Genomic DNA, 144,179 nt, shown 5'->3' on the forward strand with positions numbered 1-144,179 from the left:
TATATATATATATATATATATATATATATATATATATATATATATATATATTAGGGGTGGGCATAGATTAATTTTTTTAATCTAGATTAATCTCACTGAAATCTTGAAATTAATCTAGATTAATCTATATTAAAATGGCTCATATGCGTGCTACCCAAGTAATGACTAAAAGTCAGTTTTTGAGATGACCAGGGGCTCATCTCCTGTTGCCAAAATGCATCAATGACTGCTTGAGGAAGCTGTTCTACTTTGATACTTGAAGAAAAAAAAAACATGCTCAATAAAATGTAGGCTACTCGTGTTCAACGGTTTATTCAGTTAAACATGAATTTGTAAGCCTACATACTACATTAAATAACATGTTTATTCAGCTAAACATAATATTTGAAATGTAAGCCAACATTTAGTACATTTAACCTCACGGATGTAATTTTCAAAAGTCAGTTTTGGTCCTCTGTAGTTTTAACGGTTAAAAATAAATATTTAAATAGCGATGAATCTAGCGCTAGGACCATGCAGAAAACCACCGCTCCGAGCTCCGCTCCGGTAACATTTTACGTTCCTAAAAATGAATTTTCCATGAAGCAAACCTGGCGACTTCGTGGCTGCATCCATGTAAAAACACGTACGATTTGTAATTCACAGGTTTAAAAACTCGTTCTCGCCCCTACTGTGCAATTTGGTTAGGAATACAGCCGAGCTAAACTATCAAGTTGAAAGTCATCATAGTTTGCTTATCCATTTTGACCCAGTTCCCAACCCAACTTTAAGAATAGATTAACGGCGATAATTTTTATATCGCCCGATAAGAGTATCAAATTAACGACCGCCGTTAACGGCCCACCACTAATATATATATATATATATATATATATATATATATATATATATATATATATATATATATATATATATATTAATATATATACTAATATGTATATATATATATATATATATATATATATATATATATATATATATATATACACACAAAAACTAACCCTAAAACTTGTGGACATGCTGGAAATGCTGTCCACATATGGGGATTTTTTACCATTCTTCCAGAAGAGCATTTGTGAGGTCACATACTGATGTTGGACAAAGCGGCCTGGCTCTCAGTCTCCGCTCTAAATCATCCCAAAGGTGTTCTATCGGGTTGAGGTCATGACTATCGGTTGAGGTCAGTTCTATCGGGTTGAGGTCAGGACTCTATCGGTTGAGGTCAGTTCTACTGGGTTGAGGTGCAGGCCAGTCAAGTTAATCCAATCCAGACTGTGCCATCCATGTCTTTATGGACCTTGCTTTGTACACTGGTGCACATGTTCATGTTGGAAGCATGGAATTGTCCAAAATGTCTTGGTATGCTGAATCATTCAGAGTTCCTTTCACTGGAACTAAGGGGCCAAGCCCAGCTCCTAAAAAACAACCCCACACCATAATCCCCCCTCCACCAAAGTTTACACTTGGTACAATGCAGTCAGACAAGTACCATTCTCCATAAGATTGCCAGATGGAAAAGCACAATTCGTCACTCCAGAAAACGCACCTCCACTGCTCTAGAGTCCAGTGGCGGTGTGCTTTACACCACTGCATCTGACGCTTTGCATTGCACTTGGCGATGTATGACTTGAATGCAGCTGCTCGACTATGGAAACCCATTCCATGAAGCAGAGGTGGGACCAAGTCAGTGTTTTGCAAGTCTCAAGTAAGTCCAATCTTTATCCTCAAGTCCCGAGTCAAGTCTCAAGCAAAGACAGTCAACTCAAGTCAAGTCTCGAGTCAAGACAAGCAACCGTTAAGTCAAGTCCCAAGTCTGAAACTTGGAATTTCAAGTCCTTTTGAGTCTTTTTTTTTACAGGCACCAACGCTTTACGATTGCTACGCTGATGCGTTTCTTTACTCGTTTTGTTGGTGTCCGCCAGCCAAAGGATGACAGATCATTTACATTTTATCTTCTCCTAATTACATAAATGTACTTAAACAAGAATGTTTTGTTACATCATTTTACACGAAAATAGCAAGCTTCATCGTAAGCAAGATGCTGTCATTACGAATGGTTATTCTAAACATTTGGATAAAATGTTTAAATATAGACTAATAAAAGGTTAGGGTTATTTTTTCATTGTTTTCTGTTATTGTGGGGTCACGGTGTAGGCTACTTGTAACAATAAACAAGGGAATCACAAGATAAACGAGTGGGGCGGGAACAACAGGCACGGGACACAGACACAGGGGAACCCGGAGTGACAGCCAAGGGAGGGGGCGAGGCCATACGTGACACTACTATTGTTACCTGGAGATTCTGTGGGGTCACATATTCTGATGGCTGCCGTCAGAATTGGTGACCCCAGTTAAAAAGGCTCACCTGTACATCCCATTCATGATTTCTTTGTTGGCTGCAATGGTGAGGGGATGGTAAATCTTATTTAAGTACATTTATGTAATAAATGATAAATAAATGTAAATATAAACATCTGTCATATTTTGGCTCGTGGACACCAACAAAACAAGTAAAGAAAGTGCATCAGCGTAGTTTACGTGTCACGTGCGGCTACGCCCCCTCTCCTAGCTGTCACTCTGGGTTCCCTCGTGTCTGTGTTCTTGCCCGTTTGTCCCGCCCTGCTCGTTAGTTTTATGAATCCCTCGTTTGTTACCACGCCCCTGTGTCATTGTCATCACCTGTCCCTAGTTTAGTTCTGTGTATAAAAGCCCCTGAGTCTCCCTTGTCCTTTGTCCGGTATTTTGAATTTGATTTGTGATCGTGTCTGTTCTTCGCTGTTCTCTGTACCTGACCGTATTCGTGTTTTCCCCGTTTCCCGTGCTCCCTGTGTTGTTATGCCTGTCTTTGCTTGTTTTACGGACTGCCCTCCTGTGATTGACCCTGCCTGGCTATCCGACGACGAGTATGGTATTCCCTTTAATAAATCTCGCTCTTCTCAGCGATTGTGTCCGTCTCCTCGCTCCGTGGCGCAAGCCACGTTACATTACGTAGCATTCGTAAAGCGTTTGTGCCTCTGAACAGAAACTGTGAAATAGCGCCCCCTGTGGTCACAAAACTCGACGGTCACAGAATCTGGTGTAACGCCGGTCTGCGTCAGAAGGACGGAAATAAAATTAATGGGGCGCACTTTATAAATATTAATATGCGTTTTAAAATTTAGATTTGGGGTAAAAAAAAATCAAGTCTTTGCAAGTAAACAGGCTCAAGTCCAATTCAAGTCCCAAGTTATTGGTGTAAAAGTCCAAGTCAAGTCTAAGTCTCTGAATATTTTTTCAAGTCAAGTCAAAAGTCTTAATATTAATGACTCGAGTCTGACTCGAGTCCAAGTCATGTGACTCGAGTCCCCACCTCTGCCATGAAGCTCTCTGCACTATTCTTGAGCTAATCTGAAGGCCACATGAAGTTTTGATGTCTGTAGTGATTGACTCTGCAGAAAGTTGGCGACCTCTTTGCACTATGTGCTACAGCATCCACTGACCCCGCTTCGTCAGTTTACATGGTCTACCACTTCATGGCTGAGTTGATGTTATTCCCAAACTCTTCCATTTTCTTATAATACAATTATAACCATTGACTTTGGAGTATCTAGGAGCAAGGCTTTTGTAAGCCTCAATATAAAGACTAGGGGCATTCACTAATAACCATTTAAAATAATAATAATTTTAAAAATTCCAAACGTTTTACAAACAAAGAATATTAAAAGTGTAACAATTCTAAATCACTTCTGAAAGATTTATAGTGCAGAGCTTGAGGGAACACTGTGATATTCAAAGCATTCTGACAGCATTCTAAATGGCAGATAAGCACCAGGAATTTATACTGTCAGCTGTGGGAAGAATGTTATGAACCTTAGAGATATTTCAGGTGATAATACACTGCTTTGAATGCATTTTGCAAATATATGTCCTAACATCTTATCCTAATATGGATGCTAATTTGACATTATTGACAAAAAAACCCAAGTATATCTGTCAGCCATACATGTAAATGATGCAGCAGTTTGTAAACATGACTATATAATTTGAATATATTAACATACTCTGAAACATTTAAAAGTGGTTTGGTCCACTGCCTACCATTCCTGAACTTTCACACACACATTTCCCCTTGGTACGTGTATCCGTGGAGTCAAGCAAAATCTCTTGATAAGTAACTCTGATAAGTATCTCTGACTATGTGTCAGACTAATCAAGTGAATTAAACACGTTCAAAGTTGTACCCTGAGTGCATTTTTCGTTACTTCATAGTTGAATCTTGAGTCTAGAGAGGCAGCAGATTAATTTAAATGAAAATCATTATTTTTTTAAATAAGCAGTTGAGTTGACCACCCCCTCCCCCAGCAGTAAAATTTAACATCTACCCATGATGTCAGCAATAGCTAGAACAAACATTTTGAAGTAGCAAAAAACTCTGGTATGACTGATGCATACCTCACAGTTGGCTGGTATAACGCACAAGTCCTCTGGAATTCAGTGCATTACATTTTAATCCTCTGGAATTCAGTGCATTACATTTTTGTACTCTGGAATTCGGTGCAGTACATTTATGTTCTTGTGAATTCAGTGCATTACATTTATGTTCATGTTTTAATGATGGGAAGGATCAATTTGTAGCCAAGATCTAAAAGTGAGACCATGGTACTCAGTCAGACAAAAGTGGTGTGCCTTCTCCAGGTTGCACGTGAATCCGTACCTCAAGTGGAGGAGTTCAAGTACTTCTGGGTTTTTGTTCATGAGTGAAGGAATGATGGAACGGGAGGTGGACAGGCAAACCGGTGCGGCGGGTACAGTGCCGCAGACGCTATACCAGCGTTGAGCCAAAAGGCAAAGCTCTCGATTTACTGGTCAGTTTATGTTCCGACTCTCAGCTACGGTCACGAGCTTTGGGTAGTGACCGAAAGAATGAGATAACAAACACAAGTGGCTGAAATTAGTTTCCTCCGCAGGTTGTCTGGGCTCTACCTTAGAGATAGGGTGAGGTGTTGGCCTCCTTGAGATAGGGTGATAGGAGATAGGGTGAGGTCTTGGCCTCCTTGAGATAAAGTGAGGTCTTGGCCTCCTTGCATAGGCTCATGACCCAAATAGGCAAGGACGGATTAAGGATAGTCTGGGCCCCTGGGCAAAGAGTTGCACATACATTAAACACACAATACATTAAACAACCTGTCACTAACTAACCCTAACTCAAGATTCTATTTTATATATGTTTCTTTCAACTCTTCTTTCTTGCAAAGTCATCCACTAATTCATCAAAATTAAGCTGTCTGACAAAATCTGATTCAATGGCCAGAAGTGACAGTGAGTTCAGGCGGTTTTGGCACATCCTAATCCTGAGTTCATTCTTAATACGAGCCAGTTTGGAGAATGAAGGCTCCCCTTCACTATGTGTGATAGGCACAGTCAAAACAAGTCTAACAAGTGCTATGTAGACATTTGGAAAGGTTGACTGTAAATGGACTCCATTGTACTTTCCCGACATGTTACTTGCATTATCATATGACTGGCCCCTACAGTTGGATAAGTCTAGGCCCAGATTCTCCACCATAGTAGAGGTCTGCACTCCCGCGGTAATCCCGCGGGTCCCGCGGGACCCAACAGACTATCTTGCGGCGCGGGACAGAATTTAATTGTTATTGGCGGGAGCGGGAGTTGAATTAGTCCAGGCGATGCGGGAACTGGACCACATATACATGTAGAAAAATCCCGCAAATTAATAGTCTAGAAAATTATAATTATAACAATGCAATGATTTCCATGCATAAGGAACAGGACGAAAACAACTAATCATTCAGTAAGTAAGCAATAAACTAATTCAAAATATTGGCTAAGCAACTGATCACGTGAACATGAAGTGTGCGTCATTTTGATACAGAAATGGCAGAGACTGTAGATCAGGGGTCGGCAACCTTTGAGACATGGAGTGTCAACTTTAACATGTCCAGTCAATGAGTGTGCCACTATGGCGGCGAGTTTAAATTGTTGACCGAGGGGGGGGGGGGGGGGTGTAAATGGACACAAATTAAGTATTATATCGCGATCGATCGCCAAGTATAAACGCCTCCGCCGTTTGCGCGAGGTGTGCGTGCGGAGTCGCGCGCTACGGTCACTCGCGAAAGTATAATCCATTAATATAATAATTTATATTAAATTATATATATTTTTGCTGATGCTGTTCCAGCGTGTCGCGTGCCAGTGACTATGCCTCGGTGTGCCAATGGTGGCATGCATGCCATAGGTTGCCGGCCCCTGCTGTAGACGGTCAACCAGTTTCAGCTGTGGAAAATTCAATTAAAACAGGCGAATACACCACAATTAAGCAAACTACAAGAAAGTCTGATGTATGGAAGTCATATTCCATAGTAATTAATGGAGAGGGAAATCGGCTTGTTGTGATTGATATCAGAAAGTGTTGGTGTACGCCACCTGACGGCATGTGTTTGGACTGTGGTAAGAAATGGGACAGCGCGATCCTTCGCTATATTGCTGTTTTAATAAATACAAGTACTAAATCTAATTAATTCAATTCATATTAGGATTGCGGGAGGGGGCGACAGAAATGTGTATGTGGCGGGCGGGTGCGGGATTAAAACAAGCGATTTTTTGGCAGGTGCGGGCGGGAGCGGGATTAAAACAAGCGATTTTTTGGCGGGAGCGGGTCTAAAACAAGCGGGAGCGGGATTAAAAAAGCAGCCCCGCGCAGACCTCTACACCATAGCAACGACACACTCTGCCAAACTGTCCCCACTATGGTTTTCAATAGGCTCAAAAGCTAGAAAACGCTCAAATACATGTCCGTCATTATTAACAAACCAGAAAATGAAAGTAAGTTGGTACACATGAGCAAGGTGTGGAGTGAAGTCAACTATAACAGAGAAGTATTTTGATTCTTTGATCTCATTAACAATTGCCTGCTTTGTTCTCTGTCCCATCAAATGGATAAATTCTTCACACACTGTTGATAAGTAGGACACAGAACCTTTTCCCTTACCTCCAAACCTTTGGAGGTGCTCAGCTAGGAATGGGTCAAATTTGGCTAAGAGTTCTATGATGCCCAAAAAATTACCATTGTGGGCTGATCCTAATAGCTCATCATCTCCCCTAAAAGCAAGTCCTCTCTCCCCCAAAAACTAGATGACTGCAACAACTCTTTTCAAAACTTCCCGCCAGTATTGTCTTTCTGTGTCAATTTGTTTGACAATATCAGAATCAATTGTTGCTGTGCCTCTGGAGCGATTATATAACGCTACAATCACAAAATTTTAGAACCAGATATAATATGTAATAAAAAAAGGCTGACCTATAACTATTTAGCTATAAATTGTTGTTATTGTAAATGTATTGTATGTATGTACTATTATAAAGCTTACACTTCTACTATTATCAATACTGTAATATGCAAATAACAATAAGCTTTTAAAAAAGCTGAGTTGCTAGTCAGCAACGTTACACTAGCCTTGAAAAAAAGGCTGTGAACCTTTCAAAGTTTAATATAGTAATGTAATATTACATCATGTAATATAATATATAAGCCTTTGAAAAGAATGTAACACAATATCAATATAGTATAGTATAATATAATATAAAAATATTTATATATATTATAAAATAATATAATGCAGTATAAAGGGCAATGAGCCTTTAAAAAGGCTGTTGGTTGCTGATCTGGTAATAGCAAGGTGAAAGTTGTAGTAAAAGCACAGAGCAAGTTCACAAGCTGAACTGTCTGAATGTGAGGAGTTTTGATACTGGCAGGGGGTTTTATATAGATCTCTTCCATTCACTTGGAAATTCTCGCAACACCTGATTGGCTCAGCCCCCGTGGGAATTTAGGGCAATGTAACAATTTTTCACCACTGAGTGAGGGGGTGGGGGAGGGGCAGCCACTATCCACTACAAAAATGCTGTTTTGTGTGTGTGTGTGTGTGTGTGTGTGTGTGTGTGTGAGAGAGAGAGAGAGAGGCATGGAGAGGGAGACAGGGGAAAGGTTTTGAGTATATTAAAAATGCTGTGTTAATAATATTAAATCAAGTTTAAGTATTGTCAAGACCCCTTCACACTGCCTTGAAACATGTCAAGTCATGTCAAACTGTCATTGAATGGTCATTGAATAAGAAGCTGAATAAGATATGTTTTCCAATAAATAATCCTCAAACAAAATATCAGGGTTACACGCATACACAGCTACAGCTACTACAACAAAACCCACTTGCTGTTTCATCATCTGTCACCAAACCAAAATTGTGCTACTCAGTAAAATTAGCTTGCAGCTCTGTTGTATGTAAAGGCACTTTTCCTTTCATGCATTCCTTCAGAACTAGAGTGACCACTGGTCTCTTTACTGTTGTTTATTAAAGGGGAAACATGAAACTAGTCAAATGGATTGTTGTTTTCACATAAGTGAAATCACACCCTTGGCCAAATCGGTGTCAAAGATAGCATTCATCAGACAAATTGCTTGTCTTAAACTTAAATAATTGCAAAATTGCTAAATTAATTTGTGTCTCTGTGCTTAAGAGAAATCTAACATAATAATTTTGAAACAATACAAATTCAGAAACATTAAGTAAGGGCCTGAATTTGTAGGTCCCTAGAAAATCAAGGAGCTATGGTAAACGACTTCTATGGAAGTCAAGTCAAGTCTAGTGTGTGTGTGTGTGTGTGTGTTCTAACTGCACAGATGGGTAAAAAGTGGAGGACAAGGAGAGAGAGGGGTTCTGATTGGCCTGTTCTCTGTTCACCCTCCCGTCACTCAACAACTTACTTACATTCGCCCCCAATTCTTGTTGCTAACAGAGGTCCAGTGATCCCCAGTCACAGCCACATTTGTGGCGCTCTTCACAATAACCTGTTTTACTTCCCTTTCCTCATCATACAGCTGCTGGATTTTCTTCGACATTGTCTTTCTGGACGGCAGTTTGTAACTTGCATCAGCTGACACAATTTGCAGCACTTCTTGTAAGAGAGCGATCTAGTCCACAGCAATCCATCTTGCCAGTGAATTGGTCAATTTGTCTGACGTGGACTTTGACATTTTGTTTCTTAATTTGAACCCCGACATGTGGTCGAGTGTTGACTGGCGACACTGTTTGCTCGTAATAGAAATACATTTAGCAGCTAAGTTATCAATACTGACCTGCGCGTTAGCCCCAACATGTTTTGCGTTGAGGTGGTAACGAAGGGTGGAAGTGCTTCTGTGATAAGTGAACTCCTTCCTGCATAAAGTGCAAATAACACTATTTGTGTTTGTACTTCCATCTGGAAGATTTTTATATTTAAATTTCCCATCCACCAGCGTAGCCTCTTCATCTTCATCTCCATCATGCTCATCTTATTGTGCGTCCGTATAATCTGTATGCCTGGAACTAGTGCACTGAGAAACATTCCACGGTGCAAAAGTGTCTCCTGCGTTAAACTGCGTTAATTTTTTTTGTTTGTTAATTTCAGTGGTTAAAGTCCCACCACTTATATGAATATATATAAAATAGTAAGATGTTAAAATTTCACTTCAGACTGGAAATTGTATCCATAGTAAGATGGATAAACTATAAAACCTGCAGTTCTGTTGGAGTAATTTGATCATAGCATGCTTGCGTTTAAACTTAGCAGTTATTATCTGAAGCAGTTGTGCAACAGGAAAAACCACAAAAAATATTTATCTATTCCTTCCTTCTGTTTATACACTGATGATAGAATATGTCAAAAATGAATGTATGGGCAACACACCTTTCATGTCAGACAAAAAAAATGTTGTTCGTCCCCACATCCTACACTTATCATGGTGATGGAGAAATGCATTTAAGCTGTAAAACTGCGTCATGCTTCTCCATCTTATAAAAAGGACCAAACTAAGCCATGGCCACTAAACCACCAACTTGCGAAATAGGACACTACCGCACCAGCCAAGGACTGATTAATTTATAAATTGGAACACACAGTTCAACACCACTAAATCAAAATTCAAGGAGTTTGTAAAGACAGAACAAAGCTGATTTTGCTAAAAATTTTGGTGAGTTTGACATTTCTTTTTCATACACAATATTTATTTTAAGGTTTTCCATTTTCTTGTAAAAAAACGAAAGTTTAAAAGCAGTGAAATTCCACATGGGTGACTTTTTTCGTTCTGGCAAAGCATGTAAGACCTTTAAAGCAAAATAAACCATAACCAAGATAAATCCAAAGGAATCTCAAATTTGATCATGTATCTTGGAAATACCTTTAAAATGAAAATGAATCAATTTCTTCAAATAAAGACAGCACTTAAGTTAAACAGCACTTTAAATCAATGAAGACATAGTAGAAATGTTATGAATGTAATAACAAATGAAAGTTATTGCTGAATATTAAATTATTATTTTTAGTGGCAACAAGTAATAATAAAAAATAATAATAAATGTAACAATAATTACCGATAAACTGAATATCAGATTTCTTACTTGCAGTCAATAATAAGTCTGTAATTACAGTGGCATTAACAAACTAGAACTCCCTGTTCTAGAAACTACATGGAGCATTTCTTTCACATTCTTATCACTTTTTGACAAATTTCAAGAAACATGGTTGTGTGAAGCATGCCAAATCTCAGTAACAGACTCATTTGACTGTGAAGCAACATAGTATTTGAGCTGTACAATACCAAATTCCTTTCTGCCAGTGTTCTTGGTATCAGGTTACAGAGTCCTTCTAACTAATCAAGTCAAGGCAGATTTAAAGACAGGTTGTTCTTCCAAATAGTTTGTATATTGGAATGAATGCAATTTTGTTTCTGGTCTGTGGTGGTGTAGTACAAGAATTCTGTTGTCTGTAGCTTTTGTGAAGTCCAGCACAACAGTATGCTGGACTGTTGAACACTCACAATAACAGTGTACATTCATGGCCAAAGGTTTTGAGAATGACACAAATATTATATTTTCACATGATTTGCTGCCCTCTGGTTTTTATGTGTGTTTGTCAGATGTTTTTATCACATACAAAAATATAACTGCAATCATATTATGAGTAACAAAAGCTTTTATTGACAGTTAGAATGAGTTAATGCAGCAAGTCAATATTTGCAGTGTTGACCCTTCTTCTTCAGGACCTCTGCAATTCTCCGTGGCATGCTCTCAATCAACTTCTGGACCAAATCCTGACTGATAGCAGTCCATTCTTGCACAATCAATGCTTGCATTTTGTCAGAATGTGTGGGTGCTCCATCATGCTGGAAAAGGCATTGTTGATCACCAAACTGCTCTTGGATGGTTGGGAGAAGTTGCCCTCGGAGGACATTCTGGTACCATTCTTTATTCATGGCTGTGTTTTTAGGCAAGACTGTGAGAGAGCCGATTCCCTTGACTGAGAAGCAACCCCACACATGAATGGTTTCAGGACGCTTTACAGTTGGCATGAGACAAGACTGGTGGTAGCGCTCACCTCGTCTTCTCTGAACAAGCTGTTTTCCAGATGTCTCAATCAAAAAGGGGATTAATCAGAGAAAATGACTTTACCCCAGTCCTCAGCAGTCCACTCCTTGTACCTTTTGCAGAATATCAGTCTGTCCCTGATGTTTTTTTTTCTGGAGAGAAGTGGCTTCTTTGCTGCCCTCCTTGAGACCAGGCCTTGCTCCAAGAGTCTCCGCCTCACAGTGCGTGCAGATGCACTCACATCTGCCTGCTGCCATTCCTGAGCAAGCTCTGCACTGCTGGTAGCCCGATCCCGCAGCTGAAACACTTTTAAGAGACGGTCCTGGCGCTTGCTGGTCTTTCTTGGGCGCCCTGAAGCTTTTTTGGCAACAATGGAACCTCTTTCCTTGAAGTTCTTGATGATGTGATAGATTGTTGACTGAGGTGCAACCTTTCTAGCTGCGATATTCTTCCCTGTTAGGCCATTTTTGTGCAGTGCAATGATGACTGCACGTGTTTCTTTAGAGATAACCATGGTTAACAGAAGAGAAACAATGATGCCAAGCACCAGCCTCCTTTAAAAGTGTCCAGTGGTGTCATTCTTACTTAATCATGACAGATTAATCTCCAGCCCTGTCCTCATCAACACCCACACCTGTGTTAATGGAGCAATCACTGAAACGATGTTAGCTGGTCCTTTTAAGGCAGGGCTGCAATGAAGTTGAAAGTGTTTTGGGGGATAAAGTTCATTTTCTAGGCAAATATTGACTTTGCAATTAATTGCTGTTAAGCTGATCACTCTTTATAACATTCTGGAGTATATGCAAATTGCCATTATAAAAACTGAAGCAGTAGACTTTGTAAAAATTAATATTTGTATCATTCTCAAAACTTTTGGCCATGACTACGTTGAGTTCAGAATAAATCATGAAACACAAAATACAATAGCCTATAGTACAAGGTAATTATATTCAAATATGACTAAGCTGTAAATGAAAGTTTTATCTACATATATAGTTACATATATATATATTAACATTATTTTCTTATTCAGATTAGTGATGGGAATTTCGGCTCTTTTTAGGAAGCCGGATCTATTGGCTCAGCTCCTCATAAAGAGTCGGCTCTTTCGGCTCCCAAATGGCTCCTTATTTGAGGGGGTGGCGAACGTAATTTGTTTACGGGGGGGGACTGCGACGACGAACGTACTTTGTTGACCCGGGGGGGTGGCAAACACCGAAAGTGATAAAATCGCTCTCTGTCGCCGAGTCGCCAGCATCACGTCGCGTGGGGGCGTGTCCAACATCGCCGGCATGCAGCACGTGACAGATATGCAAATCACGTTTTTTAAAGCAGGATGCAGTATTTATTTATTTTAATCTATTGATGACAGGACACACGATTATAAAGGAGTGCGTGTAAAAAACAGTGTGTGTATAAAACACATATAGTAAGTATATAAACCTAAAATGTTTATGTAAATTTTAAACTTTTTACCCCAGACCCGAAGATCAAACAGGAATTAAAAAAATCATAACCAATAACAGGGACACATCGTAAAGTGCGGGACATCCAGAGACAGCCACTATCAATCTCTCCTCCATTTTGCAATCGGAACAAATAATCAGCAGGAACCAAAGTCAGAGGTGCCGTTTCGGAGGAGGGTGCAAACATACTTTCTGATTGGTAGTCGCCGCCGCGCGCCACTGCTCATTTGCATAAAGTTGAGCCGAGCTCAACTTGTTCGCGTCGCTCGATTCGCTCATTTCGCGCCGCTCACGGTCGCATCGCGCCGCTTACGTTCGCATCGCGTCGCTGGGTGTCGCGTCGCTGGGTGTCGCTCATGGTCGCCGTGTCGCTCTCGTCGCTTTCGGTGTGAACGCACAGTTAGAGGGGAACCGGCTCGGTCTTAGAGGGGAACCAGCTCTCGTCGTTCACTTAAAAGAGCCGGCTCTTTGAACCGGTTCGTTCGCGACCGACACATCACTAATTCAGATGTAGAGATAAAGGCTTTGAGATTATACTGAATGCAGACTTGAGAATGCAGTACATGTTCCCACTGTATTATCCAAGTACAAAGCACATAGAACATATGTCAAAAGATTAAGAATGTGTTCAGTGATAAAAAACAAACATCTGTGGCTGTTGATCTTGTATAGGAATTACCAACAAATACAATGATATGGTAAAGGAATTAAACTAAACTACAACTTGACAGACACGATTAGTTTGCATCAGGACAGTGTTTAACATTTTTTTTTCACATACCAAAAATTCCATACACAGAAAATAAACAGAATGAGAAAAATTAAAAAACATTCTAGACTATAGATTGAAATTTGTTTACAATTGAGCAAATATCCTTTAATGAATAAGTGTTGTAAGTATTAGAGACCCATACTTGAGTAAAAGTACAAGTACTCTATCAAAAAATTGACGAGTAGAAGTTGAAGTGTTCTTTAAAAACTTTACTTAAGTAGAAGTACAGAAGTATTCAGCATTTTTTGTACTTAAGTATTTCAAGTAGTTTATTCTAAAATTTATTACTCAAGTACTGAAAGTAAAAAGTACAAGTATTGTGATTTGAATTAAGTAAAGAAAGCCATCAAAGTTTGATTATCAATTGTTCTTATATATCACTTACAAATCGAAGATGTCAAAGACTACAAATACAAGTGTTCTGTATGTACAAACAAGTAGCAACTTAAAAAACTGGGCTTAACACTTCGTACACAAAAACCAGATAACCTATGTCCCGCTACGTCGTAGGTTTGACGCAGAAGTACAAGTTTGCCTTAATTTAGCTGAGAAAACAAGGTGTATTTTGGACGTAATATCCATCTACGGATTCTAATGGTGAGCCTACTGCCCTGCGTTTACCCTCAATAAATGCCCTTACCCTATAAAAACACTACACTATAAAATGGGCACATGATTAGTCAGCATGAAGAGACACGGCTTACTGTTGCTAAAAACACAACTCAGCATAACATCGACTTTATGATTGCCAGCTAATGTAAGTGAATACTGCAGCACGTCATGAACATAATTTGGTTAGTTAGCTAAGATATATAACTTAACTAGCACTTATTGACAGCTAAAGCTGGTGTCTTCTGTGCATTATATTTATAACTTACATTGATGTGTTTCTTCAAGTTCGAAGGTGAATTTTTGAAGGCCAATATTTCACCCTCTTTAGGGAGGCAGAGATGGCACTTCATCCTATAGGAATTTACTTTCACTCCAGCAAACGCAAACACTGTCTCTACCCAGCAGGCATTTCAACGTTGAATCAACGTCACGTGTTGGTTGAATCAACGTTGGATTTGGTGTCGATTCTGAAAAGTGAATCAACGTTGATATGCCAACGTTGTTTCAACGTTATACATTTAACCTTGAATAAACCACAAAACTCACATTCATGATGCTTAAAATTGCATGGGAGAGAGGAAAAAACAACTATGCCATAATGAAAAAAGAACAATTTAATTTTTTTATTCTCTCTGTAAATTTCTTCTCGGAGAACCACCACACAACCTCTCCGGTGCATACTTGAGGTATTTAGCCATCGTGTCCACTGCCTCCTGTTGTGTGATTTTGTGTGTGCTGAGAATAGTGTCTAAAGAGGAAAAGCAGACGTCATAAATACTGTACATCTTGTATACCATGCCAACAATTTTTTAATGAACAAACATCTAAATTAGCAAAAAATTGAATTTTCATCAGCTCGTTTCTAATTGCTCATGCTAGCTAGTCAGGCATCCTCACAACACCTAGCCAGGATAGCTAACCAGCTAGCGTTACTGGGGTCGCCTGTTTTAGTAACTCTATGTGTAATTAATAATATTATGCTCCTCAGGTATTGACTAAACACTTTGCTTACCGTAACATAACTTTAAAAGATGCCAAGTGAGCAAAAATGCCAAACTCTCCTAGCGTACGCCACACCAACGTACGCCACACCAAGCAGCCAGGGTCACCGGGTCTGGTGGAACAGAAAAAAAGCCTTGATATTAATATATGATACGATATAATACTGCGCATATTATGTAAGAAGAAAGAATAAAAAGGACATACATACCTTTACATTTCACGCCCTCTGCCTGCATTACTGGCGACACTGACAGAATCCCTTGAGAGATCACACCAGCCTCACAGTTGCTCTTCCTGATGTCGAATACTGTCTCCTGCTCTATTTAAACTTGTTGATTTGTCATTGTGAAGTTTTGTTTCTGCCTCAAAACATTTCAAACTGTTTCATTGCCTGATGTTGTCTTCCTGGTTAATACCTGCCTGTTTTTGACAACGTTTTTGGAAGAATGAAATAATAAATAAATAAATAAAATAAAAATAATAATAATAAATACTTCTTTCAAAACTCTCATCCAATGTCAAATAGTTGTTTGTACTTTTTTATTGTATTGTGTTTTTTTGAACTTGAAATGGTAATACAAAGGCAGATTGAAGATATTAACGTTGAATCACCGTTAATAGTTCAACGTTTGCACAATTGTTTAACATTAAACATTGTTTCAATGTTGTTTCAATGTTGAAACAACAACAGACAGTATTTCAACCATATTTCAACCACATTTCAACGTTGAAGGTCGGTTGTGTGCCAGCTGGGTAGGTAGGACCAGGGTGGTCTCCTTCCTCACCCTCACCGCCACGATCACTCGATGTTGAAGGTGTGGAAGGTGCCAATATATGTACACTAAAACGCCAAAAAGCTTATTATTGTGACGCGTGGTGCAGGGCACAGATCCTTGCATAGAGCACGGTCACATTTATTCACAGTCACAAAGTAGCGCAGTCAGCAGTCAACACTGGGACAGACAAACATGTAAACGGCGCCAGGCCTTGCGCCTGTAGCAGAAGGGCTGACAGGAGTGGGAGTCCTCCCGAAGCTGGTGGCGCTGTCGTGGGCGGTCCCTTCCCCGCCCCTGCTGCGAACCCTCCTTGGGGTACAGCGCGATTGGCAGACGCGCTGGGCGCAGTGTGATGGGCGGACGCGCTGGTTGCCGCCCGATGGGCGGATGCGCTGGTTGCCGCCTGACTGGCGGACGCCCTTGCAGCCCTCCAGGAGCACGCCGCAGGATGGCTCTGCCCGCATTCTCTCTCTCCTCTCGGCTGAGCCCACTGGGGACTCTCCCTCCCTCTGGGTGAAAGCCTTCATGACCTGGCAGTGGGAGCGCTGTTGTTAACCTCCATCTCCTCTTCCTCCTCACTGCCCAGGCTCCAGCTCATGGGCTCTGCCGGACTCTCACCCCGGGAGCAGTCCATAGCGCTCCCCTCAGTGTAGTCAGGGGGAGCGCTCACCTCCGGGCTGTTCCTTTACGGTCCTAGCGGAATGCTCAGAGGGGGGCAAACTCCCCTCATCCTCAGGATATAGCTCACTGTCCGTGCACTCGGAGATACCCAAGCACATGGACGGAGGATAGTCTTCTTCTTCGCCCTCACCATAGTATTCGGTGGGGGCGGAGTATACAGAGGGAGGATAGTCGTCACCCTCTTCGCCTTCACCGTAGTATTCGGTGGGAGCAGAGCATATGGAGGGAGGATAGTCTTCGACCTTCTCTTCATCCTCGCCTTCACTGTAACCCTCGGTGGGAGCGGAACACACCGAGGGAGCCTGGTCTTCTTCCCCCTCGCCCTCTTCTTCCTCTTCGCCCTCCCCGTAATCCACGGTGGGTGCGGAACAGACAGAGGGAGCAGGGTCTTCACCCTCTTCTTCCTCGCCCTCTGAGTCTCCTCCTCGAACTCGCTCTCTGGGGTTTTCTCCGTAGAGCAGAGTTCGAGGGAGTCTACCCGCAGCGGCAAGGGTTCCCTGGTGGGAGAGGGGTGTCACTCCTGCCACATCTGCACCGCGGCTTCACGGAAGAAGTCCGCCCTCTCCGTGGTCTCCGCCTCCCGAGCCCGAAGCAGCATGAACCCACACAAGGGGTCCTGCTCCATCTCCTCGAGGCATACTCGGGCTCCACGGTGCTGGGCAGGGGAAGAGGCATGGTGGTGCCTGCTGGGCCTCTTCCCCTTCTTGGCCTGGGTGGCATAGCCTGGCATGGTGTCTCTGGTAGGCTCGTCGTTCTGTGACGCGTGGTGCAGGGCAAAGGACGAGGCACAGATCCTTGCATAGAGCATGGTCATGTTTATTCACAGTGACAAAGTAGCGCAGTCAGCGCACACGTAAACACTCAAACTAACATAAACATGTATGACGCAAACAACGATGAGCACAGGACACTGTGCGAATGCACATTAAATAGACAAACTACATAAACCCCACGTGAGGACGAGACGAGCCACAGGTGAGACGGATAATCACAAGACATCTGCACCCACGGAGATTCACAGACGCAGACTAGGGCTGAACGATTAATTGCATTTGCGATAATCTCGCGATATTTTAAAACGCGATTCTCTAATCGCACAGGCTGCGATTTAAACTGGTCACGTGACTTGGGAGCGAGCCGAGCCGAGGACGAACGGCGAAAACTCGAGCAGGAGGCAGGGAGGTGGAGAAGAGAAGTTAACACAGCACACTTTAACTTGTTGCACAATGGCTTCAGACTCGACAGAAGCTGCACATCAGTTGTGTGAAATTACTTTGGCTTTTAAAAAGATGCTGCTCAACGTCAGGTACTGTGTAAAACGTGTCTTGCTACTGTTGCTATGACGCGAGGTAACACTACAAACCTTTTTCAGCATTAAAAAAAACACTACAAAGCCTCGTATGATATTTGTAAGGTTAAAATGCCAACGACCAGTGCTGCGTCTTCAAATACGCCAAAGTGTTTCTCTGCGCTTATACAGCTTTAGTATGCGGTGAGCAGCGAAATACCGTAAAATCACTCATATAGGCGCAATAAGATTTAAAGCGCGGATGAATTGCGAAAACGCGGATAGCTTGACCAGTCCAGCAGACAGGGTTCACTGACCGAACCGTTTGAAAGTGTAACTCCTTATGGATGTAATTGGAAGCGGCACGCTGAAATAACTCGGGCAGTAACGGAGTTCATAGTGAAAGACATGATGTCCGTTAATATAGTGAACAAGCCCGGCTTCATGGCTTTGTTAAACACACTGGATATGCGCTACCAAATGCCCTCACGCCCATATTTTAGCCAAGTTGCTATACCTGCAGGGTTGCCAACTCTCACGCATTGAGCGTCTTAGACTAAATAGTTACTAGTTCGCTCTGGCGCCAACCACAGGCGGTCGATCGATCGCGATATAATAATAATACTTAAATTTTGTCCATTTTACACCGCCCCGATAACAACAAATTACGTTCGCCACCCACTCCAGGTTCAAGTCTCACTCCAAGCGATCTTGAAAAGTTGGCAACCCTGTATCTGAGCTGTATAAAAAAATGCCAAAACAGAGTTTCCTGAAAACAGTGGAAAAAATCGCAATTTTAAATCGCAATCTCAATTTATAGATAAAAAATTGCAATTAGATTATTTTCCAAAATCATTCAGCCCTAACGCAGACGATGTAAACACACGCCCAAAAGGGAGGGGTCGGGGACCGCAACGTGACAATTATGCAGCACTTATGCTGCTCTTCTGCTGTTACCAAATTTGGTACGATCTCTTTTAATGAGATGAGAAGCTATTTATTTGGAATAATTTTGTAAATTATGCTGAAGGTGCTGGAAAATACTGAAAATGGACCTTCAAACTGCCGTACAAGTGCATGAATTCCACCTTGTAACTTCGAAAGCACAAAAATCGAGAGGTGCACGACCTAGCGACGCGACCACGCGCATGGCCAACGCGCATGGGCGGAGCCACCGCGATTGCATCATTTTTGCCGCACGGACCCTTGCGGCAGTCACAACGTGTCAAATGAACCTAGATTATGAAGCTCAAGTGTTCAGTGAAGGCAGTAGTGATGGGTAAAACAGTTCTTTTAGATGAACTGAATCATTAGAATCAGTTTACTAAAAAGATTTGTTCAAAAGATTCATTCACCGAATCGTTCAGTCGTTCATTGGCGAGTGTAACTTGTTGGGGGGGGTCGTAAATTAATTATATCGCGATCGATCGCCAGTGGTTGGCTAGTAACTCGTTGAATCATAGATGTGGATCAGAGGATTTTTTTTTCGGCATGAGAAATCGGATGTGTGACGTGTGAAGACAGTCAAATTATCCAGCCTTATAAAGTGTCCAGCCTTAACTGATACACGGCTGAACGGTTCATGTTTCAGTTTAGTTCATGGCCTCATGGACCAGGAGACGAGAGTGTTGTAGAAAATTTATAAATAAAAAATTTGCTACTAAATGTTGGGTTTATTATAGGAAATATAAATTACATTACAGTAATCCCTCCTTTATCCTTTAAACGGTATATTTATTTAAGTATTTATACACTATATTAAGGCTTTGTAAACCCTCCCCACACCTTTACATAAACCTTTCCCATTCACTTAATAACCATCCCCACACTGTTCTGTGCATGTGTGCTTGTCCAGCAAGCAACCAGTCATGTTGTATACAATCTCGTGTAGGCGAGTAGCGTCTCAGGCAAGTGATGCTGGTTCTCGTTTCCGAGAGTAAATATGCACTATTTACTGTAATTCGTACTATTTTATTATTTATAACACTCCTTGTTAATTGTTAGAATTAATACTTATAATATATTTTTATACATTTTAGGATTTTGTCAAGTAAAAAATCATAAAATATATATTTTTTCCATCTATCAAATTCCGCAGACAACCGGCGAAAAAGTGAAGACCCGTGAATTATTTTTCCCATTAATATCTTATAAAGTTTCGTGAAAGAGTGAATTCACAAAAGCTGAAGTGCGAAGTGTCGCAGGATCACTGTAACATAATACAAAAAATAAGTATGAACTAACCTACAACTGAGTGCAAAATAAATATAAAATTAACAGCAACATTAAGATAAAAACTGTACATTCAGAAGAAAATATCAACTTAAATGTGCAATCAAAAAGTGAGTGGTAGCGCAAACATGAATCACGTCTTTAGCAACAGTTCTCTGGGTGACAGTACGTTCAGTGAATGAATCAGAAAATGAATGAGACTTTCAGTTCATGAACGAATCAGAAAATGAACGAGAATTTTCAGTTCATGAACGAATCAGAGTGAACGAGAGCTTTCAGTTCATGAACGAATCAGAGAGTGAATGAGAGCTTTCAGTTCATGAACGAATCAGAGAGTGAACGAGAGCTTTCAGTTCATGAAAGAATCACTGAACGAATCACTGAGCATGCGCAGTTCCCTCCACCTCCACCTGTCTCCACCTCCAGATTCGCGGGTGATTCTGTGATTCACAGACCACACTGCAGTTCACCTGCCGGCCTGCACGGTCGCTGCTGAGCTCAATTACTGAACTGAAAAAGGAACGAATCAACTGAGGAAGTGATTCGATTCAGTTCGTTCACTCAAATGTTTCGTTCATTTGAACGAATTGTTCGCGAACGACACAACACTTGACCCGGTGACAGCGCCAGCCTACATGTTTATAATTGTAACGAGTAACTATAATGCACGTAAAAAATGTATCGAAGTAAAAGTATTAAACTGATGGAAAATATGCAGTGAAGTAAAAGTGGAAGTAGCAGAAAAAAATAATACTCCAGTAAAGTACAAATACAGCATTTTAGTACTTAAGTACAGTAGTAAAGTAGTTCTACTTCATTACTATACATAGTCCTGTGACAGCCACTGTGCCTTTAAAATTCAAGTAAAACAGTTTGCTAGCTAAGTATCCAAAGTCAAAGTTAACTAGCCAGCTAAGTGGTCAAATCTAGCCCTTCACAAATAGCTTTAGTCTCAAAATGTATTAAACATTAACACAGTTTAATTAAACAATTTCACTGCATGTTGATTACCCAATTAAACTGTGACACTGTCATAATTTGCAAAGCCAAGTTTCATTTACTGCATGCAAAAAATTCACAATTGCACAATTGCAGTGTATACCTTTACTGTTTCACTTAAAGTAGCAATTGAAAAACAAAAAAAACAAGAAATCTAAAATATGACTAACAAGAACATTAGTTTGCATCAGGAATATATATATATATATATATATATATATATATATATATATATATATATATATATAATTTTTTTTTACAATACGTACCCTGATATATAATGTTTAACACTATAATATGGAGTTATATTTTTTCTATTCAACAGATTTAAAATTTAACAAAGGGTGCACAAATTCTGCAGAATGACTGTTGGTGACCTAAAGATAGTGAGCTTTTACTAAAGGACATGGACCAGGTATATTCCATCAGTAAATCCATTCCTCAATAAAGTATGCAAAACAGTATGTCAACAATGGATTTCCTGCAACTGTGTAATAAAGTAAACAATTCACTTGTTTCTAAATTGTTCTTTTACCTTTTATGACACACTGAAACAAATTATTGAAAGAAATATTAATAATTATTAGTGCTAAGGGCTCTACACAATTAATACTCTTTAAGAATTACTTATTATCTATCCTGTATGTTTTTGCACAGTCTTTCTTCTCCTAACCTGTTCTTTCTTTAGATCAGTCCAGTCCTGATCAGTTCAGTTCATTTCAGGTCTCTCCACATTTCATATTTCCTCGCTCTCCACCCTCTCTTCTACCCTGTTAAATAGTAATTCAGGAAAACATGCTTAAAATAAAGCTGGAAACAATATTTTAAATACAAAAGACTGTGCTAAAACAAACTAAATCTGGCATTATTTTGCTAGTCTTCGTACTAAAAACGTGTATTTTATTAATAATGTGTTTATTAGGCATTGTTTTCCATACCGCTTGTACTGTCTTCTCCCATCTCCTCTCCTCTCCAGTTGTACTGTTCTCCTCGCCTGTTCTCACCTCTTTCCTCTCCTGTTCTCTGCTCTCCTCTCCTGTTGCCTGTTCTCCTCTCTAGTTCTCTGCTCTCCTGTTGTCTGTTCTCCTCACTAGTCCTCTGTTCTCCTCTCCTGTGGTCTGTTCTCTGCTCTCCTATTGTCTGTTCTCTCCTCTCCTGTTGTCTGTTCTCATCTCTACTGTTCTCTCCTCTCCAGGTCTCTGCTCTCCTCTCCTGTTGTCTGTTCTCCTCTCTAATCCTCTGCTCTCAAGTTCTCTTTGTTTGTATTAGGAAATAAATTACACCATAATACTTGAGATTTGAACAAACTCTTAACAAACCCTAACCCTCAACTATTAAAAGTAAATAATTTTTTGTATCATTCATTCATTTATGCATATTCTAAAGTTTTCTTTTAAAAGCCCTTGATAAAGTAAGTTGTGATATGCTGTGCTGTGTAAACTCAATAAAGGATTGTTTATTAGCTGAACAGTTGGCTCCAGTGAAAAACACACAATTTTAGGGCAGTGACCAGGGTTAAGAAACTGCTTTAAACTACCAAACTAAAAGTCAGTCTTTGAGATAGGGTTTCTTAATACAGAGGGTGCATTAGACCAGGGGCTCATCTCCTGTTTCCAAAATGCATCAATGACTGCTTGAGAAAGCTGTTCTACTTTGATACTTGAAAAAAAGTAACATGCTCAATAAAATGTACTCGTGTTCAATGGTTTATTCAGTTAAACATGAAAATAGTACTGTAAGCCTACATACTTTAAGAGGACATATTCAGTCAAACATGAATTTGTAAGCCTACATACTGTACATTAAAAGGGGTTGATACATGTTTATTCAGCTAAACATGAGATTTAAAATGTAAGCCAACATTTAGTACAAGGGCTCAATAACTTGTTTTCGGCAGCGGCAATTCTTCCCCTGGGCTGCATCAGTGCTTGACCCAGCGTCAGCAGCATTAGCAAACAGGTGCTTTGCCTTTAAATGGTACTTCAGACTGGGAGAACTCCTACAATAAACTAATTCCGTGTTGCATAAGGTGCCAACAACTATAGTCTTGTCAATGTCTCCATTAGGAAGCTTCTTAAAATAAATTTTCCATGAAGCAAACCTGGCGGCTTCGTGGCTGCATCCATGTAAGCACATGTGCGATTTGTTGTGGTAAGTTACAGGTTTGAAAACTCGTTCTTGCCCCCTACTGTGCAATTTGCTTAGGAATACACCCGAGCTAAACTATCAAGATGAAATCATCATAGTTTGCTTTAAGAATAGATTAATGGCGATATTTTTTATATCACCCGATAAGAGTATCACATTATCGAACGCCGTTAATGCTGATAACGGCCCACCACTAATATAAATATATATATATATATCATTTAAAGGTATCATTTAAAGAATCCAGATGAATGAAAAAACATGGAATCCAGTGTTTGTTTTTGTGGGTAAGTCAATACTTAATACAGTTTCCAATTTTGAAAATCACGATACATTACTGACTTCACATTTTCATGTCTTTCACAAAATCTCTCTTTTTAAAACCGAATTCTTTTTTATCTTAATACTGGGAACAGCACTGGCACTGAATCTAACAGCCCCAACCAGCTCAATGACAGCAGCTGCTGCAGCAACAATTACTATCCCAACAACTATAACAACTGCAACAACCGGTCCTACAACAACAGAAGCACAATCAACAGCAAAAAGTACTATAGAAACATCAACTACTGTTACTACAACTCCAAGCACATCTATGCCATCTAGCACTCCAACAACCATAACAAATACTGCTAACACAATAAAAGAATCAGACACAACAGAAGCACGAAATACCCCATCAACTACTCTAGCAACTTCCATGCCTACTACATCTGCTCCAACAAGTACTCCAGCAACAATTACTATCCGAATAACTATAACAACTGCAACAACCAGTCCTACTACGACAGAAGCACAATCAACAACAAGTACTGTAGAAACATCAACTACTGTTACAACTACTCCAAGCACAACTGTATCCACTGCTATGCCAAATAGCACTCCCACAACCGTACCAACTATTGCTACCACAATAAAAGAATCAGACACAACAGAAGCACTAAATACCCTATCAACTACTCTAGCAACTTCCAGGCCTACTACATCTGCTCCAAAAACAAGTACGCCAGCAGCAACTACTATCCCAAAAACTATAAAAACTGCAACAACCGGTCCAACTACAACAGAAACACAATCAACAGTAACAAGTACTATAGAAACATCAACTACTGTTACTACAACTCCAAGCACATCTATGCCATCTAGCACTCCAACAACTGTAACAACTACTGCTACCACAATGAAAGAAACAGTCACAACAGAAGCACTAAATACCTCATCAACTACTCTAGCAACATCCATGACTACTACAGCTGCTCAAACAACAAGTAATCCAGCAGCAACTACTATCCCAACAACTAAAACAACTACAAGTGGTCCAACTACAACAGAAGTACAATCAACAAAAAAAAGTACTGTAGAAACATCTACTACTGTATCCACTGCTATGCCAACTAGCACTCCCACAACCATAACAACTACTGCTACCACAATAAAAGAATCAGACACAACAGAAGCACTAAATACCCCATCAACTACTCGAGGAACATCCATGACTACTACAGCTGCTCCAACAACAAGTACTCCCGCAACAACTACTATACCAACTTCTATAACAACTGCAACAACCATTCCAACTACAAGAGAAGCACAATCAACAGTAACAAGTACTATAGACACATCAACTACTGTTACAACTACTCCAAGCACAACTGTATCCACATATATGCCATCTAGCACTCCAATAACTGTAACAACTACTGCTACCACAATAAAAGATTCAGACACAACAGAAGCACTAAATACCCCATCAACTACTCTAGCAACATCCATGACTACTACAGCTGCTCCAACAACAACAACTCCAGCAAAAACTACTATACCAACAACTATAACAACTACAACAAGTGGTCCTACTACAACAGAAGCACAATCAACAGCAACAAGTACTATAGAAACATCAACTACTGTTCCTACAACTCCAAGCACATCTATGCCATCTAGCACTCCAACAACCGTAACAACTATTGCTACCACAATAAAAGAATCAGACACAACAGAAGCACGAAACACACCATCAACTACTCTAGCAACTTCCAGGCCTACTACATCTGCTCCAACAACAAATACTCCAGCAACAACTACTATCCCAACAACTATAACAACTGCAACAACCAGTCCTACTACAACAGAAGCACAATCAACAGCAACAAGTACTATAGAAACATCAACTACTGTTACAACTACTCCAAGCACAACTGTATCCACTGCTATGCCAACTAGCACTCCAACAACCGTAACAACTACTGCTACCACAATAAAAGAATCAGACACAACAGAATCACAAAATACCCCATCAACTACTCTAGCAACTTCCAGGCCTACTACATCTGCTCCAACAAGTACTCCAGCAACAACTACTATCCCAACAACTATAACAACTGCAACAACCGGTCCAACTACAACAAAAGCACAATCAACAGTAACAAGTACTATAGATACATCAACTACTGTTACTACAACTCCAAACACATCTATGCCATCTAGCACTCCAACAACTGTAACAACTACTGCTACCACAATAAAAGAATCAGACACAATAGAAACACTTAATACCCCATCAACTACTCGAGGAACATCCATGCCTACTACATCTGCTCCAACAAGTACTCCCGCAAAAACTACTATACCAACTTCTATAACAACTGCAACAACTGGTCCGACTACAACAGAAGAACAGTCAACAGCAACAAGTACTGTAGAAACATCAACTACTGTTACAACTACTCCAAGCACAACTGTGTCCACTGCTATGCCAACTAGCACTCCAACAACCGTAACAACTACTGCTACCACAATAAAAGAATCAGACACAACAGAATCACGAAATACCCCATCAACTACTCTAGCAACTTCCAGGCCTACTACATCTGCTCCAACAACAAGTACTCTAGCAACAACTACTATCCCAACAGCTATAACAACTACAACAAGTGGTCCTACTACAACAGAAGCACAATCCACAGCAACAAGTACTATAGAAACATCAACTACTGTTACTACAACTCCAAGCACATCTGTGCCATCTAGCACTCCAACAACCGTAACAACTATTGTTACTACAATAAAAGAATCAGACACAACAGAAACACTAAATACCCTATCAACTACTCTAGGAACATCCATGCCTACTACAGCTGCTACAACAACTCCAGCAAAAACTACTATACCAACAACTATAACAACTGCATCAACCAGTCCTACTACAACAGAAGCACAATCAACAGCAACAAGTTCTATAGAAACATCAACTACTGTTACTACAACTCCAAGCACATCTATGCCATCTAGCACTCCAACAACCATAACAACTACTGCTACCACAATAAAAGAATCAGACACAACAGAAGCACAAAACAGACCATCAACTACTCTAGCAACTTCCAGGCCTACTACATCTGCTCCAACAACAAATACTCCAGCAACAACTACTATCCCAACAACTATAACAACTGCAACAACCAGTCCTACTACAACAGAAGCACAATCAACAGCAACAAGTACTATAGAAACATCAACTACTGTTACAACTACTCCAAGCACAACTGTATCCACTGCTATGCCAACTAGCACTCCAACAACCGTAACAACTACTGCTACCACAATAAAAGAATCAGACACAACAGAATCACAAAATACCCCATCAACTACTCTAGCAACTTCCAGGCCTACTACATCTGCTCCAACAAGTACTCCAGCAACAACTACTATCCCAACAACTATAACAACTGCAACAACCGGTCCAACTACAACAAAAGCACAATCAACAGTAACAAGTACTATAGATACATCAACTACTGTTACTACAACTCCAAACACATCTATGCCATCTAGCACTCCAACAACTGTAACAACTACTGCTACCACAATAAAAGAATCAGACACAATAGAAACACTTAATACCCCATCAACTACTCGAGGAACATCCATGCCTACTACATCTGCTCCAACAAGTACTCCCGCAAAAACTACTATACCAACTTCTATAACAACTGCAACAACTGGTCCGACTACAACAGAAGAACAGTCAACAGCAACAAGTACTGTAGAAACATCAACTACTGTTACAACTACTCCAAGCACAACTGTGTCCACTGCTATGCCAACTAGCACTCCAACAACCGTAACAACTACTGCTACCACAGTAAAAGAATCAGACACAACAGAATCACGAAATACCCCATCAACTACTCTAGCAACTTCCAGGCCTACTACATCTGCTCCAACAACAAGTACTCTAGCAACAACTACTATCCCAACAGCTATAACAACTACAACAAGTGGTCCTACTACAACAGAAGCACAATCCACAGCAACAAGTACTATAGAAACATCAACTACTGTTACTACAACTCCAAGCACATCTGTGCCATCTAGCACTCCAACAACCGTAACAACTATTGTTACTACAATAAAAGAATCAGACACAACAGAAACACTAAATACCCTATCAACTACTCTAGGAACATCCATGCCTACTACAGCTGCTACAACAACTCCAGCAAAAACTACTATACCAACAACTATAACAACTGCATCAACCAGTCCTACTACAACAGAAGCACAATCAACAGCAACAAGTTCTATAGAAACATCAACTACTGTTACTACAACTCCAAGCACATCTATGCCATCTAGCACTCCAACAACCATAACAACTACTGCTACCACAATAAAAGAATCAGACACAACAGAAGCACAAAACACACCATCAACTACTCTAGCAACTTCCAGGCCTACTACATCTGCTCCAACAACAAATACTCCAGCAACAACTACTATCCCAACAACTTTAACAACTGCAACAACCGGTCCAACTACAACAAAAGCACAATCAACAGTAACAAGTACTATAGAACCATCAACTACTGTTACTACAACTCCAAGCACATCTATGTCATCTAGCACTCCAACAACTGTAACAACTACTGCTACCACAATAAAAGAATCAGATACAATAGAAACACTTAATACCCCATCCACTACTCTAGGAACATCCATGCCTACTACATCTGCTCCAACAACAAGTACTCCAGCAATAACTATTATCCCAACAACTATAACAACTGCAACAACCGGTCCTACCACAACAGAAGCACAATCAACAGCAACAAGTACTATAGAAACATCAACTACTGTAACAACTACTCCAAGCACAACTGTATCCACTGCTATGCCAAATAGCACTCCAACAACCGTAACAACTACTGCTACTACAATAAAAGAATCAGACACAACAGAAGCACGAAACACACCATCAACTGCTCTAGCAACTTCCAGGCCTACTACATCTGCTCCAACAACAAATACTCCAGCAACAACTACTATCCCAACAACTATAACAACTGCAACAACCGGTCCAACTACAACAAAAGCACAATCAACAGTAACAAGTACTATAGAAACATCGACTACTGTTACCACAACTCCAAGCACATCTATGCCATCTAGCACTCCAACAACCGTAACAACTACTGCTACCACAATAAAAGAAACAGTCACAACAGAAGCACTAAATACCTCATCAACTACTCTAGCAACATCCATGACTACTACAGCTGCTCCAACAACAACTCCAGCAAAAACTACTATACCAACAACTATAACAACTGCAACAACCAGTCCTACTACAACAGAAGCACAATCAACAGCAACAAGTACTATAGAAACATCAACTACTGTTACTACAACTCCAAGCACCTCTATGCCATCTTGCACTCCAACAACTGTAACAACTACTGCTACCACAATAAAAGAATCAGACACAACAGAAGCACTAAATACCCCATCAACTACTCGAGGAAAATCCATGACTACTACAGCTGCTCCAACAACAAGTACTCCCGTAACAACTACTATACCAACTTCTATAACAACTGCAACAACTGGTCCGACTACAACAGAAGCACAATCAACACCAAAAAGTACTTTAGAAGCATCTACTATTGGTACAACTACTGGAAACACAACTGTATCCACTGCTATGCCAACTAGCACTCCCACAACCGTAACAACTACTGCTACCACAATAAAAGAATCAGACACAACAGAAACACTAAATACCCCATCAACTACTCTAGGAACATCCATGCCTACTACATCTGCTCCATCAACAAGTACTCCAGCAATAACTACTATCCCAACAACTATAACAACTGCAACAACTGGTCCGACTACAACAGAAGCACAATCAACACCAAAAAGTACTTTAGAAACATCAACTACTGTTACAACTACTCCAAGCACAAGTGTATCCACTGCTATGCCAACTAGCACTCCAACAACCGTAACAACTACTGCTACCACAATAAAAGAATCAGACTCAACAGAATTACGAAATATCCCATCAACTACTCTAGCAACTTCCAGGCCTACTACATCTGCTCCAACAACAACTCCAGCAAAAACTACTATACCAACAACTATAACAACTGCAACAACCAGTCCTACTACAACAGAAGCACAATCAACAGCAACAAGTTCTATAGAAACATCAACTACTGTTACTACAACTCCAAGCACATCTATGCCATCTAGCACTCCAACAACTGTAACAACTACTGCTACCACAATAAAAGAATCAGACACAACAGAAGCACTAAATACCCCATCAACTACTCGAGGAACATCCATGACTACTACAGCTGCTCCAACAACAAGTACTCCCGTAACAACTACTATACCAACTTCTATAACAACTGCAACAACTGGTCCGACTACAACAGAAGCACAATCAACACCAAAAAGTACTTTAGAAACATCTACTACTGTTACAACTACTGGAAGCACAACTGTATCCACTGCTATGCCAACTAGCACTCCCACAACCGTAACAACTACTGCTACCACAATAAAAGAATCAGACTCAACAGAATTACGAAATATCCCATCAACTACTCTAGCAACTTCCAGGCCTACTACATCTGCTCCAACAACAACTCCAGCAAAAACTACTATACCAACAACTATAACAACTGCAACAACCAGTCCTACTACAACAGAAGCACAATCAACAGCAACAAGTTCTATAGAAACATCAACTACTGTTACTACAACTCCAAGCACATCTATGCCATCTAGCACTCCAACAACTGTAACAACTACTGCTACCACAATAAAAGAATCAGACACAACAGAAGCACTAAAGACCCCATCAACTACTCGAGGAACATCCATGACTACTACAGCTGCTCCAACAACAAGTACTCCCGTAACAACTACTATACCAACTTCTATAACAACTGCAACAACTGGTCCGACTACAACAGAAGCACAATCAACACCAAAAAGTACTTTAGAAACATCTACTACTGTTACAACTACTGGAAGCACAACTGTATCCACTGCTATGCCAACTAGCACTCCCACAACCGTAACAACTACTGCTACCACAATAAAAGAATCAGACACAACAGAAACACTAAATACCCCATCAACTACTCTAGGAACATCCATGCCTACTACATCTGCTCCATCAACAAGTACTCCAGCAACAACTACTATCCCAACAGCTATATCAACTACAACAAGTGGTCCTACTACAACAGAAGCACAATCAACAGCAACAAGTACTATAGAAACATCAACTACTGTTACTACAACTCCAAGCACATCTATGCCATCTAGCACTCCAACAACCGTAACAACTACTGCTACCACAATAAAAGAAACAGTCACAACAGAAGCACTAAATACCTTATCAACTACTATAGCAACATCCATGACTACTACAGCTGCTCCAACAACAACAACTCCAGCAAAAACTACTATACCAACAACTATAACAACTACAAGAACCAGTCCTACTACAACAGAAGCACAATCAACAGCAACAAGTTCTATAGAAACATCAACTACTGTTACTACAACTCCAAGCACATCTATGCCATTTAGCACTCCAACAACTGTAACAACTACTGCTACCACAATAAAGGAATCAGACACAACAGAAGCACTAAATACCCCATCAACTACTCGAGGAACATCCATGGCTACTACAGCTGCTCAAACAACAAGTACTCCCGTAACAACTACTATACCAACTTCTATAACAACTGCAACAACTGGTCCGACTACAACAGAAGCACAATCAACACCAAAAAGTACTTTAGAAACATATACTACTGTTACAACTACTGGAAGCACAACTGTATCCACTGCTATGCCAACTAGCACTCCCACAACCGTAACAACTACTGCTACCACAATAAAAGAATCAGACACAACAGAAACACTTAATACCCCATCAACTACTCTAGGAACATCCATGCCTACTACATCTGCTCCATCAACAAGTACTCCAGCAATAACTACTATCCCAACAACTATAACAACTGCATCAACTGGTTCGACTACAACAGAAGCACAATCAACAGCAATACGTACTGTAGAAACATCAACTACTGTTACAACTACTCCAAGCACAAGTGTATCCACTGCTATGCCAACTAGCACTCCAACAACCGTAACAACTACTGCTACCACAATAAAAGAATCAGACTCAACAGAAGCACTAAATACCTTATCAACTACTATAGCAACATCCATGACTACTACAGCTGCTCCAACAACAACAACTCCAGCAAAAACTACTATACCAACAACTATAACAACTACAAGAACCAGTCCTACTACAACAGAAGCACAATCAACAGCAACAAGTTCTATAGAAACATCAACTACTGTTACTACAACTCCAAGCACATCTATGCCATTTAGCACTCCAACAACTGTAACAACTACTGCTACCACAATAAAGGAATCAGACACAACAGAAGCACTAAATACCCCATCAACTACTCGAGGAACATCCATGGCTACTACAGCTGCTCAAACAACAAGTACTCCCGTAACAACTACTATACCAACTTCTATAACAACTGCAACAACTGGTCCGACTACAACAGAAGCACAATCAACACCAAAAAGTACTTTAGAAACATATACTACTGTTACAACTACTGGAAGCACAACTGTATCCACTGCTATGCCAACTAGCACTCCCACAACCGTAACAACTACTGCTACCACAATAAAAGAATCAGACACAACAGAAACACTTAATACCCCATCAACTACTCTAGGAACATCCATGCCTACTACATCTGCTCCATCAACAAGTACTCCAGCAATAACTACTATCCCAACAACTATAACAACTGCATCAACTGGTTCGACTACAACAGAAGCACAATCAACAGCAATACGTACTGTAGAAACATCAACTACTGTTACAACTACTCCAAGCACAAGTGTATCCACTGCTATGCCAACTAGCACTCCAACAACCGTAACAACTACTGCTACCACAATAAAAGAATCAGACTCAACAGAATCACGAAATATCCCATCAACTACTCTAGCAACTTCCAGGCCTACTACATCTGCTCCAACAATAACTACTCCAGCAACAACTACTATACCAACAGCTATATCAACTACAACAAGTGGTCCTACTACAACAGAAGCACAATCAACAGCAACAAGTACTATAGAAACATCAACTACTGTTATTACAACTCCAAGCACATCTATGCCATCTAGCACTCCAACAACCGTAACAACTACTGCTACCACAATAAAAGAATCAGACACAACAGAAACACTAAATACCCCATCAACTACTCTAGGAACATCCATGCCTACTACATCTGCTCCATCAACAAGTACTCCAGCAATAACTACTATCCCAACAACTATAACAACTCCATCAACTGGATCGACTACAACAGAAGCACAGTCAACAGCAACAAGTACTGTAGAAACATCAACTACTGTTACAACTACTCCAAGCACAAGTGTATCCACTGCTATGCCAACTAGCACTCCAACAACCATAACAACAACTGCTACCACAATAAAAGAATCAGACTCAACAGAATTACAAAATATCCCATCAACTACTCTAGCAACTTCCAGGCCTACTACATCTGCTCCAACAATAACTACTCCAGCAACAACTACTATACCAACAGCTATATCAACTACAACAAGTGGTCCTACTACAACAGAAGCACAATCAACAGCAACAAGTTCTATAGAAACATCAACTACTGTTACTACAACTCCAAGCACATCTATGCCATCTAGCACTCCAACAACTGTCACAACTACTGCTACCACAATAAAAGAATCAGACACAACAGAAACACTTAATACCCCATCAACTACTCTAGGAACATCCATGCCTACTACATCTGCTCCATCAACAAGTACTCCAGCAATAACTACTATCCCAACAACTATAACAACTGCATCAACTGGTTCGACTACAACAGAAGCACAATCAACAGCAATACGTACTGTAGAAACATCAACTACTGTTACAACTACTCCAAGCACAAGTGTATCCACTGCTATGCCAACTAGCACTCCAACAACCGTAACAACTACTGCTACCACAATAAAAGAATCAGACTCAACAGAATCACGAAATATCCCATCAACTACTCTAGCAACTTCCAGGCCTACTACATCTGCTCCAACAATAACTACTCCAGCAACAACTACTATACCAACAGCTATATCAACTACAACAAGTGGTCCTACTACAACAGAAGCACAATCAACAGCAACAAGTACTATAGAAACATCAACTACTGTTATTACAACTCCAAGCACACCTATGCCATCTAGCACTCCAACAACCGTAACAACTACTGCTACCACAATAAAAGAAACAGTCACAACAGAAGCACTAAATACCTTATCAACTACTCTAGCAACATCCATGACTACTACAGCTGCTCCAACAACAACTCCAGCAACAACTACTATACCAACAACTATAACAACTGCAACAACCAGTCCTACTACAACAGAAGCACAATCAACAGCAACAAGTTCTATAGAAACATCAACTACTGTTACTACAACTCCAAGCACATCTATGCCATTTAGCACTCCAACAACTGTAACAACTACTGCTACCACAATAAAAGAATCAGACACAACAGAAGCACTAAATACCCCATCAACTACTCGAGGAACATCCATGGCTACTACAGCTGCTCAAACAACAAGTACTCCCGTAACAACTACTATACCAACTTCTATAACAACTGCAACAACTGGTCCGACTACAACAGAAGCACAATCAACACCAAAAAGTACTTTAGAAACATCTACTACTGTTACAACTACTGGAAGCACAACTGTATCCACTGCTATGCCAACTAGCACTCCCACAACCGTAACAACTACTGCTATCACAATAAAAGAATCAGACACAACAGAAACACTTAATACCCCATCAACTACTCTAGGAACAGCCATGCCTACTACATCTGCTCCATCAACAAGTACTCCAGCAATAACTACTATCCCAACAACTATAACAACTCCATCAACTGGTTCGACTACAACAGAAGCACAATCAACACCAAAAAGTACTTTAGAAACATCTACTACTGTTACAACTACTGGAAGCACAACTGTATCCACTGCTATGCCAACTAGCACTCCCACAACCGTAACAACTACTGCTATCACAATAAAAGAATCAGACACAACAGAAACACTTAATACCCCATCAACTACTCTAGGAACATCCATGCCTACTACATCTGCTCCATCAACAAGTACTCCAGCAATAACTACTATCCCAACAACTATAACAACTGCATCAACTGGTTCGATTACAACAGAAGCACAATCAACAGCAATACGTACTGTAGAAACATCAACTACTGTTACAACTACTCCAAGCACAAGTGTATCCACTGCTATGCCAACTAGCACTCCAACAACCGTAACAACTACTGCTACCACAATAAAAGAATCAGACTCAACAGAATCACGAAATATCCCATCAACTACTCTAGCAACTTCCAGGCCTACTACATCTGCTCCAACAATAACTACTCCAGCAACAACTACTATACCAACAGCTATATCAACTACAACAAGTGGTCCTACTACAACAGAAGCACAATCAACAGCAACAAGTACTATAGAAACATCAACTACTGTTATTACAACTCCAAGCACATCTATGCCATCTAGCACTCCAACAACCGTAACAACTACTGCTACCACAATAAAAGAAACAGTCACAACAGAAGCACTAAATACCTTATCAACTACTCTAGCAACATCCATGCCTACTACATCTGCTCCAACAACAAGTACTCCAGCAATAACTACTATCCCAACAACTATAACAACTGCAACAACCGGTCCTACTACAACAGAAGCACAATCAACAGCAACAAGTACTATAGAAACATCAACTACTGTTATTACAACTCCAAGCACATCTATGCCATCTAGCACTCCAACAACCGTAACAACTACTGCTACCACAATAAAAGAAACAGTCACAACAGAAGCACTAAATACCTTATCAACTACTCTAGCAACATCCATGACTACTACAGCTGCTCCAACAACAACTCCAGCAACAACTACTATACCAACAACTATAACAACTGCAACAACCAGTCCTACTACAACAGAAGCACAATCAACAGCAACAAGTTCTATAGAAACATCAACTACTGTTACTACAACTCCAAGCACATCTATGCCATCTAGCACTCCAACAACCATAACAACTACTGCTACCACAATAAAAGAAACAGTCCCAACAGAAGCACTAAATACCTCATCAACTACTCTAGCAACATCTATGACTACTACAGCTCCTCCAACAACAACTTCAGCAAAAACTACCTTACCAACAACTATAACAAATGCAACAACCAGTCCTACTACAACAGAAGCACAATCAACAGCAACATGTACTGTAGAAACATCAACTACTGTTACTACAACTCCAAGCACATCTATGCCATCTAGCACTCCAACAACTGTAATAACTACTGCTACCACAATAAAAGAATCAGACACAACAGAAGTGCGAAATACCCCATCAACTACTCTAGGAACATCCATCACTACTACAGCTGCTCCAACAACAATTACTCCAGCAACAACTACTATCCCAACAACTATAACAACTGCAACCACTGGTCCGATTACAAAAGAAGCACAATTAACATCGAAAAGTATTGTAGAAACATCTACTACTGTTACAACTACTCCAAGCACAACTGTATCCAGTGCTATGCCAACTACCACTCCAACAACCGTAACAACTGCAGCAAGTAGTTTTATTACATCATTATCTACAAGTACTATGCCAACTAGTAATAGAACAACTGTAACAGCTACTGCTACCACAACACAAAAATCATACTCATCAAAAGTAACAACAAGAGCTAATCTAGCAATATCCAGTACCACTACAACTCTTTCCACAAGCACTCCAGTAACTGCCATTAGCCTAGCAAAATCTACTACACCAACAACTACTCTTAAAACTGTAACAATTGCTACCACTACAATTATTCCAACAAAAAATACAACAGCAAAATCAACATCAACAACATCCAGTTCTGCAGTAAATACTGCTCCAAAAAGCACACCTTCAACATCATCTACAGGCATAAAAACATTGCTTACATCAACACTAATTACTAGTACTCAAGCCAATACAACTAATGCTATTTCAACAGCAAAAGGTACCACATCTGCAGAATCGCCATCAATGCCAACTTCTACATCAATGTCTGTGATCGATTCAACTTCTCCAACAACTATAACAAATATTCCACTAACTGCTCCAGTAACAATAACCACTACTTCAGTTACTTCTGCAAAAACAATTACTCCAACCAAACCACTTTTAACGACAACTACATCAACTACAACAATCCCAGTAAACAATACATTTACAACTGCTGTGAGTAAAACGAAGACTGTCACCACAGGAGCACCACCAACAAAACCAACATCTACAACAGCAACAAATACTTCTGTTTCAACAACAACAAAAATAAATGCACCTACAACAATTATATCACTAACTACTATTATACCAGTGGCAACCACTCCATTCACTGTGACCAGTACTACTATCATCACACCAAATATAAGAGATATGACACCACCAACAAATGTTACTAGTCCAACAAATACAACTATACCAGTAAATACTACTGCTTCAGCAGCATCTACCACTGCACCACCTACTCCATCAAGTACTACTACTTTAACAACATCAGAAATGACAACAACAGCAACAGGAAGAACAATTGCTGCTCTAACAACTAGAACTACAAATACTTCTACTACAACTGCTAATGCTACAAGTACTACTATAAAAAATGCTACAACTACCAGAACAATAAAAAATGTTACATCAGGAGTTGGAACAACTATTCAAGTAAATAGTACTACTTCAGCCCCATCTATCACTGTGAAAACTACTCCTACTTCTACTACTACTATGCCACCCAGCACATCCGCAGCCAGAGCTGCAACACCACTGCAACCAAATATTCAAAGTTTTACTACTACTACTAACATAAGAGCAACTACTACTGATCCAACAACAGCAACTACTACTACTCCATCAACCACAACTACCACAAGAGCAACTACTACTGCTCCAATAACAGCAACTACTTCTACTCCAACTACTACTACCACAACAGCAACTACTACTGCTCCAACAACAGCAACTACTACTACTCCAACTACTACTACCACAAGAGCAACTACTACCATTCCAACAACTACTACTACCACAAGAGCAACTACCACTACTCTACCAACTACTACAACCACAAAAGCAACTACTACTACTCCAGCAAATACTACTACCACAAGAGCAAAGACTACTACTCCAACAACTACTACTACTACTACCACATATGCAACTACCACTACTCCAACAACTACTACTACCACAAGAGCAATTACTACTACTCCAACAAATACCACTATCACAAGAGCAAAGACTACTACTCCAACAACTACTACTACCACAAAAACAACTACCACTACTACAAAAACTTCTACTACTGCCACAAGAGCAACTACTACTACTTCAACAGCTACTACTACTACTACAAAAGCAACTACTACTTCTTTAGCAAATACTACGACCACAAGAGCAAAGACTACTACTCCAACAACTACTACTACCACAAGAGCAACTACCACTACTCCAACAACTACTACTACCACAAGAGCAACTACCACTACTCCAACAACTACTACTACCACAAGAGCAACTACTACTACTACTACAACAATTAGTACACCCACATTAAAAACTACAACAGCTGCTGCAACCACAACGCCTGCACCAACATATCCACCCCCAGTTATTTTAATCCAGTTTGTCATTGTGGAAGTATTTATCCAAGCATACAATGACCCCACGAGTAAAGAGTTCAAAACCTTATCTGCTAAAATTACTTATGAAGTGAGTACAATGCTAATACAAAAGTAAAGTTTTTGTAATATCTTAGATATTTGATATTTTAAAATCTTATGTGCTTTTTAGAGTGAATGACAATTCTTGTAAACTTTTAAATACATCATTGTTAATGATGTTAATGATACATCATTGTTAAGAAAAAAGAAAAAAATATTTTAATGGCAGGATTAATGAACAATTATGAAAACCTCTACAGTGTGACATACTGTACAAGCAAATATATGGACCCAAATTCATCAAAACCATTCTGAATGGCTTTAGGTAAGAGATAGCACTTAAAAATACAGGCATTTTATACATTTTACTCTCATGTAGCATTTATTCAATTAATGATCATTTATTCAAATTGTTTTTTGTTGTTGTTTATATTTTGTATATTGTATAGATTTGAATGCCTAGAAAAGCTAGTCATATCATTATTTATTTATATATATTTTTTATTTTGTTGCATTATTTCTCTCTCCAGTCCTGGGACCACACGTTCTCAGAATGTGCAAACAAACATCCAGTTAGTTTTCAATCAAACTAGCACAGCACCACTCCCCAGTGGACCAGATGTAGCAGCTGTTCTAAAAGAGGCTGCTTCAAATCCGGCAACCACAGGATTCAACCTGACAGTAGACACAAACTCAATCACTGTCACAAGTAAGTCAAACCAGGATACCAATATTTTTAAATTTATTATTATTTATTAATGTTGAAACTCCAAAACATTTGTATATACTACACTGAGGCTAAAGACGTACATAGAAGAAACTAGGGGTGTATTCAACTAAGGATTTTCATAGTCGAATCTGATTCGTCTGCTTTTCCCTTTAGTCGACTAATAGTCGAATCGGGTTTATTTTATTTTTAGAGCGCCTTAAACGGTCGTTCTCATTCAGGACTTTTTTCCTCTTCAAAGTAAAAACCTAAAACACTTAGATAAATGAATAAACACGGTAGGGTGGCTTTTATTTATTTACTTTTTTTTATGAAACGTAGGGATTAAGCGGTTCAGATAATGGATGGATGGATGGGTTAGAGAACATTAACCGTCAGAGCGCATTTCGCATATCGAACTGTCCGTGCAAAATGTCAAAAATATTTTAAATAAAATATGCCTGCCTGAAAATATTTTTAAAATTGCCACACAACAGCAAAAAAATACAAGGAAAGGTTCAAGTAACGGGGTTTAAAAGCAAACAACAACAAAAAATGTTTATAGACCTACTTGAGACGCACCGCGACGACACGACTGAAACGACAAACATTTTTTTTCGCCTTAAGCTGGGCGTACACTGTACGATATTTTAAATCGTGTACTCAGCTCCAGCTCAAACTGTACGACTAAATCGCAGGGTTTAAAAGTTCACAGCTCACGATTCATATACTCACACTATACGACCCGACGCTCTCATGCGATCTCACGAGGAGCGATTTGAATTTCAAACATGTTTGATATTCTTGCGACGCTGCGATTTCTGATCGGGAGTTGGTCGTGAGGTGTGAATCGCTCCTCGTTTACCTGTGTAAACTATACGATGCACGACACGCGATTGAGCCGAAACTCGGCCCGATCGCAAAAATAGTCGCACGAGTGAAAAATCGGCTGAAAATGGGCCAAAATCGCACAGTGTACGCCCAGCTTTACGCGTTTTAAATGGTATGCCATGTTGGTTGTTGTGCGAAATGAAAGACGTTGATGACATAAGTTGCACTTTACTTTGTTTGATTCATCTTTATGTTTTTCAAAATACTTTTGAAGTTTTTTGTAGCCATTATAATCTCGGCAGATGCTGCGTATTCTGTAGCGTGTTCAGCTCCGCTCGTTTGGATTGTGCAACAGCAGGGTGTGATTTATTAATGTGTAGTAAGGAAGATGCCTATTGTTAATGCGCAAACATCATTTTTAAAATATTTATTAACAGAAATGTGGATGATTTTATTTGACAAAAGGCTATATATAACGAAAACAAAAACATTTCATGTAACAACTAATGCTTAGCTGCATCCTTGGGCACCTCCATGCAGTTAGAATGGTACATTCGACTAAGACGTTCATAGTCGACTAGGGGGTATAGTCGACTATAGTCGAATCAGCGACTATTGCAGGTCACCCCTAGAAGAAACATTAACTTTTGTTCTATTTTGTATCTTTCAGGTTCTCCACAAACTGTAACCATGACATTTCTATCAAATGGCACATATAGCAGTGATCTCTCAAATTCATCTTCATCTTTATTCACAAGCAGGTCATCGATGATCCAATCAGGAGTAAGTCTGAAATAGTCTGTTGATGAAGTCATAATAATTATTGAAAAAGGTATTATTTATGATTTTTTTTTAAACCACGTATTTATTCTCTTTGTAGCTTGTCCCTTTTTTCATTGCTGATTACCCTACCTCGTTCAGCACACTGATGGCTTTGAATTTCAGGTAATTACATTGTTAAGCTAATTACCTGCATACATGTGTGTAGATTTAAGACAATCCAAAAATCAAAAACTCAAAATAGCTTAGGTTTCTAATAGGACCTACTTATGTTCCCTTTCATAACCAAATGATAGTTAACATTGTCTTTCCTTCTGGCTCTCTTTATATTTGCCCATACAGTGATGGAGGTGTTCGCGCTACCAGTATCCAAAACAACATCAGTCTGGTTTTCGCCGCCTCTGCCCCACTGCCCAACAGCACCCAGATTGGGAACACGATCATAAGAGCAGCCCAAAACAACACCCTCCCGTTTCAGATCTTCACCTCTAACATTATAGTGAATGGCACTGGTAAGTCTTTCAACTACACACTTTCTGGAAACTCACAGTCATGTGACAAAAAGGTTTTCACATAATAGCAGCAGTAGTAATAACACGTAGACTAATGGTAAATTAGGGAATCATCCTGAGGTTGGGGTTATTCTTGGCTGTGACTGTAACTAACATGCTGTCTATTATTTCAAAAGCCTTGTAGGTCCACAAACATAAAAATATTATTGCTTCAGTTTAAATGTGAAATGTGCCATATTTTGTCAATTGTGATTTTTACACCCCAATCGAAATTTGTCCTCCGCTTTTAACCCATCTGTGCAGTCAGAACACACACACACACACACACACACTAGTGATTACTAGGGGGCTGTGGATCACACGTACCCAGAGCAGTGGGCAGCCCTAGCCCGGCACCCGGGGAGCAGTTGGGGTTAGGTGCCTTGCTCAAGGGAACCTCAGTCATGGCCTGTCTGGGAATCGAACCCACGACCCTCCGGTCACAAGACCAGTTCAGGCCATGACTGCCCCTAGAAAGAATGACCTTGGGATCAGTTTGTCAAGTTGTTTTTGGGGTGAACTAGTTTACTTTTATTTAATGATTATTCATATTTTATTGCAATGCAGTAATATCATCAGGAGACGTCAGCAGCAAGATCAGCGTACTCACAGCATCTTTCATGGTGGCCATCTCACTTCTGGTCACATGGTCCAGCTGATGATGACCATAGCTCATCAGTAGGAAAGATACTGGATCACCATGTCTAACTACCTTATGGAACAATGCAAAACTTAGAAGATCCCCAACTCAACACCAAATCTTTAAAGAACATTAATCCTCTATGAAATGTACCGATCATTTAAATTAAATGAAATATAAATAATGCACTTTAACAATTATTAAGCTAATTTTTAAAAACCTGTCAGTGTTTAGATTCCTCTTATGATTTTGGTGTCCCTTCCTGTAAGTTATTTTTGCAATTAGTGTTTCTCACAACTCTTAGATAAATAACTGTATTATATAATTGTACATGTTTTACTGCTGTATTTAATTTGTGAAGACACCAAATAAACTCATTAAAAATACTCAATTTAAAAATTAGAAGAAAAAATGAAGGATGTAAGGGTTAAATACAAAACTCTGGGTGGGTGAGTGTGTTTGTGTGTGTGTGTGTGTGTGTGTGTGTGTGTGTGTGTGTGTGTGTGTGTGTGTGTGTGTGCGTGTGGGGGGTGGGGGGTGTTGGGTCAAATCTGATGCAAGTATCATGTAATGAATGCACAGACAAAAATGTTAGTGTATAAAGATCCACCCTGAGAAGAAATGAAGAGATCCTGAGATAAAAGCAGAATGAAACGCACTCCAATGTAAGAAGATTAAATTCGTTTTGATGTAGCTGGTTTTACCTAGAGAGCTGAGGAAATGTATATTTGTGCCATGAGCTTTCTAGGAGGTACAAATCTTTATTTGTATAGCACCTTTCATACATACATGCAACTCAAAGTGTTTTACAGTATAAATAAAAAAAACATTAAAAGGAGATAAGACAAAAAGACAAAAGCAAAATGTTAAAAGAAATTAAAGATAAAAATATTAAAATAACATAAAAAGTAAAAAAGGTAAGGTAAATAAGATTAAACTAATTTATAATAATTGGATTTAGAAAATAATAGACAACATAATGTAATAAAGTAAATAAGATTGAGAATTTCTTAACTAAAAGCGGATCTAAACAGGAATGTTTTGAGACTGTTCTTAAAACTATGCAGGGATGAAATGCCTCTGAGCTCTTCAGGAAGAGAATTCCAGAGCTTTGGGCCATAGTGGCTAAAAGCACCCTCGCCAATCTTTAATCGGCTTTTAGTAATCACCAGTAGATTACTGTTTGAAGACCTGAGAGACCATCATTTCACTGAGGTAAAGAGGGGCAAGACCATGAAGACATTTAAAAACCATCACTAGAACCTTAAAATCTATTCTAAAGCTGACAGGTAACCAGTGCAGTGAGTGGAGTGCAGGTGTAATATGATCTCTCTTTCTCCTGCGGGTCAGAACCCTTGCAGCCGCGTTCTGAACTCGCTGTAGGTGCGAAATAGAGCTCTTTGGAAGAGCAGATAGAACAGCATTACAATAATCTAGCCTTGATGTGATAAATGCATGGACAAGTTTTTCACTGTCAGCAGGAGAGAGCATATCTCGTACCTTAGTGATGTTTCGAAGGTGAAAGTAAGCTGTCTTGCATGTAGTCATGATGTGTGATTTGAAGTTGAGCTCATTATCAAAGGTGACGCCCAGGTTCTTAACACATTGTCTGGCATTCAGATTCATATGATTTAAATAACTCTGGACATCATTCCTCTGTGAATCACTGCCAAGAACAAGAACCTCTGTCTTCTGTTTATTTAACTGTAGAAAATTGTCAGACATCCATGTCTGTATATCATCTATGCAGTCAAACAGTGAGCAAATTGATTTTAGGGCTTTAGGTTCTAGCGAGATATACAGTTGAGTGTCATCTGCATATTGATGATAACTAATACCATGTTTTTTAATGATGTGTGGTAACGGAAGCATATATAGGTTGAATAGTAACGGCCCAAGAATTGATCCTTGGGGGACGCCACAAGTTATTTTTTGACGTGTGGAGGAAGAGGTACCTAATGCTACATAGTAATCACGCCCAGTTAGGTATGATCTAAACCAGTCTAAGACTAAGCCACTGAGGCCTACCCAGCTCTGTAGTCGATCAAGAAGTATTTCATGATCAACGGTGTCAAAAGCGGCGCTTAAATCTAGCAGAAAAAGGACTGAGAGTTTGCCTGCATCCTTATTCAATCTCAAGTCATTTACTACCTTAACTAGGGCTGTTTCAGTGCTGTGGAGAGCTCTGAAACCAGATTGAAAAGTGTCATTTATTTGATTTACTTTGACATAGTCATTCAACTGGATTGACACTACTTTTTCAATTATTTTGCTAAGAAAGGAAAGGTTAGATATAGGTCGATAATTATTAAGAATTGTGGGATCAAGATTTCTGTTCTTTAATAGTGGTTTAACCATTGCAGTTTTAAAAATTTTAGGGAATTCACCCAATTTCAGAGACTGATTAACAATCGTTAGAACTTCATTTGCTAATGAGCTCAGAACCTGCTTGAAAAAAGCTTGTTGGTAAAGGGTCCAGTTCACAAGTAGAGGATTTTAGTGATGAGATCACATCAAGTAGTGTTACCATGTCAACTTCTTGGAAATAAGACATATTAAAGTTAGGCTGAGTAACTGATGTAAGGGTTGATGGTCTATTAGTGCTTGTTGCTATGTTCTGCCTTATACTAGTAATCTTGTCCCTAAAAAATATAGCAAACTCCTCACATTTTTCAACTGAAACAGTCTCAGGGAAGCTACAGGAGGTGGGGTTTACTAGCAGATCTATGCTTCTGAACAAGACAGCTGAGTTATTATTGGATGAATTTATTAAGGTAGAGAAATAGTTTTTCCTTGCTGATTTCACTTCACTGTTGTAATTCTGCAATGTTGTTTTATAAATATCAAAATGTATGTCACGTATGACCGTGCCCCCCTCCGTTAGCTGTCACTCCGAACCCCTCGTGTCTGTGTTCCGTACCTGTTTACCCCGCCCCGCTGGTTTGTCTCTGTGATTACCTCGTTTGTTCCCACGCCCCTTGTTATTACCGTCACCTGCCCCTTGTTTAATGTCAGTGTATATAAGCCCCTGAGTCTCCCTTGTCCTTCGTCCGGTATTTTGATTTGTGATCGTGTCTGTTTCATTGCTGTTTCTCTGTACCTGACCGCATTCGTGTTTCCCCTGTTACCCGTGCTCCCTGTCTTTGTAATGCCTGTCTTTGCATGTTTCACGGACTGCCCTCCTGCTATCGACCCTGCCTGGCTTTCGGATGATGATTACGGTATTCCCCTGAATAAATCTCGCTCTTCTCAGCACTTGTGTCCGTCCTCTCGCTCCGTGGCGCGAGCCTCGTTCCTACAAGACTGCAGACTGTAGTGTTGCGGAACCTCTTCAATCTCCTGGAGTTTACCTCTGAGACTGTGGACAGATTCTCTGACAGGAGATGGTGGGCTCCTTTGACTGACATTACTGACGTTACTGCTGGCGGTTGGGTGCAGATTCCGCATGTGAGTGATTCCATACATTAGATTATCCACAAGCATTTGAGTCCCAGCCCTGTTAGGGTGAAGCTGATCAGGTTTAAAAAGCTCAGGACGCCTCCAAAAGATGTTGAAATTGTCAATGAAGTTTATCTTCCGATGAGCACAGGCTGTAGTGAGCCAGCTGTTTAGAGCCAGCAGTCTGGTAAAGTGACCACTGCCTCGACGTGCAGTTGGTATCGGTCCAGAAATGAACACTTCACACCGGGAAAACTCCAGAATGTCGAGCAGATGGTTAAAATCCTGTTTCAGAATCTCAGACTGTTGTTTGTAAACATCGCTAGAGCCGACATGTACAAGCAGTCTTTCCGTAGCTGGATGGTCATGCAATATGTGTGGAATCATGGGTATCACTTCACAGACAGAGGAAAGCAAAAGGCCTTAATACTGTTGCTCCATACATCTCTGATGACTGAGTCCCCAATTAGCAGCGTTTTGGGCTGTGGTGGTATTCCTTCCTCGTTCACCGTTAATGCCTCGGCGGCTAACATGGTTAGCATCCCGATGGCTAGCATGGTTACCACCCCGATGGCCAACATGGTTAGCATCCCGATGGCTAACCCTATTAGCATGCTTATTAGATAGCTGTCGATTAGCACGAATTGCAAGCTGGTGGTTGGGACGACTCTTAGCATGCTTGTTAGCATGCTGCTGGCTAACACAGTTTGCAGCCTGGTGGTTGGTCCGCAGATGGCCAGAGTTATTTGCATGCTTAGCAGCCCGACTGGAGTCGAATCTCTGATGCTGATTGGGGTGTGCTTGATGTCCTTGATGTCCTGGAGAGGGAGGCAGTATGTTGTGATGAGACTGCTCAGTTTCTGCTACTTCTGTTGAGGCAAGAGCTTCATATCTGTTATCGAGAAGAATGTTCTGTTCTGAAAATTGCTGCTTGCCGCCGCTGCTGTGCTGGTTTCTGCTACGTTCCTTCCCCCAAACAAGAGTCCAGCCCTTATCATTGTTATTGTTAACAGGATTAGGAGTTGAGGCCAAGATGAGCTTAGGCTTTGCCCCCAGCACATCCCAGCGACAATGGAGAGAAACGTCTCTTTCTTTGCCAGTCACAGGGACGGTTTTGTCAGCGGTTTGTGTGGAAAGAATCGAGTCCAGATATTCTTCCTCTTCCCTTATAGAATGTAAGGTATGGATTCTTTCCTGAAGTTCTGCAACCCTCTGAGATAGTTTGATACACTCAGAGCAAATAGATGATGTGGAAGCATGAGCCATAATCACAAAAGCACCGGGCACACAAGGCTCAAATATCCAAGTTAAAAAATCCAAAGTGCAAAATTAGCACCCAAGAAGTTCTGGCAGGTATTTCACAGCTGAAAACAATATCAGCCGCTGATAAAACAGTGCACAAAAACTACTCACAAGGTTGAGGTGCAAAAAAACAGCTCACTCGCAGTGTCGGACTGTCGGAATGTAAAAATGCTAAATTATCCTTTATAGATGAATGTAAAAAAGCTTACCAAGTGAAGTAATGAGTAGTGTATCCTTTTAACTTGTAAAAATAACTTTAACTTGTAGATAAAACTCTAATAAATGAAAGGACAGGCAGAGCTGACAGAAAAGCGTCTGTACAGGAGGAAAGCAGGAAGTAGAAATGTATATTTGTGCCATGAACTTTCTAGGAGGTAGCAATGTCAAGGACATCGTCTGTGGATGGAAACCTATTTTGGGGTCTTGAGTGAACAGTGGTTGAGACAGAAGTGCAGAAATCACTCTTTGTCTCATCTTCACAGCCAGACAATGAAGTATCTATAAGTTCATATTTGATTGATGGTGTTCAGGGGTGACTGCTGAGACATGTGTATTATTGTGCCACATAGAGCATGTATTTTTACATAGTGTAGTCCTGATTATAAATTCTATAAATTATTAATTCTATATCTGATGTAGTGTGGTTATTTTTTATGTCTGTTAGTTACAATGGAAAGAGCAAGCCACGCCTCTACAGCACCCTCCATAATTATTGGCACCCCTGGTTAAAATGTGTTAAATAAATATAATTAAAATAAATTGTTTTTTTATTGCAGAAGCATAATCTCACTCTGACAAAATTTTGAAAAAAAAGCAACCTTCAACTCAAGTGAAAAAACAAAGAATAAATGCTGACTAAGATATAATTATTTCCCATAAAATAACCTGTTCCACAATTATTGGCACCCTTAACAATTTCTTGGAAATAAATGTATTTGAACCACTTATGTAATTTCTACTGTAGTTTATAAATTATCTAGGAACCATTAATTATATAATTAATGTATAATATCACATAGTACAGATGCCTATGTCTCTAACTCACTCTTAAACATGGGGAAGACGAGAACACACTAGTCAAGTAAGGCAGATGTGTGGACCTTCATAAATCAGGCAATGGCTGGAAGAATAGCTGCTTACCTACAGATGCCCTCATCTACAGTCAGAGCCATGATCAAAAAGTTCAAAACTGTGATAAACAAGCCTGGAAGAGGAACTTGCCACCACACACAGTGAGAAGGATGGTAAGAGAAGTATAAAGTCCTCCAAAGCTCACTGTAAGATAATTGAATCAAATGGTAGCATATTGGGGTTACAAGGTCTCCCAAACAACCATCAGGCGCTATCTACATGCCAACAAGCTGTTTGGGAGGCATGCACTGAGAAAGCCTTTTCTGGAGTTATGCACTGAGAAAGCCTTTTCTGAGTTAATAGGGTGGAGTTTGCCAAGTGGTACTGGGATTTTTAACTGGTATTGTGTTCTTTGGTCAGATGAGACCAAGATAGAGCTTTTTGTCGAACATTCTAAGTGGGTCTGGCCTAACACCAATAGAAAAACACCTCATGCCCACTGTTAAGTATGTCCTTTCTCCTCCAAAGGACCTGAGATCCTTGTAAGGATACATGGGATCATGAACTCTATGAAATATCAGGACATTTTGAATCAGAATCTGGTGGCCTCTGGCTGAAAGCTGAAGATGGGTCGTCACTGGGTCTTTCAACAAGATAATGACCCTAAATATGTGACCAAATCAACTCAACAATGGTTCACAAGGCACAAAATCAAGCTCCTCTCATGGCCACCTCAGTACCCAGACCTCCACCTGTGGGGTGAGCTGAAGAGGAGAGTGCATAGAAGACGACCCAGGACGATTTAGAGAGGTTGTGCAAAGAAGACTGGTCGAAGATCGCTCTTTCTGTATCTTCCCATCTTGTGAAGAGTTACAGGAGATTAATTGCTGTCTTGTTGGCAAAAGGAGGTTGTACAAAGAATTGACACAAGGGGTGCCAATAATTGTGGCACACATTATTTCATTCAAAAGATTAATTTCTTAATGTGTGATTTTTTTTTCCCACCAAATAATAATAGAAGTCAAAGAACACCTAACCAGGGGTACCAATAGTTATGGAGGGTGCTGTACAAGTGCAAAAACTTCACTTCAAATAAATAGTAACTAAACACGTGTATGCATATTGTCACGTTGAGGACCCCGGCCCCTCCCTTTTGGGCGTGTGTTTACGTAGTCTACGTGCATCGTCTGCGTCTGTGGATATTCCGTGGTGATGGCTATGTCATGTGATAATCCGTCTCACCTGTGAATTGTCTCGTAATCACATGGGGTTAATGTGGTTTGTCTATTTAATGTGCGCTCGCGCAGTGTCCTGTGCTCGTCGTTGTCTATAGTCTGCACGTTGTGTGCTTGTGTTTGTTTTCTGTGCGCCGTTGCGCAAATATTCACAAATAAAACGTGTCGTTTGGACCGGAGACCTGGACTCGCGTCTCGTCCTTGCTCCAGCACCCCAGCGTCACAGAACGACGAGCCGACCTGAGACACCAGAATATGCCAGGCTACAAGCCGAAACCGAAAAAGGGGAAGAAACCCTGCAAGTGGCAGCACCGCTCCTCTTCCTCTCCTCCGCGCCGCAAAGCCCCGCCGACGCTGGCACAGCTGATGCAGGACCCCGAGTGTGCATACCTGCTGTGCGTGGCTCGGGAGACCTCCATACCGGAGCTGGCGGAGGACTACCGCCAGACAGCTGCGCGGGTGTGGGAGAAGAGACACCCCTCGTCTTCCCGGGAGAGCTCACCTGTCCGCGTAAGCGTCCCGGCATTCTACGGGACGGACACGCCACTGGAGGGTGAGCTTGGGGAGGAGGAGAGAACCCCGACGCAGGAACAGCTGGAGAAGGACCCAGTGTGCGCCTTCCAGCTGGCCACAGCCCAGGGGCTAGAGGAGAGAGACCCCGAGCTGGCGGAGACCTTCCGACAGGGCGCGGTAAGGATTTGGAGGGAGCGACACTCCCCTCCGTCCCGTGCCCGCTCTTCTCTGAAGGTGGACTCCTGCGTCTGCGGTGCTATCGAGTCCACCCCGGAGAACGAGTTTGGGGAGGGGGACTCCGAGGAGGAGCAGGACGAAGGGGAGGAGTCATACCCTCCGTCCCTGTGCGATGCCTCCACCGTAGACTACGGTGGGGAGGGGGAGGAGGCCTACACTCCCTCGTTGGACGACGCGTCCACCATAGACTACGGGGGGGAGGAGGAGGAGGAGTCAGAGGAGGAGGACTACCTCCCTCCGCCCGTAGGTCCCTCTTCCGTCGTAGAGGAGGGGGAGGAGGATGACGACGAGGACTACCCGCCGTCGGAGCGCTCTGCACACCCCACTGACTACGGAGAGGAGGAAGAGGGGTATGAGGACGACGATCGTCCTCTGTCCGTGCACTCGGGCGTTTCCGAGTGCACGTGTAGCAGTGTGATATTGTTACTCCGCTAGATTAAGCCCCTCCTAGAAACTCCTTACTGTTTTTATGTTTATTTGGGTAAAAACGAGCTATTAGAGCGGGTGATTATGGGACAGAGAAGGTCAAAGCCATTGGGACCATAAGTGGGTGTGGCTTATTGTCGCAGCGAGGGGTTCAAAACCATCGCCGTCGCATATTTCGTCCTCTTTATATAATCACTCAGACGAGAGGTATGTGCTCATATAACTCTTCCCTGATATTCGTTGTGTATCATTTATGTTAACTGTATTCATGTTAGTGTGGTTTAGCTTGGTAACTGTCCGTAGAATGTACTGTTCTGTTTCATGTTTAAAGTTTTGTATTGTATTGTGTATAATTAATTAATAAGCATGTTCACGGCGCTCGCTAACGCGAGTTATGTACGCGGAGAGTGCTAACTGGAATGCTAACCGTGCCGTGATAGTAGCCGAATGTTCATTTTCTTTATTAGTAAAACACTGTTTGTTTTTGCTAATAGTTTGAAGAATATTTTCTTTTTTTATTTATATGTCAGTGTAATGCCGTGATAAGTTGGGTTTAAGTACCTTGTTTAATGTGTGGACACGTTATTTCACAGGCATGTCCATGAGAAACGTTGCTGGTGTGTCTTATTGTGTTTGTCCACTGTGTGCAGGTATGTGCGGCGCTATTGCATAGCCATGTGATTGATTTATGTTGTAAAGGATAGAAAATGCATGTGTGATTTATATATATAATGCTTGTGTGCTTTATATATATATATATATATATATATATATATATATATATATATATATATATATATATATGTATTTGTGTTCATTTACAATATCAGTTGTTGAATTGTGTGCTAGTGCATATTTGGTCCTCTTTATATAATCACTCAGACGAGAGGCATGTCCATGAGAAACGTTGCTGGTGTGTCTTATTGTGTTTGTCCACTGTGTGCAGGCGAGTGGTGAGGGCATGCAGATACAGAGAAATCTGTGATAATAAATTGCTGCTTCCCACACATACGAGAGCTGTGTCGTCCCTTCTGGTTGTGGAGACAAGAGTTCAGATACAAAACAAAAACTACACAACGCAGGAAAGAACACGTTACACACGGACAGCGACATGTACGCCGAGGAGGAGGTCAGTCCACCCCCCTCTGAGTGTTCGGTTGGGACGGTAAAGGGAGGGTGGAGTACACCCTCCGGTCGCTCCGGAGGAGAGAACATGGACTGCTCTCGGGGTGGCAGTCCGGAGCAGCCCATGAGTTGGAGCCGGGGCAGCGAGGCGGAAGACATGGAGGTGGAAGAGCCCACAGCCGACTCCGGAGAGCGGTCGCGAGGCGAGAGGGACATCCCCTACGACCAGCTGGGGGGAGAGTCCGCCCGCCGCGCTGCGCCGGGCACGTCCGCCAGCCACGCTGCGCCGGGCACGTCCGCCAGCCACGCTGCGCTAGGCACGTCCGCCAGCCGCGCTGCGCCCGGTAGAGGGTATGCAGCGGGGGCAGGAGGAACACCGCCCACCGCAGCGCCTGCCGCGCCAGTAGCTCCCGGTCTTTCTCCCCTACTCTCCCTTCTCCTGGCGCGCAGCCTGGCACCTATGTCGTGTGTGTGTGTTCCCGTGTTTGTCAGTCTTCCCCTTTGTGTACCAAACCCGTTTTTCCCTCTTGTGCCACTGTGTGTGAACGTGCCTGTGTGTGTGTTTGTGAATGTGCCGTTTAATGTGTTTAACGTCTTTTCCCCCGTCTTCCCAGGGAGGGTGTGCTAGGCGATTCGTGACGGACGCTTCGCCAAGGGCAGTCACCTCCCAGACGCAGGACTGAGCGCGTCGGATCCGCCCATCGTCGTGGGTTCGGGGCACTCGGTCCTGTTGGCACCCCGGGACGGGTAGTGCCCTTGGAGGGGGCGTCTGTCACGTTGAGGACCCCGGCCCCTCCCTTTTGGGCGTGTGTTTACGTAGTCTACGTGCATCGTCTGCGTCTGTGGATATTCCGTGGTGATGGCTATGTCATGTGATAATCCGTCTCACCTGTGAATCGTCTCGTAATCACATGGGGTTAATGTGGTTTGTCTATTTAATGTGCGCTCGCGCAGTGTCCTGTGGTCGTCGTTGTCTATAGTCTGCACGTTGTGTGCTTGTGTTTGTTTTCTGTGCGCCGTTGCGCAAATATTCACAAATAAAACGTGTCGTTTGGACCGGAGACCTGGACTTGTGTCTCGTCCTTGCTCCAGCACCCCAGCGTCACACATATACATCGTGTGTGTGTAGAAGTACTATTTACTCCAGGGAGAGTAGGAAATTTCCTGAAAAAAAAGAAAAAAACTATTCATACACAATTAAAACATGACCAAGAAACACGAATAATGCCTTAAAAAGCAAAGTGATGTAAAACTGGGGATTTGAGGAAGTAGGGAGGGCACCGTTGTAGAAGTATTTAACCTACTGAACTATTAAATATTAAATAATCTTCACTTTTTAAAATATAAACAATGAAAATTAGCTTTTTTGCATCCTTGTAAATATTCATATTTACATTAAAATTGTAATAAAAAGACCAAATGAAAAAAATGTCAAAATTTACTATAGTGCCACAATCACTGCCTGAGACTCATTTATGCATGTTAATCTCTAGGAATAGACTGCTGTTTATACATATGTGTAACGCATTAACAACCAGACGCAGGAGGATCCAAGTGTGGAAAAGTGTCAGTTTTATTGACAACGGGGCTAACGCCCAAGGCGATAAGCACCATACACAACAAACAGCAAAAGGCACAGGTGTAGGTATGAGGATCCAGTCCAGGGTCACGTCACAGTAGCAGAGTCCGGAAGGGCGAGGTAGAGAACGAGGTCTGCGAGGAAAGCAGGTTAGAACACAAGAGAGCATCATGGTAAATGGAACGTTCAGTATTCTGCACAAGTTGGCAATACTTTGCAATGAGGAAGCACAACTTCCATCTTTACATTGTCAGAGGTGGAGGGTGTGGCTAACAAAGAGCAGGTGTCTGTCTAACTATCCAGTGAGGGGGAACGTGTGCTGTCTCGAATAATACGTCATTCCGTCATTCTGTCATCTGTGAATAAAGATGTTTGTGAACTCAACAATGGAAAGAATGTTAACAGATAGATAACCCTACCTAAAAGAAAATCTTTTCATCTTCACATTATTTAACACTGAAATTCTAATTAATGTAAGATTTTCTGTTTTCCCATGATATTCTAATTGAAACATCAAATGATGGTCAAGAAGTGTTTCACCATAACACTTTGAAATTAATATGAAGTCATTATCTGTAACATGCTATTGCACAACTGTTCAATTCGATCATTTTGTTTTGTTTTTGTTCATGAAGATAAGACACTCAAAATGGAACGTGTAACCTGTGAACAATGCACCTTTCAAGCCAGACACAAATATATTATTAGAATCCACATCATCCCCCAATCATGATCACTGAGATATGTAAAAGACCATCTACAGCTACGTCATGCTCATCCTGTCAAATAAAACAGCCCAACCAATGCCAGTATTGTTTTATCAACTTGCCTCAGGGCAACATCACTCCATCCTGGATCTGGGGGAAAACACAGAATATAACTGACTCGCAACTTTACAAGACTGAACTTGGCTGGTGAATCACACCATACATCACTGAATCACAACCATTTTATAAGGAATGAACTAAACTGACTTCACAAGGGAACTTGGTGAGTTACACATTTCACTTTTTTTGTTCTGCTTTCAATACTTTTTTCTTGACATATTTTTCAGTTGGTCTAAGTGTGTGAAATGTTAATTTCTAATTTAATCATAACAAATTGTCACTCGTCTCACTTTTGACCACATATTTAATCACATTCATTATGGATCAAAATAATATATATGAAATGTAAAGGTGCTGAATCAATATTATAAATATGGTCATTTAAGTGGTCAAAGTTTTCAGTTGGTCTAATTGTGTGAAATCTCAATATTTAAATGAAATAAATCTAAATTTTGATCACATATTTAATTAAATCACATCCATTATAGATCAAAATAATATAAAATTTAAAGCTGATGAATCAGTATTATATAGGTAATTTCTCAATAAACAATGATCTCTTTGATCATGGTTCTTTTATATTGGGTATTTATCAAGTACAATTCTGGGTCCCTCATTTAATTTTTGTCACGGAACAGCTTCGGACCCCTCTTTTTGGGCGTGTGTTTATGTCGTCTGCGTCTGGTTATGTCCGTATGTATTTCCATGGGTGTGGATTGTCGGTGTGCGCGTTCATTGGTCTCACCTGTGGCTCGTCTCGTGATCACTTGGGGCTTATGTAGTTTGTCTATTTAAGGTGCGTTCGCGCAATGTCTCGTGCTCATCTTTGTCTGAAGCTTCGTGCTCCGTGCATCGTTCTTTGTTGTGTGTTGTAGTGCGCTTTTTGCGCCAACTATAAAATGTGGTTGTTCACACGACGCACTCGCCTCGTCCCGCCTGCCTTCCCAACGTTACAATTTTTTTGAAAGAGTTGTAAAGTTGTAGAAAAAAAGTTTAGTATCATTAACATGTTCATCCCTACAAGTAAATGTCCTATTTTATTATTAATTTGTAAACGGCTTACTGAGAGCTAAGATGCATCCCTGCATCTCTGGGTGTGACTAGATGCGATCTGGTTGTACTTTGCTGAATATAAAGCACACCAAACCACACACAGTTTTTGTTTTACTTAATTTAATCTATCCAAAACCTCACTGGCTATCACCAGTGTATCATATATTGTCAAAGATGGGAAGAAAACACCTACAACAGGCAACAAGAGTGTCTGCTTTAGTGCAGGAACTTAGTCAGCAGCTGCTTTCATGGGCTTGTGTTTTATTTTATTAATGGAATCAGAAGTCACATTAAGTTTATATTTATGATCAGTATCCATCTCTGGTCAACTCCAAATATGGTCTGCGTGACTGCAACGTATTTTTGGTGTGTTTATACCTGGCTTTTCATGCGGTCGTGTTAAATCCTAGTCACTAATAATGCACGTTATTAGAAAGTGCGTACAACCTCTTAGATTTTAATGTTATAGTTTTTATATATGGGATTTAATATTTGAAGGATGTTGTTGAAATGCAGTGGGGTACATTAAAAGAGGAGTGTGACATTCTCCATATCTAGTCTACGAAAACCTACGAATTTCTGAAAAAGAAATAGTCACCAAATAAACCATTTAAAAGCAGAAAGCACTATGCCTGCCCTTTCCTTTCCTTCAATGCACTTTTTTATGTAATCATTATTATTAGACCTAGTTACCCTGTTAAATCGTGGTGTGCCTGTGTGTGTAAAGATTTATTACCACAACGTTTTAACACGTTATTATTAGTAGTAGAAATCGTTCATAGACTGAAATATCAATGACAGTGGTACGATTTCACACATGACAGCTATAATCTAGGCTATATAACTGTTAAGTAAACTTTGAAGTTTCAGAGAGCTGAATGTTCTTTAGCGTCTTTAGCATGAGCTCCCTGGTGATTCTCTGGCTCTGTCTTGCGTACTTCCGCCGTCGTCCGGCCAAAATATTATATTAGTTATAGTGCTTAAAGCACTATATTGTTATTCCTCATATTTATAGGGCTTGAAAAGTTCTTCTTATTATTTTTATTCGTCTCTAAATTTCTGCAATTAATGCGCCCCGAACCGTTTAATCTACAGACTGTTCAAACTGCGTTTCGAAGGTCTCGGCTCTGACAGGTGTGTTATACGTTTTTGGAGTCGATTAGAGTTATAGATTTTAACAAAATTGAGTTTAAAAATTGAAAAAGCCCCATTAAAATGAATGGTGGAATGTTCAGAATTTCACATCTTAACTGCCAGTTAGTGTGTGCTGGCATGAAAAATGATCAAAAATCCTCTGGAAAAACTGCTGTAAAATCCTTACACCTTCACCTAGAAGCGCAATTTCTTGTTCTTTCTGGCACGCCGAGAAATCATCTAATCATTTAATTAATTAGTTTTAGAGTTATGAGCATTTGTTTGGCATTAGACACAGAAAAGTGGCCAATTGGCCCCCATATAAAATTCTCAGCTTTGTTGAGATTTTTCTCATTGAGATTTGTTGTCATTTTTGGGTCAAACCACACACAATTACACCAAAATCATCAGTAAGGGCTCCTCTCTTACCAGGGCTGGACTGGGACAAAAAATCGGCCCTGGCATTTTTGGTTTAGACCGGCCCCTCATAATTAGCCAGAGCACAACCGACTTGTAATTTATGTATGTGGGGTATGACCTAGAAAAAAAATTTAAAAATTACTGGTTAAAGTCATTGGATTCAATCTTAGCATTATTATATCACAATCACTTTTATGATTTTATTGAAATCATCTCTAATATGTATTTTCTGAATTTCTCCGATATAACAGCTCAATTCTAATTCTTCAGGTTAAAGGTGCTCCCTCCTTTAAACAGCAATAAAATGTATTTGTATCTGGCTACAAACAAAGCTGCTTTATGAATTCATGCAACGCAAACATGTCTTAAAAGCATTTGACACCTCTTATTCAGTGTGGGCATATCTTTTGCTAATATTACTTTTATATTTTTTATACTTACTATACTCATTCTTAAATTGTAAATCTTTTATTTATCATTTATAAGTTTTAAAATCTTTTTAGAACATGTTAAACCAATAGCATAGAGACTACAAATTCAAACCACTATGTAGCCTTTCAACACATCTTTAACCTAAATATCTAAAATGCTATGATAGCCTAGAATGGACACTTGCTGCTCATCCAGCACATCTCAGTCTTGACCATTTGCTATTTTATCAGTATGCAAATACCAATTAATATTGATACTAAACAGTCGCTATTGCTCATCATTCTCATGTAATAAAGTCCCTATTTTATCCTAATGTTACTATCTGGTACTACACTTTCCCGCTCAGTCTGTCCCTTGGTTTATCTTTCACAAGCCTGCATCTCTGGCTGCTGCTGTCCCTGTCTGCTGCTGCTGCTGTCTTCACCTACAGAGGATGCGGAGGCTACAGCAGCGAACATGTCTGTGATTTTTACACATTTTGTAGCATCTACATTGAGACTCTTCAATTTCTTCGTGTGTAACTTCTCTGTACCCCCTTTCTGCCGCTTTTGTTGCTCCATGCTCTCCTTTAACAATGCGCTCAACCAGGGCCGGCTCTTCCATTAGGTGATATCACATGGTCACGTCACGTAGGTGATATTACGTCACGTCACATGGTTAATATACTGTCACAATTTTACAATACTGTCATCATACTGCCCAATCAATCAAATCAAATATATTTATATAGCGCTTTTCACAACACATGTTGTCACAAAGCGCAATCATATCCCTCCACCTCAGTACACCAATATGTATTTATTATTAATATTTAAAAGTTGTTCTCTGCACTACTTTATCTAAAATAGTTTTAAAATATTTTTTGAGCAATATATTTATTGTTATTGTGACGGGAAGTGTGAGCAACTAAAAAGGAAGCGATCATGCCAAGTCTCAGGGAAAGATGATGGTTTAATAGAAAGTGCGCAAACCAAAAACATAGATCCAGATTAAGGAAATAATAACCAGCAGTCAACTGGTACAAAGACAAGACATATATAGATGAACAAACGACCCTCAGGTGAGACGGATCACGGGTCCCGCCCACCTGAGATCACGTGACCAAAAACAGGACCGCTGCCGCTGTAAACGGGGGCGACCGGCAGGGGCCCCCCCCACAACTCCCCTCTGGACGTGCAGCTTACAGCAGCAGCACACAAAACACAAAAAAGGGGCGGGAGGGCGGGGACAAGACAGGGACCCGTTCCCTGCCGTCCTGAGCTGAAACACAAAACACATAAAAGCTCCTCGTCGCAGGACGCAGACCAGGCAGGGACCCGTTCCCTGCAGTCCTGGAGCTGAAACATAAAAAGGACAAACACGTTAGCTCGCCTCCTGGGCAGGACCCTGGACCGACTGGGCCGTCAACAAGACGATAACCACGCCCCGGTCGGTCACAGGGCCCTCGCACCCTAACCGGCCTTAGGCCGCTTAAGCCCCACCGCTGAGTGCGGACCGGGAGCACATGGCCCAACGAACGTCACAGGTGTAGATGTGTGCAGGCCGCCACACTGAGGTGTGCCCTGACCTTTGCACCCCCTTATACCCAGGGGGGAGGGAACCCCTTCTTGGCATGAGGAGACACCCTGTCCATCCACCCCAGGCATCCTCAGCCTACAAAGGGGTACAGGGGCTCCTCCCTGCTCAGGGGTCCCTCCCAAAGGTCACGTCTCCTGATTGAGCAGTGCCTTCTGAGCCACATGTCGTGACTCAGGAACCCCATAGCTCCCCCCAAAAAACATATTTAGAGGGGCCCCTCCGGGGAACAACAAAACAAAAAACACATACACAACATATAACATACACGCACCCAAGATGCCCTCCGTGCCACATCCAGTGGCACGGGACCTCAAATGGGCCCCTCCCCACACACAGTGAAGAGGGGTGCAAGAGAGGAATCACATAAAACAAAGCACGCTACACTCTAGGACAAAATGAACACGCAAAGACAGAACACAAACAAACGGACAGGACCCACCGATGCGCGCGCTTGTATTATTTGCAAATAAATTCTTTAAAAGTCAGACAAAATGATTTTCTCAATTTTTTTTTCACATTTTGTCTCTCATAGTTGAGGTCTACCTATGATGTCAATTACCGGCCTCTCTCATCTTTTTAAGTGGGATAACTTGCACAATTGGAGACTGACTAAATACTTATTTTCCCCACTGTAAGCATGGATCTGCGTTATTTCTTTTTCATGGTGTTCATGATGTCACATTTTTTTATTGTTTGATATTTTTTCATTCAGTATGCATCAATTCGATTCAACAAATGAGTATTGTTATTTTTTATTTAATCATTAAACAGGTTTTAATTTAAGACCATGGGCAAAGGTTCAATGTTTTAAGATAAATACGTGACGGAAGGCGAATTTGTTTTAATTTTTTAATTTGATCAGAAAAACGGGGCGATCCATCATGCAAAAAACGTGAAATGATCCGATCAATGAGATTGGGTGATCTCATACACCCCTTATACTAACACTTTTGGACGAGCACATCTAACAAGAAGATGTCATCTTCATGGCATCTTAGTGTAATTCTGTCTACTTTGGTATTGTTTCGTACTTTGATTCCAAGCTATCAGCAATGTCAAATTTTAAGAGCTATCTGGCTGTCAACTGACTGGGATATTTACTGTTTTGTGTTCTCTTCATTTAGCTAAGGGAAAACATGCAAACCATATACAATATGCAAAATACCGTGACTTGTATCTATGACAACCAATCAACCACGCCCATTCAAATTTCAACAGGTTTTATAGAATTTTTTTAATGAGAAATTAGTGAATATGTAAATATTAAATCAGCATATAAATCTGATGAAACACCACTGCAAAAACAAAAACAAAATAGTGTATAACTTGAAAGAGTAAGGTTACTTATTTTGTTCTTTAAAAAATTATATAACTGAATATGAAAGGTTAATAATAGTGACACATATGTGCCTTTAAGGTCTTATTTCAAGATGAATGGAAAATTATGGACTTCAATGTTTATTCTTGTGGGTAAGCCACCGCTTTCATGATAACTTCTGATATTACAGATTTAAACTATAATTCAAAATTTCATGATATTCTCGTGGATTTGAATTTCACAATATCCTGTAATCTCTTTTAATTCCAGGAACAATTGCAACAACAGCCATGCAAGCAACATCTCCAACTACTCCAATGACAAGCACAAGTACTTTAGTAATTACTACTACGCCTGTTACATCTATGACACCAACAACTATGCCAACAACAGCAATAAATACTACAACACAAAACATTGCCACCACAGCAGCACCAACAACTCCAGAAACAACTCATTCTAGTTCTACTACTAGTACTCCAGTAACATCTACTTCACTAACATCTCTGCCAACAGCTGTAACAAATTCTGCTACCACAATAAAAGAATTAGACACAACAGAAGTACTAAATAGCCCAACTACTCCAGCAATATCCATGACTACTACAGCTGCTCCAGCAAGTACTTCAGCAACAACTACTATACTTACAACTATAACAACTACAACAACTGGTGCTACTACAACACAGGCACAATCAACACCGAAAAGTTATGTGGAAACATCTACTATTGTTAAAACTACTCCAAGCATAACTGTATCCAGTGCTATGCCAACTAGCACTCCAACAACTGTAACAACCACTGCTACCACAATAAAAGTATCAGACACAACAGAAGTACTAAATACCCACTCAACTACTCCAGCAACATCCATGACTACTACAGCTGCTCCAACAACAACAAGTACTCCAGCAACAACTACTATACCAACAACTTTAACAACTGCAACAACTGGTCAGACTACAACAGAAGCACAATCAACACCGAAAAGTACTGTAGAAACATCTACTACTGTTACAACTACTCCAAGCACAACTGTTTCCACTGCTATGCCAACCAGCACTCCAACAACTGTAACAACCACTGCTACCACAATAAAAGTATCAGACACAACAGAAGTACTAAATACCCACTCAACTACTCCAGCAACATCCATGACTACTATAGCTGCTCCAACAACAAGTACTCCAGCAACAACTACTATACCAACAACTTTAACAACTGCAACAACTGGTCCGACTACAACAGAAGCACAATCAACACCGAAAAGTACTGTAGAAACATCTACTACTGTTACAACTACTCCAAGCACAACTGTTTCCACTGCTATGCCAACCAGCACTCCAACAACTGTAACAACCACTGCTACCACAATAAAAGTATCAGACACAACAGAAGTACTAAATACCCACTCAACTACTCCAGCAACATCCATGACTACTACAGCTGCTCCAACAAGTACTCCAGCAACAACTACTATACCAACAACTTTAACAACTGCAACAACTGGTCCGACTACAACAGAAGCACAATCAACACCGAAAAGTACTGTAGAAACATCTACTACTGTTACAACTACTCCAAGCACAACTGTTTCCACTGCTATGCCAACCAGCACTCCAACAACTGTAACAAGCAGTGCTACCACAATAAAAGTATCAGACACAACAGAAACATTAAATACCCCATCAACTACTCTAGCAACATCCATGACTACTACAGCTGCTCCAACAACAACAAGTACTCCAGCAACAACTACTATACCAACAACTATAACAACTGGAACAACTGGTCAGACTACAACAGAAGCACAATCAACAGCAAAAAGTACTGTGGAAACATCTACTACTGTTACAACTACTCCAAGTACAACTGTTTCCAGTGCTATGCCAACCAACACTCCAACAACCGTAACTACTGCTACCACTATAAAAGAATCAGACACAACAGAAGCACCAAATACCCCATCAACTACTCTAGCAACATCCATGACTACAACAGCTGCTCCAACAACAACTACTAAACCAACAACTATAACAACTGCAACAACTGGTACTACTACAACAGACACACAATCAACACCAAAAAGTACTGTAGAAACATCCTCTACTGTTAAAACTACTCCAAGCATAACTGTATCCACTGCTATGCCATCTAGCACTCCAACAACCGTAACAACTACTGCTACCACAATAAAAGAATCAGACACAACAGAAGCAATAAATACCCCATCAATTACTCTAGCAACCTCCATAACTAGTACAGCTGCTCCAACAAGTACTCCAGTAACTGCTACAACTGCTACACTTACAACTACTCTAACTGCAGCAACTAGTCTTATTACAACACCATTATCTACCACATTAGAAGCATCATCAACACCGAAAAGTACTGTAGAAACATCTACTACTGTTACAACTACTCCAAGCACAACTGTTTCCACTGCTCTGCCAACCAGCACTCCAACAACTGTAACAACCACTGCTACCACAATAAAAGTATCAGACACAACAGAAGCATTAAATACCCCATCAACTACTCTAGCAACATCCATGACTACTACAGCTGCTCCAACAACAAGTACTCCAGCAACAACTACTAAACCAACAACTATAACAACTGCAACAACTGGTACTACTACAACAGACACACAATCAACACCAAAAAGTACTGTAGAAACATCATCTACTGTTACAACTACTCCAAGCATAACTGTATCCACTGCTATGCCATCTAGCACTCCAACAACTGTAACTACTGCTACCACAATAAAAGAATCAGACACAACAGAAGCAATAAATACCCCATCAATTACTCTAGCAACATCCATGACTACTACAGCTGCTCCAACAAGTACTCCAGTAACTGCTACAACTACTACACTTACAACTACTCTAACTGCAGCAACTAGTCTTATTACAACACCATTATCCACCACATTAGAAGCATCAACACCAAAAAGTACTGTAGAAACATATTTTACAGTTACAACTACTCCTACCACAACTATAACAAGTACTATGCAAACTAGTAAAAGAACATCAATGTCTGTGATCCATTTACCTTCCCCAACAACTATAACAAATATTCCAGTAACTTCTCCAGTAACAACAACCACTACTTCAGTTACTTCTGCAAAAACAATTACTCCAACCAAAACACCTTTAATGACAACAACAGTCACATCAACTACAACAATCCCAGTAAACAGTACATTTACAACTGCTGTGAGTAAAACGAAGACTGTCACCACAGGAGCACCACCAACAAAACCAACATCTACAACAGCAACAAATGCTTCTGTTTCAACAACAACAAAAATAAATGCAACTACAACAATTATATCACTAACTACTGCTATACCAGTGGCAACCACTCCATTCACTGTGACCAATACTACTATCATCACACCAAATATAAGAGATAAGACATCACCAACAAATGTTACTAGTCCAACAAATACAACTATACCAGTAAATACTACTGTTTCAGCAGCATCTACCACTGCACCACTTACTCCATCAAGTACTACTTTAACAACATCAGAAATGACAACAACAGCAACAGGAAGAACAATTGCTGCTCTAACAACTAGAACTACAAGTACTTCTACTATAACTGCTAATGCTACAAGTACTACTATAAAAAATGCTACAACTACCAGAACAATAAATAATGTTACATCAGGAGTTGGAACAACTATTCAAGTAAATAGTGCTACTTCAGCCCCATCTATCACTGTGAAAACTACTCCTACTTCTACTACTACTATCCCACCCAGCACATCCACAGCCAGAGCTGCAACAACACTGCAACCAAATATTCAAAGTTCTACTAGTACTTCTACCACAAGAGCAACTACTACAGCTCCAACAGCAGCTACAACTACTCCATCAACCACTACTACCACAAGAGCAATTACTACTACTCCAACAACAGCAACTACAACTACTCCATCAACCACTACTACCACAAGAGCAACTACTACTGCTCCAACAGCAGCAACTACAACTACTCCATCATCTACTACTACCACAAGAGCAACTACTACTGCTCCAACAGCAGCAACTACAACTACTCCATCATCTACTACTACCACAAGAGCAACTACTACTGCTCCAACAACAGCAACTACTACTACTGCAACTACTACTACCACAAGAGCAACAACTACTATCCCAACAACAACTACTACTACCAAAAGAGCAACTACTACTACTACCCCAACAACTACTACAACCAAAAAAGCAACTACTACTACTCCAACAACTACTACTACCACAAGAGCAACTACTATTACCACAAGAGCAACTACCACTACTCCAACAACTACTACAACAATTAATACCACTACATTAAAAACAACAGTTGCTGCAACCACAACGCCTATACCAACATATCCACCCCCAGTTATTGTCATGAAGGTTGTCTTTGTGCAAGTGTATACTGCAGCATACAGTGATCCCACGAGTCAAGAGTTCAGAACCTTATCTGCTCAAGTTATTGCACAAGTGGGTATAATGCTTTTGTGTATAAGTGTATGTGCTTTTTTGAGTGAATGACAATTATTGTAAAATTTGAAATACATCATTGTTAAGATCTTTTCTAAGAACATACAACAAAAAAGAAAATAATATTCTAATGACAGGATTAATGAACAATTATGAAAATCTCTACAGTTTGACATCGTGTTCAAGCTAAGGTATGGATACCTGTTCATCAGGACCATTCTGATTGGCTTTAGGTAAGAGACAACACTTATGAGTCCAGACACTTTATACATTTCAGTCCCTCTCATGTAGCACTTATTCCGACATAGTTTTGATGCTTGTTTATTCAAATAAAGTTTTGCTGTTTATATTTTATACTGGTATATATGCATAGAAAATCATAATAATATTTTTTTGTATATTTGTTTTTATTTTGTTGCATTATTTCTCTCTCCAGTCCTGGGACCACACGTTCTCAGAATGTGCAAGCAGAGATCGAGTTATTCTTCAATCAAACTAGCACAGCACCACTCCCCAGTGGAACAGATGTAGTAGATGTTCTAAAAGAGGCTGCTTCAAATCCGGCAACCACAGGGTTCAACCTGACAGTCGACACAAACTCAATCACTGTCACAAGTGAGTCAAACCAGGATACTTGTTACGTCTAGCTCCGCTCCGCACCTCCTCTAATAGCTCTCTGTTGTACTGGTCCACGTATCTTGTTTGAGTCAGTGTATTTAAACCCTATGTTCAGTCTTCCCAGTTGTCGGGCATTGTCTCTGTTATTCTGTGTTTTCCGCTGGTGGTCTCTCTAGTTTCCCTGATCCCAGTTCGTTCTCTATTTCGTGTTGTTCTATGGTATGTGTATATTCGCTGCGTTCGTCTTCCCTGTTCTAGTTTGTTTGGCTGTCCAATGTCCTAGTTTAACGCTAGTGATGGGCAAGTGGAGCCTCATGAGGCACCGAAACTTTCCTAACAATTGTGCTGAAAAAGATTTGTAGCTACAAGGCTTCAGTGACGGTTACATCTGGTGGACAACCTCTAAAAGCATCACTGAAGCAACGGCACTGTTTCAATTTTGTGGCACCAATAAAAGTTCAGAAAAGTCTGAGTAGTCGATAAAGTGTTTTGTTCATTCATACCAACTAATGATTATATTGTCATTACAATAAAATATACAGACGCTCTCCCCCATACTTGAATACATTCCAGATTAACCCATCGACTAAATGCAAATTATATTAAGGGTTAAATGTTGGTTAAGGGTGACGTGTAAAGATACAATAAATCACTCAAATTTCTCAAACCTCTCAAGCTGCCATTGGCTCAGAACTCATTGAAACGCCGTGAGCCAATGCCACACACTGAAAGACTATGAGCCAACGAAAAGCTTCAAAACATTTTGAAGCAACGAAGCACAAAGCACAAAGGGAGCAGGTGGAGGTGAGCTTGGAAAGATGGAGATATGCTTTGGAGAGCAGGGGAATGAAAGTAAGCAGGAGTAAGACAGAGTACATGTGTGTGAATGAGAGTGCAGACGGTGGACAGGTCCAGTTACAAAGAGTTGATTTGGTGAAGGTTGACGAGTTTACCTACTTAGGGTTGAGGGTACAGAGTAATGGAGGAAGTGAAAGAGAGGTAAAGAAGAGAGTGCAGGCAGGGTGGTGTGGATGACATAAAGTGTCTGGAGTGATCTGTGATAGAAGGGTGTTGGCTAGAATGAAAGGAAAGATCTATAGGAGAGTAGTGAGACATGTTGTATGGACTGTCTCACTACGTTACTCGCTATGTTGTATGGACTGGAAACAGTGACACTGTCAAAGAGACAGGTGAGGGAGATGGAGGTGTCTGAGATGAAGAAGTTGAGATTCTCATTTGGAGTGACGAGGAAGGATAGGATCAGAAATGAGTTTATTAGAGCATCAGCACATGTAGCATGTTTTGGAGATAAAGTTAGAGAAGCGAGATTGAGATGGGTTGGAGGAGGGATGAGAGGTATATTGGTAGGAGGGTCTTGAGGATGAAACTTCCAGGCAAGAGGAGGAGAGGTAGACCTAAGAGGAGGTTTAAGGATGCAGTGGTAGAGGATATGAAATTGGCTGGTGTGTCAGTGGAGGACACTCAGGACAGAACCAGATGGAGGAGTTTGATCCGCTGTGGTGACCCCTAAACGGGAATAGCCGAAAGAAGAAGAAGAAGAAGCGCAAAGTGAAACAGCAAAGATGTTCAATGCTTCGATGTTGTCGGTCACGTGACACTGGTATTTGAAATCACTCCGCTTAAGCCTTGGTGTCATTTGCCCATCACTATTGTAACGTGAACCCCCAGGGAACAGGGGACTCGCGGGGTTTTTGTAGGAGATGAACCCAGGGGCAAAGCCCAAAAGAAAACACGACTATTTAACTATTTAACGCTAAAATTCTGGTTATTTACTGTTTTCCTTGTTGCACGTTTTCCGGTTGACGAGTTTATATGCTTATTCATTCGTGTTCCCCGTATGCTTGAGTTGTCCCGTGTAAAGTTGCTTGCCTTGTTAATCCCGTTCGTCTGTTTCCCATCCGCATTGTATTCATTGTATTTGATATCTGTAATAGCCGTGTGACAGCTGTTGTGAGTGTTTCTGTTCCCTGTAGTATTTACCGCGTCATTGTTTGTCAGCCCCATAGTCGCGTGTGTTCCCCTTAACTGGTTTTACTCTCCTGTTTAGTTTTGTCTTATCTCTTTAACTCTTCAAACTCCTCCATTTGCGTCAAGCCCGCCCAGTCCGTTCGTAACAATACCAAAATGCCAGACTTCTTTTTAAATTTATTAATGTTGAAACTTAAAAAAAAGTTCAGATTAAAGTACAAAGAAGAAAAGGAACAAACTTTTAACTTTTTTTTCTATTTTGTATCTTTCAGGTTCTCCACAAACAATACCAGTGACGTTTCTATCAAATGGCACATATAGCAATGATCTCTCAAATTCATCTTCATCTTTATTCACAAGCAGGTCATCGATGATCCAATCAGGAGTAAGTCTGAAATAATCTGTTGATGAGGTTATAATTATTATTGAAAAAAGTATCATGTATGTTTTTTAACAACATAATTATTCTCTTTGTAGCTTGTCCCTTTTTTCACTGCTGACTACCCTACCTCGTTCAGCACGTTGTCAGTTTTGAATTTCAGGTAATTACATTGTGTTACGCCAATTACCTGCATACTTGTGTATAGATTTAAGACAATCCAAAACTGATTTAAAGTAGCTCAGGTTTCCAATAGGACCCACTCATGTTCCCTTTCTTAATTTTTCATAACCAAATGATAGTTAACATTGTCTTTCCTTCTGGCTCTCTTTATATTTGCCCCTACAGTGATGGAGGTGTTCGCGCTACCAGTATCCAAAACTCCATCAGTCTGGTTTTCGCCGCCTCTGCCACACTGCCCAACAGCACCCAGATTGGGAACACGATCATAAGAGCAGCCCAAAACAACACCCTCCCATTTCAGATCTTCACCTCTAACATTATAGTGAATGGCACTGGTAAGTCATTCAGCTACACACTTTCTGGAAACACAGTTTCACACTTGTGACAAAAAGCTTTTCACATAATAGCAACAGTAGTAATAATACGTAGTCTATTAGTAAATTCGGGAATCATCCAGAGGTTGGGGTTATTCTTGGCAGTGACTTTAACTAATATGCTGTCTATTATTGCAAAGGACATGTAGGTCCAAAGGCATATAAAAATATTATTGGTTGACAGTTTAGAAAGAATTAATATTCATACATTTTTATAAGCCTGATCTATTATTAAATTGTCACCTTGGTGTCAAGTTGTTTTTGTGTGGACTAGTTTACTTTTATTTAATGATTATTTATATTTTATTGCAATGCAGTAATATCATCAGGAGACGTCAGCAGCAAGATCAGCGTACTCACAGCATCCTTCATGGTGGCCATCTCACTTCTGGTCACATGGTCCAGCTGATGATGACCATAGATCATCAGCAGGAAAGATACTGGACCACCATGTCTAACTACCTTATGGAACAATGCAAAACTTAGAAGAAGCCCAACTCAACACCAAATCTTTAAAGAACATTAATCCTGTATGAAATATACCTATAATATAAATTAAATGAAATATAAATAATGCACTTTAACTCCATCAACTACTTAATAATGCACTGTCTGTTTGCACTTTTCTGTGTAGATTCCTCTTATGATTATGAATTTTAGAGTCCCTTCCTATAAGTTATTTTTGTAGTTAGTGTTTCTCACAACTCTTAGATAAATAATCATATTATATAATTGTATGTTTTTCTGCTGTATTTAATTCTGCTGTGTTTAATTTATACCAAAAATTATAAACTCATAAAAACAGTCACTTTAAAAATTAGAAGGAAAACATGAAGGATGTAAGGGTTAAATATGTAAGTGGGTCACATCTGATGCAAGTATCATGTAATGAATGCACAGACAAAAATGTTAGTGTATAAAGATCCACCCTGAGAAGAAATGAAGAGATCCTGAGATAAAAGCAGAATGAAACTCACTCCAATGTAAGAAGATTAAATTCGTTTTGATGTAGCTGGTTTTACCTAGAGAGCTGAGGAAATGTATATTTGTGCCATGAGCTTTCTAGGAGGTAGCAATGTCAAGGCCATTGTGTGTGGATGGAAACCTTTTTCGGGGTCTTGAGTGAACAGTGGTTGAGACAAGTGCAGAAATCACTCTTTGTCTCATCTTCACAGCCAGACAATGAAGTATCTATAAGTTCATATTTGATTGATGGTGTTCAGGGGTGACTGCTGAGACATGTGCATTATTGTGACACATAAAGCATGTATTTTTACATAGTGTAGTCCTGAAAATAAATTCTATAAATTATTAATTCTATATCTGATGTAGAGTGGTTCTTTTTTGTGTCTGTTAGTTACAATGGAAAGAGCAAGCCACGTCTATGGCCTCCATAATTATTGGCACCCCTGGTTAATATGTGTTAAATATAATTAAATTTTTTTTTTTTATTGCAGAAGCATAATCTCACTCTGACAAAAAAACAATGTGTGACGGGCAGGGATTGCGAACAAAAAGGAAGCGATCACGCCAAGTCTCAGGGAAAGAGGATAGTTTAATTGAAAGTGCACAAACCAAAAACCCGTGCTATAGATCCAAATCAAGGATATAATGACCAGCGGTCAACTGGTACAAAGACAAGACATATATAGGCAAACAAACGACCCTCAGATCACGGGCTCCGCCCACCTGAGGGACGCACACGACGTAACAAAACAACAACAACAACAGCCACTGTGGACGGAGGCGACCGGTAGGGGGCCGCCTCACCATGACACAATGAATAAATGCTGACTAAAAAATTATTATTTCCCATAAAATAACCTGTTCCACAATTATTGGCACCCTTAACAATTTCTTGAAAATAAATGTATTTGAACCACTTAAGAAATTTCTATTGTAGTTTATAAATTTGATCAAAGTATCCAGGAACCTTTAATTAGTAATTCATCACTTCCTGTTTCCCTGGGGTATAAATATCACATTACACAAAGGATTATTTCTCTAACTCACTCTTAAACATGGAGAAGACAAGAGAACACACTAGTCAAGTAAGGCAGATGTGTACCGATCAGGCAAAGGCTACAAGAAAATAGCCGCTCACCTACAGATGCCCTCATCTACAGTCGGAGCTATGGTACAGTCAGGGGATGGTAAGAGAAATAAAAAGTTATCCAAAGCTCACTGTAAGATAATTGAATCAAATGGTAGCATATTGGGGTTACAAGGTCTCCCAAACAACTATCAGGCACTATCTACAGTGGGGAAAATAAGTATTTAGTCAGTCACTAACTGTGCAAGTTCTCTCACTTAAAAAGATGAGAGAGGCTTGTAATTGACATAATAGGTAGACCTCAACTATGAGAGACAAAATGTGAAAAAAAATTGAGAAAATCATTTTGTCTGACTTTTAAAGAATTTATTTGCAAATAGTGGTGGAAAATAAGTATTTGGTCACCTACAAACAAGCAAGATTTCTGGCTGTCACAGACCTGTAACTTCTTATTTAAGAGGCTCCTCTTTCCCCCACTCATTACCTGTATTAATGGCACCTGTTTGAAGTTGTTAACAGTATAAAAGACACCTGCCCACAACCTCAAACAGTCACACTCCAAACTCCACTATGGTGAAGACGAAAGAGCTGTCGGAGGACACCAGAAACCGAATTGTAGACCTGCACCAGGCTGGGAAGACTGAATCTGCAATAGGCAAGCAGCTTGGTGTGAAATCTACTGTGGGAGCAATAATCAGAAAATGGAAGACCTACGAGACCACTACTAATCTCCCTCGATCTGGGGCTCCACGCAAGATCTCAGCCCATGGGGTCAAAATGATCACAAGAACGGTTAGGAAAAATCCCAGAACCACAAGGGGGGATCTAGTGAATGACCTGCAGAAAGCTGGGACCAACGTTACAAAGGCTACCATCAGCAACACACTACGCCAGGGACTCAGATCTTGCAGTGCCAGACGTGTCCCCCTGCTTAAGCCAGTCCATATCCAGGCACGTCTGAAGTTTGCTAGAGAGCATTTGGATGTTTCAGAAGAGTATTGGGAGAATGTCATATGGTCAGATGAAACCAAAGTAGAACTATTTGGTAAAAACACAACTTGTCGTGTTTGGAGGACAGTGAATGCTGAGTTGCATCCAAAGAATACCATACCAACTGTGAAGCATGGGGGTGGCAACATCATGCTTTGGGGCTGTTTCTTTGCAAAGGGACCAGGACGACTGGTCCGTGTACATGAAAGAATGAATGGGGCCATGTATTGTGAGATTTTGGGTGCAAACCTCCTTCCATCAGCAAGGGCAATAAAGATGAAACGTGGCTGGGTCTTTCAGCATGATAATGATCCCAAGCACACTGCCAGGGCAACAAAGGAGTGGCTTCGTAAGAAACATTTCAAAGTCCTGGAGTGGCCTAGCCAGTCTCCCGATCTCAATCCCATCGAAAACCTTTGGAGGGAGTTAAAAGTCCATGTTGCCCGCCGACAGCCCCAAAACATCACTGATCTAGAGGAGATCTGCATGGAGGAGTGGGCCAACATACCAGCAACAGTGTGTGCCAACCTTGTGAAGACTTACAGAAAACGTTTGACCTCTGTCATTGCCAACAGAGGATATACAACAAAGTATTGAGATGAACTTTTGTTATTGACCAAATACTTATTTTCCACCATAATTTGCAAATAAATTCTTTAAAGGTCAGACAAAATGATTTTCTCAATTTTTTTTCACATTTTGTCTCTCATAGTTGAGGTCTACCTATGATGTCAATTACCGGCCTCTCTTATCTTTTTAAGTGGAAGAACTTGCACAATTGGTGACTGACTAAATACTTATTTTCCCCACTGTATATGCCAACAAGCTGTTTGGGAGGCATGCACTGAGAAAGCCTTTTCTGAGTTAATAGGGTGGAATTAGCCAAGTGGTACTGGGATTTTAACTGGGACATACACAATTAAAACATAACCAAGAAACAAGAATAATGCCTTAAAAAGCAAAGTGATGTAAAACTGGGGATTTGAGGAAGTAGGCAGGGTACTGTTGTAGAAGTATTTAACCTACTGAACTCGTTTAAATATTAAATAATCTTCACTTTTTAAAATATAAACAATGAAAATGAGCTTTTTTTGCATACTTGTAAATATCATATTTACATTAAAATAGTAATAAAAAGGCCAAATGAAACAAATGTCCAAATTTACTATAGTGACATATTGCACATACATAAGTATGCCACGATCACTGCCTGAGACTCATTTATGCATGTTAATATCTAGGAATAGACTGCTGTTTATACATATGTGTAACGTAATAACAACCAGACGCAGGAGGATCCAAGTGTGGAAAAGTGCCTGTTTTATTAACAATGGGGCTAACGCCGAAGGCGATAAGCACCATACACAACAAACAGCAAAAGGCACAGGTGTAGGTATGAGGATCCAGTCCAGGGTCACGTCACAGTAGCAGAGTCCGGAAGGGCGAGGTAGGGAACAAGGTCTGCGAGGAAAGCAGGTCAGAACACAAGAGAGCATCATGGTAAATGGAACGCTCAGTATCCGGCATAAGTTGGCAATAATTTGCAATGAGGAAGCACAAATTCCATCTTTACATAGTCAGAAGTGGAGGGTGTGGCTAACAAAGAGCAGGTGTCTGTCTAACTATCCAGTGAGGGGGAACATGTGCTGTCCCGAACAATACGTCATTCCGTCATTCTGTCATCTGTGAATAAAGATGTTTGTGAACTCAACAATGGAAAGAATGTTAGCAGATAGATAACCCTACCTAAAAGAAAATCTTTTCATCTTCACATTATTTAACACTGAAATTGTAATTAATGTAAGATTTTCTATGTCTTCCCATGATATTCTAATTTAAATCTCCAATGATGGTCAAGAGGTGTTTCACCATAACACTTACTTTGAAATTAATATGAAGTCATTATCTGTAACATGTTATTGCACAACTGTTCATTTCAGTCATTTTGTTTTGTTTTTGTTCATGAAGATAAGACACTCGATATGGAATGTGTAACCTGTGAACAATGCACCTTTCAAACCAGACAGAAAAATATTATTAGAATCCACATCATCCCCCAATCATCATCACTAAGATATGTAAAAGACCATCTACAGCTACGTCATGCTCATCCTGTCATATAAAACAGCCCAAACCAATGCCAGTATTGTTTTAACAACTTGCTTCATAGGGCAACATCACTCCATCCTGGATCTGGGAGAAAACACAGAATATAACTGACTCACAGCTTTACAAAGACTGAACTTGGCTGGTGAACCACACCATACATCACTGAATCACAAACATTTTATAAGGAATGAACTAAACTGACTTCACAAGGGAACTTGGTGAGTTACACATTTCACTTTTTTGTACTGCTTTCAATTTAAGGCCTTTCTTACTGTTTTCCTGACATATTTTTCAGTTGGTCTAAATGTGTGAAATCTTAATTTCTAAATTAATCATAAATTGTCACTCGTCTCAATTTTGACCACATATTTAATCACATTCATTATGGATCAAAATAATATATATCAAATTTAAAGGTGCTAAATCAATATTATAAATATGGTCATTTAAGTGGTAAAATAGTTTTCAGTTGGTCTAAGTGTGTCAAATCTCAATATTTAAATGAATCAGAACAAATTGTCACTCGTCCCAATTTTGACCACATATTTAATCACCTTCAATATGGATCAAAATAATATATATCAAATGTAAAGGTGCTAAATCAATATTATAAATATGGTCATTTAAGTGGTAAAATAGTTTTCAGTTGGTCTAAGTGTGTCAAATCTCAATATTTAAATGAATCAGAACAAATTGTCACATTTAATTTAATCACATTCATTATAGATCAAAATAATATATATAAAATTCAAAGCTGATGAATCAATATTGTAGTATCAATAGATACTGAATCCATGAATTGGAAATTCCTCAATAAACAATGATCTGATCATGGTGCTTTTATATTGGGAATTTTTCAAGTACAATTCTGGATCCCTCATTTAATTTTTTGAAAGAGTTGTAAAGTTGTAGAAAGAAAGTCTAGTATCATTAACATGTACATCCCTACAAGTGCTTTAAATGTCATATTTTATTATTAATTGCATCCCTGCATTCTTGGGTGTGACCAGATGCGATCTGGCTGTACTTTGCTGAATAAAAAGCACACCAAACCACACACAGTTTTTGTTTTACTTCATTTAATCTATCCAAAACCTCGCTGGCTATCACCAGTGTATCATATATTGTCAAATATGGGGGAAAAAACACCTACAACAGGCAACAGTGTCTGCTTTAGTGTAGGAACTTTGTCAGGTGCTGCTTTCATGGGCTTGAGTTTTATTTTATTAATGGAATCAGAAGTCACATTAAGTTTACACTTGTGATCAGTATCCATCTCTGGTCAACTCCAAATATGGTCTGCGTGACTGCAATGTATTTTTGGTGTGTTTATACCTGGCTTTTCATGCCGTCGTTAAATCCGTTAAATCCGAACATCATCTAGTCACTAATAATGCACGTTATTAGAAAGTGCATAGGCCTACAACCTCTTAGATTTTAATGTTATAGTTTTTATATATAGAATTTAATATTTGAAGGATGTTGTTGAAATGCAGCAGGGTACATTAAAAGAAATGCTTTAAAAAGTCACCCAAACATACTGTGAAAGAGCACATATTTAGAGAGGACTTTTGTGAGGAGGCAGGATATAAACAAGATGTTCATTAAAAACAAGAGTTGCGAATAAAACACAAAAGCAGCAAGAAGAGGGGGCCATGGCAACAGCAGACCGCATATCATAGTAATTTGGGGGGGGGGGGGGGGGGGGGGGGGCGGTTTTGGTCCCCTGCAGTTTTTACGGTTGAAAACAAATATTTAAATAGCGTCGAATCAAGCGCTACGACCACGCAGAAAATGACCGCTCCGAGTTCTCACGCCGAATTTCTGAAAAAAAACGAATAAATTTATAAAACCAATAAAAAGTTAATTTTTAACAAATTAAAAGCAGAGATAGCACAAAAATATGCCTGCCCTTTCCTTTCCTTCAATGCATTTTTATGTGAGCTTATTATTATTATTAGACCTAGTTACCCTGTTAAATCGTGGTGTGCCTGTGTGTGTAAAGATTTATTACCACCACAGCGTTTTTACGCGTTATTATCATTAGTAGAAATCGCTCATAGACTGAAATATCAATGACAGTGGTACAATTTCACACATGACGACTATAATTTAGGATATAGACGTGTTAAGTAAACTTTGAAGTTTCAGAGACCTGAAATATAAGAACCTAGAGGCGCACGCACAAGCTCCCTGGTGATTCTCTGTCTCTGTCTTGCGCACTTCCGCCGTCGTCCGGCCAAAATATTATATTAGTTATATTTGTTATTGGCACGAAAATTCGACTGACCAATTCTTACGTAGATAAAGTGATATAAATCTCAGTGTGGGGTTGCAGTGGGAAAATGTGAAGCTTAGATCTGCATTATTTCTTTTTGCAACCTTTTTCATGGCATCATGATGTCACATGATATACTTTTTATTCTGATCAGAAAAAAAGGTACGATCCATGACGCAAAAAACGTGAAATCATCCGATCAATGAGATCATGCACCCCTTATACTAACACTTTTGGACGACCACATCTAACAAGACGATATCGTCGTCATGGCATCTTAGTCTAGTCTACTTGTGTCTACTTGTTTGATAGTGCGTCATTCCAAGCTATCAGCAATGTCAAATTTTAAGAGATGTCTGGCTATCAACTGACTGGGATATTTACTGTTTTCTTTTCTCATAATTTAGCTAAGGGAAAACATGCAAAGCATATACAATATGCAAAATACTGTGACTTGTATCTATGACAACCAATCAACCACGCCCATTCAAATTTCAGCAGGTTTAAATATTTTTTATTAGAAATTAGTGACTATGTGAACGTTACATCAGCATAAACATCTGATGAAACACCACTGCAAAAAACAAAAACAAAATAGTGTAGGCTATAACTTGAAAGAGTAAGGTTACTCTTAAGTAAGTACACTACTTTTTTTACTGCATACTGTGTGTGTGTGTGTGTGTGTGTGTGTCTAGCCCTTTGTACTGCACACTGTGTGTGTGTATGTGTCTATTACTATGTTAATATTTTGTAACAGTATGTTAATTTGCACTGCTTGTGTGTGTGTGTGTGTGTGTGTGTGTGTGTGTGTGTGTGTGTGTGTGTGTGTGTGTGTGAGTGAGTTAGTGAGTGATTATCAATGTCCTATCTATATGTTTGCTAAACTGCACATTGGAACTGGCTAAACGCAATTTCAAACTTCTGTTTTAACTCTGTTACATAGATTTTTGACAATAAAGTTCTCTTGACTTGACTTGACTTGATAGTAGGAAGAATTATATAGAAGGAAGAATTATATAGCATTATACAGATTATACAGGAGGGGGCGCCAGAGACAAACGTATTTTGACTTACACATTTAAATCACCTCATAGACACCAGAGATATTTTGGCTTTACTATTCAATCACTGTCATACCATCTACTCATATACAGGCCGAATTTCAAAGCAATTAGAACATTAACCCATTGCTGTAATTCTCAACCTTATGCTCACCTTGTGTGCATAAAAAAAATAATTATATAACTGAATTAGTGGTGGGACTTTAACGCGTTAATTTCGAATAATTAATTACAGGCAGGGCCGGCCCTTCCCATCTCCTAACGCTAGGAGCGCCGGCTGTCCAGGGAGCGCTCGCGTGAATGCGTTATTTATTTTTTATTTATTTACAATTGAACAATTCATAAATATGAAAATAAGCACAACTTCATTGTTTAATAATATTAGTCAAATTAATATTAATCACCAAATAAAATTAATCACCCGCGCAGCCCCCTCCCTCCGCTCGCTCTGTGCACCTCGTTACTGTTTCTCTGTGGGGAAAAAACAACGCCACAGAGTGAGTGTCATCTCTCCGGAAAGATGCCAAAAAGACCGAAGTTCTCTGGTGCTCAGGGGCCTCATGTACGAACGGTGCGTACGCACAAAAACATTGCGTACGCTATGTTTCACGCAAACGGTCAGATGTACACAGGGCCGGCCCTTCCATTAGGCGATATAGGCAAATGCTAGGGGCGCCGGCTGTCCAGGGGGAGCTCGCGTGAATGCGTTATTTATTTATTTACAATTGAACAATTCATAAATATGAAAATAAGCACAACTTCATTGTTTAATAATATTAGTCAAATTAATATTAATCGCCAAATAAAATTAATCACCCGCGCAGCCCCATCCCCCCGCTCGCTCTGTGCACCTCGTTACTGTTTCTCTGTGGGGAAAAAACAACGCCACAGAGTGAGTGTCATCTCTCCGGAAAGATGCCAAAAAGACCGAAGTTCTCTGGTGCCCAGGGGCCTCATGTACGAACGGTGCGTACGCACAAAAACATTGCGTACGCTATGTTTCACGCAAACGGTCAGAGAGCGCGTTTTCCGCGACCATTATGATTCTTTAGCCCATGATGATGACTGGCTTATAAGCCGTTTCAGATTTCCAAGAACTGTCCTCTTGTGCTGAGTTGGGTCCAGTTTTGGAGAGAGAAACGCGAGGAGTTGCGCATTGCCAGCGACAATGCTCGGCTTCCTGGCGACTGGCTTGTTTCAAAGAGAACTAGCAGCCCGGTCGGGATGTCCCAGTCATCTTTGAGCCGGGCCATGCTGTTTTGGATGGGATCATCTGCATGTCAGCTAGGCATTTAAAGTTCCCATATGAAGCGGTTGACCAGGCAAACATTAAAGCGCAATTTGCAGCGATAATGCAACCCTAATGTAATCGGAGCAATCGACAGCACACACATTTCTATAAAGGCACCATCTGAGGAGGAATTTGCTTATGTGAATAGAAAGCACTTTAATTCCATAAATGTGCAACTAATCTGTGATGTAAAAACTTACTAATGTAGTGGCACATTGGCCTGGATCAACCAATGATTCGTACATCCTTATAAACTGCATGGTTGGGATTACAAGCTAGCAGAGTGCGTGACGGGTGGCTTCTTGGTAAGCAACAAAATTTAAGCATTTAAATAAAAAGCATTTGACATTTCCAGCTTAGAATATTTCATTTTAAACATGGGTAATTGTTAAATTACTTAGAAAACAGCAGCTATGTGCTCAAGATGGGGCTGATGACCCTTTGTAATCCACAGACTGACCGGGAGCAGAGATACAATCTCTCCATTCTCCACCCGGTCAGTCGTGGAGAGGGCGATTGGGCAGCTGGAAAGCCGGTGGCGCTGACTGGACAGGACTGGGAGATGCTCGTGTATCGGTCAGAGAAGGTGTGTCGTATTGTGAGGGCATGTGGGGTCCTGCACAATGTTGTGCACAGGTATGCCGTGCCATTGTTAGAGGTGGTGGAGCACCCAGCGAACCCAGAGCCAGGACAAATTAATGCGCAGCGCAAATTTTAACCAATTATTTTATTGAGTCGCTGATGCTAGTGTGCGCATCACTGATATTTTTAGGTACATTATTCTGACCCCACGACATTTAAAGTTTCACACACGCTATCCCACTCAGACCTTTTGCGCTTTGCTGTAATGCCACAATGTGCCAAACCAACATTTTTTCCGCACCTCTACCTCATTCAGGAGCGTCTTTACTTTCACGTTTGGTGAAGTTCCTCTTTTTTCCCCGTTTAGACAAGGTTTGTTTAGACATGGATTCCGGCGTACGCACAGTTTGATACATCCGGATTTTTTATAGCCATTTTCTGGATTTGTACGTACGCCAATTTTTAGTAAGAAATCCACGCAAGTCTTTGTACATGAGCCCCCAGGGGAGAAAAATGAGAAAAGAGGAGGAAGAAACCAAAGGTAATATAATATAGGGACTTGGACATTTCCGCATGATAATGATTGAGCTGCGGCCATTTTTCTCCGGTCGCACTGTCTAAGCGAAATCAGTCATCGCAAGCGCGCGGTAAAAAAAAATCTCTGTTTTCATCGGATTCTAGGAGGTTTCTTCCCAGAGTTTTCATAATAGGCCATAAGTGAATGTCCACTTTCTCTCATCCCGTTAGAAGAATTCGCATTTTGCGCTCCTGTTTCTTTTTGAGCTTGCTTGAATTTTAACTTCGCGTTTGGACCGTTCAAAACATTGTGGGACTGTTCAAAAGATATTAATAGATACGTGGACCATTACATTACATTCTTGTTTATTGTTTCCTGAAGATTTATCCCAGTCTGTACAGTTTAAGGTAGTTTTTTAAGCGTCCCAAGTGAACGTGTTGGTCTGATGAACCATGATAACGTCGGGCACGGACTAACCACATGCTAAAACTAGCGCACATTTCTTGATCACAGGTTTTAGGTCAATTGCATTAAAAAATAGGGCCGATTTAAATGTGAATATCTTTCGACTGGCTTGATCAAATTTGACAATTGAGGCATCTTTTTTTAGTTATATTGTGCTGCATCTAATAAAACTATTTTAAATGTGATTAAATAATTTTGAAAAAAATGTCCAAGTCCCTATATAATATGGTGAATTACACTATACTATGTTGTACTTGAAGGGTGCTTCGTTTTAATATGAGAATGCATGTTGGTGTGTTTCCATCTTTGGCGGAGAATGTTTATAAGCAGATCTTACACACTGACTCATATAGGTTTGCTGGCTCTCCCTTTTAATTTGAAACAAATCCAAAATGCTGCCAATCTGTAGCAGTGGTGTTTTTGTTTTAGACCAGTTCGCTTGACTCATAACTAGCACTCGTCGTCATTATGGCTTTTCCCCCTCTGTATGATCCTAGTGAAAACCGCCACTCCATAACCAATCAGTGAGTTCCAACTGCTGACCCCGACCACAGATCGTTTTACTGAATTCGCCAAATTTTTCAAAGTACAGATTTGGCACGTTGCGTCACGTCACATGGTTAATATACTGCCACAGTTTTACAATACTGCCATCATACTGCCCAATCCTAGTAGGTGCTATTATTAGCTTAGCTCAGCAAGTTTTTAAAATAAATATATATTAAAACACACACATACTCCTCTGTTCCTTTCAGATGCACTTTTGAAATATTTAAATCCTGTTTCTACACATCCTGAGCCACCAGAAGACGCATTCTCAACCTTATCATCTTCCAGTGAAGCAGCATTACACAATCAAATCAAATATATTTATATAGCGCTTTTCACGACACATGTTGTCACAAAGCGCAATCATATCCCTCCACCTCAGTACACCAATATGTATTTATTATTAATATTTAAAAGTTGTTCTCTGCACTACTATATCTAAAATAGTTTAAAAATATTTTTTGAGCAATATATTTATTGTTATTGTGACGGGCAGGTGTGAGCAACAAAAAGGAAGCGATCACGCCAAGTCTCAGGGAAAAAGGATGGTTTAATATAAAGTGTGCAAACCTAAAACCCGTGCAATAGATCCGAATTAAGGATATAATGACCAGCGGTCAACTGGTACAAAGACAAGGCATATATAAACAGACAAACGACCATCAGGTGGGAACGGATCACGGGCTCCGCCCACCTGAGGGGCGTACACGACGTCACAAAACAACAACAACACAGCCGCTGTGGACAGAGGCGGCCGGTAGGGGGCCGCCTCACCGTGACAGACCCCCCCACCAAGCCGCACTCCCCTCCACTGGGTGTGTGGCACACAGCGGCTGCACAACAACACGAAGGGGCAGGAAGGCAAGGACAGGCAGGGACACACCTCCTGCAGTCCACGAGCTGAAACACAAAACACATAACATTAGTCAGCTCACCTCCCTGGGCGGGACCCTGGACCGACCGGGCCGTTAACAACACAAAACCACGCCCCAGTCGGTCACAGGGCCCTCACGCCCTAACCGGCATTCAGCTGGTAAGCCCCATGGGTGTGAGGACGAGGGGCTACGGCTCCTCTCTCGTCCCTTGTGTGTGTGTGGGTGTGCAGGCTACCTCTCCAAGGCGTGGCTACTTCACCTCCTGGACCTACCTCCTCCCAGAGCTGACCCCTGCCTTCTGCTAGGGGTCACCCCAGCCTCCTGGGGAGCCAACCCCTCCCGGGGCCTCTCATCTCAAGGTGGACTCCTCCACCCAACCCAGGAGCGCCAGAGACCGAGGCCCAGAGCACCCCCGACGCGGGCTAGGGAGCAGCCCCAAGGGCCTCCTGGTCACCCCGGGCAGGAGGGAGGATCTCCATCCCCAGCAGGAGCTTTTCAGACCGGAGCCCCATGGTCCCCAAACATCCGGGGGCCCCAGCCCTCTGGGGAGGGGATCTTCACGACCGGGCTCCGGTCACCCCACAACACAAGGGGGCTCCTGCCAGGTGGAGACCCCCACAAGGTCCAGGAACACTGCCAAGGAGAAGCACCTGCACAAAGAACACACCCTCACACACACACACACACACATACAAACACAAAACACAAACGCGCCTTACCCTATTCAGGGCCTCCCTTGGGAGAGACGCCCTCCGTGCCACACCCCATGGCACGGGACCACAGCCGGTCCCCCCCAAACACACATTCAGGGGGAGGAGCATGCGTGGAATTACACGCAAACATTAGACAACACGTTAGGACACAACACACACGCAAAGACTAGACAAGCAAACAAAAAACGGCGCACACACAAACAGACGGGACCCACAAACGCGCGCTCTCCATAAACAGACACAGTGACGCGCCGCTCACGTTCGCAGTCGCTCCCCACATGAAACACAAGACAACACGGGGAGCGAGGCGACGGTGAGGAGCGGCACCAGCGTCACACACAGAACATGTAACATATAACACAACGAGCGCGCATATCGATCGACACGTCCGTTCACGCATACACACATTCACAACAACACGAAGAGTTATCGCCAGGAAGACATTCCTGGTCTTCGCCGTGCCACGGACACAACACGAAAACACGGCGGAACTCTTCACACACACAAACAAACAACAAACACGAAGAGTATTTCCAGGGCGAGAGCCCTGTCCCTCGCCGTGCCACAAACAACACAAAAGCACGGCGGATCTCTTCAATCAGACACCACGCAGACAAACACTTACCACGAGACATGACCACGAACGAAGGAGAAAGAAAAAGAGACTCGGCGGCTTCCGAAGGGTGGCTGGTCATTCTGTGACGGGCAGGTGTGAGCAACAAAAAGGAAGCGATCACGCCAAGTCTCAGGGAAAAAGGATGGTTTAATATAAAGTGTGCAAACCTAAAACCCGTGCAATAGATCCGAATTAAGGATATAATGACCAGCGGTCAACTGGAACAAAGACAAGGCATATATAGACAGACAAACGACCATCAGGTGGGAACGGATCACGGGCTCCGCCCACCTGAGGGGCGTACACGACGTCACAAAACAACAACAACACAGCCGCTGTGGACAGAGGCGGCCGGTAGGGGGCCGCCTCACCGTGACAGTTATACTGTAATATTTAATTCACTTGGTTTTTATTTGTTTCTTTAATACTGATTTTACTGTTTTACTGTACGTTGTTTTCGTTCTAAAATAAAATAAAAAATATTTATCAAAAACATAAAGCTTTGCAATGTCTGTGTGAGTGTAAAAAACAGATGATTGATGATGCAGGGGGCGACAACCAAAATCTCGCCTAGGGCACCACATTGGTCAGGGCCGGCTCTGATTACAGGAAAATTAACGCACTAAAAAAATTTACGCATTTTAACGCATGAGACACTTTTGCACCGTGGAATGTTTCTCAGTGCACGAGTTCCGGGCATACAGATTATATGGACGCACAATAAGATGAGCATGATGGAGATGACTGAAGAGGCTACGCTGGTGGATGGGAAATTTAAATATAAGAAACTTCCAAATAGTACGAACACAAATAGTGTTATTTGCACTTTATGCAGGAAGGAGTTCGCTTATCACAGGAGCACTTACACCCTTCGTTACCACCTCAACGCAAAACATGTTGGGGCTAATGCGCAGGTCAGTAATGATAACTTAGCTGCTAAATGTATTCCTAGTATGATGTTGACCAAACGTCCGTATTTCCCGGGACATGTCCGTATTTCACATCCTGTCCAGGGCGTCCGGGGGTTTTTTTTAAGTGAGGAAATGTCCTGGTTTTTAAATTACCTTCATTGGACCATTAAGACTGGATTAAACTTAATTAAGACTGGATTAAACTTTCGCGAGTGGCCGTAGCGCGCGACTCCGCACACCTGTATACATGACACGTCACAATATTTGCAGTGTTCGCTCTCTGTGGTCGAAGATAAAGGCTTACAAAAAGCGCTGCACACTGCGTCAACTGATGCAAGTTACGAACTGCCGTCCAGAAAGACAATGTCAAAGAAAATCCAGCAGCTGTATGATGAGGAAAGGGAAGTAAAACAGGTTATTGTGAAGAACGCCACAAATGTGGCTCTGACTGGGGATCACTGGATCTCTGTTAGCAACAAGAATTATCTTGGTGTGACAGCTCATATTATAGATGATGAATGGAAGATCCAGTCATTTGCTTTGAACATGCAGAAGACCACTTCTAGGCACTATGGAGATGTCTGTGGCAGAGGCCTGGGAAATTAAAGAAAAATATAGGCTACCATCTAAAATGGTATTAAAAAACATCTTCTGATTTACTTCAATTCTTCCAATATCCTGAGCAAAACTCCCAAAATTAAACAACATTTTTGGTCAGAATTTCCAGTGTTCTGAACTGTTTTCTGCACTCATCTATTGTTCTGTGTAGTAGACTGGTGGAAAAATAAACAAGATGTTGAAGTTTATGATTATGTTCATTGATTCATTCATCATTCAAACTTAAATTAATATTTCTCATGTTAAATACTGAAATGCAATTATAATGCGATTAATTTCGATTAATTAATTACAAAGCTTCCGATTAATTCTATAATTTTTTTTAAATCGCATCACACCCCTAAACTGAATATGAAAGGCTAATAATAATGACATATATTATGTACCATTTAAGGTCTTATTTCAAGATGAATGGAAAAGTATGGACTATGATGTTTATTCTTGTGGGTAAGCCACAGCTTTCATGATGACTTCCCATATTACATATTTAAACCATATTTCAAAATTTCACGTTATTCTTGTGGATTTGAACTTCACAATATCCTGTCTGTATTCTCTTTTAATTCCAGGAACATCTGCAACTACTACTGTTCAGAATCCAACAACAACCATAACAAATACTATCACTTCTGCATCACCTACTACATTAACTTCTATGCCATCAACTGTAACAGATAGTGCTAATACCACAACAAACACTGCCACATCTGGAGCATCACCAACTGTTCCAGCAACATCTCTATCTTCTCCAACACCAACCATAACAAATACTGCAGTAGTTACTAGCACTCCAGTAACACTTGAGCTGACAACTGTAACAGCTTCTACTGCTACAACTCCATCAATGGCCACGCCAGGAGCATCCACAACTATCCTAGCTTCATCTCTAACTACTCCAACGACAAGAACAACTAGTACTTCAGTAATTACTACTACTCCTGTTACATCTACTACACCAGCAACTATGCCAACAGCAATAAATACAACACCAAACACTGCCACCACAACAGCACCAACAACTCCAGAAACGACTCCCTCTAGTTCTACTACTAGTACTCCAGTAACATCTACTACACTAACATCTTTGCCAACAACTGTAACAACTACTGCTACAACAATAAAAGAATCAGACACAACAGAAGCACTAAATACCCAATCAACTACTCCAGCAACATCCATAACTACTACAGCTGCTCCAACAAGAAGTAGTTCAGCAACAACCGCTATACCAACAACTATAACAACTGCAACTGGTGCTACTACAACAGACGCACAATCAACACCGAAAAGTATTGTAGAAATAGCTACTACTGTTACAACTACTCCAAGCACAACTGTATCCAGTGCTATGCCAACTAACACTACAACAACTACATCAGCTACTGCTACCACAATAACAGAATCAGACACTACAGAAGCACTAAATACCCCATCAACTACTCCAGCAACATCCATAACTACTACAGCTGCTCCAACAACAACTACTATACCAAAAACTATAACAACTGCAACCACTGGTCCTACTAAAACAGACACACAATCTACACCGAAAAGTACTGTAGAAACATCTACTATTGTTACAACTACTCCAAGTACAGCTATGCCGTCTAGCACTCCAACAACTGTAACAACTACTGCTACCACAATAAAAGAATCAGACACAACAGAAGCAATAAATACCCTATCAACTACTCTAGCAACATCCATGACTACTACAGCTGCTACAACAAGTACTCCAGCAACAACTACTATACCAACAACTATAACAACTGCAACCACTGGTCCTACTACAACAGAAACCCAATCAACACCAAACAGTACTGTAGAAACATCTACTACTGTCACAACTACTCCAAGTACAGCTACGCCGTCTAGCACTCCAACAACTGTAACAACTACTGCTACCACAATAAAAGAATCAGACACAACAGAAGCACTAAATACCCCATCAACTACTCTAGCAACATCCATGACTACTACAGCTGCTCCAACAACAACAAGTACTCCAGCAACAACTACTATACCAACTGTAACAACTGGTCCGACTGCAACAGAAGCACAATCAACACCAAAAAGTACTGTAGAAACATCTACTACTGTTACAACTATTCCAAGCACAGCTATGCCGTCTAGCACTCCAACAACTGTAACAACTACTGCTACCACAATAAAAGAATCAGACACAACAGAAGCACTAAATACCCTATCAACTACTCTAGCAACATCCATGACTACTACAGCTGCTCCAACAACAACAACTCCAGCAATAACTACTATACCAACTTCTATAACAACTGCAACAACTGGTCCAACTACAACAGAAACACAATCAACACCGAAAAGTACTGTAGAAACAACCATTACTGGTACTACTACTCTAAGCACAGCTATGCCATCTAGCACTCCAACAACTGTAACAACTGCTGCTACCACAATAAAAGAATCAGACACAACTGAAGCACTAAATACCCCATCAACTACTCCAGCAACATCCATGACTACTACTGCTGCTCCAACAACAAGTACTTCAGCAACAACCGCTATACCAACAACTATAACAACTGCAACCACTGGTCCTACTACAACTGAAACACAATCAACACCGAAAAGTACTGTAGAAACATCTACTACTGTTACAACTACTCCAAGCAAAACTGAATCCAGTGCTATGCCAACCAGCACTCCAACAACTGTATCAACTGCTGCTACCACAATAAAAGTATCAGACACAACAGAAGCACTAAATACCCCATCAACTACTCTGCCAACATCCATGACCACTACAGCTCCTCCAACAAGTACTCCAACAACAACTGCTATACCAACAACTATAACAACTGCAACCACTGGTCCTACTACAACAGAAGCCCAATCAACACCAAAGAGTACTGTAGAAACATCTACTACTGTCACAACTACTCCAAGTACAGCTATGCCGTCTAGCACTCCAACAACTGTAACAACTACTGCTACCACAATAAAAGAATCAGACACAACAGAAGCACTAAATACCCCATCAACTACTCTAGCAACATCCATGACTACTACAGCTGCTACAGCAAGTACTCCAGCAACAACTACTATACCAACAACTATAACAACTGCAACCACTGGTCCTACTACAACAGAAAGCCAATCAACACCAAACAGTACTGTAGAAACATCTACTACTGTCACAACTACTCCAAGTACAGCTATGCCGTCTAGCACTCCAACAACTGTAACAATTACTGCTACCACAATAAAAGAATCAGACACAACAGAAGCACTAAATACCCCATCAACTACTCTAGCAACATCCATGACTACTACAGCTGCTCCAACAACAACAACTCCAGCAACAACTACTATACCAACTACTATAACAACTGTAACAACTGGTCCGACTACAACAGAAGCACAATCAACACCAAAAAGTACTGTAGAAACATCTACTACTGTTACAACTATTCCAAGCACAGCTATGCCGTCTAGCACTCCAACAACTGTAACAACTACTGCTACCACAATAAAAGAATCAGACACAACAGAAGCACTAAATACCCTATCAACTACTCTAGCAACATCCATGACTACTACAGCTGCTCCAACAACAAGTACTTCAGCAACAACCGCTATACCAACAACTATAACAACTGCAACCACTGGTCCTACTACAACTGAAACACAATCAACACCGAAAAGTACTGTAGAAGCATCTACTACTGTTACAACTACTCCAAGCAAAACTGAATCCAGTGCTATGCCAACCAGCACTCCAACAACTGTATCAACTGCTGCTACCACAATAAAAGTATCAGACACAACAGAAGCACTAAATACCCCATCAACTACTCTAGCAACATCCATGACTACTACAGTTCCTCCAACAAGTACTCCAACAACAACTGCTATACCAACAACTATAACAACTGCAACCACTGGTCCTACTACAACAGAAGCCCAATCAACACCAAAGAGTACTGTAGAAACATCTACTACTGTCACAACTACTCCAAGTACAGCTATGCCGTCTAGCACTCCAACAACTGTAACAACTACTGCTACCACAATAAAAGAATCAGACACAACAGAAGCACTAAATACCCCATCAACTACTCTAGCAACATCCATGACTACTACAGCTGCTCCAACAACAACAACTCCAGCAACAACTACTATACCAACTTCTATAACAACTGTAACAACTGGTCCGACTGCAACAGAAGCACAATCAACACCAAAAAGTACTGTAGAAACATCTACTACTGTTACAACTATTCCAAGCACAGCTATGCCGTCTAGCACTCCAACAACTGTAACAACTACTGCTACCACAATAAAAGAATCAGACACAACAGAAGCACTAAATACCCTATCAACTACTCCAGCAACATCCATGACTACTACAGCTGCTCCAACAACAACAACTCCAGCAATAACTACTATACCAACTTCTATAACAACTGCAACAACTGGTCCAACTACAACAGAAACACAATCAACACCGAAAAGTACTGTAGAAACAACCATTACTGGTACTACTACTCTAAGTACAGCTATGCCATCTAGCACTCCAACAACTGTAACAATTGCTGCTACCACAATAAAAGAATCAGACACAACAGAAGCACTAAATACCCCATCAACTACTCCAGCAACATCCATGACTACTACTGCTGCTCCAACAACAAGTACTTTAGCAACAACCGCTATACCAACAACTATAACAACTGCAACCACTGGTCCTACTACAACTGAAACACAATCAACACCGAAAAGTACTGTAGAAACATCTACTACTGTTACAACTACTCCAAGCAAAACTGAATCCAGTGCTTTGCCAACTAGCACTCCAACAACTGTATCAACTGCTGCTACCACAATAAAATTATCAGACACAACAGAAGCACTAAATACCCCATCAACTACTCTGCCAACATCCATGACCACTACAGCTCCTCCAACAAGTACTCCAACAACAACTGCTATACCAACAACTATAACAACTGCAACCACTGGTCCTACTACAACAGAAGCCCAATCAACACCAAAGAGTACTGTAGAAACATCTACTACTGTTACAACTATTCCAAGCACAGCTATGCCGTCTAGCACTCCAACAACTGTAACAACTACTGCTACCACAATAAAAGAATCAGACACAACAGAAGCACTAAATACCCTATCAACTACTCTAGCAACATCCATGACTACTACAGCTGCTCCAACAACAACAACTCCAGCAATAACTACTATACCAACTTCTATAACAACTGCAACAACTGGTCCAACTACAACAGAAACACAATCAACACCGAAAAGTACTGTAGAAACAACCATTACTGGTACTATTACTCTAAGCACAGCTATGCCATCTAGGACTCCAACAACTGTAACAACTGCTGCTACCACAATAAAAGAATCAGACACAACAGAAGCACTAAATACCCCATCAACTACTCCAGCAACATCCATGACTACTACTGCTGCTCCAACAACAAGTACTTCAGCAACAACCGCTATACCAACAACTATAACAACTGCAACCACTGGTCCTACTACAACTGAAACACAATCAACACCGAAAAGTACTGTAGAAACATCTACTACTGTTACAACTACTCCAAGCAAAACTGAATCCAGTGCTATGCCAACTAGCACTCCAACAACTGTATCAACTGCTGCTACCACAATAAAATTATCAGACACAACAGAAGCACTAAATACCCCATCAACTACTCTGCCAACATCCATGACCACTACAGCTCCTCCAACAAGTACTCCAACAACAACTGCTATACCAACAACTATAACAACTGCAACCACTAGTCCTACTACAACAGAAGCCCAATCAACACCAAAGAGTACTGTAGAAACATCTACTACTGTCACAACTACTCCAAGTACAGCTACGCCGTCTAGCACTCCAACAACTCTAACAACTACTGCTACCACAATAAAAGAATCAGACACAACAGAAGCACTAAATACCCCATCAACTACTCTAGCAACATCCATGACTACTACAGCTGCTCCAACAACAACAACTCCAGCAATAACTACTATACCAACTTCTATAACAACTGCAACAACTGGTCCAACTACAACAGAAACACAATCAACACCGAAAAGTACTGTAGAAACAACCATTACTGGTACTACTACTCTAAGTACAGCTATGCCATCTAGCACTCCAACAACTGTAACAATTGCTGCTACCACAATAAAAGAATCAGACACAACAGAAGCACTAAATACCCCATCAACTACTCCAGCAACATCCATGACTACTACTGCTGCTCCAACAACAAGTACTTTAGCAACAACCGCTATACCAACAACTATAACAACTGCAACCACTGGTCCTACTACAACTGAAACACAATCAACACCGAAAAGTACTGTAGAAACATCTACTACTGTTACAACTACTCCAAGCAAAACTGAATCCAGTGCTTTGCCAACTAGCACTCCAACAACTGTATCAACTGCTGCTACCACAATAAAATTATCAGACACAACAGAAGCACTAAATACCCCATCAACTACTCTGCCAACATCCATGACCACTACAGCTCCTCCAACAAGTACTCCAACAACAACTGCTATACCAACAACTATAACAACTGCAACCACTGGTCCTACTACAACAGAAGCCCAATCAACACCAAAGAGTACTGTAGAAACATCTACTACTGTTACAACTATTCCAAGCACAGCTATGCCGTCTAGCACTCCAACAACTGTAACAACTACTGCTACCACAATAAAAGAATTAGACACAACAGAAGCACTAAATACCCCATCACCTACTCTAGCAACATCCATGACTACGACAGCTGCTCCAACAACAACAACTCCAGCAATAACTACTATACCAACTTCTATAACAACTGCAACAACTGGTCCAACTACAACAGAAACACAATCAACACCGAAAAGTACTGTAGAAACAACCATTACTGGTACTACTACTCTAAGCACAGCTATGCCATCTAGGACTCCAACAACTGTAACAACTGCTGCTACCACAATAAAAGAATCAGACACAACAGAAGCACTAAATACCCCATCAACTACTCCAGCAACATCCATGACTACTACTGCTGCTCCAACAACAAGTACTTCAGCAACAACCGCTATACCAACAACTATAACAACTGCAACCACTGGTCCTACTACAACTGAAACACAATCAACACCGAAAAGTACTGTAGAAACATCTACTACTGTTACAACTACTCCAAGCAAAACTGAATCCAGTGCTATGCCAACTAGCACTCCAACAACTGTATCAACTGCTGCTACCACAATAAAATTATCAGACACAACAGAAGCACTAAATACCCCATCAACTACTCTGCCAACATCCATGACCACTACAGCTCCTCCAACAAGTACTCCAACAACAACTGCTATACCAACAACTATAACAACTGCAACCACTAGTCCTACTACAACAGAAGCCCAATCAACACCAAAGAGTACTGTAGAAACATCTACTACTGTCACAACTACTCCAAGTACAGCTACGCCGTCTAGCACTCCAACAACTGTAACAACTACTGCTACCACAATAAAAGAATCAGACACAACAGAAGCACTAAATACCCCATCACCTACTCTAGCAACATCCATGACTACGACAGCTGCTCCAACAACAACAACTCCAGCAATAACTACTATACCAACTTCTATAACAACTGCAACAACTGGTCCAACTACAACAGAAACACAATCAACACCGAAAAGTACTGTAGAAACAACCATTACTGGTACTACTACTCTAAGCACAGCTATGCCATCTAGGACTCCAACAACTGTAACAACTGCTGCTACCACAATAAAAGAATCAGACACAACAGAAGCACTAAATACCCCATCAACTACTCCAGCAACATCCATGACTACTACTGCTGCTCCAACAACAAGTACTTCAGCAACAACCGCTATACCAACAACTATAACAACTGCAACCACTGGTCCTACTACAACTGAAACACAATCAACACCGAAAAGTACTGTAGAAACATCTACTACTGTTACAACTACTCCAAGCAAAACTGAATCCAGTGCTATGCCAACTAGCACTCCAACAACTGTATCAACTGCTGCTACCACAATAAAATTATCAGACACAACAGAAGCACTAAATACCCCATCAACTACTCTGCCAACATCCATGACCACTACAGCTCCTCCAACAAGTACTCCAACAACAACTGCTATACCAACAACTATAACAACTGCAACCACTAGTCCTACTACAACAGAAGCCCAATCAACACCAAAGAGTACTGTAGAAACATCTACTACTGTCACAACTACTCCAAGTACAGCTACGCCGTCTAGCACTCCAACAACTGTAACAACTACTGCTACCACAATAAAAGAATCAGACACAACAGAAGCACTAAATACCCCATCAACTACTCTAGCAACATCCATGACTACTACAGCTGCTACAACAAGTACTCCAGCAACAACTACTATACCAACAACTATAACAACTGTAACAACTGGTCCGACTACAACAGAAGCACAATCAATACCAAAAAGTACTGTAGAAACATCTACTACTGTTACAACTATTCCAAGCACAGCTATGCCGTCTAGCACTCCAACAACTGTAACAACTACTGCTACCACAATAAAAGAATTAGACACAACAGAAGCACTAAATACCCCATCAACTACTCTAGCAACATCCATGACTACGACAGCTGCTCCAACAACAACTCCAGCAATAACTACTATACCAACTTCTATAACAACTGCAACAACTGGTCCAACTACAACAGAAACACAATCAACACCGAAAAGTACTGTAGAAACAACCATTACTGTTACAACTACTCCAAGCACAGCTATGCCATCTAGCACTCCAACAACCGCAACAACTACTGCTACCACAATAAAAGAATCAGGCACAACAGAAGCACCAAATACCCCATCAACTACTCTAGCAACATCCATGACTACTACAGCTGCTCCAACAACAAGTACTTCATCAACAACTACTATATCAACAATCCCACTACACAATACTACAACAATCCCAGTACTCAGTACATTTACAACTGCTGTGAGTAAAACGAAGACTGTCGCCACAGGAGGACCACCAACAAAACCAACATCTACACCAGCAACAAATATTTCTGTTTCAACAACAACACAAATAAGTGCAACTACAACAATTATATCACTAACTACTGTTATACCAGTGGCAACCACTCCATTCACTGTGACCAATACTACTATCATCACACCAAATATAAGAGATAAGACACCACCAACAAATGTTACTAGTCCAACAAATACAACTATACCAGTAAATACTACTGTTTCAGCAGCATCTACCACTGCACCACTTACTCCATCAAGTACTACTTTAACAACATCAGAAATGACAACAACAGCAACAGGAAGAACAATTGCAACTCTAACAAGTAGAACTACAAATACGTCTACTACAACTGCTAATGCTACAAGTACTACTACAAATGTTACAACTACCAGAACAATAAATAATGTTACATCAGGAGTTGGAACAACTATTCAAGTAAATAGTGCTACTTCAGCCCCATCTATCACTGTGAAAACTACTCCTACTTCTACTACTACTATCCCACCCAGCACATCCACAGCCAGAGCTGCAACAACACTGCAACCAAATATTCAAAGTTCTACTAGTACTTCTACCACAAGAGCAACTACTACAGCTCCAACAGCAACTACAACTACTCCATCAACCACTACTACCACAAGAGCAATTACTACTACTCCAACAACAGAAACTACAACTACTGCAACTACTACCACAAGAGCAACTACTACTACTCCAACTACTACTACTACTACCACAAGAGCAACTACTACTACTCCAACAACTACTACCAGAAAAGCAACTACTACTACAGCAACTACTACTACCACAAGAGCAAAGACTACTACTCCAACAACTTCTTCTACCACAAGAGCAACTACCACTACTCCAACAACTACTACTACCACAAAAGCAAATACTACTACTCCAACAACTACTACTACTACAGCAACTACTACTACCACGAGAGCAAAGACTACTACTCCAACAACTACTACTACCACAAGAGCAACTACCACTACTCCAACTACTACCACTACCACAAGAGCAAAGACTACTACTCCAACAACTACTACTACCACAAAAGCAACTACTACAACAATTAGTACAACCACAATAACAACTACAACATTTGCTGTAACCATGACACCTGCACCAACAAATCCACCCCCAGCTATTCTCTTCACATGTGTCATTATGGTAGTGTATACTGTAGCATACAGTGATCCCACGAGTCAAGAGTTCAAAACCTTATCTGCTCAAGTTACTGCACCGGTGAGTATAACACTAATACAAAAATATATATATTTTTTTCTTAGATATCTGATATTATTTTAAAAGTGTATTGGACACAATGTGCTTTTCTGAATAAAAGGCAATTCTTGTAAAATTTGAAATACATAATTGTTACTCAAAAAATAGCACAACAAAAAAAGAAAAAATTCTAATGGCAGGATTAATAAACAGTTATGAAAATTTGTCTTTGTAGCTTGACAAACTGTACAAGGAAAAGTATGGACCCAAATTCCTCAAGACCAATGTGCGAGGCTTTAGGTAAGAGACAACAATTAGAGTCCAGGCATTCTATACATTTTACTCTCATGTAGCATCTATTCAATCAATGCTCATTTATTTAAAATAGTTTTCTTTTGTTGTTTTTATTTTGTACATGGTATAGATTTGAGTGCCTAGAAAAGCTAGTCATATCATTATTTATATATATATATATATATATATATATATATATATATATATATATATATATATATATATATATATATATATTTTATTTTGTTGCATTATTTCTCTCTCTCTCCAGTCCTGGGACCACACGTGCTCAGAATGTGCAAGCAGAGATCGAGTTATTCTTCAATCAAACTAGCACAGCACCACTCCCCAGTGGAACAGATGTAGCAGCTGTTCTAAAAGAGGCTGCTTCAAATCCATCAGCCACAGGATTCAACCTGACAGTCGACACAAACTCAATCACTGTCACAAGTGAGTCAAACCAGGATACTTGTTACGTCTAGCTCCGCTCCGCACCTCCTCTACCAGCTCTCTGTCGTACTGGTCCGCGTATCTTGTTTGAGTGTATTTAAACACTTATGTTCAGTCTTCTCAGTTGTCGGGCATTGTCTCTGTTATTCTGTGTTTTCCGCTGGCGGTCTCTCCCGCTCTTAGTTTCCCTGATCCCGGTTCGTTCTCTATTTTGTGTCGTTCTACGGTATGTGTATATTCGCTGCATTTGTATTCCCTGTTCTAGTTTCTTTGGTTGTCCAATGTCTTAGTTTAAGGCTAGTGATGGGCAAATGGAGCCTCATGAGGCACCGAAACTTTCCTAACAATTGTGCAGAAAAAGATTCTTAGCTTCAAGGCTTCAGTGACGGTGACATCTGGTGGACAACCTCTAAAAGCATCACTGAAGCAATGGTACTGTTTCAATTATGTGGCACGTTTTGTTCATTCATACCAAATAATGATTATATAGTCATTACAATAAAATATACAGACGCTCTCCCCCATAATTTAACACGTTCCAGATTAACCCATCGACTAAATGCAAATTATGGGTTTAATGTTGGTTAAGGGTGACGTGTAACGATACACCAAACCACTCAAATTTCTCAAACCTGTCAAGATGCCATTGGCTCAGAACGCATTAAAACGCCGTGAGCCAATGCCACACACTGAAAGACTATGAGCCAACGAAAAGCTTCAAAACAGAAGCAACGAAGCGCAAAGCGAAACAGCGACGATGTTCGAAGCTTCGACGTCATCGGTCACGCGACGCTGGTGTTTGGAATCACTCCGCTTCACGAAGAGTGACACACGCGCCCAATCATCGGTGTCATTTGCCCATCACTATTTAACGCTTTCTGGTTATTCGCTGTTTTCCTTGTTGCCCATGTATTCCGGTTGACGAGTTTATATGCTTATTCATTCTTGTTCCTCGTATGCTTGAGTTGTCCCATGTAATGTTGCTTGCCTTGTTAATCCCGTTCGTCTGTTTCCCATCCGCGTTGTATTCATTGTTTTTGATATCTGTAATAGCCGTGTGACAGCCGCCGTGTGTGTTTCTGTTCCCTGTAGTATTTACTTCAGATTAAAGTACAAAGAAGAAAAGGAACAAACTTTTAACTTTTTTTTCTATTTTGTATCGTTCAGGTTATCCACAAACAATACCCGTGACGTTTCTATCAAATGGCACATATAGCAATGATCTCTCAAATTCATCTTCATCTTTATTCACAAGCAGGTCATCGATGATCCAATCAGGAGTAAGTCTGAAATAATCTGTTGATGAGGTTATATTTGTCATTGAAAAAAGTATCATTTATGTTTTTTAACAACATATTTATTCTCTTTGTAGCTTGTCCCATTTTTCACCGCTGACTACCCTACCTCTTTCAGCACGTTGTCAGTTTTGAATTTCAGGTAATTACATTGTTATGCTAATTACCTGCATACATGTGTGTAGATTTAAGACAATCCAAAACTGATTTAAAGTAGCTCAGGTTTCCAATAGGACCCACTCATGTTCTCTTTCTTAACCTTTCATAGCCAAATGATAGTTAACATTGTCTTTCCTTCTGGCTCTCTTTATATTTGCCCATACAGTGATGGAGGTGTTCGTGCTACCAGTATCCAAAACTCCATCAGTCTGGTTTTCGCCGCCTCTGCCACACTGCCCAACAGCACCCAGATTGGAAACACGATCATAAGAGCAGCCCAAAACAACACCCTCCCTTTTCAGATCTTCACCTCTAACATTATAGTGAATGGCACTGGTAAGTCATTCAGCTACACACTTTCTGGAAACTCATAGTCTTGTGACAAAAAAAGGGGTTCAAACAATAGCAACAGTAGTAATAACCAGAGCACTAACTCAGCTGATACCACTTGCAGTTGTTATTAAATTGTATGTTTGTCTATGGTTATTTGTGCTTCTTGGCAAACGTCTAACTTGCAAAACACTAGGTAATGACATTGACTCCTGTAGTTTAGTAGTAGTCTGATTCAATTGTATCTTGAATTCTGGCCTATCCATACTATTACCTAGGATGAATTCTGTGATCAGATGCAAAGCATTTTGTAAGTCGCTCTGGATAAGAGCGTCTGCTAAATGCCGTAAATGTAAGTGTAAATGTAGTAATAACAAGTAGTCTATTAGTAAATTCGGGAATCATTCTGAGGTTGGGGTTATTCTTGGCTGTGACTTTAACTAACATGCTGTCTATTATTTCAAAGGACTTGTAGGTCCACAAACATATAAATATATTATTGGTTCAGTTTAGAAAGAATGAATATTCATAATTTTTATAATCCTGGTCTATTATTAAATTGTCACATTGGGATCACTTTGTTAAGTTGTTTTTGGGTGGACTAGTTTACTTTAATTTAATGATTATTCATATTTTATTGCAATGCAGTAATATCATCAGGAGACGTCAGCAGCAAGATCAGCGTACTCACAGCATCCTTCATGGTGGCCATCTCACTTCTGGTCACATGGTCCAGCTAATGATGACCATAGATCATCAGCAGGAAAGATACTGGACCACCATGTCTAACTACCTTATGGAACAATGCAAAACTTAGAAGAAGCCCACCTCAACACCAAATCCTTAAAGAACATTAATCCTCTATGAAATGTACCGATCATTTAAATTAAATGAAATATAAATAATGCACTTTAAAAATAATTAAGCTATTTTTTACCCTATCAGTGTTTACTGTCCATATTCCTGTCATGAATTTGACTTAGTGTCACTTCCTGTAACTTATTTTGCTTCCCAAGTTTACAAACCTCTTAGATAAATAATATCTAATGTTTGTTTTCTATATTTTATGATACATCTTTTATTATTTTATGTAATTTATGAACACATCTGGTTTTAAATAAACTCATGAAAAACTATATGAATATAAAAAGGTTCTTAAGGTCTAATTCTTAGTACATAAGTGTGCATGTATGTGATGCATTCAAGATAAGCAAACAAGCACCATTTAAAGAATGTGCAGACATGCGGATTTATGAAGACCCACCTTGGGGAGAAATGAAGAGATCCTCAGATAAAAAGAGAATGAAAAACCTGCTCCACTTAGAAGATAACATTTCTTTTGGTAGTTTTAGTTTGGCTTACAATTGACCAGAAGAAACTCATTTGTGCTACAAGCTTTCTAGGCGGTAGCACCCTTATAGTCATCGTGGGTGGATGGACAAACAGATTTCACTGTGAATGAACAGTGTTTTCGACAAGTTGCTGTCTTTGTCAGCACAATCAAACACTGACATATCTACACTGTAAAAAACAGAACTTAAAATTGCTCACCTTACTATGATTTTTAGTTTAGTTGAGCCAAAAATTATTAATTGCACCATAGACTATAACAAAGTAATTGGATCAGCTTACTTTATTGAGTTTCTTGTTAAAAGTTGATCTGACCTTACAACCTGCATTGTCAAAATATACAAATTGTAGTTGAACCCTAGTTAAGGCCAGGCCAACTCCTCTGTGCATGCTCAATTTGACTCCTTAGTTGAGAACGGGGCGGGTTTTGCGATTTCTGCCAGAATTTGACTCCGGACATCTTGAAATGGATTTCACCTGCGGCAAGCAGCGACCTACGCTACTCTGGACTGAATATTAACGTCCAAATGTGTTTTGTCATTTGTCTTATATGACCCAACTTCAGTTAGCTATTCTTAGTATTGAATTTAGAGATTTATGTACATGTGAAATATACATTATCTGAACAAGATATTGTAGCATCAGACCAATGGGGGGAGGGGGGTGTCAGAGGGTGACGTCATTACCCATGAGCCCTTGCGGCTTCAGCCCTGTTATGCGTACAGTGGGGAAAATAAGTATTTAGTCAGTCACCAATTGTGCAAGTTCTCCCACTTAAAAAGATGAGAGAGGCTGGTAATTGCCATCATAGGTAGACCTCAACTATGAGAGACAAAATGTGAAAAAAAATTGAGAAAATCATTTTGTCTGACTTTTAAAGAATTTATTTGCAAATAATGGTGGAAAATAAGTATTTGGTCAATAACAAAAGTTCATCTCAATACTTTGTTGTATATCCTCTGTTGGCAATGACAGAGGTCAAACGTTTTCTGTAAGTCTTCACAAGGTTGGCACACACTGTTGCTGGTATGTTGGGCCATTCCTCCATGCAGATCTCCTCTAAAGCAGTGATGTTTTGGGGCTGTCGGCGGGCAACACGGACTTTTAACTCCCTCCAAAGGTTTTCGATGGGGTTGAGATCGGGAGACTGGCTAGGCCACTCCAGGACTTTGAAATGTTTCTTACGAAGCCACTCCTTTGTTGCCCTGGCAGTTGTCACGTGCGGCTACGCCCCCTCTCGTAGCTGTCACTCTGGGTTCCCTCATGTCCGTGTTCCCTGCCTGTTTGTCCCGCCCTGCTCGTTTGTCTTCGTGTTTCCTTGTTTGTTGCCACGCCCCTGTGTCATTGTCATCACCTGTCCCTAGTTTAGTCCTGTGTATAAAAGCCCCTGTGTCTCCCTTGTCCCTTGTCGAGTATTTTGATTCTTTGTTTGATTGTGTCTATGTTGATCGCTGTACCTGACCGTTGATTGTTCCTGTCTTTTTGATCCTGTGTCTGTACTCGTGTCCCCTGTCTTGGTAATGCCTGTTTTTGCATGTTATTCGGACTGCCCTCCCGTTATCGACCCGGACTGGTTATCTGACGACGAGTATGGAATGTCCTGCAATAAATCTCGCTCCTCTCAGCGGTTGTGTCCGTCTCCTCGCTCCGTGGCGCAAGCCACGTTACAGCAGTGTGCTTGGGATCATTATCATGCTGAAAGACCCAGCCACGTTTCATCTTCATTGCCCTTGCTGATGGAAGGAGGTTTGCACCCAAAATCTCACAATACATGGCCCCATTCATTCTTTCATGTACACGGACCAGTCGTCCTGGTCCCTTTGCAGAGAAACAGCCCCAAAGCATGATGTTGCCACCCCCATGCTTCACAGTTGGTATGGTATTCTTTGGATGCAACTCAGCATTCACTGTCCTCCAAACACGACGAGTTGTGTTTTTACCAAATAGTTCTACTTTGGTTTAATCTGACCATATGACATTCTCCTAATACTCTTCTGGAACATCCAAATGCTCTCTAGCAAACTTCAGACGTGCCTGGATATGGACTGGCTTAAGCAGGGGGACACGTCTGTCACTGCAAGATCTGAGTCCCTGGCGTCGTAGTGTGTTGCTGATGGTAGCCTTTGTAAAGTTGGTCCCAGCTTTCTGCAGGTCATTCACTAGATCCCCCCTTGTGGTTCTGGGATTTTTCCTCACCGTTCTTGTGATCATTTTGACCCCACGGGCTGAGATCTTGCGTGGAGCCCTAGATCGAGGGAGATTAGTAGTGGTCTTGTAGGTCTTCCATTTTCTGATTATTGCTCCCACAGTAGATTTCTTCACACCAAGCTGCTTGCCTATTGCAGATTCAGTCTTCCCAGCCTGGTGCAGGTCTACAATTCGGTTTCTGGTGTCCTCCGACAGCTCTTGCGTCTTCACCATAGTGGAGTTTGGAGTGTGACTGTTTGAGGTTGTGGGCAGGTGTCTTTTATACTGTTAACGACTTCAAACAGGTGCCAATAATACAGGTAATGAGTGGGGGAAAGAGGAGCCTCTTAAAAAAGAAGTTACAGGTCTGTGACAGCCAGAAATCTTGCTTGTTTGTAGGTGACCAAATACTTATTTTCCACCATTATTTGCAAATAAATTCTTTAAAAGTCAGACAAAATGATTTTCTCAAATTTTTTTTTCACATTTTGTCTCTCATAGTTGAGGTCTACCTATGATGTCAATTACAGGCCTCTCTCATCTTTTTAAGTGGGAGAACTTGCACAATTGGTGACTGACTAAATACTTATTTTCCCCACTGTATTATGTGGTGTTTATGTCAGTATAGTGTTATTGATGATTATTAATTGTTTGTTATTAGTTAAGTCACCCCGGTCCATTTTTTTATGGGCATGTGTTTGTGTAGTCTGTGTTTGTTTATCCCCATATATGTGTGGTCGATCGTGTATGTGTTCACCCATCTCGTCACCCTAATGTAGGGGCGGGCTGGTGGGCCAATGGTTTAGTGGGCCGCTGGGCCACCGGCCGCCGGTGGTTTAACTCAGCCCATGGAGGAGGCATTGCTGAGCACTGCGGCCCCGGCCAGTAGTCCCGCTGCTGTTTAACGGTGCCTATTACCTCTCCTCACTCCAGTCTGGCAAACCTGCTCAGCGCAGCCTCTCATCTCCCTGTTTGTATCCCACGAGTGAGAAGTCAAGAGAGAGATGCCAGTTGCACACTGACACTAACTCATCATGTGATCCTTCCGCGACACGGTTGACACTACTGAAACGTGAAAAAATAAGTCCGCATTGCCATAAAGATGGAGCAGTCTAAGCCAGGGTCTAAACAAACTATGAAATGTAAAGGTGGCGAGGTTAAAAAGAAAAGCTGCAGAGGTTACTCACTGAGTGAACAATGTAGGTTTCAGTAGCTTTCCAGTTATTTTCCCCTGTAATTTGTCAGGGTCAAGTTGTTAAGTTTGTTAGTTATTTTGTTATGCCACTATGTGGCTTTGTAATCCTATTATTGCTGGAAGTAATATTGTCCATATGACAATAAAAGCTGTCATATACACTATGTGCCATGTATAGATTCATATACAGTATATATCAGAGGTGGAAATATATTTATGGAAATAAAAGGTTAATGATCCTATGATAAATCCTTTCCACCTCTGATGTAGAGTGGCACTTTTATGACAACAGAGTAGGTTTATCAGATAGCTAAGGCAACCTGCACCTCCATAAACAGCACACAAAATTAAAACACAATGAGTCACAACTGTCTCTATAAATTCAAAAACTAGCTGTAAAGGTAAACACATTTTGGTGCAGAAAACCTGGAAAAATTCATACATCTAGAAGATATGTTCAGTAAAGTGTTTGTGTGCTCCACTAATGTAACTGAATATTTTATGTAATACAACCACATATTCCTGTGAGATTAGGAATAGGTCAGGATTTGTATTGTTTGGTTATTTATTATTATTAATAAAAAACAACAATTAAACCATAACCAAAGAACAAGTGATGTAAAACTGGGGATATGGTGTATGGGGCACTAAAGACGCCTCTGTTGCTGAGAGAAGATATTTTGCAGCTCCTGAGTTGAGTTTATATATGAAACTTTTGTTATCTTCAGTATTTCTTAATATACAGATATATGTCATGTCTCAAGTGTTCTAAAGAAAGTCACCAATGTACATATTCATATGTTTGTATCCATATGCATATATATGTGAATTTATCTAATTCAGTAGCATTGCAACTAGGGAACAGAATCCATAGAAAAGTCCAGATTTACTAGTGTGCATATACAATGTGACACAATTACTGATACAGACTCATGTTTTATGCATGAAAAGATTTTGTTTTTTTTTTTAACAGATGAAGAGAGCCTAGTGATAAAACTAGATATTTGCAAATCAATTCATTTTTTTCTTATAACACTATCGTTCCAGCATTTGCTTTTTTACTTCAGAAATGTAGTGACGTTATTTGGATTTATAGCCATCCATTTTTTCCCCAAAAACTGTTTCATTGTCGTCAGCACCTGCCAGGTGTAACGATCCGCGGAAGGCAACGGACGAGACAGAATCCTCTTCGTAGACGTTACTTTTTATTACAATTATAGCGCAGACAGTGCACATATAACATTCAAACATACAGACACCTGAATGACTCAAACAACGACGAGCACAGGACACTGCGCGAACGCACATTAAATAGACAAACTACATAAACCCCCAGTGATGACGAGACGAGCCACAGGTGAGACGGATTATCACAGGATGCAACCACACCCATGGAGATCCACTGACGCAGACGAGTAGAAGCAGACAACGTAAACAAACGCCCAAAGGGAGGGGTCGGGGACCGTGACGCGACAGACGCCCCCACCAAGGGCACTACCTGTCCCGGGGTGCCAACAGGACCAAGTACCCCGAACCCACGTCGATGGGCGGATCCGAAGCGCCCTGCGTCTGGGAGATGACTGCCCTAGGTGGAGAGTCCGCCACGAACAGCCTAGAACACCCTCCCTGGGAAGTCCGGGGAAAAGACGTTCACAGAGAAACCGGGAGCTGCAGGTGCTGCGGTGGGCGGTCCTCTTCCCGCCCTCGCTGCAAACCCTCCACAAGGTGCGGCACGGCTGGCGGACGCGCCAGGTGCAGTGTGACTGGTCTCTCCAGTGGCCCCAGAGGGGCACGCTGCAGGAGACCTCCGCTCGTGCTCTTTCTCTCCTCTCTGTCCACTGGGTAATCCCCTCTACCTAGCGATCGCCCTCTGGACCTGGCAGCGGGAGCGTCTTCCTCGACCTCCATCTCCTTGTCACTGCCCAGGCTCCAGATCATGGGCTCCTCCGGGCTGCCACCCTGGGAGTAGTCCATGTCGCTTCCCTTGGAGTGTTCAGGGGATACGCCCACCTCCAGACTGTTCCTCCCCCTCACGGTCCCGACGGAGAGCTCCGAAGGGGACGGACTTTCTTCCTCCTCCTCCTCCTCCATGTATGACTCACCGTCCGCGCGCTCTGAGCCACCCGAGCACACAGACGGAGGGTAGTCCTCTTCCTCCTCCTCCTCCTCCTCACCGTAATCCACGGTGGGAGCGGAGCACACGGACGGAGGGTAGTCCTCTTCCTCCTCCTCTTCCTCACCGTAATCTACGGTGGGAGCGGAGCACACGGACGGAGGGTAGTCCTCTTCGTCCTCCTCACCCTCACCGTAATCCACGGTGGGCGGGGAGCATATAGAGGGTGGATAGTCCTCTTCTTCCTCTTCCACCTCACCTGGAGAGTCTGCCTTCTCGAACTCGCTCTCGGGGGTCTTCTCCATGGAGCAGAGCTTGAGGGAGCCTACCCGCACAGGTGAGAGGTTTCTGGAGGGAGAGGGGTGACGCTCCTTCCACATCCGCATCGCGGTCTCGCGGAAGTACTCCCGAGCCTGACAGAGCATGAAGGCACACACGGGGTCCTGCTCCATCATCTTGGGAGTCACCGTGGCCTTGCGGTGCTGGACAGGGGAGGTGGCATGGTGTCGCTTACTGGGTCTTTTACCCTTCTTTGCCCGGGTTGCGTAGCCTGGCATTCTGTCTCCTTAGATCGGCTCGTCGATCTGTAACGATCCGCGGAAGGCAACGGACGAGACAGAATCCTCTTCGCAGACGTCACTTTTTATTCCAATTATAGCGCAGACAGCGCACGTATAACATTCAAACATACAGACACAAGATGAATGACTCAAACAACGACGAGCACAGGACACTGCGCGAATGCACATTAAATAGACAAACTACATAAACCCCACATGATGACGAGACGAGCCACAGGTGAGACGGATTATCACAGGACGCAACCACACCCACGGAGATCCACTGACGCAGACGAGTAGATGCAGACGACGTAAACACACGCCCAAAGGGAGGGGTCGGGGACCATAACGTGACACCAGGTCACTCTAAGAATAGCCTGCAGTTTGTACATTCGTCATTTTACCCTCTCTGTATAAAGATGTTTGTGATCTCATCTGTGGAAAGAATGTCAACACAGGTAGATAATGTTATCTCAAAGGAAAGGTTTTCATTAACACCGAAATGTCCATTTATATAAGATTTTCTTTGTATTTCCATGATACTCTTTTTTAAACTTCGGAAGTAGGGCTGGGTATCGATTCAAATTCCAAGAATCGATCCGATTCTGAAGATTAAGAATCGATTTATTTCGATTTAATCCGATTTAATCGATTCGATCCAATTCGGGGTTTAGTGTTATTAAAAATGTATTTATTTGAGCTGTTTCCTGACTATGTACAGAAGCAACATGTTAAAACTAGTATTCTATCAATATTAATCAGCAAATAGTTACTGGTAGTTGGTAGTTACTGATGGCTGGAAGACATCCAGATCATAAATCTACCTTCAAGAAAGGTAATCCAGGACAATAAACAGAGGACATCTTTGAGGTGTCTATATCTGCAACAGTGGACTCCTACTGGGACACTAACCAGTGCATTATTATTATGATTGAAATAATTAAGAAGTCACCCAAAAGCTGTTGCAAAAGCTGTTGCTACCAAATGCATTTTTATTTTAAAAGTGCTCACACTTAATAAACTGAAAGTATAAAATGTAAACGTGTATTTTTCTTTAAAGTGAGATTATAAGAACAGAACTCTCACATTACGGTCCCCGACCCCTCCCTGTTGGGCGTGTGTTAACGTTGTCTGCGTCTACTCGTCTGCGTCTGTGTATCTCCGTGGGTGCGGGTGCGTCTTGTGATAATCCTCACCTGTGGCTCGTCTCGTCATCACGTGGGGTTTGTGTGGTTTGTCTACTTAATGTGCGTTCGCGCAACGTCCTGTGCTCGTTGTTTGAGTCACACATGTTCTATGTAAACGTGTTTTATGTGCGCTGTCTGCGCTTCGGTAAATGTAATAAACGTAACGATTTGGAAAGTGCAAAGGATTCTGTCTCGTCCATCACCTTGCGCCCAACGTTACAAGAGCATTTTTAACTTTTTTAAACTGTAAAAACACTGGGTAAACTGTCAGTGACATGGACTAACTGTAAATAGTCACTGACACTGGATAAACTGTCCTTCTGTTTTTAGATTGTCGATTTGACTATCGTCGTTACCGTCACTGTCCGACGCCATGTTGTTTTACAGTTAGTTAGACCGAGCACGCCTGCGTGAATTCAGTGACGAGGCGGGGGTAAAAGTTCACAAAAAAATCGATCTTTGGACGTACGAATCGATTATCAGATCATCATATGCGAATCGATTCTGAATCGGAAAATTGATTTTTTCAACACAGGCCTATTCGGAAGATATACATTCTTTAGAGAACTGTTTCACCATAACACTTAATTTAAAGTAAATACTGTAGGTATGTGTTAGACACAAAGCTACATGCTTATCTGTTCTTTTCTTCAGATGGATAAGACACCAAGTACGCAATGTGTTAACAATGAGTGTGAAACAATGATAACAATGAAACACGTGATATGTCAGTCATGATCACTGAGATATGATTCAAAGATAAAAGACCATGTACAGCTACACCTTTCAAACCAGACACAAAAATGTTATAAGAATCCACATCAACCCCCAAATCATGATCATTGAGATATGTAAAAGACCATCTACAGCTACGTCATGCTCATCCTGTCATATAAAACAGCCCAACCAATGCCAGTATTGGTTAAACAACTTGCCTCATAGGGCAACATCACTCCATCCTGGATCTGGGAGAAAACACAGAATATAACTGACTCACAACTTTTCAAAGACCAAATTTGACTGAATCACAACCATTTTATAAGGAGTGAACTAAACTGACTTCACAAGGGAACTTGGTGAGTTACACGTTTCACTTTTTTGTACTGCTTTCAATTTAAGGCCTTTCTTTTCATATTTTTCAGTTGGTCTAAGTGTGTGAAATCTTAATTTCTAAATTAATCATAACAAATTGTCACATTCATTATGGATCAAAATAATATATATCAAATTTAAAGGTGCTGAATCAATAATATAAATATGGTCATTTAAGTGGTAAAATAGTTTTCAGTTGGTCTAAGTGTATGAAATCTCAACATTTTAATGAATCAGAACAAATTGTCACTCGTCTCAATTTTGATCACATTTAATAATAATAATAATAATAATCATCATCTTTATTTGTATAGCACCTTTCATACATACATGTAACTCAAAGTGCTTTACAGTATAAATAAAAGAAACATTAAAAGGAGATAAGACAAAAAGACAAAAGGAAAATGTTAAAAGAAATTAAAGATAAAAATATTAAAATAACAAAAAGTAAAAAAGTAAAGTAAATAAGATAATAAAAAGTAAAGTAAATAAGATAAAACTATTAAGATAGAGTTTCTTAACTAAAAGCGGATCTAAACAGGAATGTTTTGAGACTGCTCTTAAAACTATGCAGGGATGAAATGCCTCTGAGCTCTTCAGGAAGAGAATTCCAGAGCTTTGGGCCACAGTGACTAAAAGCACCCTCGCCAATCTTTAATCGGCTTTTAGGAATCACCAGTAGCAGTGATGGCTAAGTTACCTTGAGAAAGTAATCCGATTACTGATTACTGATTACTCCTTTTAAAAGTAACTTAGTTACGTTACATATTACTTGATTTTAAAAGTAACTACGTTAGATTACAAGTTACTTTAGTTGTTACATTCAGCAGCAAAATAAATTTTTCCTATACTCACTTTATTGGCAGTGCATTTTTAACAGTAACAATGTATTGAAGCAGGTTCGGTAACCGAGGCAGAAACTGCTTAATCCAAAAATCCCGAGGAGGGAAACTTTATTGATAACGCAACCCTGGCGCGCGCAGGCTCCGCCCCCCAGTGTCACTTAAAGGGCAAGACTCCCGTGAGGAGTAGGAGTCGCTACAGTATCTCCTGACATTACGTTTGTGTAGCTGCGCGGTATTATTTGTAAATTTATTTGTAAACGTAATACAAGCGAACTGGGGTGGGTTTCCCGAAACGTTCGTAGCGCCAAGTACTTCGTAACCTCGTATGAAACGTATGAGGTTAAGAAGTACTTAGCGCTACGAACGTTTTGGGAAACCCACCACAGTTCAGTCAGACAGCTTGTGAAACGAAATACTCCGCAGCGTGCGGAGTCGATCGCTACGGTCAGACGCAAAAGTAGAACTGAGCCAAGAAGAAAGCAAAAATATATATTTTACTAGGGAAAATATAAATAGTAACGCACAGTTATTTGGATAAGTAACTTTAATCTGATTACTGGACTGGAAATAGTAGCGCGTTATATTACTCATTACCGAAAAAAGTGGTAAGATTAGAGTAACGCGTTACTGACATCACTGACCAGTAGATTACTGTTTGAAGACCTGAGAGACCTGACTGGAACATATCTAACCATCATTTCACTCAGGTAAAGAGGGGCAAGACCATGAAGACATTTAAAAACCATGACTAGAACCTTAAAATCTATTCTAAAGCTGACAGGTAACCAGTGCAGTGAGTGGAGTGCAGGTGTAATATGATCTCTCTTTCTCCTGCGGGTCAGAACCCTTGCAGCCACATTCTGAACTCGCTGTAGGTGCGAAATAGAGCTCTTTGGAAGAGCAGATAGAACAGCGTTACAATAATCTAGCCTTGATGTGATAAATGCATGGACAAGTTTTTCACTCTCAGCAGGAGAGAGCATATCTCGGACCTTAGCGATGTTTCGAAGGTGAAAATAAGCTGTCTTGCATGTAGTCATGATGTGTGATTTGAAGCTGAGCTCATTATCAAAGGTGACGCCCAGGTTATTAACCAGTCCCACCAGCATTTCGCGGGCCTTTTTTGTGATTGTTGCGGGCTAAAATGTTTGATGTTGCGGGTGTTTTTCAAAAAAATTGCGATGGAAGTTGCGGTGTGTTTTTGCTTTTTTGTGAGTACATTACAATAGGGAGTAAATGTTGTATGGTTTCCTCTATTTAGTAGTCCATTTTAATTATCTATTTACCTATTTATTCAGGGTTGCCAACTTTTCAAGATCGCTTGGAGTGAGATTTGAACCTGGAACATTAATTGTTGACGGGGGGGCGGGGTTAGCGAACGTAAGTTGTTACCGGGCGGCCTGTAAAATGGACACAAATTAAGTATTATATCGAGATCGATCGCCAGTGGTTGTGCCACTAGTAACTCATAGATATGGATCAGAGATAAATAAACTTTATCTCTGACTTTAAACTTTATCTCAGTTTAAAAAGTTTAAACTTATAAACTTTATCTCAGACCCTCGCCACTTGCGTGCGCTGCAGTGACTTCGCGGGCTACCGTTGCATTGTGGGGAATGTAGTGTTTGTGCGTGCATAACACCATCGGGCAGCTGTGGCCTGCGGGCCGGTTCTAATAGTAATTAAATATCATCCAGGGGGCCATAGATAATCAATTCGCGGGTCGGATCTGGACAGTTTATCCCCGCTTTCATGTAGTGTACCGGGATACTGCTTTTCCCGATCTTTTTGCCGTTATTTTCCTCGCTCATGCTGCTTTCAGTCTGCTCCTCTTGAACGTATATACGGAAGTAAGGCGGGAGTTTGTCGACGTCACATCAAGACGACATCAGTGATTGGTCAAATTTGCGGGAAAGTTGCGGTGATTGGCTGAAGTTGCAACACCGCCCTGAATTTGCGGGGTTTGCTTGAAGTTGCGTTGAAGTTGCAAATCGCAACATCGCGACTTTCTGGAGGGTCTGATTAACACATTATCTGGCATTCAGATTCATTTGATTTAAATAAGTCTGGACATCATTCCTTTGTGAATCACTGCCAATAACAAGAACCTCTGTCTTCTGTTTATTTAACTGCAGAAAATTGTCAGACATCCATGTCTGTATATCATCTATGCAGTCAAACAGTGAGCAAATTGATTTTAGCGCTTTAGGTTCTAGCGAAATATAAAGTTGAGTGTCATCTGCATATTGATGATAACTAATACCATGTTTATTAATGATGTGTGGTAACGGAAGCATATATAGGTTGAATAGTAACGGCCCAAGAATTGATCCTTGGGGGACGCCACAATTTATTTTTTGACGTGTGGAGGAAGAGGTACCTAATGCTACATAGTAATCACGCCCAGTTAGGTACGATCTAAACCAGTCTAAGACTAAGCCACTAAGGCCTACCCAGCTCTGTAGTCGATCAAGAAGTATTTCATGATCAACGGTGTCAAAAGCGGCGCTTAAATCTAGCAGAAAAAGGACTGAGAGTTTGCCTGCATCCTTATTCAATCTCAAGTCATTTACTACCTTAACTAGGGCTGTTTCAGTGCTGTGGAGAGCTCTGAAACCAGATTGAAAAGTGTCATTTATTTGATTTACTTTGTCATTCAACTGGATTGACACTACTTTTTCAATGATTTTGCTAAGAAAGGAAAGGTTAGATATAGGTCGATAATTATTAAGAATTGTGGGATCAAGATTTCTGTTCTTTAATAGTGGATTAACCATTGCAGTTTTAAAAATTTTAGGGAATTCGTGAAGGCCACGGCACTGCCAGCACTGAGATAACGCTTGGTTATTGTGCGCTTTTCACTGAGTGTTCTAGTAGATAATGACATATTGAAAAATACACCAAAATGGTCAGAGATTGCAACATCAGTAATTTCAGTATTATTAACCTCTATACGTTTAGAAATGATCAAATCTAAAATGTGGCCATGCTTATGAGTTGGGCCTGATACATGCTGTATGAGATCAAAAGAGTTAAGCATCCTCATGAATTCTGAAGTGATTGTATTTGTGGATATATCCATGTGAATATTAAAATCCCCAGTAATTAAAACATAATCAAAATCAATTAAAATCCTTGAAAGCATTTCTTCAAAATCTTCAAGAAAATCTGCATGCAGTCTGGGAGGATGATAGATAACAATCAAAATAACTGAATAAGTACTGTTGAGTTGTACTGCCAGATATTCAAACGTAGGATGTTCCCCTAATGAGATCTGCTTACAGCGGAATGCTTTATGGTAAAAACATGCAACACCACCACCTCTCTTATTTACCCTGGAGACATTAAAATAGTTAAAGTCGGGAGGCGAAGCTTCATTTAGCACTATTGCTCCATTGCTATCAAGCCAAGTCTCTGTTAGAAAAAGAAAGTCCAGACAGTAATCTTCAATTAATTTAGCTATTATAAAAGACTTGTTTGTGAGCGAGCGGACGTTTAGTAAGGAGACTTTGAAGACTTGATGTGTTTGATCAGCATTGCTTACATCACTTATGCATTTCACTGGGATCAAATTTTGTTTGTTACAATGTTTTGTACCCTTATGTTTTCTTCTGATTACATTTTTATTTCGATTCTGAGAGCCATGCCACCGGCTATTTAAAATAACTGGAATGTAGCACTGACTAGGAGCATGGGTCAACATTTAATTTAATTACATTCATTATAGATCAAAATAATATATATATACAATTTAAAGCTGATGAATCAATATTATAGTATCAATAGATACTGAATACATAAATCCATGTGAATACATTAGGTCATTTCTCAATAAACAATGATCTTTTTGATCATGGTTCTTTTATATTGGGTATTTATCAAGTACAATTCTGGATCCCTCATTTAACTTGGCTGACTTTACAAAGCAATTGGATGAGTTACACATTCACTTTTCAGTTTAGGGTGTTTCTTTCTCTGGCTTATAGAGTGATAAAACATTTTTATTGGGCTGTGTGTGAAATCACTATATCTTAAATTAATCAGGACACTTGTCTCAGTTTTCATCACATATCCTTAAAATATCAAAGATCACATTTATAGAATAGATATCACAGAACAACTATCCATAAAACAATGTATGTTACATTATAAAATACTTTCTTAATAAATGATAACTATTTTATCACTGTTATTGTGACGCTGAAGGAGGAGGCACGACAAGCATCGGGCAGTGCAACATAAAACGTTTAATTCGTACTAAGACACGTGTAAGCTCCGTGCAGAGTGCAAGCATACACAGAAACTCTCTCACAGGCACGAAACTTTAGACAAAGACGAGCACAAGACATTGCGTGAGCGCACATTAAATAGGTGGTTAACACATACCCTCGTGATCTCGAGACAAGGCACAGGTGCGACTACGAACACGCTCACAAACAACCCACACCCACGGAAGTACTAATATGGACATAACAGCACGCAGACAACGTAGCGACACACCCACAGGGAACGGTCCGGAGCTGTGACCGTGACAGAACCCTCCGCCAGGGGCTTGCTACTCCCGGAGCGCCCCTACACCGACAGGCAGGTCCGGAAGCGCTGGGATCACGAGCCTCCGAGAGCCGTCACCCCGACGGCGGGAACCGCCGCGAACAGCTCTAGTACACCCTCCCTGGGAAGACAGGGGAGAATACATTAAACAATGGCACAAGCACAGACACGCACACTGGAATATTGAACATACAGGGCACCAAAGGGAACAGGGGGTTCGGGAGAAACACGGGGACAGACAGACAGACAGGTACTGGCAGCCATGACAACATTCTGGCTGCCTGCCACAGAGCTAGTAGTGGAGCGACCCCTCCTGGGTCAGGCGAGGCAGGCGGAACAGGTGGCGGTGTTCCTCCGGTCCCTGGAGCCGCGTTTCGAGCGCGCGTTGTGCTGCCCGGTGCTCCCGTCGACCGTGCGCCTGGTGGCCTCCCTCGGGGAGCTTTGGCCGCCTTCTTGGGCGCTACCGGAGCCCGGACGCTGCGCCGGGCGCTGGCGGGTATCCGTGGCTTCTCCAAGTGCGCACCGAACCCCCACCTCGGACTGCTGGCTACGCCGAGTCCCTCACGCGCTCCCGGAGTCACTGGCGCTTCACCCCTCAATGTCTCCATCTCCTCCTCGTCCTCCGAAATACTCCGGCCCAGGGACATTGGTTCCTCCGCGGTTGTGCAGCGGGACCAGTCCATACTGCTCCCCACTGATGGGGACCGAGGAACTGAGCGCCTGAGCGGCCGCACAAACAACCCACAAACAACAAACAACACCCACGGGACATAACAGCACGCAGACAACGTAGCGACACACCCACAGGGAAGGGTCCGGAGCTGTGACCGTGACAGTTATCATTTATTAAGAAAGTATTTTCTAATGTAACATACATTGTTTTATGGATAGTTGTTCTGTGATATCTATTCTATAAATGTGATCTTCTATTGAGTGTTATTTTTGTGAGCACAATTCAGGATTTCTTAATTATGTAATTTAATTATTTGAAAAACCATACATGTATACAAGGCAACTGCTTAAAACCTGCTACTGGTTAAAACCAACAACTCATTCTGTTCACCACTTAACTCAGTGTCCAACATACAAACAGGTGATAGGGAACTCTATATACTTAATGCCCAAGCACATGTCAGCATTCAAAACAAATAAGGCTTATTTACAAACCTTTCCATACTAATAATTTTGTATTAGTATTTTCTATACTAATACATTTGTATTTTGGAAGAGCATGACATTGAACAAGGCAGTATATTATTCAAGGTATTTTAGTGCAATTCTGTTGATTTTGGTAATAATATTTTGGAACTGGTAAGATATCAGAATTCCTTAAACATTATTTAAATAAAAAACACAGCAAGAATGGAATTCTTAAGTCACGTTAATTCTTATGACACTTTAGTCCAGAAACAAGGCTAGCTCAAGAATTGTCTGGCTGTCAAATGATGAAGAGGTTTACTGTTTAGTGTTCTCTAAATTTAGCTATGGGAAAACATGCAAAGCATATACAATTTGCAAAATAGTGACTTGTATCTCTGACAACCAATCAGCCATGCCCATTTAAATTACAACAGGTTTTATGGGACATTAAAAAAGGCAATATATAAACTGATAGAACAAAACTGCCAAAAAAAACTCTCACTGGGTGTGTAAACTGAAAGTGAAAGGTAATGCCGCAGAGGGCATGAGAGATATTTTGGCTTTACTTTTCCATCACTGTCGGGCTGTCTACTCATATCCTACCCATAGTTATTAGCAATTAGAAGACATACATAATATAAACATAATATAAAACTTCAACATGAATTGTTAATGTCAGACTCTGATTCTTCAAATATCCTGTAATAATATATATTGTGTACGTTTAAGGTCTCGTTTCTAAAATAGTCAAGATGAAGTCAAGAGCATGGGCTGCAGTTTTTGTTCTTGTGGGTAAGCAAAATGCTTTCATCATAATTACACTTGTTTTGAGTTCACATTTTCCAGATTTTCACTATAATTGTGCATTTCAAACTATTATTTATATTCATATTATTCTTGTTAATATCCTTATTTCTCATTTCAGTTATTCTTGTGTTTTTGTACTTCACAATATCCTGTCTTCTCTTTTAATTCCAGGAACAATTGCAACTACTACTGCTCAGTCTACAGTATTAGCAACAACTCCAGCAACATCTCCAACTACTTTGATTTTAACACCAACCGTAACAGATAGTGCTAATACAATAGCAAACACTGCCACATCTGGAGCATCACCAACTGTTCCAGCAACATCTGTAACTACGGCAAGCATAATAAGTACTTCAGTAGTTACTAGTACTTCAGTAACACCTACTACACTAACTCCTATGGCAACAACAACAGCAACCACTGGGGATAAAACAACATCTACTCCAATAACATCTCCTTCTACTACAATTACTCCAACAAATGCAACAACTCCCATAACTACTACTAGTCCAGTAACATCTACTATATTAACAACCACTGCAGCAACAACTACAACACAAGCGCCTTCTACTACATCAGAAGCACCTTCTACTACATCACAAGTGCCTCCTACAACACAAGCGCCTTCTACTACAACACAAGCGCCTTCTACTACAACACCAGCGCCTTCTACAACACAAGCGCCTTTTACTACAACACAAGCTCCTTCTACCACAACACAAGTGCCTTCTACTACATCAAAATCGCCTTCTACTACAACACAAGTGCCTCCTACAACACAAGCGCCTTCTACTACAACACAAGCGCCTTCTACTACAACACCAGCGCCTTCTACAACACAAGCGCCTTCTACTACAACACAAGCTCCTTCTACTACAACACAAGCGCCTTCTACTACAACACAAGCACCTTCTACTACAACACCGGTGCCTTCTACAACACCAGCGCCTTCTACAACACAAGCACCTTCTACTACAACACCAGCGCCTTCTACAACACCAGCGCCTTCTACAACACAAGCGCCTTCTACTACAACACAAGCGCCTTCTACTACAACACAAGCACCTTCTACTACAACACAAGTGCCTTCTACAACAACACAAGCGCCACCAACAACAGTAACAACTACTCCAGCAACATCTCCAACCACTCCAACAACTAGCCTAATAAGTACTACAGTGGTTTCTACAGCTAAAAATACTGCTCTATCTACTCCAGCAACTACATCAAGTAATCCTGTAAATACTACTACTACATCTACATCAGCAGCTATGCCAAAAACAACAGTCATAACTGCTGCTAGTACAACACCAAAAACTGCCAACACAGGATTAACAACATCAGCAACAACTTCAAAAATAACAAGTTCTCCAGTAGTTACTACTACTCAAGTAACTTCCAGCAGAATAGCAACTATGCTGACAACAACTGTAATAACTAATACTGCTACAACACCAAATACTACTACAACACGCACATCAACAACTCCAGTAATATCTCCTACTACTACAACTATACCAACAACAACTATAACTATAACACTGTCAACAACTGCTGCTACAACAACAAAAAATGGTGTTACAACAGGATCAACTATTCCAGCAACATCTTCATCTACTCCAACAAAAACAAATACTACAGTAATGAGTAGTAATGCAACTACTACTACAACACCAACAATTACATCATCTTCTCAAGCATCTACAAAAACCACTATTCCAACTACTACTGCAATTACCACACCATCCAGCACTACCACAGCCACAAGTACTACTACACCAACAACAACTACTACTACTCCAACAACTAGTACTACTACCCAAACAACGACTACTACTCCAACTATGACTCCAACAACTACTACTACTACTACCACCACCACCACCACAAGAGCAACTACTACTACTCCAACAACTACTTCCACTACTCCAACAACTACTACTACTCCAACAACTACTTCCACTACTCCAACAACTACTACTACTACCACCACAAGAGCAACTACTACGACTCCAACAACTACTTCCACTACACCAACAACTACTACTACAACAATTAGTACAACCACAATAACAACTACAACAGTTGCTGCAACCACAACACCTGCACCAACAAATCCACCCCCAGCTATTCTCTTCACATGTGTCATTATGGTAGTGTATACTGTAGCATACAGTGATCCCACGAGTCAAGAGTTCAAAACCTTATCTGCTCAAGTTACTGCACCGGTGAGTATAACACTAATACAAAAATAATTTTTTAGATTTTCCTAGATATCTGATATTATTTTAAAAGTGTATTGGATGTGCGTTTTTGAGTAAAAGACAATTCTTGTAAAATTTGAAATGCATAATTGTTACTCAAAAAATAGCACAACAAAAAAGAAAAAATTCTAATGGCAGGATTAATGAACAATTATGAAAATTTGTCTTTGTAGCTTGACAAACTGTACAAGGAAAAGTATGGACCCAAATTCCTCAAGACCAATGTGCGTGGCTTCAGGTAAGAGACAACACTTAAGAATCCAGACATTCTATACATTTTACTCTCATGTAGCATCTGTTCATCAATGCTCATTTATTCAAATAGTTTTGTTTTGATGTTTATATTTTGTACATGGTATAGATTTGAATGCATGGACGTAATTTTGATTTCAAAAGTGGGAGGGACATGGATTCGTCACTATTTAAATATTTGGTTTTAACCGTAAAAACTGGGGGGGACCAAAACCGGCTTTTGAAAAACTGGGGGGGACATGCCCCCCCCCCCCCCAAATTACGTCCGTGTTTGAATGCCTAGAAAAGTTAGTCTATAATAATAATTATAATTAATGTAATAATAATAATAATAATAATAAATAATAATAATAATTGTTGCATTATTTCTCTCTCTCCAGTCCTGGGACCACACGTGCTCAGAATGTGCAAGCAGACATCGAGTTAGTCTTCAATCAAACTAGCACAGCACCACTCCCCAGTGGAACAGATGTAGCAGCTGTTCTAAAAGAGGCTGCTTCAAATCCGTCAGCCACAGGATTCAACCTGGCAGTCGACGCAAATTCAATCACAGTCACAAGTGAGTCAAACCTAGATACCAAACTGCCAGACTTATTTATTAATGCTGAAACTTTAAAACATTTCTATTTACAAAGTTCAGGTTCAAGAAATACATTTGACATCTTGGTATCTTTCAGGTTCTCCACAAACAATACCAGTGACGTTTCTATCAAATGGCACATATAGCAGTGATCTCTCAAATTCATCTTCATCTTTATTCACAAGCAGGTCAACGATGATCCAATCAGGAGTAAGTCTGAAATAATCTGTTGATGAGGTTATAATTATTATTGAAAAAAGTATCATTTATGTTTTTTTAATCACATATTTATTCTCTTTGTAGCTTGTGCCTTTTTTCAATGCTGATTACCCTACCTCGTTCAGCACGTTGTCAGTTTCAAATTTCAGGTAATTACATTGTTAAGCTAATACCTGCATACATGTGTGTAGATTTAAGACAATTCAAAACTGATTTAGAACTGCTCGGGTTTCCATTAGGACAAATTCATGTTCCCTTTCATAACCAAATGACAAATACTTGACATTTCCTCCTGGCTCTCTTTATATTTGCCCATACAGTGATGGAGGTGTTCGCGCTACTAGTATCCAAAACAACATCAATCTGGTTTTTGCCGCCTCTGCCACACTGCCCAACAGCACCCAGATTGGGAACACAATCATAAGAGCAGCCCAAAACAACACCCTCCCTTTTCAGATCTTCACCTCTAACATTATAGTGAATGGCACTGGTAAGTCATTCAGCTATACACTTTCTGGAAACTCATGTTAACTCTTCACCACCAAAACGTGACTTTACTGCACTGTCCAGTGCCTAAATGTTTTTTAGATGATAAAATAGCTTCTAAATGTTTCAATTTGTCATTTTCTCTAGTTTAGAAAATTAATATTGATCATTCTGTTCTATTGTTTTTGCGTGGACTAGTTTACTTTTATTTAATGATTATTCATATTTTATTGCAATGCAGTAATATCATCAGGAGACATCAGCAGCAAGATCAGCATACTCACAGCATCCTTCATGGTGGCCATCTCACTTCTGGTCACATGGTCCAGCTGATGATGACCATAAATCAGCAGGAGATACATCACAAGAAACCCAGCTAAAGAAAAAAAATGTAAATAATTGTTAAAGGTTCATTACCTATGAAATGTAGAAATCATTTAAATGACACTTTAAGAATCTATTTATATGAATTGTTTCTCTAAAAAAAGAGAAAACTTTTATTGACAACTATTTAAAACCCTGTTTGCTTCCTTTGATGATGATAATGATGTCTTAGTCTTACTGTTTATATACCTTTGTGTTTCAGGACCGTTTGTCGGTCGTTGTGCATGTTATGCTGGCTTTCTGTAGTTATCATTAGAGCAATTTTATGTAGTTTTGTTTGTGTTAATTACATTTCTTTAAACTCTAAAATTCTTTCTCCCTTTTCCTGCAGTTTCTTACAAGGAACATTTTCAATTAATTACTCAAAAAAATATATATGAAAAATGAGATAAAATACATGCAACAGCATTAAAATGCATAAAATACATAGATCCTCTGCAATCCAGTAAGTCTTATTGACCGAGTATGAAACTGTGTTGCAAATCCTTGTTATACCAGTAGAATATGATAGAAAATGGCAATCATGGTGTAGCCCACATCAAATACAGATATACCTGTTTGTTAACCACATGAAATCTCAGTTTACCCAATGCATAATAACTGTGTGCCCAGGTATGCTGTCAGGCATCTTAAGAGATCAAATAATTTTATAGCCTCCATGATATTGAATGGTAATGTATAACATTTTAGTTTATTATAGTCTTTTTATTATTTATTTTTGCAGACATTTTTTGCCCAATCTTTATTTCCTGAACTGTAGGAGTTTTGTCTATCTGCATAACTAATCATGATAAGTTTCTCTTGATAAGCCATTTTAACTTTCATACTGATAAGCCCTTAGGCAAAAAACACACACAACATTCATGCAACTTTTAAATACACTGGATTTTATTTAGCAGATACAGAAACCAACACACAAATATGGTCACATTGGATATGCTAATGTAATATGGCTTAACTCACTGTAACGTGGCTCGCGCCACGGAGCGAGAGGACGGACACAAGTGCTGAGAAGAGCGAGATTTATTCAGGGGAATACCGTATTCATCGTCGGATAGCCAGGCAGGGTCGATAGCAGGAGGGCAGTCCGTGAAACAAGCAAAGACAGGCATTACAAAGACAGGGAGCACGGGTAACAGGGGAAACACGAATACGGTCAGGTACAGAGAACAGCGAAGAAACAGACACGATCACAAATCAAATTCAAAATACCGGACGAAGGACAAGGGAGACTCAGGGGCTTATATGCACAGACATTAAACAAGGGGCAGGTGATGACAATGACACAGGGGTGTGGTAACAAACGAGGAATCAAAACCAACGAGCAGGGCGGGACAAACAGGCAGGGAACACGGACATGAGGGAACCCAGAGTGACAGCTACGAGAGGGGGCGTTGCCCTACGTGACACTCACATGGTCTTTTCCCAATAACTGATAGTCTTTAAAATCCTAAGCTATAAAAACTGATGTTACTGACTAAAATCAATAATATCCAAACCTTGAAACCATACCTTGAAGCAAGCCTTGAAACCATAAATTACCTAAAAATGGAACCTTTAAAACGGACATTTTAATCAGCAAAATTAAAAAAATTTAACAAATTTTTTATTTTTATTAAAAATTGTGGTGGAAACTGAAACCAATCAAACCTCAATCTTGTATAGGCTAGAAATAGTCAACCCAGAGGAGAACTAAGTACACTGTAAAAAAAAATCCTAAAAAAAACGGTAAACGACTGGCAGCAGCGGCTGCCAAACAAAAACTTTAATTTTAAAGTAAAAAACCCTGATTTAAATTAAGTGGAAGAATTCATTAAACATTCTGCAGAGAAATACCGTTATTTTACAGATTTTTCCTGGATTATTATGATTTAGCACTTTTAATAGAGTGACAGCACTAATATTTTTGCAGAGAAATATCGTTGTTTTACAACCTTTTGTCACGTTGTGGGGGGGCCCCCTACCGGTCGCCCCCGGTTACAGCGGCAGCGGTCCTGTTTTTGGTCACGTGATGTTCGTCCCTCAGGTGGGCGGGACCCGTGATCCGTCTCACCTGAGGGTCGTTTGTTCGTCTATATATGTCTTGTCTTTGTACCAGTTGACTGCTGGTTATTATTTCCTACATTTGGAACAATGCACGGGTTTTTGGTTTGCACACTTTCTATTAAACCATCCTCTTTCCCTGAGACTTGGCGTGATCGCTTCCTTTTTGAGTTGCTCACCCTGCCCATCACACTTTTTCCTGAATTATTATAATTAAGCACTTTAAAAAAAGTGACACCACTAATATTTTTGCAGTAATTTTGTAATAATTCAGTTAAAAGTTGTAAAACAATTATATTTCTTATAATTGTTTTACAACTTTTAACTGAGTTATTACAATTACAATTAATTATTACAATCCTGTTGCAAGATGAATTTTAATTGCATAGGATTTTCTCCATTAATCTGGAAAGATTTTGAAAAAAAAATACCGCAGTTTTAAGTCTTTTCATATTCATTACATGTTGTAACGGCTTCGAGTCAGAAGGACAAGAATGAGCCATGACACCAATGTTAGTGAACTGTTATTTTATAAGCAACACACTAAAGGGAGGGGGAACACTAACGCACATACAACACACATCCAGGGAAACGGGGAACGCTGCCCATTAGCTGACGGTACAATATTCAGCCACCACAGAACGTGATAGAGGTGGATTAAAAAAAAAACCCCATTAATGTCTGCCACCCAAAATTGAATGTGACTATTAATGATTAGCGATAGAATAGTCGGTGACGTTCCTAGCAAATTAGACTTTCCATTACAATGTACGTCTACCAGTATATCAGTTCATCTGTCTCTCAGTGTGTTACAGGTTATTTCCTTGGTTATGTTCAAGTATAGACCCAGTGTTTAGAAATGTTTCTTTTAAAACTCCAGCACCCAAACAAACTGTCATTTTCTATTGTCATTGACTGCACAAGAACTAAAATGAGAACCGACATCAATAGAGATGGAACAATCAACGGAAATCTCCTACAGCCCTTACTTCTGTCAGCCCCGTCGACAGGGGGGGACAACCGGGTCTGTTGTCCCGGGCCCTAGGGCCAGGGGGGCCCATCAAAGAGCCCAGCAATTTATTTTTTATTTAAAGTCTATAATTTTTAAATAATCTTGAAATCTTTCATTAATATAAAATTATGTACTCATAATAAGCTCAATGGCTCAAATATATATGTTTTTTTACCTATCTGCATATTTTCCATTAAGTGCATACACCCCCGCCTCCCACTGGAAAATGGTTTGATCCAGCACCGACCGTAGCAGGCTGGTACCCGCCCAACAGCGGGAAATACAGTGGTGGATAGTTAAGAAAGCAGAAAAATACCGTATAAATAATACAGTATTTTTTCTGTAAAAAGAGAGAAAAGCGTGTAATTTGTAATTATTATCATAATACTTAAAATAAAATATATTTTGTCAAATTACAAATAATGTCTGTAATTTTACAAAGTTTTGTATACAATTGGAAAAAAATGTTAAACTACATTGAAATATTTACAGTTATTTTCCATAAAATTAGGATTTTTTTTTACAGTGTAACATACTTTACATCCCTCTGATTTCCTCAGTTCTTCAACCTTGGGTCTTCTCATATCAACGGTATTAATTTTATTTTATTTTTATTTCATTGGAAATGGGATTTTTGACTTGTTAGTTAAAATCTATCCAATCTAATTAATCAACAAGTACAGATGTCTCTGATTATTAAAATGTTTTGATGTGTGCTACAGATCCTTGAGCTGCATATATATATATATATATATATACACACACACTGCTCAAAAAAAATAAAGGGAACACTCAAATAACACATCCTAGATCTGTTGAATACTTTGTTCTGTACAAAGTTGAATGTGCTGACAAACAAACAAACAAAATCACACAAAAATCATCAATGGAAACAAATTTATTAACCAATGGAGGCCTGGATTTGGAGCCACACACAAAATTAAAGTGGAAAAACACATTACAGGCTGATCCAACTTTGATGTAATGTCCTTAAAACAAGTCAAAATGAGGTTCAGTATTGTGTGTGGCCTCCACGTGCCTGTATGACCTCCCTACGCCTGGGCATGCTCCTGATGAGGTGGCGAATGGTCTCCTGAGGGATCTCCTCCCAGACCTGGACTAAAGCATCTGCCAACTCCTGGACAGTCTGTGGTGCAACATGACGTTGGTGGATGGAGCGAGACATGATGTCCCAGATGTGCTCAATCGAATTCAGGTCTGGGGAACGAGCGGGCCAGTCCATAGCTTCAATGCCTTCATCTTGCAGGAACTGCTGACACACTCCAGCCACATGAGGTCTAGCATTGTCCTGCATTAGGAGGAACCCAGGGCCAATTGGACCAGCATATGGTCTCACAAGGGGTCTGAGGATCTCATCTCTGTACCTAATGGCAGTCAGGTTACCTCTGGTGAGCACATGGAGGGCTGTGCGGCCCTCCAAAGAAATGCCACCCCACACCATTATTGACCCACTGTCAAACCGGTCATGCTGAAGGATGTTGCAGGCAGCAGATCGCTCTCCACGGCGTCTCCAGACTCTGTCATGTCTGTCACATGTGCTCAGTGTGAACCTGCTTTCATCTGTGAAGAACACAAGGCGCCAGTGGCGTGTTTTCTGGCAAATGCAAAGCGTCCTGCACGGTGTTGGGCTGTGAGCACAACCTCCATCTGTGGACATCGGGCCCTCATACCATCTTCATGGAGTCGGTTTCGAACCGTTTGTGCAGACACATGCACATTTGTGGCCTGCTGGAGGTCGTTTTGCAGGGCTCTGGCACTGCTTCTCCTGTTCCTTCTTGCACAAAGGCGGAGGTAGCGGTTCTGCTGCTGGGTTGTTGCCCTCCTACGGCCTCCTCTACGTCTCCTGGTGTACTGGCCTGTCTCCTGGTAGCGCCTCTAGCCTCTGGACACTACGCTGACAGACACAGCAAACCTTCTTGCCACAGCTCGCATTGATGTGCCATCCTGGATGAGCTGCACTACCTGAGCTACTTGTGTGGGTTGTAGAGTCCGTCTCATGCTACCACGAGTGTGAAAGCACCACCAACATTCAAAAGTGACCAAAACATCAGCCAGAAAGCATAGGTACTGAGAAGTGGTCTGTGGTCCCCACCTGCAGAACCACTCCTACATATAGGGGGTGTCTTGCTAATTGCCAATAATTTCCACCTGTTGTCTATTCCATTTGCACAACAGCAGGTGAAATTGATTGTCAATCAATGTTGCTTCCTAAGTGGACAGTTTAATTTCACAGAAGTTTGATTTACTTGGAGTTATATTGTGTTGTTTAAATCAAATCAAATATATTTGTATAGCGCTTTTCACAACACATGTTGTCACAAAGCGCTTTACAGGATTTATAAGGTTAACAATACTATGGGTCCAAATCCCTAATGAGCAAGCTAAAGGCGACAGTGGCAAGGAAAAACTCCCTAGACTCAAAAGGGAACCCATCCTCCATTGGGCGGCCCGTTAACACACAAATTACACAAAAACAAATTATACAGATGAATACGCACGTCACAAATAAATCACACAATCAGGCTAAGTATAAGGTCACTAGAATGAAAGTTCTGGGTGTTGATATTGTCAATGTAAATGTCTTGTGATGAACGCCAGGTTTTCATTCCGTGTCGGAGTGATGATACTGGTATTGTAGGCTCCGACTGCAGTGTTACTCCCCAGGTGAACCTCGGAGAAGAAAGATATGTGATGTGGTAAATATGTAACAGATTATTCAAAGGCCAAACTAAACAGATAAGTCTTTAGTCAAGTTTTAAACATTGAGTCCTGAATAAAGGCAGGAAGATTATTCCACATATTATGTAATTAATATAATTCCATTATATAGGTTTTACAGTAAAACCTATATCTGTGTCATATATTGTGGCTACTCCACCTCCACGCCCTGTGATACGGGGCTGATGAACATAACTGTATCCAGGAGGAGCTGCTTCATTAAAACTTACATAGGCTATTCGTCTACTCTAGCCCATGTCTCTGTTAAGCAGAGTGCATTTAGTCTGTTATCTGAGATTATTTTGTTTACTATCACAGCTTTTGATGCAAGCGATCTAATGTTTAGAAGTCCTAGCCTTAGCTTAATATTGCTGCTCACTTCATGTTGATTATTTCATTTAAATTAGATTTTTAAAACATATCGCCCTGTTATTCCTATATCTGCCACGGTCAACAGACACAGTCTTAATGGTTTGGTAGGTAGGGAAGCAAGTTCTACTTAGCGGATGGTCGTTGGAAACCGTTTTTTTTTTCATTTTTGGGTGATGTTGTCCTTAACTGTCTGTCTGTCTGTTGTCAGTTGTATGTATCGGCAGCATTATTTTGTTGTTTTTGTTATTTTGTTGTGTTAGCGCTTGCTAACAACTGTCCGGTCGCTGCTACTCTGTTGCCGTTAGAAACGTTTAAGTGTTCCTTTAATTTTTTGAGCAGTGTATATATAAAAACGAAAGGTAAAAAAACAGGTGAAGATTTGTCACGAGTGCAGCTCTCACTGCTGACCCACACACTGCCTCTACCACACCGTCCCTCATCACGAGGAGCACTTTGAACACTCTCCTGAGTATTAACCAAACCATACCCGTTTTTTGTTCTACAGATTACTGCCGACCTTGGCTCCCCCTTTTCATGCATCTCTCCTTCAGTTCCTTGATTCAAAGTATTGCCATCATGATGTGGTTTGCTGAGCACTCCTTGTGCCTGCTTGTTTCGTCAGTGTACCACTCGCATGCAGCCTGCCCGTTGCTGAAGGAGTTTAGGATTTAAAAGACTATCAATTGGAATCTTACAGGTTTAAATATCCATCTCCCTCAAGCAGTAAAATTAACTCTGACAAAAAAGACAAACTTTTTCATGCTTTATTTGTGCAGTCATGCCATCATTCAGCATTAAAAAATATATATTTCATGTATATCCTCATGCCATTCACCCAGAGCACATTGGTATCTTAAATCCCACATTATATGAGGATTTAAACAGCTAGACAGGGGCTTAAATATACACGTCAACATGACCAATAACTAAGCACACGGGAGGGACGTGGCCAAAAGAGAAAAGACACATGTGCACGCACGCACGCGCACACACACACACACACACACACACACACACACACACACCAGAACCCAACAAAGTCTAAGAAACATCCGACACTGCACAGCCATCACTTTTTTAGGCGCCAGCTTCTTATCTATCGTTCTGCAAGATCACAATGATTTTTTACAATGAGTTGCACATGAAAGAGAACATATGGTAGAGATACGATACAGACATGGTACAATATGCCACAGTGAACTCGTAAGCACTGTTCTGGATTGTGAACATAGCGTGGATCCACTTTATTACTGTGCATTGGAGTTTATTGTGAAAACTCGAAATATTAGTAGAACAACATAAAATGTCACAATGTACAAAAGTTTATTGTGTACATCTTCAAGCTTAGTTGCAATATAAAATCATCAGACCGGAAACCCCTGCATTGGCCATCGACTTTATCACAGACATGCCCACTGTAATACTGTTATTATATATATGGTCACATGGATTCTCAAAGATGCATCATCTCATTCCTTTCTCAACACTGTCCACGGACATAGGGACTGCCAAAGCATCCTTCTCCCATGTGTTTTGCCTTACTCAGTCGGATTGTGACATATTCATTGTGTCTATGGCTATCAGCTTGCTTTTCCCCCTTGGAATTCTCTACCCACTGACATCCCTGCCCAGGATAAGTGGCTTCAATGTAGTTCACAGACATGGGAGTGAATTTGCGCTCCATCCCTGCAAGGTGTAGAGCATTTTCGGCATACTGACCCCCTGGTCCAACATGCCTGCTGGCAGCACACACTGCCAGGAAGAGCAGCTCAGCTGTCTCGAGCATGCTGGGAAGCAATGGGAGAGAGATTAACTCGACCATCTTTGAAAGCAGTAAGTTTCAAAACAAAATCAGTAGCCAGGTGAGACCAGGAATGATGCCTCACAATGTCTCTGTCCATTACCAGCCACCAATGTCATGTTTCTTAGAGGGATCTGCATGCCTGGTGTAACATGAGAATAATTTTCAGTTATCAACTGCCTGAAAAACCTGTTAAAAACATGCAACTGCTCAGACAGAAACTTGCTCTGAAATGTCTACATAACACAGTGAGTAAAAGAATGTGCATAAATGTGTTCAAGGGCATGTCTGCGTCACATGCAAAATAATCAAAGAGTAGAATCACACAATTTTCAGAAACAATGCATACAAAGTTCAGTGCAGCCATTTCAGACAGTGACATGGTGCTGAAGAAGGAATTCTGCAGATAAAAGCAGAGTGAAGAGCGCAGATAAGATCAAAGTTAGAAGAACAAAATCTGTGTGTGGAGCCAGGCATGGCCTACTAGAGTAAAATACACGGTTTCAATAATTGCGGCAAACGGTGGTATCCCAGTTGACGTGGGTGCAGTTTTTGCAATGAGTCCAAAAACTGCTGGTTATCCTGATGCAAAGTTCAGCAAATGTTTTTGCATGAGCCTGTGGCCAAAGGTGTCAAAAGTATTCACATTCATTACTTGGGTAGAAGTACAGATACTAGGGTTTAAAAATAGTATCAACTCAATCTTTTTACTTAAGTAAAAGTGTAAAAGTACTGGTTTCAAAACTATGTATAAAAGTAAAAGTAATGTAAGGGGAAAATGCCATTAAGGACAAAAACGTAGGCCGCGTCACAGGGCCTATAGGGCACTACCACCCTCCCCCAAAAACATGTTTCTAAAAGCAATAATGGCTATAATGTTATTTGAAAATGTTAATGTTAAAAAACAGCGATGAACTATGCTACCTGTTTAAACCACATATATGCCCATTAAAACAAATGAATATTAGTAAAATGCAACTTTATTAAAACCATATTGTCAGGGTGGTGAGGGAGAGGTGCACTATACAAAACATTTATTACCATTACAACAAATACACAGATGACAAGACAAATAATTCAAAAACCTATAACGGAGCGCTTTTGATATACAGCTGGTTAGCTGGATTTTCTGGATACCAGCCTCCTCGCTGGTGCTTAGTTGGGACATTTCTTTCGAGTTCTTGCGTCTCTGCCATGAACATCATCATACTAAGCTACTCATGTGTGCTTTGTCATTGCTGCTGGAGTGTGACTTGACATGTGCGATGAATTGCGTACAAAGCAGTAGGGTGTGGGAATGGTGTATGTTTATACCTCTGATCCCACCACAATCAAATTCACTGGACATCGCGATTTATCTGGATCCTTTTTTTAAACGATGACAAGCCAGATTGTGAACAAGCTAAAATGATATAGGAGTAATGAGGCTATTTCTGAAACATAAGGAGTAGAAAGCACAGATAATTGCACGAAAATATAAGGAGTATAAGTAAAAAGTCGGATGAAAAATAATTACGTCAGAAAAGTATAGATACCCAAAATTTCTACTTAAGGAAGGTAACGAAGTGCTTGTACTTTGTTACTTGACACCTCTGCCTGTGGCAACTGAGGCCTGGGAAAACAGACTTGTGGGCATGTGTCCTTCTCTAAAACTACCCAATGTTATAACACACTGAGCAGTGTGTGCAGAAGTGTCAAATGTAGCTCTAGAAACATAGCTCATCCAAAAAATGAGCTCAAACTAGTCCAGCTAAATAAAGCTAAACATTCTGAACTGCAATTTCAGTGTTCACTCTTTGAAAAGTCTTCAGCTTGAGTAATGATAACGGTCAATATGTTTCAAGACTTGTGCATGTCACTGTTGCATGATAAGCAGGGCTCTCAAGTTTAGAATTCATTTCAGAGTGTGAGAGTCGGTGGTGAACGTAAGTTGTTGAGCGGGGGGGGGGGGGGGGGGGTGGCGAAAGTATGTTGCTGAGTGGGGGGGGGGGCAATCGTAAGTTGTTGAGGGGGGTGGGGGGGGGGGTGTTGAACGTTGTATATCGCGATCAATCGCCAGTGGAGGGCAACATAAATATGGATCAGAGGTAAATAAACTAGATTTATTTTTTTTTCGCTGTGTGAAATCGGAAGTGTGGCGTGTGAAGACGGTCAAATGCGTGTGTCACACGCTCAATGCGTGAGACTTGAGAACACTGATGATAAGTGACAGAGAGATATCAAAATGAAAGAGAGCAGAGTAAACGTTTCCCTCACATTACTCACAACCAATGTACAATTAAAAAAATCATACATTGTGATTTCTGGATTTTTTTAAATTGTCTCTAACAGTGTACATGCATCCAAGATGTAAATTTCAGACCCCTCCATGATTTCTAAGTGGGAGAACTTGCAAAGTCGCAGGTTGTTCACATACTTATTTTACTCACTGTATATCGTAATCAAAATTTTTATTTTTAGGTTTTAGTTTTTCTCACTAAACCTAAACACAATAATTAAAACATTCAGACCCTTGTTTTAGTAACCATGTAGCTAAGACTTTAACCTTTCATTCGGCTATATTTACATGACTTTCCGATGTTAGCACAAGAAACAAGTTAGCTAACTAGCTGTTTTATTTTCTGGCTACTGTAATTGGTTCATTGGGTGCTGGGAATAAAAGGTTTAGGATCATATAATAAAGTCATTCTACCTCTGAAGCTCCATAAACAACTCAAATTGAATGAGGCAGCCAGTCACAACTCGCTCCATCAAGCTAAAAACAAGCTGCAATGGATAAGTAAACACACTTGGCATAGAAGCACAAATTCTATATCTTGGCAATGACACATTAAATTGTATGGGTTTGTATGCACCATTAATGAATATTACCACCTTATAAACAGTGTATACACCACGTAAGATTATTTTCCCCACTTACCAGTGGGAAAATGATCAAGTAATGAGGAACAAGGAAATATGTATTTTTTTGTTCTAGTATTCTTTTACACCAGGGGTGCTCATTACGTCGATTGCGAAGGAAGTGTCGGTCGATCGTGAAGGAATGTGCGTAGATCGCGTCACATTAAAAAGTATATATATATAATGATCTGAACAATTGACACAGAATTTACTAGAGACACTTTGCACTTTGGGGAAATTAAAATGTGAGACAAATACACAAACAGATGAACATAGCTTAGCGTGAAACTTTTCTTTGTTCTGTATTTCCTCATTTTACTTTAAAATATGATAAACAGTGGATTAACTGGATTAACAACTTTGGATTAACAACTGGCTGTTTTTTTCTGTTCAGAGTGTTAACAACAGACTACTGTAAATTTAAACATCTTTGCGTAAACATTTTGATTCAACCATCACAATATAACCATAGATAGATAATAGAAATAAATAAAATAACATTTTATTTGAAATAAAGTCAACATTTGTTTTAGTGTATTTTTCACCTCAACACTTTAATCATTTAAAGTGATCCAATTATGATATCCAATTACTTTAGACTCATCGCCTGTAATGTGCTGTTGTGCAATAGAAACAGGCTGCCATATCTACATTTTAATCTTTTCTTTGCCAGCATGTATAGGTAAGATGACAATGATGGAATGTGTCAAAAATGTACATGGGAATAATCCAAAAAACCACAACAATGCTAAACTTATCATGGTGAATTTTTTTTCAAAGTGTCCATAGCTACGTCATGTTCACCCTGCCCTATGAAATAGCCCCAGACAAAGGCCATTGTTGTTTTACCGATCTGCCTCATAGGACACTATAAGTACAACTTGAGTCTGTGGGAAAACACCATGTATCACTGAATCAAAACTTAATCAGTATACAAAGACTGAGCCAAGCTGAATTCACAAATCAATTGGGTGAGTTTCACATTTCACTTTTTTTATTGCTCTTTTATTTTCAATTCACTTTTGCAGGTGAAACGGAAAAATATATTTCAGTTACACTATGTGTGTGAAAACCCAATGTCCAAACTAAACATTTATTTAAAAATTATTTTAATCATAAGATATTATGATAACATTTCTTTATTCACCCCTATGGGGAAATTCAGGGGCTCATACATCCTTACACAAAAAAAGGATATCAAACTTATAGAACAGATATTGGGGGGAAAATGCATGTGAATTCAATAGAAGATAATTTCTCAATAAACAATTACTCTTTGATCACTCTTTTTCCTATTGGGTGTTATTTATCGAGTACAATTCTGGATTCCGCATTTCGGTTAAATTATTTAAAAGAGTTGTAATGTTGTAGAAAGAAATTATAGTATTTTGACACTGACATTAACATGTCTATAAGTGCTATAAATGTCATATTGGTTTACTTATATGTAATATTCAGAGATGGACTGACACTATTAGTGTGTTTCCACCTTGCACCATATTTTACCTGAATTTACTTTGGCCAGATTCTGTTTAGAGTTTTTATTAAAATGCATCTCCGGTGGGACCAAATGAGATCTGGTGATACTCTCCCATATAAAAAGCACACAAACCAACACCATTTTACATCTCTTAAACCAGTGGTTCCCAAAGGGGGGGGGGGGGGGGGGGGGGGGCTATTGCAGGGGGATCGCAGAGCTTGTAAGTAAAACACAGGGTTGCCAACTCTCATGCATTGAGCGTGAGACACACACATTTGACCATTTTCACCCCCCCCACGCTCCACAACTAACGTTCGCCACCCTCCTCCCCCCTCCTCCAGGTAATCTCACTCTAAGCGAACGTCAAAAGTTGGCAACCCTGAAAACGTGCACATGTGTCAATATGGGGGGGGGGGGTGTGTAGGGGGGGGCGCAAACATTGTCATCCACTAAAGGGGGGCACGGCAGAAAAAGTTTGGGAACCACTGCCTTAAACTATTAAAACATGATACCAGTGCATCCTATACTGTCAAATTTCAGCAGAAACTATATCAGAAAATATCAGAAGAAACATCTATGACAGGCAATCAAAGTTCAGTGCAAAAAAAAAAACCCTCAAAACGGTTTAAAAGGTTAATTGTAGGAGTAATAATAATAATAATAATATAATTTTATTTATAAGCACCTTTCAAGACACACAAGGACACTTTACAAGGGAATAAGCAACAAGTGTTTATATAAAACTAAAAAGAATTAGAATAAATCACCAACAATTTAAAATAAATTATTAAATAAATAAAAACATTAGAAAGAAGCAGCAGACGAGAAAAGAGACACACACATATACATAAACACATACACATAAGTGAACCTACATATTTAAGAAGGCAATACTAAAAAGGTAAGTTTTTAAAAGCTTCTTAAAAGTAGTTAGGGATGTACATGTGCAGAGGTACAGCGGGACGGAGTTCCATAACTTAGGACCAACAACACTAAATGCTCTTCTACCATACGTGTTGAGTTTAGGACCAACAACACTAAATGCTCTTCTACCATACGTGTTGAGTTTAGGACCAACAACACTAAATGCTCTTCTACCATACGTGTTGAGTTTAGGACCAACAACACTAAATGCTCTTCCACCATACGTGTTGAGTTTTGCAGTGCGTACAGATAGAAGGTGAGCATCTGCAGACCGAAGTGAGCGTGTAAGCCAGTAGACAGTAAGCCAGAAAGGTAACAAGGAGCCAAACCATGCAGGGATTTAAAAACCAAAAGCAGTATTTTATACTGAATACGGTAATGGACCGGAAGCCAGTGCAGGTCTTTTAATATGGGGGTAATGCAGTAGCGAACCATGACCATTATGCCTGGGCCCGCTAACCAACCCCCCCCCCCCCCCCCCCCCCCTTTCAAAAAATTGAGACAGTACAGCTTTAGAAACGCAATAAATAATAACATAATTACTAGATAACTTAAGCAAAATAAGGTTTCAACAAAATAAGGTTCACAGCTCCGTGTTCCTCAAAAGCGGAATATGTAAACAATGCGCACGAGGGCATCAAAGGACTGAATCGAAACTAGCTAGCGGTGGTACGCTAACGACAGCTAGCATCGCCACAGCGGGCGGAAATTATCATACAGTTAAGCCCGCCCACTAAGAGGGAAGATATGATTGGTCAATTTTACTGTCATTTGAAACTGGTATTGCGCTGAATTATAACTGCCAGGCCCTCTGTGAACGAACAGCGGTCATCACAGTCTTGATAGGGGGAGACACAGGCCCACAGGCTTCCACTTAACCCCTCACCTTCCAACACAGATTAAATAGACACAGGTGAATAATTTATTTGCTTCTATTTTTGTAATTGTTTAGATGTCGATTGTCAAACTGTAAGTAGATAAAATAAAATTGGATAAATTATATTATATATATTTATGTTTTAAGAATATTTTAGGCCCTCTGAGAGGGGGTAGAGGGCCATGACGGTTCCTCACTGGGGTAATGTGTTCCCATGTCCTGGTGCGCCTGAGTACTCTAGCTGCCGAATTCTGGACATACTGCAACTTCTTGAGGCTACTCATAGGGAGCACAATTAAAACAGAGTTACAATAGTCAAGTCTAGAAGTAATAAATGCATGTATAAGTGTCTCCGCCACTAAGTCAGTAAGAGAGGGGCGCAGTCTGGCAATGTTTTTAAGAAATGCTATTTTGGAGACATTCTTTATGTGAGCATCCAGAGAGAGTGTGGAGTATAAAACAACACCCAAATTGCGAACCTGTGCCACCGAGGATGTGACGAAACAGGGAAGTGATATTGTTGGTTGGCCAATCTTCTTGAGTGTGGAAGGTGATGCCACAAGAATGGCTTCGGATTTATTACTGTTCAGTTTCAGGAAGTTGTTATTCATCCATCTTTTAATGTCACCTAAACAGCTAACCAACGCATCAGGAGGCAATCGTGCTAATGTAAATTTGTGTTTCATCTGCATAGCAATGGAACTGAAGATCATGTTGTCGGATAATATCACCAAGTGGAAGCATGTAGATGATAAAAAGAAGGGGGCCAAGAACTGAACCCTGAGGGACACTAGGAGTGAGATAAAGTGTCTGATCTAAAACCTTCCAGTGAATGCTGCGAGGTGTATGCATTCTCTTGGAAAGGAGTGATAGCGATATATCAAATACAACAGCTCCATGATCAGAAACATTAAATTCTGCAACCTGCAAATTAGATGGAGAAATACAGGGGGTAGTACAGACAAGGTCCAGAATATGACAATGAGAGTGAGTGGCTGAGGCTACATGTTGAGTGAGATCAAAATAAAGCAGTAGGTTAAGATCAGCAGAGTGAACACATTGACTGGAGACCATATGAATATTAAAATCACCCAACACTAATACTGAAGGAAACAAAGGACTAGCAATGCTAGCAGTTCAGACAACTCTGACAGAAAAAGCAGAATTTGAGCAAAGTAAACTTTGTATTCCTACATGAGGCAGAATCATGTGTTGTTGACCAGTCAGAGGTTTTAAGGGGTTTCAGCAGTACTGAAGGATCCACATAGCGCCGAGTTTTAGAACAGCGGTTCTAAACAGAGAACAGAACTTTAGAACAGAACTCCAGATGCAGGGAATAGATCCAGGTCTAGCAGTGTGATAGCTCAGAGATGTAGTGGATCGAGAGCTACGATGCATATACCGGGGGCAACAAGCTATTCCCAGTTGGAAACAGTTGTAAAACACATCAGGGGAGAGTCTGTAACTCCTGTCCCTAATCTGCAGAAGTTCGCTGGCAGTGTACGAAATTGCCATTGAGAGATGCAGGGGTGTTCCAAAGCCACAGATAATCCAGTGAGCTACTTTGATAAGAACCAGGACACCCAGGGCGACTACCGCTGCTAAACGCCGGCTAGCCAAACTCATCTTAGCACACAACTGAAAACACACGCAGATAATACACCACGTTAGCCTACTAATCACATCCACTAATATACGCCATGACAGAGCAGTTATACTTACTCCTCAGGGCATACAGAGGAACATAACACCACAACAAACGAGTGGAAACTTACTCGAATGTAGCAGGTTAGTGTCGGCAGGGAGTGAAGAGGAAAAGCTCGTGTTAGGCCGGTATCAGCATACATGCATGAGTAATAGCGCAGCATATAGCACACAAATAGCACACAAAGCAAGCAAACTGCAGTGGGGAGTCCAACTGTGGTAATTGAAGAAAGTTCCAGTGGAGGAATTATTCTACCGAGGAGTTTCAGCAGGAGAGGAAATCCGAAGCATACTGTATCCAGAGACAGGCACAAACAGTGAGCTAATAAAAACACGAGTAGCACGAGCTAAACAACGAGTAAAAGTCTTGGAGATGATAATAAAACAGGAGCCAAATTTAACTAAACTATTTAACTAAACAAAACAAAACAAAAATACCCCCGGAGCAAAGCGGCAACCAAACACGCACATTGTACTTGCAACCGGGAAGGACTTTGATGGAGGAGTTCCCATAGAGAGCTGCCACCCCAGGAGTAGATAAATTTATTATCTTATTTATTAATTTTATTTTATATTAAAGAAAATGTGCCAACATGGAAAAAAGGCCCTGACAGATTATACTGCAGAGGTCATCAAAGGGGAAAGTGGATATGAATGAATTCAAATTATGTAATAATTATATATATTATGTATCTTTAAGGTCTGATTTCTAACAATCAAGATGAATTCAAAAACATGGAGAGCAGTATTTGTTTGTGTGGGTAAGCAACAAGCTTTCATCATAATTTCACTGAACTTTTATTCTAAGTTCATTTATTAATGATTATATTTGCATACAATATTTCCATATGGTTTTGCCCTTCACAATAACCCACCTTCTCTCTTAATTACAGGAACAGCTATAATGGTTAGTACTACTACTATTCAAACTAGTCTGTCAACAACTGCAGTAACGTACACTACAGGACCACAAACTTCAGTAACTATGTCAACCACAACGGCAACAACTACTACAACACCAAATGTTACAACACAAGCATCGACATCACCTATAAGTACTCCAGTATCATCTAGTATAAGCAGTCCAGCATCAATAGGAGGAACGCTAACATCAGTTTCAGCAAATACTACAACTCCAACTACAAGTTCTACCACAATATCACTGGCAACAAGTACTCCGGAAACAACCACTCCAAGAAATATTTCATCTTCCACTACAACACAATCATCTTCTCAAGCACAATCACCACCTTCAGAACGTCCATCACCACCATCAACAACTTCAGGACGCCCATCACCACCGTCAGCACCTTCAGAACGCCCATCACTACCGTCAACAACGTCAGGAAGCCCATCACTACCGTCAACGTCAGGACGCCCATCACCACCGTCAACAACGTCAGTACGCCCATCACCACCGTCACCACCTTCAGAACGCCCATCACCACCGTCAACAACTTCAGAACGCCCATCACCACCGTCACCACATTCAGAACGCCCATCACCACCGTCAACAACATCAGGACGCCCATCACCACTGTCAACAACTTCAGAACGCCCATCACCACCGTCACCACCTTCAGAACGCCCATCACCACCGTCAACAACGTCAGAACGCCCATCACCACCGTCACCACCTTCAGAACGCCCATCACCACCGTCAACAACTTCAGAACGCCCATCACCACCGTCAACAACTTCAGAACACCCATTACCACCGTCAACAACGTCAGGACACCCATCACCACCGTCACCACATTCAGAACGCCCATCACCACCGTCACCACCTTCAGAACGCCCATCACCACCGTCAACAACATCAGGACGCCCATCACCACTGTCAACAACGTCAGGACACCCATCACCACCGTCAACAACTCCAGAACGCCCATCACCACCGTCACCACCTTCAGAACGCCCCTCACCACCATCAACAACGTCAGGACACCCATCACCACTGTCAACAACTTCAGAACGCCCATCACCACCGTCACCACCTTCAGAACGCCCATCACCACCATCAACAACGTCAGAACGCCCATCACCACCGTCAACAACGTCAGAACGCCCATCACCACTGTCAACAACGTCAGAACGCCCATCACCACTGTCAACAACGTCAGAACGCCCATCACCACTGTCAACAAGTGCAAGAAGCCCATCACCACCATCAACAACTGCAAGTCCATCTACAACATCTAAGAAATTAGGAACTACAACTCCTACTACACCCCAAACCACCACCACCACCACGACTACTACCACTACCACAGCAGCAACTACTACCACAACTACTACTTCTGCTATTCCAACAACAACTACTACTACTACAGTTGCTGCAACTACAATTGCACCAACACAACCATCCCCAGCTGTTGCCCTCACGTTTGTCATTGTGCAAGTGTTTATTCAAGCATACAGTGATCCCACAAGTTCAGAGTACAAAACTTTATCTGCTCAAATTACTGGACCAGTGAGTATAACATAAAATAACATTAATGCAAAAATAAGTGTTTGTAATTTTCTTAGACATTTGATATTTAAAAAGTGTACTGGACAATTTCTTTTTTGATTTCAAATTGTAAAACATACAACAAAATGCAAAAAAAATTCTAATGACAGGATTTATGAACAATAATGAAAATCTCTTTGTAGTTTTACATAATGTACAGAGAACGATTTGGGGATGACTTCATCAGGGTCGATGTGCTAGGCTTTAGGTAAGAGATAGCGCTTCAGACTCCAGACATTTAAAAATATTAGTCATAAAGAGCAGAACAAAAAAGCATTTATTCAAATTTAGTTTTGATGTTCATGTATTGAAATACAGCTTTGTTGTTTATATTTTATACAATCGTTTATATTTTATACAGGAATGCTTAGAATAGCTAAAATCATATAATAATTTTTTATGTATTTATTTAAATTTTGTTGTATTTTTTCTCTCTCCAGTCCTGGCCCCACACGTTCTCAGAATGTGCAAGCAAACGTCAAGTTAGTCTTCAGTACAAATTCGACAACAATCCCGTCCAGTAATACTGTTGCAGCAGTTCTAACAAATGCTCTAACAAACCCAGGAACCTCAGGATTCAACCTGTCAGTTGATGCAGCCTCAATCACTGTCACAAGTGAGTCCAACCTGGATACCAAATTGCCAGATTTATTTATGTTCATTCACAATAGGAGGAAGATTTTCATTATTGTTTGTGTTTGCATTTGTATTTGCAAAGTCCAGGTAAAAAAAAAAAAGATATGCAAAAGTATACAGAGGGTCTTTGACTTAAGATGTTGATCCGTTCCTACAACACGTCGTAAACCGATTTTCGGTATAAGTCAGAATATACGTACATACTGAACGTAAATAACATACTGTAAGCACTTATCCTATCCTAACACAGGAATTATCAAAAATGCATAAAATATGTGTAAACTTAGGACTGCGCCACCCTCAACTAGAGAGAAACCAATCAGTAAAGTTTCACCCGCGCTAGATCACTGCCAGCAAAAATAAAATTGTTGGACTGCAGAGACTGAGATGCAGATCATTTATTATACAAGACATAAAATACAATACACTCTTAAAAGCACCATGCAGTACAGCCACAAGCCTTTAGGAGCGGCTACCTAACACCGATTACCTCACTCTTCCGCCAGCGGGATTGGCGCGCACTTAAAATAATAAACCAAACAAACATATCAAAACAACTAAACCACACCACACGTTCACGTGAAACAATTCAAATAGCAAACTCAAATACACTGCAAATAACTCCAAATATGCAGATGCCACCAACACCTCACTCGTTCGGCTCCCACGGTGTCAGGGCTGACCCCAGGGCGGCTCCCCCAGTCGCCACCAGGAGGAGCCCGAGAGTCAGACCACAGGCTAATCAGCGGTGATGGCATGCACCTGTCATCCTGTATTTATAAGGACGACAGACGGAGTGCCTCACCACTGAGTTGTCTGATTCATGTCATCAACCTCACGCCATTTCCCTGTTGTCTCTGCTTGGTGTCTCGCCACCCTGCTTCTTGCTCCTTTCAGTTGTTTTGTTTGTTTCTCTGTCCATTCGAGTTCTTACCTCCTGCGCCGCTCCCTGGCCTTTCTCAAGTTTTCCTCCCGCTGTTATTCTTCCTGTCCGTTTGGTTTTGGTTTTTGGGAAGGGTTTTTTGTTCCTCGCGGCGTTTGCCAGCTAGCCAGCTACCTCCACTGGGGTCCTTGGTTTTCTTTTTGGTTTTCTGTTTGTTCTCTACGCATTGAGTATTTCCGCGATTGTTTTCTGTTTTAGCCCCTTTATACGCATTGAGAACCCTGCCCCCATTATCCAAGCACTGAACCACTCTATACTGAACCCCATACTAATGATCTTGAATCTTATTTCACCCTTGCACATGATTATGCCGGTAAACCAGGGTGCCAGCTGGGAGGATATGTACAGCCTTGGGTTGAGACCACTGGGCTCTTGTATCTGCAGCAGCCTTCATATTGCTTTCAGCATGACTGAAAGCTATCTCCAGTAATGCCTGTTGTCCTCTGATCCATTCACCAACCGACCCTTCCACCATATCCTCCTCAGCCTGTCCCAACATGAAGTCAACCGGTAAATATGGCTTCTGACCAAACAAAGTCATACGGGGAATACCCTGTGGACTGATGAGCAGTGGTATTATAAGCAATCAGAAGATGGGGGAGATGTAAAGGCCACCTCTTCTTCTGCTCTGGGGGAAGAGAACGCAACAAATCATGCATGGTTCTAATAAACCTCTCGCATTGACCATTTCCAGCTGGATGTTAAGGAGTTGTCCGACTCTTCTCTACCCCATACAGTCCGCACAAACTCTTCAACAGTTCCCCCTCGAAATTCTGACCTTATAAAACCACTGCTCAACCAGAACCTTAGCCATTGTGCTGGCCCTCTGATCTGGAGTTGGATAGATTTGTGTAAACTTTGAAAACACATCCATTATTACCAAAACATTCTCCCCTCCAATCACTGAATTGTTCCAAGACAGTGAAATCTATTGCAACGATGTCCAACGGCCAGGAAGCAATTAGCCACCCCATGAATGTGCGTACCTTTGGTACTACGGCTTTAGCGACCACACAACGCGAGCACTCCTGGCAGAGATGGGGACTCGAGTCGCACTTAAGTCGCATATACAGTGACTTCAGACTCGACTTAGACTGGCATTCAAAAGATTTGCAACTCAATCAATCAATCAAATTTTATTTATATAGCGCTTTTTACATCAGTTGTTGTCACAAAGCAGCTTTACAAGTGCCGAGTCCTAGCCCCCAGTGAGCAAGCCAATGGCGACAGTGGCAAGGATAATCTCCCTAGTTTTTGCATGAGGAAGAAACCTTGAGAGGAACCAAGACTCAGGGGGGGAACCCATCCTCCTCTGGCCGACACCGGTCACCATGACAACAACAATTTAGACAGAAAGAAGAGAAAGAAAAGGAAAAAGATGTAATAATGTCCATCATGATGTAGGCATCCGGTTAGGCATGAGGTGGCCGGCCCAGGATGGATCGCTGGTCTCCTCATCTCATTATTCCTCAAGCAGGCGGGAAGCCATGTGGAGAAATGAAACAGGGAAAATTAGCTCTGTATGAGGACATATACAGGACAGGTGAAATTATAAACATTTCTGGAGTGTGGCAGCAACTCCGGCATTAAGTTAAATTATTACAGCCTAGCTAAATAAGGCAGAACCAGAAGGTAACATAGGATTGGGGGCATTCTGAGACAATGGCATCCGTCCACTGCACTGTCAACAAACTTGAGTGACCACGAGCAGTGACAGGATGACAGCACCAGCGCCCCAGTCTACCATAAAACCCTTCGCCTGTGAACCCCTGGATCTGTACCTTTATCAAAGGGGGGATATTAAATATCAAACGCTAAACTAAATAAGTGGGTTTTCAACCTAGACTTAAAGATTGTGACTGTGTCAGAGTCCCGGACGCATTTAGGAAGATTATTCCAAAGCTGGGGGGCCTTACAAGAAAAGGCTCTTCCCCCTGCTGTTACCTTGTTAATTTTTGGAACTAATAAAAAACCAGCACCCTGTGATCTTAGTGGACGTGGGGGTTCGTAATAGGAAATAAGTTCCTGAAGGTATTCAGGAGCAAGCCTGTGCAATGCTTTATAAGTTAATACAAGAATTTTAAAGTCAATATGGAATTTAACTGGGAGCCAATGCAGGGCTGATAGGACTGGACTGATATGCTGAAATTGTCTAGTTCTGGTCAGAACCCTGGCTGCGGCATTTTGAACTATTTGAAGTTTATTTAGATTCCTATTTGAACATCCTGACAGTAATGCATTGCAGTAGTCTAATCTAGAGCTAACAAAGGCGTGCACCAATTTTTCCGCTTCATCCTGTGATAATGCATTTCTTAACTTAGCAATGTTGCGGAGATGTAGAAAAGCTATCCTAGTAGTATTATCTACGTATTTATCAAATGATAGGTCAGAGTCGAGTATGACGCCTAGGTTTTTGGCTACTGTGCCAGGTGTAATGGGGTAGTCTGCGAGATTAAGCATTAGATCTGGAATTTTCTGTTTTGAGGCCTTAGGGCCCAGAAGGAGAACTTCTGTTTTGTCCTCATTAAGTTGGAGGAAGTTTAGAGACATCCAGCATTTAATATCTCTTACACAGGCCTCAATTTTTCTTAAAATGAGTTTGTCATCAGGTTTGGCTGATATGTAAAGTTGAGTGTCATCTGCATAGCAGTGAAAATTGACACCATGTTTGTTTATAACTCGACTTGGACTCGTGATTTGAGACTCGTGAACAATCTTTTATTTGTAATGTTCTTTTGTGTTTCATTTGACAACCTTTTATGTCAAATGAAACACATAATGAACCGCCTGTCTGAATGCTTTTTACTTCCCGCTGACGTAACATTTTCGGCGCACGGACCCTCGCGCGGTTGCGACACGTCAAGTATTTCGCAAGTGTCCATTGCGCGTGAACCTGGCGCTGCACGCGCCGCAAAACATCACGATCATGGCGGCGCTGGTGAGGACGCTCGCTTCTGTTCCACCATTCATAATAAGTTTTGGGTACAAAACAAGTACAAGTAGCAAATAGAAGAGCAGCAAACTGCAGAGTGTGTGGCATAAAAATACAGGACGCTGGTTCCACCACATCTAATTTTATTTGCCACCTGAAAACCCAGCCGGAATGGTTCGTCACTGCCTGAAAGGTTATTAGCAATATTGCAATATTGGTATTGACTTGGCACCAGTGCAGCAGTAGAGAGGGTGTTCAGTCATGGAGGCCTCATAATGCACCCTCACCGAGCCAGGCTAAGACCTTTCATATATATAGTTAAAAATGTGATTTTTTTTTTCACAGCACTCCTTTATCTTTTAGAACAAAATATAGCAGATGTTCTACTGAAAGAAGAGAATATTGTATCCAGAAAAATACTTTTTGGAGAAAAATACGGATGCAAAATTTATCTGGAAAACATTTGTGTGTGCGTGCACACTTTTTAAAAAACTGTATTTCTTCATTTACCAGTTTAACAGACCATTACAACTATACAGTGATTTGCGACTACAGTGTCACTCAAATATTTGGGACTTGACTTGGACTTGAGGTCAAAGACTTGAGACTTGACTTGGACTTGAGGTCAAAGATTTGAGACTTGACTTGGACTTGAGGTCAAAGACTTAAGGCTTGACTTGGACTTGCAAAAAATGACTTGTGAGCATCTCTGACTCCTGGCACCATCATGCAATATCCTTCCGCATAAAGGGCCAATAACACCGTCAACAATTCAGGTTAGTGGTTCGTTCCATACCCTGATGCCCATGGTTAAATACACCTCAGGTAACAGCAGTTGCAAAATCTCCTCCCCTCCATCGAGTGAATATACAACTTGATACAAGACCCCAGCTTCCTCCCATATTCTTTTTCACTGCTTAACCAATTCCACTACCGTGGTGGACTGCATAGCACGCTCTTCGACAGTGGGAGGTCGACCCCGGGTCTAAAAAATAGCAAAGTTTGTGATCACTGGATCTGTGGCCTGAAGGGCCTGTAGATCAGGCCTAGAACGAACAGGGAGAACATCAATCGCCGCTATGTGTGTCGACGCTGGCCGCTCTAGCACTGCTGCCTCAACTAATTCAGGGACCACCACACCAGGGACTATTTCCTGAACAGTGTCAACAGGTGGAACTGGCATACGGGATAGAGTGTCAGCATTCCCATTCTTAATGCCAGGACGGTACTTGAGCACAAAATCAAAACCAGCAAGCTGGGAAGCCCACCACTGTTCCACCACTCCCAGCTTGGCTGTCTGCAAATAACTTAATGGGTTGTTATCTGTAAATACCGTAAACTTGGCACCCAGCAAATACTCACGGAACTTTTCCATCACGGCCCACTTCAACCCCAACAGCTCCAATTTCAGAGCACTATAGTTGGACATGTTTCGCTCTGCCGGATGTAACCCTCGGCTCGCATAAGCAATAGGCTTACGCTGACCTCCATGGTCTTGAGAGAGCACTGCCCCCAATCCACTATGGCTAGCATCAATCTCCAGGAGGAAAGACTTAGAGAAATCGGCATAGCCAAGGACTGGGGCTTCCACCAATGCCTACTTTAAAAAAGGAAAGATTCTTCACAAGCTCCATTCCAATGCCCTCCTACAGCACAGGACCTGGTCTTTTTCTGGCCACCCTGCAGGGCAGCAACCAATTGGTGTAATGGAGCAGCATGGCGGTCAAATCCATTAACAAATCTTCGATAATAGGAGGCAAAACCTAAAAAAGATTGGTGCTCCTTTACAGTCTGATTGCACTTCCAGTCAGTCACCACCTGGATTTTATCTGGGTCCGTTGACAACCCCTCTGCAGAGATCACATGTCCTATATAAGGAACCTCGGTCTGGAAAAAATTACACTTGTCAAATTTCAACTTTAACTGGTGATGTTGCAGCCACTCAAACACCAACTCCAAATGCCGCAGATGATCCTCAAAAGAAGAGAAAAACACAACTATATCATCCAGATATAACAGCAATGACTGAAATCTTTCATCCCCGAAGATGCGCTCTATGAGCCGTTGGAAGGTACTTGGGGCATTACATAACCCAAAAGACATGCGGTAAAATTCAAATAAACCAAAGAGAGTACAAAACGCAGTCTTTTGCTTATCTCCCGCTGCCATAGGGACCTGATTGTATCTGCTAGCCAAATCCAAAGTAGTAAATAACTTGGCTCCCGAGAGTGCATCTAGCGACTCTTCTATTTGCGGCAAGGGATAGGCATCCTTCCGGGTTTTCAAGTTCAGCTGTCTATAATCTACACACAGACGGATTGACCCATCATTTTTTTGAACCACCACGATGAATAGGGACTACGACTGGGCCGCACCACCCCTTTCACTAGAAGCTCTGTAATGTGGGCCTTCACCAACTCATACTGAGTAGGCGGGAGACGTCGATACCGCTGTCGAACAGGAACCTGTTTCTGGAACAGGAACCTGAAAAGAAATTTTAATTTTTGAATTCACAAAAAACAAAATGGAATAATGTCCTATTTTTATCTTTCAGGTTCTCCACAAACTGTACCTGTGATATTCCTATCAAATGGCACATATAGCAGTGATCTCTCAAATTCATCTTCAGCTTTATTTATAAGCAGGGCATCAATGATCCGATCAGGAGTAAGTTTGAAATAACCTGTTGATGAAGTCATAATAACCTGTTGATGAAATCAGAAGTTTTTAACCACCTATTATTTCTCTTATTTTACAGCTTGTCCCATATTTCATTGCTGATTACCCTTCCTCATTCAGCACACTGACGGCTTCAAATTTCAGGTAATTACATTGTGTTGCGCTAATTACCTGCATACATGTGTGTAGACTTAAGACAATCCAAAACTGATTTAAAATCACTCAGGTTTCCATTAGGACCCACTCATGTTCCCTTTCATAACCAAATGACCGACAGTGATTCCTTCTGGCTCTCTTTATATTTGCCCATATAGTGATGGAGGTGTTCGCACTACCAGTATCTGGAACTACATCAGTCTGGTTTTCACTGCCTCTGCCACACTGCCCAACAGCACCCAGATTGGAAACACGATCATAAGAGGAGCCCAAAACAACACCCTCCCGTTTCAGATCCAGAACATTATAGTGAATGGCACTGGTAAGTCATTCAGCTACACACTTTCTGGAAACTCATGTTAAATCTACACCACCAAAACTTTGTGTGACAAAAATTTGTAAATGATATTATATTATTAAATTAGTTAATAAGTAAATTAATAGTTAAATACTATTTACCTATATGCTATTAGTAAATTCTGAAATCATATCCTTAGTATGTAGTGGCTAATCATGGCTGTGACTGCGATTCATAAGAATCACATTCATTAATATTTATATTATGATTAGGGTTAGGGATAGTTAATGTTTTCTATATCCTTATTCATTGCTCCCTTCTTATTAGTTTTTAAAAACTGATTTTTATATAATAGAATAAGCACTAATAATACACATAATATGCTAATTTTCTATGCTTTTATTAAAGCTAACTGGGCATGCAGGGTACCCGCGGGTCCTTAAAAAGTCTTAAAATGTCTTAAATTTAGTTTTCCATATTCAAGGCCTAAAAATGTCTTAAAATGTCTGGAATTTTATGAGGGGAGTCATTAAATTATTATAAGTGTGTGTTGTTTAGTTGTTCTGGCGCGATGTGAACTTTGCCGAATCTAGCGCTAGGACCATGG

The 144,179-nt window shown here is 40.7% G+C and overlaps 4 protein-coding genes across 5 annotated transcripts; all 4 read left to right on the forward strand.

Moving 5' to 3' along the window:
- Positions 1 to 53,874: 53,874 nt before the first annotated feature.
- On the forward strand, positions 53,875 to 69,164 carry LOC143521852 (uncharacterized). Of its 2 annotated transcripts, XM_077015288.1 has the most exons (10): positions 53,875 to 54,024; positions 59,896 to 59,948; positions 60,067 to 60,126; positions 60,313 to 64,307; positions 64,476 to 64,540; positions 64,744 to 64,922; positions 67,187 to 67,299; positions 67,392 to 67,456; positions 67,642 to 67,811; positions 68,168 to 69,164. In XM_077015288.1, exons 2-10 carry the CDS (start codon positions 59,909 to 59,911, stop codon positions 68,257 to 68,259), a joined length of 4,779 nt encoding a protein of 1,592 aa, XP_076871403.1. In that variant the 5' UTR covers positions 53,875 to 54,024; positions 59,896 to 59,908; the 3' UTR covers positions 68,260 to 69,164. The 2 variants fall into 2 exon arrangements, with proteins under 2 accessions (XP_076871403.1, XP_076871394.1); XM_077015279.1 differs by having other exon boundaries at positions 60,067 to 64,307.
- A 3,804-nt stretch (positions 69,165 to 72,968) lies between these two features.
- LOC143503248 (uncharacterized) lies at positions 72,969 to 85,562 on the forward strand. The gene is made up of 4 exons (XM_076995684.1): positions 72,969 to 73,220; positions 83,873 to 83,925; positions 84,048 to 85,478; positions 85,555 to 85,562. The coding sequence occupies exons 2-4, from the start codon at positions 83,886 to 83,888 to the stop codon at positions 85,560 to 85,562; spliced, it is 1,479 nt and encodes a 492-aa protein (XP_076851799.1). The 5' UTR covers positions 72,969 to 73,220; positions 83,873 to 83,885.
- LOC143521847 (uncharacterized) lies at positions 85,507 to 97,484 on the forward strand. Its single transcript, XM_077015264.1, has 7 exons — positions 85,507 to 93,841; positions 94,056 to 94,120; positions 94,386 to 94,564; positions 95,732 to 95,844; positions 95,937 to 96,001; positions 96,185 to 96,354; positions 96,997 to 97,484. Exons 1-7 carry the CDS (start codon positions 85,601 to 85,603, stop codon positions 97,086 to 97,088), a joined length of 8,925 nt encoding a protein of 2,974 aa, XP_076871379.1. The 5' UTR covers positions 85,507 to 85,600; the 3' UTR covers positions 97,089 to 97,484.
- Positions 97,485 to 105,859: 8,375 nt separating this feature from the next.
- LOC143521862 (uncharacterized) lies at positions 105,860 to 120,310 on the forward strand. Its single transcript, XM_077015299.1, has 9 exons — positions 105,860 to 106,016; positions 113,298 to 113,360; positions 113,547 to 115,606; positions 115,816 to 115,880; positions 116,275 to 116,453; positions 116,572 to 116,684; positions 116,778 to 116,842; positions 117,014 to 117,183; positions 117,421 to 120,310. The coding sequence occupies exons 2-9, from the start codon at positions 113,321 to 113,323 to the stop codon at positions 117,510 to 117,512; spliced, it is 2,784 nt and encodes a 927-aa protein (XP_076871414.1). The 5' UTR covers positions 105,860 to 106,016; positions 113,298 to 113,320; the 3' UTR covers positions 117,513 to 120,310.
- Positions 120,311 to 144,179: the final 23,869 nt, after the last annotated feature.

Source organism: Brachyhypopomus gauderio, chromosome 1 (genome assembly GCF_052324685.1).
Source record: "Brachyhypopomus gauderio isolate BG-103 chromosome 1, BGAUD_0.2, whole genome shotgun sequence".
Lineage (NCBI taxonomy): Eukaryota > Metazoa > Chordata > Actinopteri > Gymnotiformes > Hypopomidae > Brachyhypopomus > Brachyhypopomus gauderio.

What these genes read in the sequence shown, in the direction of transcription:
- LOC143521852 (XM_077015279.1), top strand. Translation starts at nt 59,909, where the DNA reads ATGAATGGAAAATTATGGACTTCAATGTTTATTCTTGTGG. An exon ending in TTCAATGTTTATTCTTGTGG is followed by an intron (nt 59,949 to 60,066) that starts GTAAGCCACCGC and finishes TTTTAATTCCAG; the next exon opens with GAACAATTGCAACAACAGCC. An exon ending in CATTATAGTGAATGGCACTG is followed by an intron (nt 67,812 to 68,167) that starts GTAAGTCATTCA and finishes ATTGCAATGCAG; the next exon opens with TAATATCATCAGGAGACGTC.
- LOC143521847 (XM_077015264.1), top strand. Translation starts at nt 85,601, where the DNA reads ATGCCGTCTAGCACTCCAACAACTGTAACAACTACTGCTACCACAATA. An exon ending in CTGCTCAAGTTACTGCACCG is followed by an intron (nt 93,842 to 94,055) that starts GTGAGTATAACA and finishes TTGTCTTTGTAG; the next exon opens with CTTGACAAACTGTACAAGGA. An exon ending in AAACTCAATCACTGTCACAA is followed by an intron (nt 94,565 to 95,731) that starts GTGAGTCAAACC and finishes TGTATCGTTCAG; the next exon opens with GTTATCCACAAACAATACCC.
- LOC143521862 (XM_077015299.1), top strand. Translation starts at nt 113,321, where the DNA reads ATGAAGTCAAGAGCATGGGCTGCAGTTTTTGTTCTTGTGG. An exon ending in CTGCTCAAGTTACTGCACCG is followed by an intron (nt 115,607 to 115,815) that starts GTGAGTATAACA and finishes TTGTCTTTGTAG; the next exon opens with CTTGACAAACTGTACAAGGA. An exon ending in ACCAATGTGCGTGGCTTCAG is followed by an intron (nt 115,881 to 116,274) that starts GTAAGAGACAAC and finishes CTCTCTCTCCAG; the next exon opens with TCCTGGGACCACACGTGCTC.
- LOC143503248 (XM_076995684.1), top strand. Translation starts at nt 83,886, where the DNA reads ATGAATGGAAAAGTATGGACTATGATGTTTATTCTTGTGG. An exon ending in TATGATGTTTATTCTTGTGG is followed by an intron (nt 83,926 to 84,047) that starts GTAAGCCACAGC and finishes TTTTAATTCCAG; the next exon opens with GAACATCTGCAACTACTACT.